Source organism: Acipenser ruthenus, chromosome 23 (assembly GCF_902713425.1).
Source record: "Acipenser ruthenus chromosome 23, fAciRut3.2 maternal haplotype, whole genome shotgun sequence".
In the NCBI taxonomy this organism is placed as follows: Eukaryota; Metazoa; Chordata; class Actinopteri; order Acipenseriformes; family Acipenseridae; genus Acipenser; species Acipenser ruthenus.
Genome location: NC_081211.1, coordinates 706,504 through 850,682, shown reverse-complemented (window position 1 = coordinate 850,682; position 144,179 = coordinate 706,504). Strand labels below are relative to the sequence as shown.

The 144,179-nt window shown below is 40.1% G+C and overlaps 2 protein-coding genes across 2 annotated transcripts; both read right to left on the bottom strand.

The window, feature by feature from the left end:
- Positions 1 to 53,860: 53,860 nt before the first annotated feature.
- Positions 53,861 to 80,057, bottom strand: LOC117970182 (protein tyrosine phosphatase type IVA 2). Its single transcript, XM_058997324.1, has 6 exons — positions 79,895 to 80,057; positions 65,773 to 66,458; positions 64,918 to 65,010; positions 58,805 to 58,935; positions 57,253 to 57,327; positions 53,861 to 56,127 (listed from the first exon to the last, which is right to left on the bottom strand). Exons 2-6 carry the CDS (start codon positions 65,866 to 65,868, stop codon positions 56,016 to 56,018), a joined length of 507 nt encoding a protein of 168 aa, XP_058853307.1. The 5' UTR covers positions 65,869 to 66,458; positions 79,895 to 80,057; the 3' UTR covers positions 53,861 to 56,015.
- A 2,691-nt stretch (positions 80,058 to 82,748) lies between these two features.
- LOC117413055 (collagen alpha-2(VIII) chain-like) lies at positions 82,749 to 121,319 on the bottom strand. Its single transcript, XM_034021782.3, has 3 exons — positions 120,708 to 121,319; positions 93,362 to 93,537; positions 82,749 to 87,100 (listed from the first exon to the last, which is right to left on the bottom strand). The coding sequence occupies exons 2-3, from the start codon at positions 93,513 to 93,515 to the stop codon at positions 85,176 to 85,178; spliced, it is 2,079 nt and encodes a 692-aa protein (XP_033877673.2). The 5' UTR covers positions 93,516 to 93,537; positions 120,708 to 121,319; the 3' UTR covers positions 82,749 to 85,175.
- Positions 121,320 to 144,179: the final 22,860 nt, after the last annotated feature.

The following is a 144,179-nucleotide window of genomic DNA, read 5'->3' as shown; positions in this document are numbered from 1 at the left end:
GTATGTATGTATGCATATGTCTGCTCATTATTAATTGAGTCCACTTCCTTCAATCAAGTCATTAAAATTACTTTTTAGTTTACTAAGTGTTAATTGCAAATCAATCTAATGCCCTTTTAACCATTGCCCCTCACAGACAGCAGGTCAGAAACAGTCATCTAACTGGTCTTTTTTTTTATTGATGCTTTTCAAATTGCCAGTAATTGGCACTGGACGTGGCATCTGCTGTTCAGAGGAGCCTGAAGGGCAGTGGAGACCGAGGAGATAAAAATACACGCACAAAAAAATAAAAGATTCAGAATCCCATCCTATTCCCAAGTCGTGAGGTCTCCGAATGTTAATAACCACTTCCAACCAAAGCGTTTAAAAATTCAAATCCTTTTTTTTTTTTTTTTGCTTTTGTTTCAATCCATCCTTTTCTCATTGCGTCGGTTCAGTCAGGAAAACTCATGATATATATATATATATATATATATATATATATATATAAGCGCTTAGACAACAAATACATTGTTATACATATTTTCATTGCCTATTTGGCCTCTGGCCTCTCCCCTCGAGGTACCTCATAATTGAGTTTGCTGATAGTGGAGAGGCTGACTGTGGGGACTGTATGGGCAGGGAGCAGGATAGCTGCCCTCCCCCTTAGACAAGGCCAAAACAACAGGTGGAGGCTGGGGAGGAGGCGAACTCTGACATTCAGCAGGGAACGAATGGATTAAGGTTAGATATAAAGCCCTTTCTAGCTGATCACTGTGTTGTTTATCGAAGGACGAATGAGATACTAGCCATTTGACTGACGAATGTTCTGGAAATGGGGGGACCCTAATATGCTTGATGTTTCTGCTTAAAAAATAAGTTCCTTGCCTGAACCACCTCTTTGCTCAATGTCTGATGGCCCAGTCTTGCCGTTCTGTTCTCGATCGAAAAGAGAGGACCGTTTTTACAAAACCTTTTGCCCAACTCAGAACCTGTCAGTTGGTGTGTTGTTCATGCAGAGACTTCCCGGGCTGGGCCCTCGTCTCCAGAGTTCAGAAGCGTGATACAATCTGTTACTTTGCAGTTAGCTCATGTAAAGAGAAAATTGGCAGGCCAGCCGAATCAGAGGATGGTCATTGATTTTCAGTCCTCTCGATCAATCAGCAGGTTACAGGGTTGTTAACTGACATTCAAATTGGACGTTTCAAATCGGGTTTACAAACTAGTTCAGTTCTCAAGTGGATTTGTCATTGGTCCTGGGTTTAATATGTTTTAGATGAAAGAACCAATAGAATCACATGTTGAGAGAATGAAGCCTGTTATGATGACATCAAATAGGGACAAAGGTCACCGAATTACGTCCTTACAGACAGCTTAAGTTGATTTGCTCCTGTTCTCCACAGTGACATGGACTGGCTTTGTTTCGCTGTGGGTTTCAGTTTGTTGTAAATAAGAACTGTTGTGCTCTATTGGATCCAGGGATAAAGGCACGTTTTGGAGAAATCGCTTTAAATCCCAGAGCAAAACCCTTAATCTGGGATGAGTAGAAAGCTGATTAGCAGTGTTCCTTTGTGGAAGGGTTAAGGGGGTGGATAAAGCCCTTTAGAAAATCAAATTGATTCTCAGAAGAACCTTTATTATCCTGGCCCTCTCTGCAGGAATGATAAAATACTAATCTGAACTATAAAACTGTATGTGTGTGTGTGTGTGTGTGTGTGTGTGTGTGTGTGTGTGTGTGTCCCTTCCTCTCTCTCCCTCTCTCTCTCTCTCTCTCTCTCTCTCTCTCTCTCTCTCTCTCTCTCTCTCTCTTGCTCTCTCTCTCTCTCTCTCTCTCTCTCTCTCTCTCTCTCTCTCTCTCTCTCTCTCTCTCTCTCTCTCTCTCTCTGTATTCTATTTAATTTATTTACAGCTTCTAAACTTCTGAAGACTTAATTGTCATTTCTGCCCACAGCACAGGTCAGTCAACATATTCAAAATAATGGAAACTGCTTTCACACCTTTAAGAGTTACTTAACTGTCTGCCCATTTTATATTACTGTTGCCCCTTTAAGTGACCAGTGACCCCAGAGGTTTACAGGAGCTATGTATACTTGGCAGATAACAGACATGTGCCACATCAGCAAATGTGATCCTGAACATGTTTGGTGTAAACGTTTAATGTTTGTGAGTGATTGTTTAAAGAACTTGCTGGACAAGTGAGGGCTTATCCCAGAAGACCTACAGTCCCCCAGAATACAAAGCCAGTGCCAGTGTCCTACAAAAAAAAAAATACCGGTGAAATGTATTCATTGTCCAGCAGGTGGTTAGGACAAATCTAAAATGCTGAAAAGCAATATGGCTACATGCCCCACAGAGATCATTGTGTGCCATCCTGCAGGAAAAAGCATCCTAATCAACACTTTTACATACTTTTGTGCTCGACAAAGCACTGTAGTGATTCTGAATCCATTGTGATTGGCTCGCCATGGTAAAATCACTTTGAGCAAAATGCCAATGCTTTTCACAATAACAATGTGGTTTCCACCTCATGCCCAGCCTTTGTGAAGAGAGAGTCCCCAGTGGATCAGGAAACACAATTTCAAAAGGAAAACTGACACAACTGTTTTGTTTTGCTTTATGTATGTACCTGTATGTATGTATGTATGTATGTATGTATGTATGTATGTATGTATGTATGTATGAAAGGTAATGAAAAGCCCAGTTACTTATTGTTCTGTGCTAGCTACATATATTAGCTATTCTGGTTGGATTCTGTATGGTCCAGACTGCATGAAATGTAACAGGCTATTTCCCAGAGATAGCAATTATGATATCTGTTTAATGTGTCATCCCTTCAGAGTGCCAGTATTCTCCTGCGTGCCATTCGATGCATTCTATTCTAAATCTGCCCATTAAGGGGCAATTACTCTGTTTCCTTCAGTGAGGATTATATGGTGACAAATGTGTGGGTTGTGTGGCTCTCGCATCTGTATGTATATGAGTGATAAGACAAGAAACATCTAATTGCAGTGAAATTGCACTGAGAGTATTTGTCCTCCCTCCAATGGGTTCAACACATTGCATCAGTGTTCACAAAATAGCAAACCAGAAATGACATTGCATTTCTATGTATTTAGCAGTACATTCAATCATGCGTGAGTGCTCTTTCAGAGTGGGCGCCATTCAGTTTTATCCATCGAGTGATTTATAGAAAAAACATTTTTCTTTAAATCAATATTCAGCGATGGCAGAGCATGTCGATCGGACGTTGAGTTTGTCATAATGATGAAATCTAATACATATTAAAAAATAATCTCTGGGGTTACTGTTGTATTAAAGTCTCATAAAATAACATCTGTTTCTGACTGTTATTACTATAGGAGTTTGCTGGTTCTTTGACACTTCGGACTTGCTTTTCCTTTTCAAGTTGCATTGAGAATTGTGGAAATTAAGAGTAGAAAGGAAAGTGTAATTTTAGCATGAGATTTTGACCTCACTAAATTAAATGTCATGCGTTATCATCACAGCACAGTGGGGCCTTTGACACGTTGGCAATTTAGTTCTGAATGTTTAGAACTGCAAGAGCAGATAACTTAAGACAAAACGTGCTTGAAATTATGGATGAAAAGACTGGATTTAACTGAGAAACAGGTGTCAGTTTATGTTTAAGTACGTTACCCTTAACCTTATATCACAGTCAGATGAGCAATGGCCATTTTTACCTCACACTTTCTTTAAACAGCAAAGAAGACTCTTCAATTTAAAGATATCAGATTGTTTCAGATACGTTATGGCCTGCAAATCCACGAGGACTTACAGGCAAGAATCTAATATAATCATTTACTGCAGCCTTTAAAAGCCTTTGTGAAACGAATGGTTCTGCACATACCATACGCAAATATCCTTAGAAATCTCTGTCAGAGAAGTAATGCATCTACCAGTTATTAACCATGTGGGACCCAGGTATCAAATCTGTACTGAAGCCAGCCATGCTGTTCCCTGTGATGGGAACATAGAGATTAAGACACAGAATAAAGGGTAATACAGGCACACCGCCTCCAACAGAACAATACAGCACTTGGCATCACCTTTCATCAAAGCAAGCCTTTCCACCTTTGCAAGCAAAAGTGCCATCAACAGAAGATGTATATGAAGCAGAGTACTACTGACATACAGTGTGAGTGCGGTACGAAAGGGCCTAAGTGGAATACATGGCAAAGTTGTAACTTAAAAGCATGGACATAATAGAAATAAAACACTCATCAATTCTACAAAGTCAAACTCAAACTTCTAGGCTCAAGCAAAAGGGAGAGACCTCTGCAGTGTTAAGCAATTCAAATGCAAAGCTCAATGAGCCCTTCATTACACATACTTTACATGAAGTGTCTCTAATTACTGTGCATTTACTGGTTACTTAGTATTAACTGGTTACTTAGTAAATGTGTACTTACACATAATTGCAATGTTATTATGCAAAGTTACAATGTACTTAACGTGTAAATCTTTTTTTGCATGATGCGTAAGCACACAATTATATCAGAAAAGGGTTATGGTTAGGTTTGGAGTTAGGGATAGGGTTAAGGTTAGGTTACATCGTGCAAAAAATGTTACACCTTAAGAACTTTGCAATTATGTGTACATGTATGTACTAAGTAACTGCTATGTAAATGCCCAGTAATTAGACACAATGTAGCCTTTTCATATTGCATTTTAGTTATGTTAATAAGAGGGTTCAGAAATCACCCCAAAGAGATAAACAGCAGCGGGAGTAAGACACAATTAAATGCAGGCTGTATTTATATCTGCCACTGTGAAGATTAATAGATTCCAGCATCCGTCCAGTGAACCAGAGACCGTTAACATCTACATGCGGCGATCACGAGAGCAGAGTGTCTGTGTACTTAAGCATCTGACGAGTTTAATCACACCCTGTCACCACAAGGCAAAGTAGATCCTGTCTGTCAATAATTATAAGCCCTGTTGTGGTACACAGAGAAACCTGCTTTGCATACATTGATCAATCACAGGTACTCGGAGGAGAGTGGTGGAATTCTGATTCATAACCACACCTATTGGTAAGTAAAAAACTGAATTATTGGGGAATGGAGTAGGAAGAATTAAAAAACAATAATTCAGTTGTTGGTTTGTATGTATTTATTTCTTTCTTTTTTTGGTTCAGAAAGGCAGACACAGTTTAGTTAGTTTCTTTTCATTTTATTACAGAAGCAAAACAGCAAAAGAAAGCCTCGAGGAATATTCTGTAAGGGAATCAAGCAGCATGATTATACATTGAGATTTATGCACCATTTATCCCAATCTATCCGGACAGCCTCCACTGTATTCTATAACCCTTAAAATTTAGTTAACTTGCTCCAAATTTAGCCATATGCAACAATACATAAACCCCAGTTAATGTGAAGATATATAATGCTTACTGAAACTATGTTATTATTATTATTATTTATTTCTTAGCAGACGCCCTTATCCAGGGCGACTTACAATCGTAAGCAAATACTATAGACTGCATATTTACCCTGGGTCGGCAGCATTATTCAGCTCTTGGAAGATTTATTTAATTATTTTTCTTTTCATTCCTTATGATCAAAATGCAATGAAATGGGGGTGTTACAGAGTAAATAGCTTTTTTGTGTTGCTTTTAAAGGAAAGGGAATGACTGCCACTACATTACTCTAGCATTTTGTTAAAGAAATGTCCGACAGTGAAAAAGGTCACCAAGGTCTCAGTCGAGCAGCACAAAAGAGAAGTGTTTAGCTGTGTTGAAAGCAAACTGTGCTTTAATTACAGGCCAAATCCCTGCAGCAGGCGACTGAATTTCAACTGCATATTATTGATCATTTCTGATGAGTATCTCTGGAAGGGCAGATTCAACACCCTCCATAAACCTTGTAATCTTAGCTTTGAAAAGCCTGTCTTTTTGATCATGGGCATAACTAAAGCCAAAGTGACAACGGGCAAAGATAACGTCTGTTTTGAAGCATGGGGGGAAAGCAAAAATCTATTGTGTGACAGCTAAAGGCTACAGACATGCTATCGAGGCATTTCAGAAGAATTACAGGAGCTTGGCTATAATGAAGCTGTGCATGGATTCTGCTAGCTTCATATTACAGCGTAAGCTTTTTATCTGTACAAAATAACCAAATACCATCGCTGGTATTTATTCATGGTTAACATTTTTTTTCCTCTTCTTTAATTTCATCTCGATTTTCTTTTCATGACACTTCACACAGGTTCACATTTAAGCTCTGAGTGTTTCATGATTAAAGCTGGTCAGCCTTGATTACGCTAAAGCTGGTCAGCTTGCTATATGTTACCACAGACAACCCCATTGTACAGTACTTCACAACCAGCCACTGATAAGCCATGAAACAAACACGGTTTACCCAATATCTCAGAAGTAGCCAAATGTTTGAACTATGGTTTGGTGATGATACTGTATGCCCAGTCCCCAATTTCAAACTGCAATATTAAACGTCTCAGGCAATGCTCACTTTTTGTGTTTTGTGATACCTGATCTTGACTGTTTGATGCCAGTACTTCTTGGGTGAGTTTCTCGTGCATTGCCTGCGATGTTGGGTGATGCAATTTAGTTGATTTTCTGCAGAAGGAGATGAAAGGTCTTTAATGTTTAGAAACATACAAGTTATTTGGATTTGGGCAAGGGGTGCAAATATGTGTTTTTTTGTACTGTAAATAGTTGTTCTAATATCTGCTCGGGCAAAAAAATAAAATCCCACTGGGAAGTGATTCTGTACCTGCAGGATGAGTTATTTCCTGTCAAAGTGAAGCAATCCTATAAGCAATCAGACCCAGCCTTGGTCTTGATCCTATCTGCCTGAAGTTAATGGTATTGAGTCTGCCTCACGTCTGGTAAGTCCTGACCTCTCCAATGTGTTTCATGCAGTGGTCAAACATGTTAGGGCCAGGAGCTATTCTGCTTTCCAATGTGCTGAATGGATTCTGCGATCGCTTTCCTTGGGTGCAACAACAGAAGGCAGAGCAGCTGCAAAGTATCTGGAACGATGAATAATAATATTTGAAAATTAACATGATTTGAAATACATTGTCATAAGAATAAAGGCACAGTAGTCCAGTTTTTCTTCTATGGCAGTGCAATGGCTCTGGATTAAGTCGTGTTTAATGCAACTGCACCTATAGCTATCAAAGCCTCCATGAATTTTGTGTCTGGCTCCATGTGCAAGGAGTTAGTCCGCACACATAGTATATCTTGGCTCCTCAATTAAGCCCGCTATTGATCGCCATTGATTTTTCTATGCATGGACTAATTATACTTTTGACAAATAGCATCTAGTTTGATCCTACGAATAGATGATCCTATTAAACGTAAAATGAAATCAATAAACCTTCCAGTTTAGCTTTATATAGCCGTAGGGCAAACTGTTTTTCATGACTGTCTTATTAACTGTTTCAGCCTATGTGCAAATGCTAATGAAGAAGGCTACTCCGCATCCCCCCCTTTATGTACTCTCGTAATGCTTCTCGTTGCTCTCATGCAGATGTTTTAGATGAGACTAAGCCAAGCCCGCAGTACTGGAGATAAATATTAGCTTGGTTTGATGTGTTGTATTCACGTTGTAGATTCACTTATGAGACATTTTAAAATTAACATTCTTAAGGCAAAGTAGCTGACACAGATACTGTTTATAGTAAGCTCTGGTTTGGTTTTGAATCCCAGCTGGTAAATGAAATGGACCCTTGGAATTCTTCTGATCAATAATACAGTACTTCTCCTTGGCAGCACGCCCTAAGGAACCTCCAGTTGTTTCTAAAGGGGAAAGAGAATTGAGGCCAAAGCTTTTCGTCTTGTACTAACTTTCCTTCTTACTCAGAATGACTTTCATTTTGCTCTCATGATTGACCGACTTATTCCAAAGTCCCCATCAATGATTCGTTTTCAATAGCCTTAAAAAATCAAAAATCAAAAAAGAATGTACATGCTGTACTGCACTGGCCACATGTGAGCATCCCCTATCACCACTCACTTGATGCATCATGAGATCTGAGACGTTAGTTGAGGGCACGTTAGTGTATTTATGTATTTAAGTCACCATTAGGTGCTAAAATGTATTAGCGAAAGTAAAACAAAAAAAAAGTTTGAGTAACTACAAATATCTAGTAGCCTGCATGTGTTAGTGCTGATCGTGCTGTTTGTTCAGTAACTTGTTCACAGTGTGTTCATAAAGTTTATTCAAAGTAATCAGCCTGCCGCCAGTTGTTTGATTTCTACAACTTATCATTCAAACCGGAGACTAGCTGCCATTCCTGTTGGGCTTATTCTATTGCCGCTGACACTGTCAGACAGCATTCAGAGGGTGTGCACTAGAACAGAGATTTTCTTGCAACAGAAAAAGGTCAAATGTATAAAAGAATACTGTATTTAAGTATGTTTCAGGTTAAGGGAAATCTTCAATCCATTTTTAATATACAGATATACCTCTTACATGCCATAAAGCAGGGGTCTCCAACCCTAGTCCTAGAGAGCCCCAATCCTGCAGGTTTTATAGGTGTCTTTACATCATCATTGTGCTAATCTTGACTAATGAAGCCAATAATTGGTTCACTTAAGTAACTGAGAGCTCGGTTGAAACAAAAACCAGAAGTAGCTCTCCAGGAGCAGGGTCGGAGACCCCTGCCATAAAGAGACTCAGAATAATTGGGGAGGTGAAAATATTTCTTTTTCATTTCGTTTTCATTTGAGAGCCGAGCGCATCCCCCCCTCCTGCACCCGCAGTTCCTCCTCCAGTGATCTACAGTATATACAGTATTACCTTCAAAAGAAATTATCCTTTACTTCAAAACTGCACTATTCATCCCTAAGGAAAACACAAATCATTATCATAGACAAGGATTAAACCCTTCCTCTGAGCTCGATAAAGTCTGTCATTTGCACTTATACGAGGGCAGCTTTTGCATGTTATGGGATCACCGGTGAAACACAGTAATTTAGCTGCAGAAAAGACACTGCAAACCATTTTGTTCTTGTTTTCCCTTGAAGCTATCAGCATTAAATTACAGTGAGAGAGACAGCTAATGGTGGGGATGCATAGTATTAGAGATTGAAGACAAGTGAATGCTTCAGCAGTGTTCAGACGTTGGAAATGTGCAATTATCATAGATTCAGTAGCAAAACAAAATGAAAGAGACAGGGTTTTACGGAAATCTGGTGGTTGAAATATTGATTACAATAAGTATAATTCCTAAGTCTATATTTAATACCTAATTTCTTTTGGATTCCATCAATGATATGCTTGTGATATGCTTTAACACAGATTTTAATAAAGTATTGTAAAACTGTCATTTTTACTTTGTTACAGCACTGTGTTAATACCTAAGTCATTCAACAGAGTGATTGCCTCAGTGGTGTTGTCCACAACACTAAATTGAGCTCCTATATACTCTATAGATCCAACAAGTCACTATCAGATGCCTCGGAGTTAAATTATGTAGTGCTCCAATTCCCCTGACACTTAAAACAATGCAGACTACGGACCATCAAACGCATTGATACTCCCACTCAATCCATTATCAGCCCCACCGGCTTAGATTATCCACTGACCTGAATCTTCTCGCCCTGGGGGCTATGAATGAGAAATAGGCAGAAGCGAAATAAATAGAAGCCAGATTGCTTTCGGGTTCCCTCAATAAATATGATGTACACTATCGAGGCAGCTGATATGTGCTGAACACACAGTTCTTTCTTTCTTTCTTTCTTTCTTTCTTTCTTTCTTTCTTTCTTTCTGTCCCGAGCAAACTTGAGGCATGGAGACTTAACTTCTTCCCTCACCTCTTAAGAGAAAGCCTGGCCCCTCCAGTCTCATAATCCATTTCATGAGCAAAAAACGAATCTCATCTGAAACAATCCTGTCCCAAACCTCTCTCTCTCCCCCGCCATCAATGATCTTTAATAATGAGCTCAGATTTAGAGGCACACACATGTGTAATCTGTTTGGAGAGGCCTGACTGTGTCATTTGTCTCCTGATTGTTACCATGCACTACATTAAAGGAGGTTGGGGAGCAGGTGTAAAAAATGCATTTCTAATCTAATGAAACCATCTCGTTGAGAAAATTGCTTGGAGGAAATGCAGCCACACACACAAATATCACAATGTCATTTATTGGTATGAGGGGGGCTCATGCATTGTGGTGGAACAAGAGACCTTTGAAAGAACAAAGAACTTTTCTACAAAGGTGCTTGATCAGCCTATGAGTACGGGCAGGATTTCACATCTCATCCAGCTCACTCTCTGACAACCAGTCCTCCTTTTCACTGGAAGATGTGTTAAAACAGTTAATATTCTTTGAGAATTCAGAAAAGAGCCAAATGGAGAACATAATTGTGTATAATCAATGGATAGAGGTGGATCTAAATATTGCAGTTAACTTATTCACATATATATTAACTTATATATTAGATTATTAACATATTAACACATGTTAATGGTTAGTTAATACAGTATGTGGTAACTTATTTCTAAGATATAAACATCAAGTCAGGATTATTAACTCCAAGTAAATGAAAGCATTGAAACTGGTTTGAATTTGTTTAAAATGACTTTAAAGATGCATTACTAATCTTTTATTATACTATTTGCATTAGTTTAGAAATCCATTAATATAACATATGTTTTGTTTTTTTAAATGTGCCCCTTAAAATAAAGAATGACCTTTTCAGTCTACATGCTTATCACACGACCACAGAAAAAGTGGAACCTGAAGTTATTACATTCTAAACATAGGAGAGAGGTGGTGGCATTGACCTTGGAAGATACAGAGGTCGATACTGCTAAAAATCCACTTGCTTATTGATGTCCTATTGAACATGACAAATGAACTCTGTTTATTAAAAGAGACCAATAACAGTGAGGCCGGGGAGAGGCTTCTATGTCCTCAGAAAATTAAGGAGGATATTGCCCAAGCGATCCATTTCTGACAAACCACCAGAGGGGGAGCAGTCGTTCAAGATGCTGACATTGCTGATCATGTTGAAACCTAACAGCTAGTTTCTCCTCACAGCTCTGCAGGCCAGTGAGCGTGCAAGAGAGAGTGCATACCTTAATCCTGACCTGAACATCCGTTGTCTGCCATCAAGTCCAGGTATTCCCACAAGCAGAAGGTGCTAACTGAGCTAATTGTGTGACCTGTTTTGACGAATTTGAACCCAAGCATTCCAGAGGTGAAAGGCAGGAGAAGCTAGTGAAACAGCACGCTACTGTGCATGTGCTCAACATACAGACCTCAGCTGTGAAAATGCAGTCCAAACACCACTTTCTCTGAGCAGGCAGGCAGAATATATTTCTGGAAAGTGACCTTGCCTTGACAGTACGAGGTGATAATGGGCTGATGCCAAGCAGTGGAGGGCTCTTGAAAAATTTAGTCTAGGGCAAAGACCCATTAGATGCTAATGTACTCGCTCGCAGGTATTACATTAAGAGAGCCATTCGTTTTCATTATTTTAAGTTAATAGCCTGTGTAAACAGTTTTCTTAAGGAATCCATTACTTTAATGTTCTCAGGTTTGAAGGCTGGAATGAAGAGCTTAATTATGATTCATCTGTGCAGAAGGCTGTGAACAAGCTTGGTCTTGCTTTTCTTCTTGTGCCAAGTCTAAACGGAAAGACGTCCGTAAAGGATCTCTTGCATATTAAAACAGGGCACTTCACCTCTTTTCTATGATGGAGGCCTTGGTTCCAATCTAGAGTAATGGGTTTAGTGGTGTCAGCCCGCTCAGTCTCTCCTTGAGATCCTAAACATACTAAACATGCATTGAAAACGTGACACTGATTGTGTCTGTCTGTCAGTCCATCTGTCTTACTCTGCATGGTACTGGACTATTATCCCATGCTCTTCTAACCCACTGTAGATTTGGGTAGATTTTATGGAAGTTTTCACATTATTGTGAGTGCACTGCCCTTTTCCCATAGTAAAAGCATCCCACAATGTAATTCAGCATAGATAAAGCACAGTAAAGCACAGGTAAGCATTGCAAAGCCCGGAGATGTATGGTAAAGCATATTTAAAAACATGTCAAACCAAGGTAAAGAATGATAAATTGCCAAAATCATGGGAGAACTGCACATTTGCCATAGTAAACTTTTACAAATGGTGATTTCAGTCAGTACTGCTCACAGTACATCTCACCGATGTCACTGACCTACATTTTGCAGTGCCTATCTGTCTGCAGAGCGGAGAGTCAGTGAGATTGAAGGGGGAGGGGGGGGGGGGGGCTGTTTCTACTTTGATTGTTCTGTTTTCCGTAACTAGGGTTCGCTGTAATTCAACTTTAATAATGCTTTACTCTGGAGGATCAAGTAAAGAGCATTTTATAAGAGGTGCTGCGCAGGAGAGCCAACAAGGTCTAATACCTAACAAGGAAAACAGCAAGACCAGGCTGTAATAATAACAGCTATAATGAAAAAGATCAAAGTTATTAAAAAAGGGGAGGGGGTTGAGGGGGGGGGATCCACCTGCGGTTCCCTAAGTGGATACCTCATTTAAAATCCTTTATTAAACGGTCTTCCTGCTAAGAGGAAAAGCAAGTCGAGGTGAACTCATCTGAGATCCAGCTTGGTTTGGCTTAATCATGTTCTTGAGAGAGGGGCTCAAGTATAAAGCCACATTTGAAGAGCTCCAAGGAACTTCACTAGTCGCTGTGACTGATGGGGAAACAAAGAAAGGATGTGTTAATGCCAATGCAGTATGGAAGGTCATTATCTATAGCATTCCTGTTTGATGGCTCATGTCCTTGTCAAGAAAGAGAAACCTGAAACTCAAAGGCCTCCTTTTTTAAGTAAAGCATCCTTGAAGCTTGACAGGAATGCTAATGGGAATTAAAAATCTGGATCACACCTCATGCACATTTTCTACATTGAGAGGACTTTTCGGATTCCTTTTTCTCTGTTCTTTGCTTTCATTAATATTTGTAAAACAAAACAAAAGGCATTAATAATGGTTTTCCATCAGCAATATGCTTTGCTTATATGCACTATTATTATTATTATTATTATTATTATTATTATTATTATTATTATTATTATTATCATTATGACTTTTGGAATAATGGAAATGATTAGTCTTTCGAAGGCCAGTGGTTTTAAAGGAAGGATTACGAATGGTTTAATTGTTGGTTCTTCACTTGTTCTATTCTTCATTAGTTCAGCATGTTTTAAATACTATGATACTGATGTTTGAGTTTGGCACTTGTGCTGGAGGTCACATGGTATGATTGCATTCCGTTTGAGTGAGCTTCACCAGTAGGTTAGGAACCAGGAAGCATCTACAGAATAACACTATAGGTAACATTTTACAGTAAGTGTCTCTAATTACTGTGTATTTATATAGTATTTACTTAGTAAATACATGTGCACGTGCACATAATTACAATGATATCATGCACGTGTAAATCTTTCTGTACAATATGTGTAAGTACACACTAGTAGCAGAAAAGGGTTAGGGTTATATTGTGCAAAAATATTTATGCATTAAGTACATTGCAGCTATGCATAATAGCATTGTGATTATGCGTAAGCACACGTGTATTTACTAAGTAACTTCTGTGTAGATACACAGTAAATACAGACGCTAAAGGTAAAGTGTTACCAAACTATATTTGAAATATCTGCACCTAAACCAAAATGTTTTAGAAAAGAGCAGGCAGCGATAATGTTGAACGTGTTAATGAGAGGTAAGAAAACGTATTTTTAAACCTGGGTTACCACTACTTTAAAACACTTTATTTCAGCCGGTATTTAGAAACACAAAATCTTCTAGTTTTGACTAAGTACTTGGATTTACAAGACTTTAATTACATATTCCTACCATATAATCCACATGCTTGCATAACAACATCATTTGAGATATCACGCACTAATGATTAAAATGGCACTTGCTGTGTAGTTAAACTGCAGTCAATCTGCAACCAGCTGTGGTGTGTGATTATTCACAGTGCAACACTGGATGCAATTCCTATTACAAACAATAAATGGGGGTTAACCACCTAGGGAAAGTTAAAGTTTAAGTAGGGACTGATTATCTGGTAGCTAAGCTTGTGACAATACCCAAAGAGGATCATCCCAAAGCACACTTAATCTTCAGAACAGAAAAATATGAAATTGTAGTTACAGCACCCAGGGCAAGGAATAAACAGAACGACTGACCTTTGCACACATGAATGCTATTCTCCAACAGCTGATACATACATTATCAGAAAGATGGGTAACGGAGATCTGACTTGCATTTGAATGTGAAGTAAGTGAAGCTTCAGAAAATCCTTGCAACCACCACCAAAAGTGAAGCAGGCATTGGACCTAGGAAGTAACTTCAATCAGTGGCAGTTAGCAGTAGCATTGAAGCCAGGTAAATGTCTCCGTCAGTGCTGTGCTTTGAGTGTTAAGTCCCAACAGCCTCTCTGCATATCACTCAGTGCTGACTGAGAGATGTCAATGTAAATTTCAAGGCAGCACAGTATATACTATGTATCTCAGGCATTATGGGTCCCATGTTCTGGGTGCATAACGAATAATTTAATATGCACATTTAATTCACCAAGCGCTGTGGGGTAACACTCCAGTCACTCCAGATATAAAGCATGTAAATGAATGCAACAAAGATGCTTTCTATAAAAATCTAAATTCTCTTCATCTGGAAGCCAACTGTTTCATTTCTAGTGTGAATGCTGCAGCAGCTTAGTGGCATTACTGTATACGCTGAACTGCACAATTTGTCTGAAGCTTCGTCCCAGTTGTTGGGTTGTGTCATAGCTATTACGGACAGCTGTGCAATATTGTGTGTATCATTTCCTTTGATGTATGCCCCTACCCACCTGACTTTACACCATACACTTTTCCAGAAGACTCAGTATTATTTGGGGTTTGGCTTCATGCAGACCCTAAAATGTAAGCTGCAGTTTGTACACAGTTTGTGTTTTGAAACAGCGTTTAATAAATGAATGCAACTATAATGTCATTGTTTTAGGGTAACTACTTGGTGTTACCCTCCAAGCAAGGGGTACAAAGCTAACTTCCAGAGTACATATCGTGACGTCACTGTGTGATAGCAGCATCGTACATCTTGTTTTCAGATGATTTACAGGGCGTAATTACAATATAAACACGGCCATACACTCTTTACTGTAGAAGCACTGATCTTTTCTTTTCCTCAACACTATAATATAAATAGTAGCAATAACTTACCAAGTTAGATTAAAGTAATTACATGACTGCAGTGTAATGACCTTACTTTGGGTTACAATCAATTACTAACTTGTAATTGCCAAGTCCAGTAATTGAAAAAGCGTTTCTGCTTTGGAGACTGGCAGCGCTTTTGTTTTCTGTAGGACAGTTTCAATAGTGCGGTTCTAGTCTTGCTGAAATTGAATAGACTTTATCTTAACTGCTGCTGACACACAGAGGCTCTCCAAACAAATTGTGTAATGACTGGCTCCAGCACCTTGGCTTGCAGTCTGAGTAGCAGCACAGGCCTCTGTGCTCTCCTCTGTCACCGATCCCACTGTACCTCCACTGGAGGGGCACACATATACTGCGCAGGGCTCTCTGGCTGGCATTTGCACTGTAATCTGTTGGGATTAATTTTCCCCTCCTTTTCCACCTTTTACGTTTGCTACAATGCAATCCAGTACAGCACAGCAACCAGTGCCATTGAATTTGAGCTGCGTTAACTTTGTAAAAGCGTTTAAAAGTGTTGCTTTAGAATAAGAACAATGAAATGTCAGGATCAGGGAAGTGGAAGTCGTCATTTTGTAACCAGCTTTGCGCTATCGATTTTGCACTATAACTAGAGAGTTCTGTGTTGTATGATTTTCCCCTCACCATTAATGAAGATGGTATTGTTTTTTATGGGTTAGTAACATGCAGGGGTGGTGAGTCGGGCACTGTTTTGGGTTTGTTCAATTAGTTGGGTGAGATCAGTTTCACTGAATTAATTTGCTGTTTAACCTGTATCCAGGTATGCACTGTCTTTCTGTTACATAACACTGTACCATATAACAGCATAATGCGCTCTAATGCCTATGATTGTGCATCCTAAACAAATAAACTGTGTTTAGGAAGTCTGTCCAGGGGACGATGACAAACTTCATTTTTTATTAACAAATACGTTATAAGGAAAGTATTTCCTTAACACTGTGTTCAAACAGCTTATGCCCTCCTCTAAGTTAAAAAAAGCTTCTTTTTCTTTTTTTTTGTTTTGCATTTACATTTTTTTTTTTTTTTGAAGGCTTACTCTTTTAAATTTCCAGTCCAGCGCCAAATCTGTTTTTGAGAAAATAACTAAACATGCCTATAGCAATGTGTTGGTGTCCCCCATCCATTATTCATGGATTCTTCATTATGCACTTGTGTTTTAATCTTGTTAATCTCCTCAATCCGTTGTTTCAGTTTAAATTAATTCATCGTCAGAATCTCTTTGCTGGAAGAAACCACGGCTTATCCAAAAGGAAGGGATGCAAAGTCTTAGACGGGTCATCTAAAGTTATGCTGCATCCCATTGCTGCATTTTAAGAAGAGGAATGATCTGGCAATGTCGTGATCATGCCTTCTTTAAAAAGTGGCACCACACTGAAGATATTTGCATCCGACTTCTTTATTCATATCAGAAGCTATCCATCACATGCCTCAGTGCTATAGAAGTGCCTGCCGCATGCTTTGTAAGAACATGACAGGCAGCCACAGCATCAAACAGAGATTTATGACAAGCGAGGTTGATGGAGAGATGGTCTGTTTAAAGGGATAGGACTATTCTGTGTCATCTTGAATGAAGACCAAGACACTCGCCTGTGATAAGCAGCTGACAGGTGTGACTGGGGTCACCAATGCTTGGTAGAAATCATGTTCGTTTCAATTTGCCATTAAAAAGTCATTGTGAGCAACTGTGTGGACTATTCAGATGTTTCCTTTCTCTTGAGAGAAACATTGATATCGTCTTTAACCCTCTGAAAGCTTGACGTCTGTCTTAAATATCACAGTTATCCTGTGTGATTCTTCTCCTTGTTGTGTAGATTCACTTTGTAAACTCGTTTTCTTTCGCAGTCATCCCAATCCGGAAACGCACAAATTAAAAGCACCAATATAATGAATGGTGTATCCATACTTTATCAAGTGACCATGGGATAAAAAATGGAATATTCTGCCATGATTTATTGTGGAGTCACTTCATGAAGTTTGACGACATGCTACAAACAAGCATATGACATGTCCCCAGCTTCTGTTTTTTATTATAGATCATTATATAGCTTTCTGATTTACTGCAGCATTTTATAAACACTGCAGTTCTCACAAAACAATAAAAGGTGCCTTAGGTGCTGACCTGGGACATAAATTGAACAATTACCTTCCAATTTCAAGCTCCGCTGTGCTACAGCATTCCAATGGGAACGCACTCACCCAGAGAGCACAATGTCTTAATACTGGATTAAAACTACTAAGAGCTCGGAGAATTTCCCTCCATTCCTAAGGCGAGTCAAACTCTAAAAACATATATAAATTGCACCAAGCTCAAAATAAACCATATAACCATAAACAGGATTGTTTTCCCCAAACCATTCTGTGAACAATTAAAAGTCATATTAAGGAGTTTAGATAGAGGAAGAAGGTAATTCATTGGATTCACATGCAGTGCACCTCTGGAGACCTGGGTACATGAGGTACAGGTACCTGACGTCAGTGCCGGTCACCAGCCTACTGTTTGTCCATGTCTGATTTAACATATGGGGACATATCGTACATGGATCTTTAAAATGCCTTATACCCTACTGGTTTCCACTGGCTCATTCTGCAGGTCAAAACTTCAAAGAACAAAAACCCACAAAAATAAAGAGAAGAATGGTGTTTTAACAGTAAACAAAACAGCAAACTGCGGATAATAATTAAACTGCTTCTCATGCTGCTAAATTGTTTCTTGCTTGGCTTGTTGTATACCACAGTACTTGTTTTATTCGTCTCAGATAATTTGCCTTTGCCATTGAAAACAGGGCTTGGAGTGTTCCTATTGGAGTGTTTGTATTAGAGTGTTCCTATTGGAGTGTTCCTATTGGAGAGTTCTGATTGGAGCGTTCCTATTGGAGTGTTCCTATTGGAGTGTTCCTATTGGAGTGTTCCTATTGGAGTGTTCTCGTTGGAGTGTTCCTATTGTTTCCGTAATGATGTAACTGCTCAGGAGTAGAACATAAAGGGCTTGTGTATCAAAAGAAAATAGATTTTCTGTGCTTCACCTACAAGGAATGCACAGCAAAAATAAAAACAGACAATAAAGACATTACAAAGTGTTTTGTTTTGTTTGTTTATTTGTTTGGTTTCTTGTTGCTTCTGCCCTTCATGTCTGAAGCAGTACCTGAGCTCACTCATTATGAACTGACTCTGTAACCAGCTGCACTTGGTAGATGTGAATGAATGAATGAACGATCCGTTTCCAGTCAGAGGTCAGTCACGTGAAACGATAGTTTCGAGTTATTCACTAGTGACTCTTTTTAATCGCTTTTATCCCTTCAGTACTGGTAATAAGTGTCGGGTTACGAGTGAAGCATACTGTCGAATTAAAAAATGAAAAGAGGCAGGAATGTCTGTCGAATTAAGCGAAGGTGTCGAGTTATCCACCTGTCAAGTTAACTGAGGTTGACTATATCTCAAATAGCAACCATGTCTAATTTAATTTTCATTAAAAAACAAACACTACTGAGCTTTGCTTTTGATCTTTTGATTACAACTTAAGTGATGCATTCCTGGGTTGGATGCGTACTATGCTCCCTTCCCAATGATTATAAGAAATCTGCATGACTAGACCCAATTTGTTCCATAGTTATTAGCTCTTTAGCATTCATTAGTTAAAGGGGGGGAAAGACAGATCTGCAGAGCAAACTGGCATAAAATTATACAAGGTCAATGCGTGGTCTCCACCACTCTGTATGTCTAATTGCATCTTGCTACTTGCAGGACTGTAATTGCTGTTTAATTGTCCATGAAATATATGTCTTAAAAAAAAAAATAATCCAGATCCGATAAAAGAACAGCATTTCCCCATCAGTGAAAGCATTGTGAGTTTGGACTGAAACAGGTTCCCCTGGGTCCTGCTGGATAGCCAGAGGCTCGGATCTCATTACAGCCACATTGTGTTCTCAAATTATGCAAGCAAAATGTTGTGCAAACATTATGCATAGAGGAGTACTGTATGTGGGCAAGACAGAATATAGTGTGTGTGTGTGTGCGTATATGTGTATGTGTGTGTGTGTGTATGTGTGTGCGTGTGTGTGTGTGTGTATCCATCCAGCCATCTCAGTCTGAGGACTACGTTTGTACATTCCTTTGTACGTGTTTTTTTGTTTTGTTTTGCAGTATGAGCTCTGGCCTTTTCTTCGATTTAAAAGTCAACAACATTGTTTCATATAACTTGAAAATGACTGTGCTTTGCAGGATATGTCCATCTGCATGTCACTCTTACATTATCCCCATATATCTGTAGAACCACTTATCCCATTGTCATGAAACTTTGCATTAACATTATTCAGCATATGTTATTGAGAGTATAAGATTCTGGGAATGTACTGTATAGAGGTGGGGGGGGGGGGGGGGAGGGTGTACTGACATTATTATTTATAATGAAAATCAATCAAACTGCTAACTAATTACAATACAGCATCAGCCTTTTTCAAAACATAATTTCATAGATACATGACCAAACTTTGTGTCTGCCATACGAACAGTATTTCTCAGTGCATCTTCTTATATATATTTCTACTGCAGCAATTTCAGATCACCTGCAACCTGCAGCAGCAATGAGTGACACGCTGACTCAAAGCTGTCTCGCTGCCTGCCTTCAATGCTCTGAATGATCCTGCAGTGGAGACTCATTCTTCATGCCAGCTGATCCCCGGTACCTGTGTGGGTGCCGCTGTCTAGACTGTGGATATGGCCGGTGGGATTGCCCTAATAGTATCACAGTTTCTAGTCTCCAAACTAAATGTGACAGCAAATGAGAGCTTGCCATTACCGTTTGTCTGAAGAATTTAGACTTCGTTAAGAAATCAACATGCATCCTGTTTGTTTAGAAATAAAACCTCCCTAGGGAACCAAGAGTCCTTAAAAGAAGGCTTCTAGTATACACAGCTGCCAAGCACCTTTTTAAAATACCCTATATATATATATATATATATATATATATATATATATATATATATATATATATATATATATATATATACTGTAATTAAATATGAATCTTGCATTGTAATACTGTACTGTCCTGTAACACCTGTAAGTCGCCTTGGATAAAGGCGTCTGCCAAATAAATTCATTATTATTAATAATAATAATAATAATAATAATAATAATAATAATAATAATAATATATTATAATTTAAATACCAAAATAGTAGGGAGAGTGTAAAAAAAGCAATAACGTGACCGTTGAAGCTACTCAGTCTTTAACCTTGCTTTTAGCATCTCATCAGAGAGACTGTTCTTTTGTTGATTATTATTATCATCATTATGTTTGTACTTATTTATACCATATCAAAAGTATTGAGGCTTGGATTCTACAAACAGAACAGGCAAGTGTTATCCTCCCCGGATGTGCAAGGTCCACAAGGACAAGCAAAATGCATAAAACTGATCTTTTCTGCAAATTCGATTTCTATTGGCATTGCTAAGTGTTTGCTTAGCATATGAGCTCACAGGGGAATAAGATTGGACATCACCACACCAGCAAATCTGAACACTACATGGCAGCTTGAGGCACCCTCCAGGTACCATATGAGGGTTATGTCTGGAGATGCTTACAATTCTTGTAGCTTTTGTGAAAAGTTAGGCACACTGTGTGAGCAACCGCGTCAGGAGGTGAAAGGCTGGTGTGTTAACCTGCTTTGGAAACTAAGTGCTACCTTTTAATATTTAAAAAGCTGAAAGCCCAGCAAGACCCTTCTCTGTGACCCGAAGTACCTGCCTAGTGCAGAGCTGGGATCAGCCGTATGTTGTCTTTTATGATGGATAAGCACTCACTGTACCGGCAATGTGATTTTAGATGCTGGAAAAGCATCAGGGTGTGAAAAAAAACAAACATTTTGTCAAGAAACAACGAACGGCCTGCAGCGTTCCAGAGGCCGGGCTCCCAAGGGGAATGTTTTCCTGGAGAAGCAAACATTTTTTCCGAAGGAAGCCACACAAGGCTAGAGCCTGGAGTGTCGCTGATAACACTGTGCTGGTTTACATTACCCCATGTATTTCTCATTTCGATGTAGGATTCAGGATGGTGGGCACATAGCTGTGTGATTTGCCGTGGCATTTAATGTGCCTAAAACAGGAAGGAGCAGCTGGCTCACAGTAATAATACGGATAATAATCACTAATAATGAACTGCGTGATGTATGATAGCTACAGAAAGTCCTGGCTTTGGAGTTATTGTTTAAAGTGGGTTGCATGTAATGCTGGTGCTTAATAACAACAGCTCCTCTTCTTCTTCTTCTTCTTCTTCTTCTTCTTCTTCTTCTTCTTCTTCTTCTTCTTCTAGCTACAATGTACTTAATGTGTACATTTTATTGCACGATATAACCCTAACCCTAACCCTAACTTTTCTGATACAATTGTGTGCTTACATATGTTGTGCAAAAAGATGTACACAATAGTTATAATGCATAATAGCATTGTAACTATTGTAAGTACACCTGTATTTACTAAGTAACTACTATACAAAAACACAGTAAAGCATTATCAATATTTTAACATAAACTGTACTTAGGTATATCAACCTGTAACTTGACAATAGACCCCTTACGGTGATAGCAGTGCTATGGCCTGGCTCTGCTGGGGTAATGCTTTTCTATAATGGTATCCCAGATGGGATTATGAATCTTTTTTCTGTAAGGCTCCTCAGCAGCCCAGACTCAATGGACAGTCTTTAAGTGGTTTGTTATGGATCAGCAGCTTATTGCTCCAGGGCTCCTGTTTGTTAGCAGTGGGAGTCTGGAAGATCACGCACTTCAGCACACTCAGTGATACCAAGAACCACGCAGCATGACTGACTGCCTGTGCAGCTTGAATGCAAAAATATACATACATATATATATATATATATATATATATATATATATATATATATATATATATATATATATATATATATATACATATATATGTATGTATATACTCTTTGACATATTGACAGATCACAAGTGCATGTGTCAAAAAAAGAAAGAACGAAAGAACGAAAGAAAGAAAGAAAAAAAGAAGAAAGAAGGAAGAAAGAAATGCATCACCAAATTAAAAAATGACAGGAATGAATAAATAAGCAGAACACTCAAGTCCTAAAGGGATATTCAATTTCTTTTTATTCAATTTCTTTTTATTTTATTGCTTTTCTGACTCATTCGTCTGTATAAATGAAGCTGCTTTTTACACACTGTTCAATCAAAGGCACTCGGCTCAAAACCTTGTCTCTGTTTGTAGAAAAATGCTGATTGAAGTTTTTGTTATAGCAGAAACATGCCCTGCGTTTAGAACGCAAGCAAAAGAAAAAAAAAACACTTAAAAACTGACTTTCACAACCAGTTTTGTCACCACTGAAAGTTTCAGCACTGTGCAGTACAAACCCTTTATACCGAGTGCAGTTGCGATGGGGAAAAAATTGGTCTCCAATGACCAATTAGAACAGTTTTTTTTAGCATTTTTGTCAGGCAGGTGTTGGAGTAAGTGAGTTTTTACAGATTGTATTTACTGTGCTCCACATTTTAGAGCAAATGAATTCGCTCTGTCTGCTGGGAAAACGTTTTGAAGTAAACCCTGCAGACAGGCAGGAGAGGAGAGTGAAGCTGAAGTTTGTCCCATCAGTTTAGGGATGACAGGAACTCAGTCAAGCTCCTCTTGAGCCTGGACACCAGCAGCAGCAGCAGCAGCAGCAGCAGAACAGCATCAATCCACAGCAATCACAACCTAACAGCTTTATATCTGGTACTGCACTTCCCCTTGGCCTGATCAACCATTACAAACCACATATTGTTCCAAACTTCTTTCTTCAAACATTTTTATTTGTAAATATCAGCTAACTCTTTATTTTAAAGTACGTTTATATATGTATGTATTTGTTTATGTGAACAGGTCAGGTTTAATATGATATTAATGATATTATACAGTATATTATATTATATATATATATGATGGAAATTATTGGCATTGAAAATAACAATGATCCACACATACATATTATCTGCCAGGAAAAATGTTTTTGCAAACAATGCTTCCCAGTATGACATTGACATCACAGAGCTAACTTTTATCAGCTTCATTTATAAACAAACCAACAGCATTTAATAAATAAATAAATAAATACACTTCTAAATGTCCCTCCTTTGAGGTTGAATTCATAACCTCTTAGAATGTGATAGAACTTTTATTGGCACAACATCATTTAGATCTGTTAAGTATTCCTCTCGCTATAATTGAAAGTTGTTAGTTACAGCAGTTGGTTTAGTTTTTTTTTCCATACATAAAACATTTTGTGCAAATGCCTTATGATCAAACTTTCCAATAAGCTGTTTACATGCCCATTGTTTTCCATGCTTATTGAGCAGCTGTTAACTTTCTGATACACATGAACTGGTATCCAATTACCAAACCAAAAGAGTCAAACATGCAACCCAGATGAATTCGTATCTAGTAATTAGACATGCTGTTGATTGCTGAGAATGCACATTATTTTGTAACCCCAAGTGGGAGTTATCTAATGAATACTGTTGTTTGAAAAAATACTAAATAAAAACCTGACAACTACAGCAGTTACACTTATCGTATGACACACTTTGCAAGGAAGCGTGGCCAAGGCATTGGATCCAGCCGTAAGAGAATAAGACCTGTTTGCAGTCTGGCTACCAAGTCTGAACCTATCAAGAGAGTTCCTTTCTCAAGCTTGATTAATGTACACAAATAATAATACATACATACAAAAAGGTGTTATTGTTATTCATTGAACAACGCTCTTATACATGTGTTGTTACAGATGTTGACTTTTATTAACACATAATAACATAGTATTGCTTGTAAATGTCCTTAGAACACATGTATGAGTGCAGTAATTATTCATGTGGAGATATATATATATATATATATATATATATATATATATATATATATATATATATATATATAGCAATTATTCACCAAAGTTCCAAGACACTTAGTGTGATTAGATGCTTAAATGAATTGGCTAGTATTTTCACAACTCCAGCATGAACAGGATCAGGTTATGATCAGGTTAAAGACTGTGGGAGATGTTGGGATTGAGAAGATTGGCACTGTTACAACACTGGTAACTATTCGCAGTGCAAACTCATGCTTAACATTTTAATTATTTTGTAAGCTCAGATTCTGATTCACGTACAATGGTCCCTTACTAAACCAATTAACCAATATATATATATATATATATATATATATATATATATATATATATATATATATATATAATCCAAAAAATTGAGTGATATTTTTTTTTGGGGGGGGGGGGATGTACACGAAAATTATTTACTTCAGAGAAAAGCCCTTCATCAGCTGTGTAGAAGGACAGGTAAACACAGTGCAGAAAATGTGTTATTTTCCAAGAATTCTGTGGATGATGTCATGATTATGTCAGAATAGAATGTCCATTCCAAGAGGTTCTGAAGTTCCTAGTTTAAAGATAAACTCTGGTTCCCTTTGTTTCCGAGCAGCATTAGTTACATATAAAGGGTTTGTACAATTCAGTTTCTTGCATTTCTGGCAGCTCCTATTTTGCTAAAGATTGGGCATGTGCCAAAATGAAGCTGCCCAAGAATGTAGCCAAATTTTTTGCCAAGTTCTGTCTCTCAAATACAACAAGCACAGGTGCAGACACATTGGTTGGAAAGCTGAACCAATGATAAATATATTTTTTTTCAGTGCAACGGGAGGTCTGGCAACACCACTGGTTTCAATTAAAATCCCCAAAACAAACCAACAATAAAGGACCTTAGAAGCCATATGGGCTCATACAATGAGCTGATTAAAAAGAGAAAGCAATACAAATTCAATGTGCCAGAAGATACATTTGCCAGGGCCCATACCAAGAGGCAGCTGATTTATTACAAAGAGCTCAATAGTCGTTTCAGGCAACTAGATAATGGGATGCCAACAGATTTTGTATTTAAACGAAGAGAGATCAGTGCATTAGTATATGACAGAGATACTAGAAAACCCTGCAAACAAACTTAAACAAAAAAATAAATACATAAAGCACAGCTAATCTAATAGAGGCTCTGGGGACTGTACCATAAATATGGATGGAAGTAAATAGCAAACCCAAAAGGACACACCCTTGCAGACTTGAGAGTAGAATTTCCTCATTTTTCTTACACGTTTCATTTCTGTTGATAGGCTCCTATGGGACGTACTGTATATGTTCCTATTAGTCAGGCTTTATTTATGAAAGCACCTTGACAAAAGTGTGGTACATACAACCGGGGAGCACAGCTTCGACCACAATGCAGTGCGGAGAGGATAGTGAGGATGACACATGGAACAGCTATCCATTTCTGTATGTTACACATGTTGGTCAAAAATACACATTGCTTTCATTTTTTTTTTTTCTTCAGATATCTTATCACGATTAATGTAGTGCAATGTAATTCAATTCCTCAACACAGTAATGTCAATATTTGCGGAAATTACATTTTGAAAAAGCACCTGCAGTCATTACACAGTTAATTTAACACAGATTTACGTTTACACTTTGAATTTTCCCCACATGAAGCGTTCACGGTTACGGAAATGAACAATCATCTCAGTCATATACAATTATTTTGTTTTTTGTTTACAACCAGAAAAAAAGGTGAGATGAGTATGCTATTAAATCAGAGAATAATGTCATATTTTTGATATATCAAAAAGCTTTTTTTTTTTTGTATTCCTTGCACCAGCTGTGCAGAAATAATTATAAACTGTAAGCTTCACTGAAAATGATAAGCAACATATGATCAACAAGTTATTAATGAGCTTTACAATATACTGTCGCCACTAAAGAAATAATGGATTTTCTTGGATCAAAGTAGATGAATATTTATAAGGTTGGGAATTTAGTTAAAAGGCCATTTATATTCATCCGTCGCTTCCTTTTCTATGCAAGTGCATCTCTCAAAAGGTCTGGGGGACCTGGGATGTCTAGAACATGCAGTGGAAGCAGAATTACATTGGCTGCAAAGGGAGTGTGTAATGAAATGTGAGCAGTGGTATTTGCTAATGATTTAATGATGTTTTTCTCCGTTTTTTTATGTCCCCATTCAGTTAAGTGCTTAATTATGGCTTAATTTCATGGTCTTTGCTGCATTCAAATGAAACTTCGGAAAAAGGTCATTCATTGTTTAAATTCTTCTTGAAAATAATAATAAAAAAGGTTAGTTCAACCAGGCAATAATTTGACATCTTTCTTTGTTTCCCAGCATTTCAAATTAATTGAGATTTGGGTTTGTAATTGTTGGTTGGTTAAACTGTTGTAAGAAAAAGTCATATATTTTAATAGGTTACATTTGCACAGACAGTGATATCTAATTTCAAAAGTTTATTTAATACAATCTCCGAATTCTGCTTGCCTTTTTTATTACTTACTTTTGATCATTCATTAAACAGATGCATAACAGCTTTGGATAGACCATTAGGATCTTGTACTATAACAGCAATCACAGAAAGCCCCATGTTCAGTAACTTATCCTACCAAAGACCCTTTCTATCTCCAGACCTCATCCCTGCTTCTTTACACAACACTAACTCTACACTGTTATTACCAACAATGTCTTCGAGAGATCGATAAATCACTTGGGCTATTGTGAGTATTTTATAGCGGACATTGATTTATATTGGATGTAAACTAAACTTGATTGCTTTAGTGGCTTTACATAGGATCCTGGTTATATTTATGTGCAGGATGAAGCTATGCTTGGCGAGTAAACTTTGTTGAAACCACTGGGCTACTTATGATTGCTGCTCATTGATTTTGTGGGTGACCTATCATAAACACACGTTGTATGTCAAGCAGTTTGGTTACAGCAAGACAGACCCCCCCGCCTCTGTTCAAGATTTAATTGAAGGATGCTTCATAAACCTTTTAAGATGTTATTTATGTATGTATTGCCCTGCGCCTACAGATCTGCACACAGCACACCCATTGCATCATGCCTTCATCTGCAGAGGTAGTGGAGGTTAGTGTCACGATTTCTTTTGTAGAAAACAGTATCTTTTTGTTGTTGGTCTAACCACATATTTGTGCTTGTGCTCTCGATTTCCCCCCGCTCATCGATTCTATTTAAAGAGTATAGTTTAAAATGACATTTCAGTGTTGTTATTTTTCTGTCCCCTTGCCTTTTTTGTGATGTTTACAATCATTTTGAGTGATTGCAATTACTCGGTTTTTGTTTCCGTACTTAAATATATATTTTTTGCATTGTTATTATTCTTATTTAGTAATTTAGCAGAGGCTTTTATCCAAAGCGACTTACAGAGACTTGGGTGACAACTGCTGCTGCAGAGTCACTTACAATAAGACCTCGGTTTTATGTCTCATCCATGATAAAACTCTAACCCTAAGCCCCCTAACTCCAATCCTAACTCTTTTCTGATACAATATATCATGCAAAAAGATGTACATGTCAAGTGCAATACTTCCATTCCAGCACTCTCAGATTGATATATCAGTCAAGCACGCAAGAAGAGCTGAATGTTCGACAAGAGGGAATGTAAAAAAAAGGAAACGTGAAAGATGTCTTTTATTTATATTTATTACCAACCCCCAAAAAAAAACACAAGGGTCCTGGAAAGACAGAAACACACGAAGGAGCCGGGAGAGGATAATTGACTTAAACACAAACTGGTCACCCATTAATAGCGACATACATTATCCACGGATTAACAGGAGATAAAAACACACGAGCTGCCAAGGAACCATCAGGTGGCCATTAATTCTCTTCTTAATTGAATCACTCCCAATAACGGAGCTCAGACAGGCATGGCTGTAGATCTTATAAATGCATAGATTGCTTCCCATTGCAACAAGGCGTGTCATTATAAAAGAAGACATGCATGCATATATGGAAATGTACAGACACGTATACTGAATCTGGAGATTTGTTGTTACTATTAGAATAGAAATGGTCTTCTAGAACTTATCATACATTTTAATTTCTGCTCTTGAAGGATAAATAGAAGACAATTAGACATGGTTGCTCGCATGCCAAGTGGATGCCAAACTACTTTGGATGGATGGGAGCAGCAACAAACACAGACAACATGTAAATTAATCACTCCTCCTCCTAAACTGCACCCAGGCAAAAATGCAAAGAAAGGATCCGAAGGGAAAGAAGGAAGCCCTCATAGAAGTCTGTCATGGTGCACTTTTTTCAAAGACTTGATTTAATGTTAAAACCCATTGAGGTCTCTTCTCTTTCCGGCTGCTGTATCTTTCAAAGTGCAGATCAAGCCATTCTCCAGCGGCCTCTAAGTATCTGCCTGGCGGAGGGGTTTACTCTCTGCTCTTCTGTGGAACGTATCGACAGCTACTTTTAAATGAAATAAATAGCCCGGCCTGGGGTTTTTAATTGGAAATCTATGGGTGTACTTATTCTAAACACAAGTGACAAGCCTGAGCTCTGGGTTTTATGTATTAGCAAAACGCTGAAATCAATAAGCTGTCTAGCACGGTGGAGTTTTATAGGCTACACTAACACAAAGGCATGCTGGGAGCACGGTAGCGTCGAGACTGAGGCTTGTAAAAAAGAAAAAGTGAAACTTTCCTTGAAAGACAAAATGGCTGCTTTTCTTGCGTGTTAATAATATGCCGGTACTAAATTGCCAATATATTGCAGCTTATTGAACCCTGCAAGAAAATTAGGCTGCAGGAATCCTTAATCTTTTTGTAGGCGACTAAAGGATTAACAGAAGGAAAGATTGGAGACAGTGTATGTAAATTAATATTCCTTATTTATGTTCTGTATCATTCGGCTTTGCTTTCTTTAAATTGTTTTTCTGCTGTAATCATTATTCTTCATTTTGTACCGGGTCATCCTATAATTGTCACCTTTAGGAAAATCGAACTCAGCACTACGAATCAGCTTATGGGAAACGAAAAACTGTTGTTTGAATCAGAAATATTCTTTGGTAACATTTTACATTAAGTGTCTCTAAATACTGTGTATTCACATATTAGTTACTTAGTAAATACATGTGTACTTACACATAATTACTATGTTATTATGCATTGTTACAATGTACTTAATGTGTACATTTCTTGCATGATATAACCCTAACCCCAACCCCAACCTCAACCCTAACCATAAACTTATCTCTAACCCTAACCCCAACCCCACTAACCCTAAAACTAACCTTAACTCTTTCATGATACAAAAAAGATTTACACGTCATTCGTGACATTTTGGCGCGGCTGGGTCCTGTTTAAATTGTATTACACATCACGCTTTGAATCACCCCAGAATGACTGGCTGGAAGCTGCCATGGCCACATTTATTTTTGGCTGACAGAGTGTCTAATCTGATCTCCACTTTTTTTTTTTTTACTTTTGTTCAAATGCTTTTGTCTATTGCGACACCGTTGTTATCACAGCTTCGTTTTTTCATCCGCGGTATGAGTAATGGATACCTATCTTGCCCCCTTTATAAAACATGCGCAGCGGAGACACTGGTAATTGCTTACTCCTTTATTGCTGTCATGGTTGTTCCTAGCAACCGACAATTGTATTTATCAAGAGAATGGCAAAGGCAAATAACAAAATAGAAGTAAAAATTGTTATATATATATATATATAAAACAATTTGAAGAGACACATTTACACTGAGCCACATACCTTGAAATCTGGGCCCTTTTTGTATTTGTTATTTGCTATATACTTTATGGGAAGTGTGTTTTTTTATTATGGAAAACATGAATGAAAAGAACAAAAGCAGATAATAATAATAATAATAATAATAATAATAATAATAATAATAATAATAATAATAATAATAATAATTGTAAGCTTCAGAAAGTAACATTGCATTCTCACAGGATATTTGGTTTCATCGCATTGCCACAAGCATTTCAGCTGCATCCCTCTCCCCCCCCCCCCCCCCTCTCTCTCTCTCTCTCTCTCTCTCTCTCTCTCTCTCTCTCTCTCTCTCTCTCTCTCTCTCTCTCCTTTAATTATTTAGTGTATAGTGTGGTGATGAATCGGCAGTGGCTGATACTGAGTTATTATCAGTGGTCTCTAAATCTGTCTGTACCTGTCGCTTTTAGTCAAAGTCAAGGCAGATTTTAAAACATAAATACAAACTCAAGCGAAATGTAAAAAAAAAAAAAAAAAAAAAGATTAATATTTGAAGCTACTTAGACATTTGAATTCGCAGTGTGTGGCTTGATAAGTACAAAAAAGAAATGATTAAAAATATTTGTTTTAAAATGCCACCACTAACGTTACAACTTTAAATTAATTAGTTCACCCATTCGCTTGTTTATAACAGCATGATTTGTTTCAAATTGAATTTAAATCCATGCCAAGCTTGTATTGACCATAAAAATAAAAAAAATAAAAATAAAAAAAATCTCTGCTGTTCTACTGTAAGTATACGGTACTTTTTTCTACTTGATGATGCAATCATGTTATTGTTATATAGACTTTGAGAAACCGTTCTGTAGTCTACAATAAAGATTAAATAAACTACACTATTAAACAAACTACACTCTGACCAGTTTATTATCACTCCTGTTAATATCAGCCTGTGCTTTTGCTTGACTGGAATTAATGCATTTTACACACCTCGAGATTTCACCCCAGTAGATGACTGCCAGCGCCCTCTGCTGGTGACTCTGTCAGCAGCAGTGGAGTTTGCCCCTTTTTTTAAGTAGCTGGAAATAGCTGGTAGTCACAGAGGTGGATGAAGGCTTGTGACGAACGAAAGTGAGCCTCTATTATCGCGAGCTCGGAGATTCCTCTTCAAATAAAGACTTAATAACCCTCAAGTGGTCGTCTCACTTTCCAAGGGAAAGCAGTGCTTGACCTTTCCCAAGCAGCAGAACAGCGAGGCGTGGCTGGGCTCCTTTTCTGTTTGCTATCTGGAAAGAATAAGAAGAAGCCATCAACACAAACTCACCTGTGGAAATTGATCTTTTTTTTTTTTTAGAATGAAGGTCAAATCTTGTTTAGAATGGCGCGTGCATGTACCTAATCACGGTTTTGTTATTTTCAGAATATACCTCTTATCTCCTTAGTTCAAGAAAGTGAGGCTGAGCCAAGCATCTAAGTGAACTTCAGATCACCACTAATATGATGCTCTTCGGTTGTCTTTGTAGCCACTTGCTCAGCTCTAAATCCATTGCATTGTACAATATGGTTTCTACATTGCCTCTCCTGAGCCTAGGAGTGGGATATATATTTCTAAGTAGAGATTGAAAGAACAGCACACAGTCAGAAAGACGAAAGGCTTGGTTGTGTTTGTTTACATTAACTGAACACGTTTGCAAACTCTCTCCAGAGAGGAGAAGTTGCAAAAAGGTCTCTCGTTTTTCACGTGGCCGTCTTAACTTGCAATCCAGGCTGTTTACTTCATTGTCTTTGTGAAACATCAATTCCCCGCGACAGCTGGAGCAGCCCGCAAGCAAAAGAAGTAATTCACCCGGAGCACATCTGGGAGGCTCAGGTGACACACGTGACACAGGGGGCTCTCTGAAGCTGTGCCACGTGAGCGCTGTTCTTGACATGATTATTATATCAGCTTTCCGGATGAGAAGTTGATGTCATATTAGCCAAGGAAGGGGGACTGGGGTAACCAAGTGAAGAGAGAATTCTGTGTAATGGTTTAACAAATCTTGCAGATAAGCGATGCATAATTATAATGTTATTATGCATAGCTATAATTTACTTAATGTGTATTTTTTTTTCTGCATGATATAACCTCGAACCCCAACCCTCACTTTTTTTTGATACAATATACAATTTAGCCTTTTAATAATGCATGAATCCCGAAGACATGAAAGTTCAACCATGAATTAAAAAAAAGAAAAGAAAAACCACACACCACTTCTACCACCATTAGGCAGTTTAAAGCAATTTTAAGCCAGACAGATCAGCCTGTACATTGGATTGCGATAATTAGGGATGATAAACATGTTGTAGCATGACTAAGCTCGCTGTGGAAAGACCTGTAGCAATGGGAGAAGACTTGTGTCCAGTCACTCGTCTTTTCTTGCACTCTGTCCTAACAACGGAAATAAGAATATGAGGTAAAACTAAGGCATTTGAATGCTTTTCCTTAAGTTTTTCATAAACATAATAATATTTTACAGAACTAGCGAGTGATGTAATTCACAGCCTTGGAAACTTTAGAATTAAAAAACAGCTGCCATGATTATGACAAAGTTTGGGACATAATACCATTTTATTTATTTATTTATTTTACTTTAAAATGTATTCAAATCAACAAAAGGCTTTTTCATCAGTGATTCATTCTGTGAGAGGGGAAAAAATGACAATTAGAATCAGGTATGAAATAAATCATACCAGAGGTCTAATATTAAAATCCATGACCCAATTTTACTCGAAAAAAATACAGTTAAAATAAATTACACCAATGTTTTACCAGTCAGGCTTTACCTAGAATTTTTATCTAGAGACATTAAATAAATACCTTTTTAAAATGTGTTTTGTTATAACTGCAGTAATGTCCTAGGTAAACTCATAAGCATTGAGGTGTAGATACATTTGTCAAATTGAAAAAGCAACAGTGCAACAAATTATGACATTCCTTGCACTGTTAGACTTGGTATAAAGCATATTATATTCCTATCAGTCAACATGATGCCTTCAGTAAAAGAGATGATACATTTCATCTTCCTTGCTTAAAATGTCTGTGTTTTGTGTCACTTTTTTATTTGTCATATGTTTTTGAATTTGAATGAACTAGATGTGTGTCCCTCAGATCAACACTGAGACCAGCACATCTCATTGCAGTGGATCCCAAGATATAGCCATCAATAGTTCAGCCAATCAGATGTCAACACTGTTAAAGCCCTGTAAACGTGCTGTTATGTGGCTACACTTTAAAGCATGTAAACTGTTACATACAGTGTACATACAGGTACCTTTACGATAGAGAGTACAGTTAACAGTCTTATTTATTTTATTTGTATGTATTTTTTTTGTTGTTGATGGAATACATTTCCCTGCCGGTACAATAAAAAACAAACCAAGAACCAAAATAAATAAATAAATGAAAGCAAGATAATTGTGGTTAGAGTAATAGAGAGAGGAAGAATCTGGTGATCCACTCTGCCTTTTCCTAGTGAAAAGCACTCTTCAAACTCCTGCATTTTAACCTGATGGAATAATTATACTGATATTGATAAATGCAAGGGGTTGACTGACAGGGCTGTAAGTGAAGTTTAATAGCAGGTGGAGTTAAATCAATGCAAACGATCCCTGTCGTTACTGTTATCGCCCAAAGGGGTGGCTAATAGACTTACGACGAGGGTAATCTGCATTCCTTCATACGTGTCAATGACTGACTGCTGATTATGTATTACTATTATATACCTCCAGAGTTTTTTACTCCATTGGTCAAGCAGCCGACTCATTCCCTTTAGTGCTTGACGTTCGATCCGGAATTGTGTAGTCTAGTGAGGTCGCCTTTAGACACTGAGCAGTAGATTCTGAAAGCTATCATCATAAGCACATGAATAAAACAGCACTTACAGTCTAAAATGAATATGAAACGACTTCAGACTACTTAATTAAATGTCTGCGACGGGAAAGGGAGTGTGCAATTGATATCATTTAGGTCTGCCAAGGGTAGGGAGGGCTAGTGTTGGTGTGTTATTACACCCCAGACAAGCTGTAATATATAAACGAGTCAATTAAGACATCAGAGAATAATTTCTAAAACTCAGGCAACCTACTCACAACTTCATAAATTCCATTTTTTTTTTGGTCTCTTGATTAAAAATCATCAATTCTGGAAACGGGATGTGGGCCATTAATTACATTTTTTAGCGAAATTGAAATGCTATTTTCAAACATTACACACATGCATCATCGTATGCTTTAAGTTGGCTTCTGTTCTCAAAGTCAAAATTGGGCTAAATACAAAAAAAAAGAAATGTTTCTCAGATACTTACAAGCCACTATTGGGTGTCAACTAGAAGAAAACAAATGAGGATCAATAATGTCATTTAACTTCCATTGTAAATACTATCTGGCTAAATAAATACATAAAGAATGGGTACACCTACCTTTTAAATATTAACAGGAGACTAATATTCTCTACTGAAGCAAAAATACACATGCTATTAACAATGGCGCTGCTGAGACCAAGGCTTACCAATGGCTCTTGAACCCGTGTTACAGGCAGTACAGATGATACCAGTTTCTCCATCCATAGCTTGAATTCTTACAATCACTGTTCTCTGACAGCATCTAAATACCAAAGTTGAATGTATTTAACCATGTTGAACCTTGTTTAATAAAACACGTGCATTCAAATATTGTCTGGGGTCAGCTGCAACAAAAGCTTCAATTGCACGAATAAAATGAAGGGAAGGGTCAAGTAGCATGAATATGGAAATTGGATGACACCCTGGGATATTATTGAACATGCCTCTCTTAGCTCTATGGCTGAGCTGAAGCCCATTGATCAGAGTTTCCTTTAGAAGTGCCTATCTGCCTAGATTTCTCCTGTCACCTGTTTCTGTGTAGCCCCTACAGTATTTGAGGATGTGGTTCTGTGAACAGTGCACAGCACAGCATTTCATTCTGAAAATGAGTGGATTTAGTGCAGATAACAATAGCAGATAAAGGCAAGGGAATCCAGACTGCCTTGGTTTGGTGGTGCTGTACATTGACAGTAGCTGGATATAACGCTACTTCCCTGCTACAGTAGAGCTTCAACGTCATGAGCCCCACACTTATGAACCGAAGGGTCAGCCAAACACACCTCTAAAAAACAGAAAAGGGGCTTGTGGCTTAATTTTAGTTTTCAGCTTAATTTGGTAACTCTTTTTAATACAGCACCCAAGCAATAAATCATGGGGGAAAAAAATATGCATGATTCAGAGTTACAGACATTTGGGGTTTATGAACAACCCCCATGCTCGATGTGTCTGTAACTTTTACGGTTCACTGTCCTGGGGAATAAAAAGTGTCATTAAACAGCACATCACGTTTGAATAGTTTATAACTACCTTTTTGACATTTTTACAACCATTCTTTCATTTCTGGCAGAATATTAATGTTGCACGTGCTTTCTGAAGTCAAGCCCTTTTGACTTTAATCCTAACTTCGTGAGACTGAATAGACCCAGACAATCTTCTCAGACAACCAGTGCTTTCAACAAGATCAAGATCAATGCATTTGGGCTTTGTTTATTTAATGCATGTTGCCATAAAGCAAGACATTACAAACTCTTCAACAGGGGCTGAGGACAAGTATGGAAAGAATATTCTCCACCTCAATCAAGCCTTTCATGCTGTGCTCCTCTCCTCTCCTCTCCTCTCCTCTCCCTGCAGGTTTCACCAGGTTCATTACTGTGTCTTTTATTAATTAATACAGTGCAGCTGCAGCACCTCGGAAAAGATTCCAGCTGATTGCTTTGTTCTTTACCTTCTAAAATGAATTTCAGTCACTCAGGTCCAGTGAAGTATGGGCTATGAACACCCTGTCTGACCCAGACAAACACATTAATCTTTCAAGAGAATTGCATTATCCTAAACACAAACACCCATCTGTCTGCACGGCTTGCTTATGATACATTAGTGAATGTGTTCTTTTAGAAAAAAAAAAATCACAATAGGGCATTACAAAGCTTTATAAAAAGAATCCTCCTATGGTCCTGGAAACTACTGCTGTTTTTTTTTTCCTGAAAACCAGAATTATTTAGAAACTTGAATTAACATTTTCCATATTTAGGGATTGCTGATTCTGCCGCACATGTATGAAAATCATCCTCGCTCTCACTCTTTATATATAAAAAATCTGCTTCAGTTTGGCAAAATCCCACAACACCTCCAAATATCAAGTTATTCGGTATGATCCACACTTTTGGTATTGTGCCCACCCCACTTGCCAGCCACCAATCTCACATACAGTGTTTTTTTTTTTTTTAAAACGTATCTTTTTGTTAAAAAGCAACACCATTGAGCTGATTGTTAAACTGCTCTTGTGACAGTCTGGCCACTGAATCAGTAAGCTCTGCAATCGCTTCTTATACAATGACCGACATATTCAACAGAAATCAATTTCCTGAGTAACAGAGCTAGGAGTGTGAGCAGGCACTGAGATTTAGATCCCCTGCTGTAGATCCCTTTCTCTTTCTTTGCATTCCAACGGCTGAGATTTAACCCTTCTGATGGCAAGACAGAGTGAGAAAAGTAGCAGGGCTTTTGAGCAAAAATGTATTTTAAAAAATCACAATGAAACCTAAAGGGATTTGCATTTTCTAAACATAAACTTGGGTTAAACAGTTTTGCAACTCCATTTTGCATGGCATGAATCAATTATGCAAGTAAACATGTATTGAATTAGTAACATGTTAATAAACATTCCACACATTTGCAATAAGAAAGATATAACCATGTATAAGGCATGCGTTAATGCCCTCTTACTTGCCCACCAGGGGATTGTGAGAAGTGTTAATTGATTCACAAATGCATGCCTTATACATGTGATCAACATAATTTGTTACAAAGGATCATGGAATGAATCCACATGAATTAACAAGGGTTGAATTCAAAATGAATTACTTCAGAACTCAGAGGAAGTGCAGAAGATATTCAGGTGTTATTCCTGTGGGATTCAGTCGGGATTCATTAGGAATTGGCGACCGTTATTATAAAAGTGTTACCGAGGAATTACTTTTGACGAAAAAGAAAACCTAAAATACATCAAAAATAAAAATACATATTTACATCTTCACTGGCAGTAAAATGGCTAAAACACCCTCCCCATCAGGAATGCTCTGAACTGTGCACCACTGTAACTCCAGAAACCAGTCCGCAATCACTGGCAATGCCCGCTGTGATTGATAGCATTGCTTAATTAAAGGGTATCTGGTAGTGCTAGGATTTGTTGTCTATTTCCCCACAGGGGCTTGTAGTTCTGTACAGCTTCCCATTTCTCAATCAATATTTACCATTTCGTAAAGTGTAAAGATGTCTCCTTCATAACTGCGTTATTGATTGAAAACAAGGAGATAAAAAAAAATGTGATAGACAGTCTCATCTCGCCTGGCTGTCTGCACCCACGCTCCCCAACCTCACAGAAAGAAAACCGATGACTGCAAAACAGCTTGGTGACTTTCCCTTCTGGAGGCCTGGGTTCAATTTTAGCGCAAGGCAAAGGTGAAATAAGTTTGGTGGTCTAAACATAGCTCTTAGTGAACAGCAGTTTACATCATGATCTGAAATTGATAAGCGTGGAGACTGAACTGCTCCCTCTTCTCCCTGGTTGATCCGATTCTGGACCTGTGCCTTTGGAAAAATTCTTTGACCTTGGAGCCAATTGATCCCTCCCTAACTCCCTTCAGTTCCAGTTCTTTTCCCCCCAGAAAGAAAGAAATACAGGCAATCTTTTTTTTTTTCATAAGGTGACTCACTCAGTCATTTCTGGTTGATACACGGTTTGTTATCAGATTTCTACATGCTGGGCCTTCAGATCCCAGCGGTCTGCCCATCTCCAGACAAAAATGAAATATCTCACAGATTTCAAATGAACATATAGAACGGTGGGCTCCTCAAATTTGTGACAGGTTGTGTCAGGCTCAGCTGAAAGTAGAAGGAAGGGCTAGATGAGAGCTGTCAGGACTCAGTGAGGTGTTCAGAGGAACAGAGCAATGGAGACGGTGGGCACCATGCCTTTGCATGTAGTGCACACTGTGCACTAAAAGTGCAGCTTTACTTTCAGTGTCTGCTGAGTCTACAAGTAGAATGCATTCCCTAACTGTATGACTCTTCACAGTTACTGAACCAGGTGAGCCACTCAGGAACTTGCTAGCCAAATTAACCTCATTCTGTAGGTTTCGATTCACCCAATCGGTGCCCCATCAGAATGCAACGTGTTCCCAGATGCAAATCTACAGCCAATCATAACAGTTGAAACGTCCACGCCCACCCCTGCTGCCCATGTCAGTTCCACAGTATGCTGGTGTAGTGTTTGAAATTTCGAGATGCTGCGTTGGGAGTGTGATGCACTGTACTGTGTGTCTAGACTAAACACAACACTAGCAGAAGCATGGCTGTAAAACCCTGGAGCTGTTAGAGACACCACCAGGGAAATGATGTTCATCTGAAAAACAGATCACTTTCTACAGACTTCTGCAAATAATGTTGGTCCCAGAGCATCATATTAGATAATGCTTTTAACAATGTGATTTGCTTGTGACTAATTGAGTGTGATCGTGTGCTTTGGTCACCCAGGACCCTTAAAAATGCAATTGATCGATTTGGACACCCTGGCCAAACATGACAGATAAGAATTGAATGCAGAACATGGATATGTACAGCGCAAGACATGGCAAAGCAATGGGTGTGTTCAATAGCACTTTAACAGAAGCATGTACATCCATATTTAAAAAAAATAATAATAATAAATACTTGGAAATGCCCCAGAACTGTATTGGTTATTGCTCACGGATTTAAAATGTATTGACCTTTCCCCATGTAACGATCTGAACCACCCCCCAAAACACTCCCACCTGCACCTGCCATCATTAACAAAGGACGCCCAAGCGTGTGACAGTCTCCATTCACACTTAAAGGCGCAGGCCCATTCCAATGACCTTTCTGTCCATCAAAAAGAGAAGAGTTTTGGCTTATTAGAGGACGGAAACAATACCACAGCTCACAACCCCCAGCCAGGCTGAACAGAGGCTGCAACAGTAGCAAATGATTTGTTGTAGCCTCTTAAAAGCAGCCCTGCGACAGCCTTTGAGTGATACCCCTGCGGTTTCCTGTTATTAAGCTGTCTCTCCTTGTAATCTTAATATCATCAGATCAGCAGCGTTCTTGTAAAAGCGGACAGGGCTGGAGAGCTCCACAAGAGAGCACGGATATTCAAAAAAATATAACTTCTGTGTGAGCTCTGTCCTTCAGAAGTGACGGATGTTTAATACCATTGCACTGCTGTCTTTCAACGGAGGAGGACAACATTATTATATTTTTTGTACAGTTATTAGTTATTCATGGTAACCTTTAGCAATACGTAGGTATACCCAAATGGTGCAATATTATTCTCTGGCACTCGTGTCTATATATATATATATATATATATATATATATATATATATATATATATATATATACATACCACTTGGGGATTGCAGAATTTAAATCCATTAGCATCTGTCTCCAGTTAAAACTCAAATCAAGTGATTCAAATGAGCAGTTTCTCCAGACAGGTTAGTTGCAATCCAATGAACTAGCTCACGCACAGAAGCACAGTTTACTTTCTTTCTTGTGCTTGAACAGTATTTTAAAAGCAGTGAACACCATCCATGCAACGAGTAACATACTGGGATCTTACAGACTCTCAATGCAATTATCACAGTCTTTAAGCCAATAAATTGCATCTGGACATCTCAATAGTACGCCGGGATATTTGAGACAGTAAGTGCTGTACTGAGAACTCACAACTGTGCGTCAGACAAGTCAATACCGAGATCTCTGAGGCAGTAAATTAAAAGACAGAGAACTCAGCATTCGGACTCAGAAGGATATAGAAAAAAAAGTGACCAAAAGAAGAAGGGGATGCGTTGAGTGTTGACCGTTTTAATGTGATTTGAAGTGTGAAGAATTAAGTCAATGAGAAATCCTGTTATCCTTGTCTCTAAACCCTTCCGAAAAGGCCCCCTTTTAATCAGCTGTCCACTCCTGGATTACTGGACTGCCTTGGGATCCAACGATATAGATTCCTTAGTGATAACACACCAATGTGAACCATAATGATGGTAGATAGTTCCAAATGCATTCTGAATTAGACTTGCTCACTGTCGGAATGAGGGCATTGTTCCTTCCAGTTCTTTAAATTGCACTCCCAGTAATGTGGTCCATTGCAGGTAATTGCTACACTGTAATTATCCAGAGGTTTGAAGTCAGCTTAAACCTTTTATTAAAAAATCAAGACAGTATGTTAGTAAAATACAGTACATCCCCCATCAGGGCTGTATAAAACTAAAGCTATAAATACCATTAAATAGTTAAACACTACGACCCACACATATTACATACGGGCGGACAGTGAGATAAACAGGTTAATCCATATGTGCAAGATTCTGTTACCCTTCATAAGAATGTTTTTTTATTCTCAATTGGATAATCAGTTCTATAGCTACTGCATGTAAACTCTAAAGTATATATAACTACTTTACCGTTTTTAAAAAGATAACTTGTTTCAGCTCACTGTACCAAGGACGATCAAAACTTTCCGCCAAGGCAAAGGTTACTACAGTCGCCTGACGCAGCAAATACCTGTCTTGCAGGCAGCTAAGAGAACGTTCTCCATCACTTGCGCTGTGATTAATGGGCTTGTAAATAGCTCAATTACAGCTCAATGAGCCCGGCATCACTGTCTGAGTGGCACTGCTTTCGTGAATGGCGATTCCTTAGCACGCTGAAAACGTCCTCCTGTAAAACATTCTCCAGTAAATTGAGGAGTTGAGAAGGTGAGATGAGCTGCCCAGTGGTTTACAAAGATTTGAGCTGTGTTTTCTTCTTTTACTGTACCTTTACCTTGTATTTACTACACATTACCATAGTTATCATCTACGTTTCTACAATGCTTTACATTGATTTCACTAATCTTTTGCACTTTTCTATCCCTTATGTTACTTTATTTTTACTTCAACTTTTTTTTTTTCATTGCACGCCTAATATATTTCAAGACTGAATAGTTTTCCATTTCTGAGAGACCATCTGAATATCATTCTTAAAGACCAACTCTGTTGACTTTCAATTTGGATCAAGAAGAAGGAAAAAAAAAGTAATGATGAACTACGCAGCCCTCAATCGCTCCTGAGGGATAGACACACTGACCCCCAGTCAGGGATTTGTCTGATCATTTTATTTTTTTTAATAGACCTGCAGCTTGAACCAGCGGGCTAAGCAGCACAAATTGCTTCCAACATCATTTGCCTACAGAGATTACAGAGTGAGCAAGGTCAGCCAAATACATAGCAGAAAATCACACCAATTTGCATCGGTGATGTCTTTATTTCAGATTCACTGCAGCCTTGAACTGAGGGGCACTGGAGGCAGCTACTCCAGGGCGAGCCCACTGGAGCGACGTGTGGAATGAAATTGGGAAAGAAAAGCAGCAATCAGATGCAAGGCACACACGTCCCAGCAGCACTGCTGCCAAAGCTAGACTAAATCCCATGTTATATTAATATGTGCACAGTACCGGTACCTTTATAGGGTTCAATAATAAACCATCTTTTAAAAACTACTTTAATTCCACAGTAGCACAGTAGAGCACAGGGCATTGCTAGCTATGTAATTACATTTTAATAGCTGGGTAATAATCAGTGGTTCCTGCTCTAACACGGTAGCTACCATGCATTCACATTGCCTTGAACACCAGGTTTGATGTAATTAAATGCTAACAGCATAGCATGTGTCATTCCCATGTAATTACACACGTATTCCACCACTAATCAGAAAGCTGTACCTCAACCAGTGTGCATGCAGTCCATTGTGTTGCCATCGCTGCTAATGCTGTGGTCTGCAGCTACACAATGGTATTAAAATGGGACTCCTGGAGTACATTTCCACGCTCTAGTGTTTTCTTGAATGTGTTAACGTATTGATGCAATGCTTCCAGTCCTGCAATTACAAATCCAGTGCAACTAGAACACTGCTGTGGTCATTAGTTTGTATGATCATTTTGTAGTTTGCTTAGGTTTTACCATGTATATCTATATATATTAACTCCACTTAACCTGCTTGCCTGTGCTTTACAATTTTTTGAATTGCTTAATAACACTCTGCTGTGCTTTTGCTATGCTGCAGTGCTCTGCATTCATAGCTGCTGTTTAAACGGTGAGCAACAGTTTCTAGAGGACATGTATCATGGAATAATTAGCGGTTCTGATGGTCTGTCACTGTCCAAAAGATTTAGAATGAAGCAGACAGGATTCTACAAGAGCAGACAGGGCAAGGAGGCTACTAATGACTGCAGTTAGACACAAATAAATCTCCGGATCAGAAATGGTGGAAGAGAGGCAGGTACATTGAGGGTGTTTAAAGGTGCACTTGCAACATGTAATGTACATTTCATTTGCTAGCTTTCAACAGCAGTGAAACGTCTGTGTAAGCATTACCACGGTAAACCGTTTCCCTTCCAGTGTACCCTAATTCCACTCTACAGCGAAAGCATGGTAAAGCACGGAGCGTGCATGTTAAAAAAAAACACATTTATTATAAATGGACTGTGCTGAAGCTGAAGGCGATACCTGCACACTTACCAGATATAATGATCTGGTTGGATCGCAGTATAGCCTGACAAACAGAGCTCTGCAGTGCTGCAGGAGTTCCGGAACACAAGCTGCAATGGTACTTGCTATTACCGTTGGCTATGTTCTATGTTCTGTGTTCTAAAATATTGTCTAATATCTAACCAGCCCCCAAGGTTTAAGCTACCAGTGTCCTAAGCAAGGGAAACATGCTATTATTATTAATTAGTCATTTTAGCAGATGCGTTTATCCAAAGCGACTTACAGAGACTAGGGGGTGAACTATGCATCACAACTGCTGCTGCCTAGTCACTTACAATATGACCGATATCTGCCTGTAATACTTCCTGTTATGGATTCTGTAGTGTTTTGAGGGGTACAGAAGTATTACAGAAGTAATAGAGATACCCCAGCTTACAGGAGCGTACCATGGTAAGATCATATTTTTATTTTGTTTAATCATTACAGTTTTTAAAAGGGAAGAGAAGACAGATGGAGCAGCATTTCTAAATATATACAGAACTGAAAAGAGCAGTAGATTGCGAGCTTCATTAGTCACATTCCACCCTCTGGCTCAAAATACAGAGCCAAAAAAAGTTGAGTTTCGCTGATCAGCTAGACCTGGCTACCAAACAGCAGTCGTGGGGAGGCCCGTCTGGCACACAGCTACAAAGCTGGAGGCTGGACTTCTTTGAAGCACCTGAGCATTTTGTATCCACAAGTTAGAGGCAACCGACTGGAATAGAAGAGGATTTCTGCTGCTGTGCTGTAGCAACTGGAACAGAACATGCGTATTAGACAGAGCTCTGGTGCCACCTACTGGAAACAGAATGAAGTACATTTAATAAGAAGACAGAGGTCCTGTGTGTCTGTCCTGAGCTCTGTGTGCGACGCTGATAGAGGTCCTGTGTATCTGTCCTGAGCTCTGTGTGCGACCCTGACAGAGGTCCTGTGTATCTGTCCTGAGCTCTGTGTGCGACGCTGATAGAGGCCCTGTGTGTCTGTCCTGAGCTCTGTGTGCGACGCTGATAGAGGTCCTGTGTATCTGTCCTGAGCTCTGTGTGCGACGCTGATAGAGGTCCTGTGTATCTGTCCTGAGCTCTGTGTGCGACGCTGATAGAGGTCCTGTGTATCTGTCCTGAGCTCTGTGTGCGACGCTGATAGAGGTCCTGTGTGTCTGTCCTGAGCAATTCTCAATAAGTCATTTGGTCAACAGTGATGAAGGTACAGCACAGTCATGACCTTTTGTAAAAGTTTAACAGAGAGATGCACAAGCTGCCCACGTGGCTCCACTGACCATTATATATACAGCGCTCCGTCCCATAGTTATTATATTAACTCACAGCTAGGCCGTGTTGACAGTAAATTGAACCAGCACTAGTTTTTCCTGCATAAGGGCTCTTCGCTAACTCACTGCCCCCATATTTCACAGTGTTTTTGATGTGTAAGTCAGATAGCTCTTTAATAAACAAAAGCCAAGCAAACCTTTTTTTGTTTTTCTATATACCAGTTCATATGTTTTTATTGTCGCTAGTTCATTTGGCCTCACTTGCTGTACTTCAGTATAAGACATGAAAATGAACACACTGAGCTGCTCCATTGTTACTGGACTTTCTGTTCCGTGAGCTCCTTGTCACCATGTCATTTTTTGCAGTGATCAAGGGCTGTTAGTCGCCAGTACAGCGCTACGGAGAAATGTGCGTGGAGAAAGGATCCCTCTCACCATCTGTTCCTGCCTGCTCCAGGCTTGTCAGGGGGACGCCATCCCCTTCATACTGACTGTTCTAGTGTTACCCACGCATTAGAGCTACATGATAGTTTGCCAGGTTTTTAGACTCATTTAGCCAAAGTTAAAGCTAAATGAAAATGGCATTTCTTGTGTAGAGATATGTTGGCAGTAAAACTCAGGTACCATGTGCCTTATAGCATGGATCAGGCACTACTCTTATGTAATAAATAGAGTAGCTTGTTTAAACTGAGAGTCTGTGGTGTTTAAACATCCTACTGTAAAATGTTATTTAGAAAGAAAGAAAGAAAGAAAGAAAGAAAGAAAGAAAGAAAGAAAGAAAGAAAGAAAGAAAGAAGAGCTCAATCTAATTAACAATCAAGCTGTTAATGCCCAGGTTGTAAATGAAACATTTCTGCTCAGACCAGAACAATGCACACTGAATTCAGGATCACTGTAGCGTGAAATTGATCAGGTATGCGTGGTTTAGTCCCCAGTGATGCATACAAAAATGATATTGTACTATCATCCCACCTTAGCCCAGAGCACATCTGATGAAAGAGACCTGCAGACAGGCAGGTAGGCAGAGAGGTAGTGTCTGTCTAATAGCGTGGATGTCTTCCTTAACATGCTGTAATGAATTAAAATGTCCCACTGCAATAGAACAAGTCTCCAGCATGTAATGATCCCTTACATGTTGGTTACTTACCTTTAAGCAACATATACAGTTCATTTGCGCCCCCTGCTGGAATATCTCTCAGTTGCGAGGAGGACAGAGCTGTGTAGACGTGCCTCGGATGTTATCTAGTGGGCTGAATAATAGTGTGACAGGTATGTTATAGAATGGACCTGCGGGACTAGGCTATGCAAGGTCTGAAGCATTTGACTACTGTAATAAACATGCTCTGTGCTTGTACCCACACTCTGTGTCTGGACTCTATACTGGATTAACAGCAAACACGCCTTGCCAGCGTTACAAGCAGCATTTAGTTTTAGTAGCAATGCACAATTTCTCCATTAGATGGCAGAGATGTTACAGCACATGAATGCCAGCTCACTGGTGTGTGTAAAGCATGTGTCTCTTTTTCAATGCTATGTTATGATGACACAATTACCTGTTCTATAGCATTATCGTTATCTTGGATATTTTACTACCCTAGAGCTAACTCTAGAGATTACAGGGAAACAGCACAAAAGCTTCATATTTGCATTATGCATTTTTAAATGTATTCATGAAGTGGCTTTTGAAGCGAAACCCACAATTCAAAACCACAGCACACCTGTGTCTCTTTTCAATTAGCAAACGTTTGCCACCACTGCCAACTAAACTGTAAGCAATCGAGAGCAATTTGCTGCCTTAAAAAAGATGTATGCATGCTGTAAAATGACTGCAGTAATCAACAGGCTAATTGCATTGTAATCCCGAATCTCGGCGGTGCCTTTGTGGGTGTTAATGTGTAATGCCGTGTTGATTCACCCACCAAGCCCAAAGGAAGCCAATTACATCTCCACGGATAAGGATTCAGCTCCAGTAATTACAGATTGGCAAACCTATGCAAACTGACAGTGTTCTGACAAAAACAGAACTTCCCTTTTGCAATACAAAAGTTGTTTTAAGCCTAGTAAGGATAGAGAGGCCTAGCAAAAGTATAGGCAAGCATGGTACAGCACAGAAAGATGTACGTAATGCACTTACAAAAAATACATTATGTTCCTAGCTGCACTGTAATTGCACCGTTATGACACACATGGTTGTGTAGTTAAAACTGAAAAATAACTACACTCCGTATTTCTAAACAAGCAATGTAGTTAGGAGACACTTAAACGTAAAAATAAATATATTGCACACAATAGGAACTCCTGGAAAAGGCACTGATACACTGCAAAGCTCCCCTGCAGATTTACAAACGCTGGTGAACTGCTGTGTGTTTCCCTCTAGAAGGTGACAGAATGCTCTCAATCTGTGCTACCTCATTTAACAGGACGGGGGCACTGGATTAAATCAGAATTAAGGCAGGTCCACAACCAATCGTCCCTATAGCTACCTTTGCTTTAACTCAGGATAGCTATCCCACACTGAGAATCTAGACAGAAAAAAACAGCCTCAACATTTTAGCTGCCCTCATGTAAACTGTATACTGCTGAAATCATTAAAGAAGATGGTAAGTATAGTACAGCAAGCCCTTCCTGAAAGTACAGTAGGGTTAATGCACACTTTTATTTTCAGCCTGCTGATCTTTGCAGCCTCCTCCTGCTGCACAGCCTCCTCCCAGACAGCGTGTGGCTCCACCCTCACAAGCAGACAGCTGTCAGCTGATACCTGTGACACTGACTTTTTCCTGGAACAGTTCTGGGAGTTCTGAGAACACCTTGGCAACCACAGACAGGGTTGCCTCCAGCACTCCAGGCCCATGAAAGAAGTGAAGAGAATAAAATAATTTGTTTTCAGACCTAAACGAAATTTCTGTACCTGAATATACTGTGAGTGGCCCTGCTAGATTCCTCTGCACCGTGAAGCCCAGAAAACGAGGACCGCAGACCTACAACACATCAATAGAAAGAAGGCTGATAGTAGATGCTTTGTTGGCAGGTGCTTACATAACCGAAACTATACAAATTGCTGGTGTTTCACAAGGAAGTAATTAGAGGTAATCGGTAACAAATGATCTTGTATCGCTCCATGCTCGACACCCTGTGGCCTATTGGCAGCTTTAATACCACAGAGTGAGCAATAATGAATCATTGTATCTCTCAGCACAAACATTGAGACCAACCGGCTGTCTATATACCACAGCGAGAATGAATGAGAAATACCCGAAAGGTATGGGTAGGGACCACACACCCACACACACACACCCACAGTTCCTGGGAAATGTCCCCAACTGCTTAAAGGTGTTGCACTTTTTCTGGCCTTAATTAGCTTACCATTTTCACTGCCTCATTCCTCGTCATTTTGTTGATATCTTAACACTCTCTACTACTACTACTATTTATTTCTTAGCAGACGCCCTTATCCAGGTTGTTACAAGATATCACATTATTTTTACATACAATTACCCATTTATACAGTTGCGTTTTTACTGGAGCAATCTAGGTAAAGTACCTTGCTCAAGGGTACAGCAGCAGTGTCCTCACCTGGGATTGAACCCACGACCCTCCGGTCAAGAGTCCAGAGCCCTGACCACTGCTCCACACTGCTGGCCTATCTATGAAGGTACGTCACTATTAAGTAGCCCTCCTCAATGTTATTTGAAGCCCCCAAAGTCCTTTTTTAGAGAAGAAAGTTGAACAGTGTCTAAAGTTTCAGTAAATAATTCAGGAGGCGTTTTTTTTTTTTTTTTTCAAAATGAAGTGCAATGTATATGAGATCAACTACCAAATAAATGGATTTGAAAAATCTCCATGTGTAACCTTTCTCTACGGGTAGCACCAGTTACTTTATCTTGAGTGACCCATACAGCAATGAGAAGGAATGCTTTCAGGATTGCTTTTTGAAACTCTCAGAGCTCTCTCCCCTCTAGATTCAGCCTGTTTTCCAGTCTGGTTAAACTGCTTTGGCATCTACATGGAGGTCACTGTACCGTAGGTGTTATACAGTCTTTATGCGTTGATTCCCACTCAACCTTTCCCTTGATCCCAGAGAGAGGCCCTGGAATGTGACAAGCGGTACTTTTCAAAGGGGAAAGGAGTTCACACATTAACTAAAGGAAGTGTTCCCTCCACTCATGTTTAAAACCACTGTACTGTAAGTCATTTCACAGAAGAAAAAGAGTATCAATATATTAAAAAGGCTTTATATCCAGTGTTGTGGTGATCAAATAACCTGCAGTAAACTGTCAACACTTTGAGATATATATATATATATATATATATATAGATTCAATCCTGGTTTTGCTATGAGTTTAGTAAGTCACACCTGATGTTACCTATACACACTGTAGCTAATCAAGCTCCTAGAGAGAGAGAGAGGGGGGAAGGGAGGGATTCTGTTTACTATATTAATATAGAGGGAGGAGGGATAATGTTTAGTATTAAAAAAATTCTTTGTCTGTATATTTGAGTCGGTTATGCCATGTATGTGCTTTGGCAACACATATCTTTTTATTGTCATGCCAATAAAGCCAATTTGAATTGAATTGAGAGAGCGAGATCGAGAGCGAGAGCGAGAGCGAGCGAGCGAGAGAGAGAGAGAGAGAGAGAGAGAGAGAGAGAGACAGATACACATTAACAGAGAAACAAAAGGGTTCCTCAGCAGCCACTGAAAAACTGACCCGGTTACAACTGGTTTGAGGCAGAGAGAGAATCTGAGTCACCCACCTCTCTTATCTGTGAGGTTCCTTTACCAAAACCTGACAAAAACTGAAAGCACTAGATCTGACTGGATAGAGCTGGTTTGAGAGGCAGTGACAGCAGAGAGGACCAGCAACAGAAAAGCCATCAAGACCATGTCACTAATATGGTTTAAGAAACAGCACTTTAACCACAGCGAATGTTACTTAAATATGTTTATATATATATATATATATATATATATATATATATATATATATATATATACTGTCCCATACTGTCTTCTCACTAGATTTTATTCGGCCTCAATTTAAAGTGTTTGTTTTTTAGTTTTTTTATCATCATGTAATATGCTTGTCTTTTCTTTGTGAGGGTGTTAAACACTTTCTTTAACTCGCGCTCGTGTAAGCGAATTCTTTTTTTCAAAGTGAGTTCTGGACTGGCTTGCAGTGCAAAGGCATCGTGGACCGATGGCGCGTTAACTAGTCGAGAAGCGAATACCGAATTACAGTTTAGGAAACGGTATGTGCAGATCCCTCCACACACACCCTCGTCAGCTGATAGCAGGCAGGAGTAATTGCTGGCTTCCAGTGATGGGGAGGGTCTGCTTGTTTCAGAGCTGTGAAGAGGTGACCAGCAGGTCAGTCATTTCCCTTTCATATTTAATGCATCATAACTTCCTGTATTATTACACTGGGCGTGTGGCAGCCCCTCCTGGGACCCTACAGGAACTCACCATGTCATTACCCAGGCAAGCAACAATGGACACCAGCACTCTGCTGGCCGTGATAAAAAAGGAGGGGTGTTTGAAAGGCTCTGAGAGGATACAGCTCACCGAAGGGCCTGGCAGGGACTTCTCGCATGTCGGTGACGCTCGTTATTCAGTTTGTTTTTGCATCACAACCTGTCTACCCGATTGGGTTTGGCGTCGCCCTGAAGCGAGATTCATGGTGTGACGTGACGTGTGCCTCCTGCTAGTTTGCGGATTGAGTCCACCCAACAATGCTACACCCTGACGGCAATAGCTGCCTGCAAATTAATACCATGCCTCTCCTCTGTGTCAGAATGGTTTGAAGAGCATGACACAGACTTCAGGCATATTCCACTGGTGTCACAAACCCCGGACCGCAATCCAATTGAGCATGTTTGGGACACATTCGTCATCACGATCCTCTGCCTACCTCTTCACTAATTGTATGAAATATTAATGACGGATTAACATCCGAGATCTGGACAAGCTTGCGATACACGTGTCATCATCAGCTATACGATGATCTCGGGAGGAGTGAAAATGTAAAAGCTAATAAAAATGTTTTTATATTTCAGTACCACTTAAGCAAGGTTTATAGTACTCTGAACTATGTCTTTTTCCAGGGGGCCAAACTGGAGAAGCAGCTGACTCTCTCTCACACACACACACACACACACACAGGGATTGTGTTGTCTGGGATTGTGCTTTAGTAAGCTTCTTCACAGGGATAATTGTGTTTATTCTTTGAAGCAGCTTGCAATTACACTGCCAACTCTGAGAGCCTCTCTCTCTATCTCTAAGTGTGCTTGTCATTGAAGGGGATGGAGAAAGAAAATGAAAAGAAAAAAGGAGACGTGTCGATTCATGCTTTCTGTACCAAGCATCCCCCTCCAGTCCCAGGCAGAGCTGTGCTGTATCTAATCTGCAACCATTGACGTCTCTGTGACGACAGAAAACTGACCAGGCTGCATTAAAACAGATACAATAGACTGATTCTGAGTGTATCTTACAGGCACGTGTACAGTTCATCCCTGAATAGTTACTGATTCCAAACCACATGGAAACTGTAAAACAAATTGGCCAATCCACTCTCTGATGCTACTGTGGAGAGAAATAATAATAATAATAATAATAATAATAATAATAATAATAAATGAGCAATGGAGTGTTGGTAGAAGTCTGCTTAGCCGGTTATGTGAACATAACTCATAGTCAGATAGAATGAACAGATAAACATGAACAGATACATTGTTATGGACTCTGCTCGCGCCACAGTTCTGACTGACAGCTCTCAGTCACACGTGCAGCACTACAACACAGACATTCACTGTTAAAATATCGGGTCTTTAATCCAGGATGTGCATATCACAGGACAGTAGAAATGAGTAAACTGTATATCCTTTATATAGAAGTGGGTGAACGCTATACCCTCGACTACACCACCACCCCCACCACCCCACAATCCAACACAAACGCAAGTCTCTGTTTGCAACTCGAGCCCAGACCTGAAAGGCAAGCATCGGGGCTGCTCCAAGTCTGTATTTTCAGCCGTGGTAGGGCTGTCAGTGTACCAGGCATACGTGTTTGTTATCGCGGAGTTCCACTCACAGCAGCACTATCACACAGACGCTCCCTATCACTGCGATTCCTCCGAATACAGTACACCGTTATCATAGCAGGGCACAGGTGCTGCAGTGTGAATTCTGAAACTCCCAGACTGCACCGTGGGGGAACACGCTTTTCAAACAGCACAAGGCCACAGCTCATCTAGAGATGGGAAAAAGCAGACACGAGCGATGCAGTGGAAACTTGAATTGATGCAGCTTTCTTTAAACACTCACATACCTTCAATGGTATTTTTTGGCCTGTAAAAAGAAATTCTTGATTGTGTTCATACAAACCTACCATATTCCCCCAGCATCACATCACGTCATGATATTCAGTTAAATAACTATTTGATATGAGCTTCAAAAGTGGGGTATTTTTAATTGTATCACTGTGTTCCACATGGCTTTTTCTGTGCCAGTATTAAAACTCAACACTCAACACTGTTGTTTTAGGTTGCGGAGGTGGATGTGTGTGTTGGATGTCTTGTAAGATGCTTAAAAAAAACCCCAGAAAATACTTGATGCCTGGTCGACCATGGCAAAGCGTCAAACACAAAAACATTCAGTCTGGAGTGCTACTGGACCAAAATCCTCTAGGATGTGAATTTGAACACACCCTTGAGTGCTAGAGCCCCACATCTCAATCATTTTGACAATGTTCTGTTGTATTGTTCAGTGGTTATAATGATGCAATGGTCCTGTATTTGAGTGTAAAGGTGTGTAAAAATAGACAGTTTAAATTCTGGGTATTCTTTCATTTAAACTTTATTTAAAAGGGTCTACTAAATAAAATGTACAAGCTGTAAAAAAAAAAAAAAAAAAAAGTGAGATTTCATAGTTCTCTCTTTCAAATTGTGATGGTACTTGGCAAAAACTGATCGGAATCAATTTAACCCACAGACAATAGGAATAAACATTGACAGCAACATCCTCAAAATGTGTTTTGCACACTTTTTGAAACATGCCTGAACAACCAGTACTGGGTCCAGGTTACACTGTGTATGGGGCAGACGCTCTGGAAGCTTTGCAAACATTTTTCAAGCTGAATGGTTATTTTTATACAATGACAAATTAAAAAAGCGACTTAAAATACTAATGATATTAGGACCATCATAATATTAAAAAAAACCCGAACCTCCGCCCTCCCTTTCAATCACATCTAACACCAATCGACCCACAGGCACACACACACACACACAAACAAACAAAACATCTGGAAAATAGATTTCTGAAAAAGACACTCCCAATTAAAGCTTTCCCAAAACGTATGCAGGAATTCTGTGGCGTTTGGGGAACGCTAAGATTCACAGTTGGACCGTTTGCAAACATAAAGTAAGGTTTGAGGATGCACTAAAATGCTACATTTCAGCCTTTTGCATATCTGTTGATGGGAACTGTGAGCTGGGTCAAGATCCAAAACCAGACTGGTAAAATACACTGGCAAAAAGAGCGCTGGGACTCCAGGAGCAGAGCTGGCTGCTTCTGTCGCAATTGTGTCCAGAGAAACAGGGATACTGTGTTTGTGCATTAAGTATGCACATAGTAAAAAAACACCACACAGCCGTAATGTATGGATTGCTGATTTGTAATTATCTTTTGACACACCTTTCCCCTTCCCTGCCACTCAGCTGAGCAGAGATGGTCTCTTGGGTGTAACAATGTGTCTCACGGTGCACCACAGGGCTAAGGCAGGTGTACCGAGCTCAATATTGGGATTTGTCTTGAACGAGAGCCCATGGGAAGGAGGTGGTAGCTAGCAATGAAAAAGCAGAATCAGGACCAAACGCACCTGAATGCAGTAGCTCAGTTTAAGGGGCGCTCTCCTTCTTACTGGGCACGATTCTTTCGCCACTCTAAGGTTACAGAGAAAGTATGTTCCAGCAATTAGTATCTGAAACACTTACGGTATACCCAACTACATTATAATACAAAACTGCTCGTTCTTTCTGCTACCTGTTTTGTAAACCCCTCCAAATATACATAGTTCAACAGACCTAGAATGCAAGGCAGATTTAAAATGGCCCAACATTACCACTTTAGACAAATTAAAAAAAGCTTAGTGAATATTTGTATCCCCATGTCCATTTTGTCAGACTGCTTGTAATCTTTTTTTTTTTTAGCATTGGTCAGTGGTTGCTGGTATTCTGTGACCACCTGCCCCTTTGTTATGTACAACAGCTCAGCCTTAATCACACAAGCTTATGATATCACATGATTGCAGCACTTTGTGAGGCTTACTGGTGCAGAAGAGAAATCGAGAGAAAGACAGCTTGCATTTCTCTGGTAAAGAAACAGGATTTTATATTTTTTTTCCTGGCACATTTGGTGCTGAGGTGTTTGTATGTGAATGTGTGTGTGTGGTATTTATATTATTTTGCAGTCTTAATTGGTTACCTTAAAAGCTGCATACATAAATCAAAAGCACAACATGTCCATTTAGGTGAAGTTTGGGGGCATATCCCCGACAGGCTGACACAGTAATTACCACAGTGAAGTACATACAGACATTTCTGCACATACCTTACGACTGGTTTCATAGACCCTGAGATTAGCACTGATCTTAAACTACCAGAACTTAAATAACACAACGTAGTCCAAAACTAGTGTTAAATCAGGGTATAACAAAAACCATTAGTCAAGGATTTGGTCAGGGAGTACATCATATTTTATCTTATAGATCAGGTCACTTATATTTAACAGAACGATGACAACATTGTGAAGCTGACCAAACACTTTGACTAAAGTTACATAGATTATCACTTTTGCCTTGTGGGCACAATGCTAGAAGCAGGAGAACGCCCTCCACTCCCCTCTCCCCTCCTTTGGTATCACATTGCTATCAAAACATCACATGGACATACACAACCACGCTATGGACGCACATGTTCGGTACAAAAGAACCATCAAAGTTTAACCAACCATACAGCCTTACAATGACAAGTGATACCAGCACGTACAGTACTAGAACGACACACAGTACCAATACTCAGACAGGCTTACTGGGACACAACTGCAACATTGTTTTATTTTTATTATTGTAAAACATTTCTTCTTTTGAAAATGCAGCTTAAATGGGTCTGTGTTCCCACCCTTTAACCTTTTTTTTAATTTAATTTAAATACATCTATCCTTTAAGAATTTATTTATCCATCAAGATTCTCAAAAACATATGCTAAATAAGTTGAATACAGATTTACTTTTGTGTGTGTGGAGATATATATATATATATATATATATATATATATATATATACACACACACACATATATATGATAGACAGATAAATTAAAACAGGGGAGGGGAGAGAATTGACATTTTAAAAGCAAAAAGATTTTATTTTGGAGTAATTTATATATATATATATATATATATATATATATATATATATACACACACACACACACACATATATATATATATATTATATGTATATATATATATGTGTATATATGTATGTGTATATTATATATATATATATATATATATATATATATATATATATATATATATATATATATATATATATATATATATATATACACACACACACACACATACACACACACACACATAGGGGATTTATCTGGCAGTAGAGAAAGCCTCTCCACTATGCATGTTGCAATGTACAAACGACTGCTCTTGAACTAAAACGTCACCCTAAAATAAAATTTAAAAAATCCCTGTAACCCAGTAAGGTGACTGGAAGCCTGCCTGTGCCCACTTGGGTAGACAAAAACCACATTGGCTGATCTCCTCCCAGTCTGAAAAGGTAGCTGTTCGGAGGAGGGTAGGTAACAGTTTTCAAAAGGACTTTTGCTGTTGTTGAGACTTCTGATGAGTACTCCCAAATCAGTACAGATAAATAAAAATCTGTATTACAAAACAGGAGCGAGGAGGGAATCTGTGTTCAAGATAGACAAGATACTGTAATGAACAATATGGCTAGCTAACTGGCAAATCTACCCACCCCCACCCCAACATTGTACATTGCATGGGGGGCCAAATACATTACTGCATTGAAGGAAATCCTTTTGGAAGCTTTTATTTTTGTGCAAAAATCATGACTTTATTTAAATTATGTTAAAAGTACGGTCTTGCTTAATTAAAAATACAAATCACTGAGATTTGCACAGACTAAATCTGGACTGTCAACCCCACCAATCAACCACTCCCCAACCCAAACCCAGAAGTGTACTCCTGCACCATTACCCTGATTTCAGACAAGTCACACTCTACATTCTCCTTTGATACAATCTGACCAGATCAAACAGAATACAAAAAAGGACAATGTAATCCTACAACTAAGAGGTTATCCCACCCACCCAGTTTGGTTTTTACAAAAAAAAAAAAAAAGAAAAAAAAAAAAAAACACATTGTGATTAAGGCTGCCACCTTTAAAAACATGCAAGGGTCTCTATTTAGTTTAATTTCATAAAACTAGAAACTAACATTGACCAGCTGACGGTCTGCTTAATTTGCCTCCGGTTTGTTTTAATATTGTGTTGCAATGCCATACTAACTCTATGACACGCGGATCCATTATTAGACAAACTAGCCTTATTTTGTGCAGAGATACTGCCAAATGAATACTCCAAGACTGTGGATTGTGTGTAGCGGCATTGCCTTGCTTGGATTTCATGACGTAGGGATTATTTATTCCTCTGTCCGTTTGGTTGACAGTTGTTTTTAGTTTGCTGGTGTAGGTTTAATTCCCAGAATTGTCAGATGATCAGCATTAAGCTGCAGCGTGTAAGTATTTGACAGTAAAAAGGCAGTTATGTGCTTAACATTGCATTGTATTGAAATTAGCCATATACTTTTCCAAATTCTCTGTACCCCACCAGAGAAGCTCCTGTGCAAATAATTCTTTAAGCTGTCAAGTTTTAGCTCCACTTGTATTTTTTACTAGAGCGTATTATGTACCGCTTACTAACCCCAATGATTTTTTTTCTAATTATCGTTTTGCTTGAAAAGGCCTCGCCCGACGTTTAAAAGTTACTGCGGGTGGTGGTTTACACGGCTTACAAAAAAAGCGTAAACGTGGCAGCCTTATTCATGATTAAAACACTCCTGGACTTTGGCTCGATTCGACGTTGACATTCCCAGGCGACAGCACAGTCCGAAAAGGCTAAGATTTGTTTTCGTTTTCCTTTGATCGTTTTCCTCGCTTTACTGGATGCAGCAGTTGTGGTTGTTGGCATCTTTGAATCGTAGACGCATCTTGGGTCGGTATTTCTCGAGGTAAAGCAACTGTTTGGAGTTGAAAGCACCACGTCTCTTTCTGAAAGACAAAAAAAAAAAAAGTTCCGATTTATATTATCCACAGAGCAGTGACAGTACAAGCAACTGAGTCTTCATCAGCATCCAAACACTGAACACCTAATGAGAGTGCCTGCAAAGATGCCCAGTGGCAATCGTACTGAATTGTGGCAATTGTACTGAATTGTGGCAATCGTACTAATTATTTAATTAGCTGACAGTCACGCAAATTCATTAAACTCCTGCAGACTATGGCCGAGGGGTTAATAAGATCATTAATAGCCAGTTAATCCCTCGGGCAGAATATAAAAGTCCTGCAGCTTTGGCTGCACGGGGGGTGTGTGTGTATTCGGAGGTGGAACAAGGGTCGGAGGTAAAGCCAAGTAAAGCTTATTAAATAAACAATTGCTACGCCTGCTGGTTTATACACCAGCACGATACTTGTTTGGTTTCGTGTTTGTTTTGTTTGTCTGTTTTGGCCAACATGCCGTTTATTTTGAGTAAGTGTTCTGTTTTGTTTAACCCTTTTTATTTTTACAATAAACGGGCGCATCAGCGCATTTGTTCATATCCCAGCACTGCTGTCTGTGTGTGTCCACTGTCTTTAATCTGACATCACCACCAGCCATACTGGTCACAGCCACCTTGCACCCTTTTATTATCATTGCAACTCAAAAAGTATCAATGTATTAAAACAGTTCTATCTGGTATACTATGTGCAGAGGGATTCTCTCCTAATCTCATGTGACAATCTCATCCTTAATTGGGTTTTACCCAAGTTTTGTCTGCCATACTTCCCCGACACATCAGATATCAATTGAACCGTGATCTTATCATGTTGTGCCAAGTTTTGCAAGATAAGTTATCAGAGTTTCTGTGCAATTCATTTACATCTTTGCAACAGCGTTCCCAGGAGAATCAGCCCATTCCAAGAAATACACTCAACGGCAAGCCAATAGTAACCCAGAAGAAAGAACATGAAATGCAAGCTTCATTTGTACCGTAATTTAACAAGGCAATGCACTCGAATTTTAGGATTGTAATTTACCACTGGTTTCTACATTCTGCAATACTGGCTTTAACAGTTCAGAAAGCTGCAGTCAATTCTATTTTAGTCCGTCTTATCTTGGGTTCGCAAATAACTTACTGTCGTATAAACTGGACTGCGTCCTCATACTTCATTCCACATTCTATTAAGGCGAGGGCCACCAGAACAGGCGCTCTGAAAGGAAGGTACAGAGAGAGTAGGGTTAGGGATGCATTCCACAACATGAAGATTAACCATTAACCGCGTACAACAGATTTCTTCAGATTGCATAAGACGACATGCATTGAGCAATCCCTGTATTAAACTTGTGATTATTTGTACTTGCACCAGTGTGTTAAATATTTAGAGATAAAAGTATAAAGACACATAACCGTGTATTGCAACATGCCTGCCACCTTGACCAAATTCTGCTTAAATGAAAAACACCGATTTAAAACGTTGCCCCGTAGAAAAATGAAATATAGCCGGTAAACAATCCAGCTTCTTCCTTCAAAATAAGATCTGAACTCATGTGAACCAGCAAATAACGAGATCTCCCGGGAACTTCTACATTAACTGCGCACAGATTTCTGCAATATCTTTATAGAACACTCAGAGCTTCTTTCAGTTATCCCCAAATGCTACGTAGCAGCTTGTCTGGATAAAAATAAACTCTGACGTTCATGTGAAAGAAAAAAAATTCATAAAATATTCAGTTGGACATAAACTATCACAGAAGGCTACTCACTGCCAGCTCTTCAAAAACAATATAAATGACACTTTGGCAAAGATAAAATGACCTACTTTTCATTTTATTGAAATAAATTACTTTAGCAATAAGGTTAGGATCATTTATTTGAAAAAGTTATACAAACAAGAAAACACAAAAAAAAAAAAAAAAAAAAACACACGCAGCACCATAAAAGCTTTCCCGTCCTCAATCGTGGTCCCCAGTGCATCTTTCAGAGGAACTCATCCCAGAGAATGCACAGCATGTGCAAGGTGGTGCTCGGACTGCCCAACAAACTTTACATGGAGGACGTCAATGGGTGACTTCAGAAGACTAGAAGGGGAGTCAAATGCATCAAGCAAAGTTAACTGCCTAACAATAAGGGGGCAGGTGAAAACAGTACAATACCTAACAAAAGGGGAAACTCTAGTCTCCTAGTTTGTGACTTCTAATCGCATACTGCAGAGAGAGGGAGAGAGAGAAGAGATAACTGCAGTTAAATGTTGCTCCGGAGGCAGAGAGCACTTTACTAATATACAGGTCATGGGATCAAACTTGGCCGACAGACACAAAAATAAAAAAAAAATAGCTGAACTCAAATCCGCTCCTCCCCCGTGCCAAGTGGTTTGGTTTTCCCCATTTGCCTACACTGGTATTTAGGTAGCTTTTCAAGCCTTTACCAATGTTATACTTGGAACCAAGCTGCATCATAATTTTTCTCTAGAGAGCTACAAAGGAATACAAACCCTATCCTTTCTTTCCCTTGGTCGCTCTGCAATTCTTTAATGGCCTTGGTCACTGCAATACAGCACATCCAGCGGTAAGCAATGTGTCGTAATGACATTCATGTGGTGTTGTGTGGGCAGATGCACAGGCGCTATGACCAACATGATAGCATGCTCTACACGTGAAGACATCTGAGGGTGCAGCAGCATGACTTACCGGCCCAGCCCGGCAACACAATGCACTGCCACGCAGCATCCAGGCTCCTCTCGGAACTTGTTCTTCAAGAGGTTCAGCCAATCGTCAACTATTTGACTTGGGGGAGGTGCTCCATCATCGAAGGGCCAGTCCTATTGGGTGAAAAAATATTGTTTTACCTGTGCACTAAATACACACACACATCAATCCAAAAACAAAACTACAAAGATAGGAGTCTTCTTGTAAACACGTGCCCAAGTGCTATGAAGATATGACGATCTGATGCAAGAACGTACACACACTTAGATCACCATAACCTTGAATACGATAACCAAGGGCAAATAAATTACAATATCGAGCTTTAAATCACAATGGAATTGACAGGAAGAAGCTGTAAATCCATCAGTAAACTAGGGAGGGGTACACTGTTCCAGGATCAGTATCACAACCATGTGGGGTCGTGGTCATCTGTGCCACCCAAGGTATTTCAATTCACATGTTGCCCTTCTTGTATCCTGTGCACTAATCTACACAGAATATTATATACATCATATACACCCTGTCAAAAAAAGGCTGGGTGTTTAAGGGTTAAAAACGGCATATTAAATTTCACAACCTGTACCTCAACCATAGTACCACATACCATCATTAACATGCTGTTGGAGCTGAAATTTCCCTATGGGAGGAAAAAAATAAAAAAGCAGCTTGCAATTTGCAAATACAAAACCCACTATGCAAACCCTTATCTTCGGACTCTTATTACCGCTAAGTAAACGACGACAGACACGAAGGCAGTTTCCAGGTAAAAGGATCTGGTTTTATATCTCTTGAACACACTAAACAAACAAACAGACAAATAAAAAAAGCAAACTAAAACCTTGCTGATAAAACTGAGCCATTACCAAACCGGGTGTGGGGTCTGTGGGAAGGGTGGATAGGTGGGATCTCCCCTAATTTGTTTCCCTTGTCCCTTGAAACCAGCACGAAACATACTAATCTGCATGTTCAAAAGATCTTTCCGGGCTATGTGTTTCCTGCCGTGTCAGTAAGCTTGTTTTGTTATTGGACAACAATTCTCTTAGGAGGAAGTCACACATGCAATCACGAAGGCGAGAGCACATTTAAAACAGCAGTATGTCGTTGTGGTGTCTGCTTTCAAAAGGCTGGAATAAAAATGCTGGCATTTACACAGATGCAAACAGGCTCTTCTGCAGCAAAAACATTAATCAAGGAGTGAAAAGCATATACTTTATGCCTGTCCTTTGGCTGGCCTGATACTGGGAAAGTGAGAGAGTATTAATTATGTAGGGTTTAATTGCTCTACTTAACTAGTGACTCTTCGTATCATGTTTATAAAATCATCAACAAAGAAAAGATAGCCGTTGCAGGATTAGTTTTTTAATTCCATCAATGACCTCTTGATACTTTTTTTTTTATTTATTTTTTTTATTTAAAGTGGTACTCGTATTTAACAATATTACGGGGACATGGTGCATGTCCTGTTGCACTATAAAAACATGCCCACACAGACAAGAGAATGCTGGCTGCATGCTGGCTCTCTGCTCAACACTACAAGGGCATCTCTCTCTCTCTCTCTCTCTGTCTCTCTCTCTCTCTCTGTCTCTCTCTCTCTCTGTCTCTCTCTCTCTCTCTGTCTCTCTCTCTCTCTCTGTCTCTCTCTCTCTCTGTCTCTCTCTCTCTCTGTCTCTCTCTCTCTCTCTGTCTCTGTGTCTCTCTCTCTCTCTCTCTCTGTGGCTGTGTGTTTGCTAACTCTGTTGGTTTCAACAGGTTCTGTCTGAGTCAAGTGCCCCAAGAATCGCTCATTCATTGCTTTCACCACAAAGAAATGCTGCTGGGCTTCACAAACACACTGCGGTGTATAGCCTTTCTTTTCTATCCATTTTTAGTATTCTTTTGATTGCAAGATACTATCAGTATGGGCAGAGGCTGCAGCAGGGCTTTCCTTTGGACTCCCTGTACGCTATGAGCTTCCTTAAGCAAAGGTTACCCTTTACATACATAAATACATCTAGTTTTAATTCAGTGCTCCCGAACGGTGTAGGACTGGCCATCGTTTGCTCACAGTATCGGTTCGAACAAACTAGCAGCTACTTTGCACATCAGAAACTATAATCCACCACACCCGGCACAAAAAATGAAGCCCTATCAGATATGCCAAGGATTTTAAAAGGCATACAAACCTAACTTGTTCTAAGGAATGCCCGTACCAAGTTTCAACACAACTGAACAAGCAGTTCACAAGACTAAAATGCACTATGCATACGTACACCTTCGTTATATTATCAAACGTACGTTTCATATATTGAGAAAAGCACAGAAAACAGTAGTCCAGGAGCAGTTGACTATTCACTGCACCAAAGCGCAACGGGACAACTTCAAGGAGGAGCGACTGTCGGAGACGGTATGTTAATGCAGGGAGGAATCGGTTTCAATTCATGGCAAGCAGACAGTAAAAGCAAGACAGAGCTCAAATTGACAGCAGAAACTCCAGTCAGAAGCACACAATACTTTCCAGCAGTGACAGGAAAAAGGATATGGAGAAACTGCCTCAGGAACAACATTGCACTTAATAAAATACAAACCTAATTTACACACACACACGCACACCCACCAGTAAAGTCAAACTAACTACTGTAACATCATCTGCACATGGAAAGACACACATTAGAACCGTAACCCTCATCAACTTGGCTATGCTACACAAGAGAATTTGGAAGACAGAAAGGGAGTAGATCAAGCATAAACAACTGCTGTGAGAGTAAAGACCCACATTGAATATCGTGCTGGGGTGACGGTAAGAGAGGTGGTACTCTAGGTGTGTCTGCAAAAAAACATTGAATCCCTCTTCATCTTTTCTACTTTGGCAGTAAGATGACACCCACATGTTGCGAATGTCCACTTCTACCACAACAAAAGCAAAAAAAAAACACGCAGGGTAAGATGCCTCAGTCGATTAAAACGGCTGTTGCACAGAGCTGTTCTAAATTAACAGCAATCGCAGGAGGCAAGCTATTTCCAGCCTCTATAAAATGTGTCCTATATTTGAGCAGCGACCCGACACACTAATCCAGGTATTTTGCTCCTCATGCAGTGCACCCTGGCACACACACACAGCCAGTCCTATATATAGCCAGGACAGCTGCTGAAACAACAACAATTTATCAAGCTCTGAGAATCGGCTTTTCACAGACCGACAGGCACCAGATTATTGTCTTTGTGAGTGAAGTGGCCGACGGGCACAGGGCACTGCTTCCTGGGAGATGCTTTGCTGTACTGGAGCACGATTTCCAGAACAAGTTAATCTCGGGACAAATCAAATCTTTTCAGTGACAAAGCAAAGACTCTACCAGCACAGAAAATAATTTTAAAAAATGAAAATAATTACATTTTGAAACAAACAGCAAATCGAATAAGGTTGTATGGTCTCTTCTGCACCATGTTTATGTTGCGCTGAGCAAAGATTCACTTTATCCTGTTGGAGACCATACCTCCATAAACGTTTCACAAAACGGTCAAAATGCAGCCATTAGAGATGTATCGCTGTATTTAATACTTCCTGCATTATCAGAAATGATCAGCAAGCATTTAGTCCATCAGAAGATACTGTATTAAACATCATCCATGACTGCACTCGTATTTGCAACCTGGATACATTTGGAACCGATTGAAGCGTGTAGTGCAGTAAGAAAAGTCTGTTGACTTTGACTAGCCAGCCAAGACGGAGGTTAACAGCTAGCTATTGAAGGGAAGCCTGCGATTGCCAGGTCCTGTAGTGCAGTATTAACCCTTTGCAGTCCATTAATTAAGTGTGTGTCAGGCACGTCAGGTCCAATTTATTTTCACACGCGCAGTTAATTTTAGACGCGTTGTTTAAAAGTATTTTTTTCCACAATCAAAACGGGTTTAAAAGGCCCTGCATAATAACAAAGCACTCACTAGGCATCTCCAGCCCCGCCCCACCCTTTCGTTCGCTATAGCTTTCACCTATGTAAGAAATAAATAATAATAGTCGTACATACCGATCAATCATCTCCTGATCACTCGTTTTATCACCAAACTCCTCAATAATGCGATCCAAGTCATTATTTTATTACTATAACATCTCAAAAAAGCTCTGCAAATGTCCGTGTATCAGCCAGCTTGTTTACTTATGACCGCCCCGTTATCTGATACCAGGGCCATGTATGACTATTCATGAGATACGCCATTGAATGGTTTTCTCGGCTTTTTCCGGAGAAAAAACGACTAGAAACCAGTTTTTTGCGTTTCTATAATGATGTCGGACAGGGTCCAACAATTTACCTGATAGGAATAATTGCAATGTCGGACCAGGTCCGACAATGGACTGCAAAGGGTTAAGTGGCTTTGAGAGGATAGGTTAAGGGGATGTTGATTTGAGGAAGAAAACCCACAAGTTCCTATACCAAGAATACAGCCTCTGAAAACAGCGAACTGGTTTACAGTAAAGGAAAATTTGAAATTGCTGTTAAAGCCACTAGAACACTACCTGGGCACTTTTACTGCTGTAATGTTCCTGAAAAATGTTACTAGTCTAAATATCAGCTTACTTCAATAAAAACCTTCTTCCTCTTCACTGGAAATGTGATACTTAATTCCTGCAAGCTACTGTAGGGTACAGTGTTTTGGCAGGTGTCAACTGCAGAAATATAGGCTATGCCATACCATCTAGTTCTGATGAAAGACAAGTGCAAACATTTGTGTATATATATTTGCATTGAAAACGGGAATCATTTCAAGAACACATACACATTGCACACTGATGAACCTTATAAGGTCACCAGCTGTCTGCCGTTTAAGTACAAAATTGGATTTTTACCTACACTCTACTACCCATGTTTGCCAAGAATGAAGTTGTAATGCAAACCACACCTGTGTCTGTCTACCCTGGATACAAATGTTGAAGCCTTTTTGGATCTCACTCTGCACAGCACAGCTGAATCAGACTAGTTTTGTATTGCAAAGTTTCAATTGTAAAAAAACAAATGTACGTTTTATATTCATGAACACACGTCTGCATTATACCCTGTCTAAAAAGCATTGCATTTTATAACAAGCATGATAAAAAGGGATTTGATACTAGACTACAGCCCTGCAAAGAGAGAGAGACACACAGACTGGGAGACCAGCCATAAGTTCACACGCAAGGAACCCGACACAGACAGATATGCATCCCTGCTCTTGGCACAGCTGCCCCAGAGCTGGATATCAATCTGCCTGCGACAGTCTGTTCAGAGAGGGCTGAGCTGCAGCATGGAGCTTTCTACAGGAGCCGTCGGGATTGGAGGTTGATAGACGGGAAAAATCACTGCACAACCAAAACACAAATCCCATAGTAATCTACCAGCCTTGTAGGATTCTTTTAAGAGTCATAATGAAACCAAGGATAGAGATAGAGAGATATATTTAAAAAAAAAAAAAAAAAAAAAAAAAACCCTCACAAACAATGCTCCTAAATTTCACAAGCTATTAGGAAATAGGCGCAGAATATATTGAATAATCGTCAGTGAAATGTACAGTTTTAGCAAGAGAGGATTTGGAATAGGTTATTAGTACACGCAGCTTGCAGTACTAGTGTAAAGGAACCATCTTCTTGATCACACTTTGGGACGGCAGTAAAGGTCAAGAATGAACACAGAGCTCAGACACGTCTTCTATTTCGAATAGATTCCAGGACGGCAGGCAGACAGAGTTGCAGCATCTTTTTTACAGCTGTGACCTGGTCAGTGTTACCAGATGGGTTACTAAGTTACAACATTGTTTTTGAAACACACACATACAAAAACGCTAGGGGTAACAGCTCATTCAGTAAAATCAACACACGAAAAATTGCAACACTATGAAATGTGATGCGATAGTCAAAAGGAGGGAGAGAAAAAAAATAAAAAAGGATTGTGGCTCATTTCTGGAAGCGGAGGGTTGTCCAACGTCCTCCTTCATAACGACTGAGCAAAGGGTTTAAAAATCCCTTGCACAATCACGTGGGCTTTGTCATCTCCAAACAATCCCTCTCAAACAAGGACAGAGGTGAAAGGGATGGGAGCAAGATCCACAAACGATGATCTGCTGTGTATGCAAGTCAACAGGCTACTTACCACCACCTGGATCCCTTCCTTCTCCACTGGTGCCGTGTCGTAGGTGGAATCGCACACTCTGACCAGTGTTGTGACTCCATATTTCTTTAGTTCCTGCGAGACACAGAACCAAAAAAAAAAAAAAAAGGCAGTCACAACACTAAATTCCTATGCTTGACCACACAGAAATGCTACAAAGGGAATGATCTGAACACTTGGATCACGTGCAAGTCGTCTTCGTTAACAACCTGTAGGTTGTCTCCAAGTAAACACAAAGCTGTTTTCTGACGTCTGTTACTGTGAACCAAGCCCCCACCTTTGGGTTTGGCCGAACCCCATAGCAACAAAGTATGTGAGCAACATCCCTCGTCCATTGCCAAGGATATAAAACACAGGTTTCAGCAACATGAAAAAGGTGATCACAGTAAATGACATCCACATGCATGAACACTATCGATGACATACTGAAAACCAGGGGGAAACACCATGAGCTTTCACAGCACGTGGACCAACTAGCTGTAACAAAATGTCCATGCAAGACTTAAAATAGTGTCCCAAGCCAAATAATTGACTAAGCAAGGCGGTCACCAGATGATACCTAAACAACTTGTGTCTTAGGTTTCGTGGATACAAGACAGTTAAAAGTAAATTATTCTCAGTTGAACATCCCAGGCGAAATGAATAAAAAGGGAGTGACACCAGTGTGTCAATCTTATCATTTTACATACAGCTGGATTAAATGCAATGAGGAAACTCTGCATGGAAAATTACTTTGTGTTCATAACTGCTAGTTATTCCACATTCTGTAAATGTTGCTCAGTGACACAAGCAAAATAAATAAACAAATAAATAAACAGAATTACTAGCAGGCCTTACCTCAGTGAACTTGTTGAGGGTTGCGTTGGTTGGGTTGTGAGTTATTAAAAACCTCATGCTTTCGTATGTAATCTCAACAGGAGCAGGGCGGTTCATATTGGCAAGCAAAGGTTAAAAAAATATTAATTATAATAATAAAAATAAAATAAACTTTGTTTTATTAATTTAAAAAAAAGCAAAGTAGTAGGGTTGACAAATCCCCAACTTTGGCTCAGATGTCAGCTAGGAACGATTCTGTGGCTTCGAGATATTTTGTACACGTAGATCTGACGATACAAAATAAAATGAAAAAAATTTAAATAAATGGCTGCCGCAGAAACGTGTAGGGGAGGGTTCGTTAATTCCACTGAACCCCTTTCCAGGGAGGGGAAAAAAATAACCCTACTATCCTTCAGTCATCCAATCAGAGATCCAGGGAATGTTTACCCCATTCAGGAAGAGTAAATAAGAGGGGGGAGACAGAGAGCAAGTCTGTAGAAGCGAGGAAGTATTCCCCAGCCGCGGGAGCGTTTCAGTCCCAGTGTTCTCGCCCTGGTGTCTGTCTAGGGAGGCTTCCGGCTGGCGTGGTCTTGCCTTGGGGTGCCGTCGGTTCACTTGTCTGCAAAGGCGAGGTGCTGAGCCTGGCAGAAATCCCCACTGACGCTCAAAAACGCCATAAATGTGCGACCCAAATCAACACAGAAACACTGCGGAAAGAGGAGAGAGCAAGTAGACATGATGTCGTATTCATACACTTTACTTTTAGTTTTACAATGCAGCAAGATACAATACTACAAATGCTTGTATTTTTCACTTTAACATTTCCATTTTCAACCTTATTATTATTATTATTATTATTATTATTATTATTATTATTATTATTATTATTATTATTATAGTAATTTGCCTTCCTATGGAACTACCTGCATTGATTGACATCAATATTGTTTTACTTCACAGTTATGCATTTTACTCATTCACTTCTTTTCCTGGATTGGTACCCCTGAATTAAAATCCCCCTTCTCAAACATTTTAAAAAATGAAAAGCCCAGCTTCACATCTGACACTTTTCAAAGTGTTTACTGCCACTCCCCAGTGTAGTGAAACAGCCCAGGCTACATTCACTAAGTGCATCACAGCTGCCACAGAACCAGTGTGATCACAGCTTTACTTAACTTAGCGTCGCCGTGTTCCCCTTTGCCGGGAAGTCATGCAAATTTCCGCTCAAGTTAGTTTTGCAATTACAACCTCAGCACAGACATTCTGCAAGTGTTGCACTTTCAACAAATTAACCACACACTCAGAAAACACACATTCACACACTCTCAAAGACACACATGCGCATATACAGCAATAGGCAGGTGCACCTCCAAGTCTACAGCACACTGATCACGATCTGCTGCACAGTTTTCCCCACAGGTTTAATTAAACCTGTCCCAAAGGGCTTAACGCTTTCATGCTCAAAGCACCGTTTCCAACCAGATTCTGTTTTTAAAAGTTAATCTATCACTTACTTACATGACAAGCAGCAGAGACCAGAAACTCTTAAACTCCCCAAAAACTGTTTGTCTAACTGCCATTAGAGTCTGCATCCCACGCCATACATTAATGAACCCCCCACTCCCTCTGTGTTACTGTATCGTGCTGCATACTGTTAGCAAGGACAAACATTATAGAACAGAGCAGATGTCAAGTAAGTCAGTCTTACATTCAAGATAAAGCAAGTGCCTTTTAAACCAACCCCTCTTCCTTAGGCACACGTTTTAACATTTATCCAATTAATAGAGAACTCAATGAAACTTGAACCAAGACGCAGTTAAGCAGCAACGTCCCAGCGTGTATCTCTTCCAATTAAAGCAACAGTAGCATAATACTGTGCAGTACAAAACACAGTACCACATATTTGCTGTATTCATATAGCAACCTAAATATTCTACATCTGTTTAATTCTAACAAACAATAACATTCATAAAAAATAATGTGAATAGTGCAAAATATTGTAACCTGGCCAAAACAAGAGAAAATACATTCCAACGTTACAATAGTTTAACATTACTACCAATTACAACTAGCCATTAAGTACTGATCTCGGATGAATCCAAGTCAAGTTACTTTGTTTCTTCAATAAGCTGTAAACTATTCAAGGAACATACCTGCTTGTACTTTTCAAGGTCAGTGCAAATGTTGACGTTACTCCATCCATTCACAAAGTCAACAGTAGATGTTTCACATTGAACTGCAGTCCAGATTTAAAAAAGAACGCCTTTCCAACTCTAGCTTTTTCTTGTTAGTCACTGCGTTGTTCTGCTTAGCGATTCATCATAAACGTTAAAAATGACCGTTCTAATTGCAATGCTACCCTATGCTATATATATTTGATTTTATTTCAGTTTACACATTTAAAGTTTGCCAGTCCCATGCTCCCAGAAGCTGTTTCACAACTGCCTAGCAACTGCTGTTCAGTCACTCCAGGGGAAGTCAAGCAAGGATCTGTTAATATTAGCTAAAAACAAGGCAACAAAACTGGGAACAATTTCAAACAGAATATACTTACTGTAGAATTTTGCTGTTACAAGCACTGCATAATTAAATTGTCCTTCCATTTAATAGGCAAATAACAATGACTTTTAAAACAAACACTAATCAAGCATCAGCATTTAAAAAAACTAGTAGCTGACATACAAGGCTTTTTTGTGTACTAGAATATATAAAATGCTATTCACATTATTAGTTTCTTTTCGTATAATCATGTATTCAACTACACTGACCCATCGCTAACAGTAACTAATGAGTGGCTGTTAGCTCCTATAGATATCTTTACAGCTGCCACCTGTATAAAATTTGGGGGCCACTGTTTAACTGTGAATTGTTCCAATACATTAATAAAGTCTGGCTTGGTGAATTAGTCTATCTGCTACAATTGTGTCTTAGGCGATAAGGCGTTTCCACACTTGCAACGAGAGCTGAGGTGTTGCTAGAGGAAACTACAAAGCACATGCCCAACTGTGGCTGTAAACACCTTAATATAAACTTCTTTATCTCGGGCTTAGCCAACAGCACTTAGAGCCTGCCCTTTGCAAGCCATCTTGGCACCTGCTGCATGCCGTAGTTGAACACTGCATATTTACTGTAGAAGCGAATGGGAGTCTGTTTCAGAGCTTCCTCCATTAGTGATCCCAGAGTTTAACACTGCGCTACACGGCTCCCTCTGGGATCTCCCATTGCAGGGGGGGGGGGGGTTTACCTGTTTATCTGGGATACAATTTGAAACTTAATACATCATTCAAAACTTGCAGCAGCAGGAAATACAAAGTTGTCTGATTGATGGATTGATTGATTTTTGTTCTAAATTGCCGTCGACAAACTGGTTCTGGAAAGAATGTCAACAATACAACCCGGTCAGGGTGTTAACCCTGCATTTAAATAAGCTTACAGTAAAAGTGATTAGACAAGTGTGTTGTTTTTTTAAATGGTTAGTGACGCATGCAAAAAGTTGGCTGACGCAATACTGACTCAAATGCTATTGTATGAATTCACTGCTCCTTTAGCCCACGGTCATGCATTTCACTGCAGACCCACCCACCAAAATAAAAAAGAAACACAAAAAAACTAAAACCCTTTATTCACAGAACATCGGTTACTAAACATTAGTTAAAAAGTACATTTGGTAACAGTCGTAACATTTAAAACAGGAACACAAGATGTGCAAACACAAACTACACAGAATCATTTAGTAGCAGTAATGTTGCACTTTCAAGCTACAGCCTCTGAGAATGAAGCAACATGTTCCTAGAATTTAAGACGCAGAATGTTTTGACACTTTCCTCTCTCACAACACTTCAGCCGTGGGGACTGTGCTGTCACTACGCTTACCAGGGACGGCGTGGTCTATCTTATAAAAACTGTGTGCGTACGGCATGCATTTACTTATGTGTTTCTTAAAGGGGCAAAACCCAGGTCAAAAAATAGGTAAGGAATTGAAAGAAAAGAAACTTTTAAATCGTTTAGACTAGACGGAACATATTTTAGTTTTTCCAGGGACCAAAAAAAACTAATCCCTATAAAAGAACACTTAAGTCTTGATCCCGAGAGGCCTGGTAAGAGGCAAGGAACCGGTGGATTAGCAACTCCGTTAAAAGCACCATTAATCACAAAGCCGACACAAACCTAGAGCAGGTAGACAACAGAACATTTCCAAAATACACTTAGCAGCCAGAGATCCCAGGAGCTTACCAGCACTGCCTCTCGTGCAAGACACACACAACTACTTGATGGCACACATTGTCTTTCATGGACACCGTTTACATTTATCCCAGACAATGGAACTATGCAATTTTCTATCAAATAACTAACACATAGCCCAATTATGAAATATATTAATTTAAAATGACAAGCAATCATCGTGCAATACAACTGCATTTCCAAACACAGGCATGAAGGTTTTACTAGCTGCAAGAATTGAAATTAGCCACACTTCTCCTAATTTAGACAACAGCGGCAAGGCAAAATCAATCTTACTTGCACCAGTGATGAACAGCTACATAAGCCAATAACTGTGGTGGAAGCAGGTTAGTTAAGGGACTATAGGAGAGGTTTCAGGAAACTCTTGTGCTCAATGAAAATGTGAGATTGCAGGGCAATAAACCAAAAAAGCTTTCACGTTCTCTTTAGAGAAATGTGTCAGGTGAACACTTCATAACATGTCAGGTTAATAGTGGATTATAAAAAGGTAGTCAAAACAGAACTGTAAATCTACTGTGAGTTCCTCAATTAGGAGGTTACCTTTAATCTCAGTGCTAGTCTTTGAGATACTGTAGCCTGATTCCTCTTCGATTTAGGACAGTGACTGAGAATGGTACTCTATGTCAAGGACAGCTTAATACAGTCCCTGAGTTCTGATAAGGTCTTTCATGTCACTGCACTGTACTGTAGAGACTGCACAGATCTAACTCAGGACTATTCCCATACTGTTTAAAACTGTACAGGTCAGTTACCATCACACTAGTCCGGACTACAAAACAGGAAAAAAGTGCAAGCTCGAAAAATGAGCTCTTCGTGGAAAAAAGGAGCATTTTAGAATGGAAAGCTTCATGTCTAAAAAAAGAGGAACGATTCTAGTCAATCATCAGGAAACGGTTTAAACCATGCAATGTGAAAAAGGCCACTGAAGACTTCAGGGCACAGATATAGGTTATTCTTCTTGGCCTTGACAGTCAATTCACATGGACGGCAGCAGCTGAACATTTCTCTCTACAGAGAAACCGCCCCAGGAAAGGTTACAGGGATCGGCTTTCGAAACAGCTAGTGGGGGACCTGCTAATTTGGTATGAGCCCATGGAATTAGGTGCCAGGCACTCGAGCTGGCTTGCCACTCAGGCACCTGACATGCTGCCTCCTGGAAGCACGGCCTGCCTCGGCTGTCAGGTTCTGGGATCACACACACACACACACACCTGTCCGCTCTCCTCACGAGTGGCACCAGAGGAAAGGGCTAGCTAGCAAATAACTACAAGAGGCATATTTGGGATGCATGTCGTTCCTATCAAACTGCTTATGAGAGGTGCTACTGCAGATCAGGAAACTGCAGCTCCAGCTATTTAAGCTGTAGTAATGTGCCCAGCACTGAGCATGCTGCAGGGCTCTCTTGGGCAGCATGGCCATCCCAATCACTGGACTTCCTTTAAAAGGGTGTTCTGTGCAGATTTGGTTTTGTAAAGAACAGGCTGAACTCTCCAACAAACTCTTTTCAAAGCTCATATCGAGGTCCCAGTCTGGGTACAACTCTGGTTAGCCATTCAAGATCAGGTTCTCCTGGCTCCTAGCTCTAAACCCTAAACCACTAAACCTGCATTGCATTTTGTCCAGCTTAGGTGATGGTTACTTTATTTATTAGCTTTCTGTCAAAGGAATCAATGTGCTTTATTGCTGAACATACACTGGATACACTGAATTCCAGAGTAAAATTAAAATAGACTGAGGTACGGCTATGGAAACTCACAGTACAAAAACAAAGGATTCAAATAACCGGCTGTGCTAGTTAGATATATTAAAAGAAAAAGTGGAATTGAATTCTGAAAGGGATCAGCAGAAACCAAAAATGAAATTGCAAACTATTTGATTGTGTGTGTTCTTGCTTATCTTTACGAGTTTTAAGCCTTTTTAATTAAAAAAAAAACAAAAAAAAAAAACAACAACCTGAATCTTGTTAGTACCTTTTCAAAACAAAGGACAGCTCTAGAGAAATTGACTTAATTTTATTTCCATTGATTTTTGTATTTTTTTTTTTAAACCTGTTTTGGCATATTCAACTCTGTTCTGTCAAATCCGAGTTGTGCTCAAATAACATTTGAATCTGATTAATTTAGTCACTGGTCTGAGTTGAATCTGATTCATTTAGTCACTGGTCTGAGTTGAATCTGATTAATTTACTCACTGGTCTATGCTGAATCTGATTAATTTACTCACTGGTCTATGCTGAATCTGATTAATTTACTCACTGGTCTATGGTACCACGTGAACGGTAGGTAATTTCTTGCTGTCTTCCTGCCAGAACCTCATGTCAAACATTTCCCAGCAACTTTCCACAAACACAGTTGACCGACAGCGAGCTGCAGCACTTTGGGTTTCGATGGTTTTAGGTTTAGCAATCAAGAAACCAATCAATCATTGTTGGGGTTAACAAATAACCAGCACCCTGTGTGTGTGTGTAGGGGGGCTTGCAACTGTGTCACTCCACGCTCCAGTTAAGAGCTATAACCACAGCACTGGGAGATTTACTGCATCTATTAAGAGACCAGAATGCACAATGTAAAAGTTTTATACTGTAGTTACCAGTCCTTGGTCCCTTCTAAAATCTAGGTTAAAAAAAGTTTCAGGAGTAACCCATCACACCACTTCTTAGATTTTTATCCCATTTTATATACTTTTTTGTATTAATTTAATTATTAAAAAAAAAAAAAAAAGAAAAAGTACCTTGGCAGGTGGCCAGTCTTTCTTTCTTTTTTCAATCTTGCAGGTTGATTTCAATATATTTGTTCTGTAGCAGAAACTCTGCAGAGAGGCAGGCTTTATTGGAGCCTTCTTGTGACTGCATGGGGAAGGTACCGGTATTAATGATGCCAGTACATGCCCTGGTACAGTACAAAACAGCACGGGGACGTCACCAGCACCTCCCTTCAGAACACATCACGTGACCTGTCCTGTTCAAAAGGTTTTATTTTTAAACCCATAACCTTCCATTCTGACATAGCTGTCAGCAGGAAACAGCAATAAAACATCACCGGTCTTGACATCTACGGTGATGGACTGAAATGAATTGAGCCAGCCCTGAGCAAACAGTGTACCAAGGCACCAGAGGTACTGCAGTGCAGGGGGAGGGACACAGGAGGTACTCGAAATAAGAGGATTACAGAGGCAGAGAGGTTAAAAACACAATTTTACAGTATACTGCATGAGGAAGTAACACGCTAAAAGAACATCAAGTCCTGTGGTGCTCCTGTGCAAGTGTGACACTGAAACTGGACCGGAAATGCTTTAGAACAGCAAAGTCGATAAACCTGTTTGCAGGTTAGGAATCAGTGCTGAAGTCCAGAGGCCAGCGTGAGGGGGCTGATTAATTCCTACAAAGTGGAAGAGGGGGAGGTGCCAAACACACACTGGAATGAGGAAGATCCACTGTTCATCGGGCTATATAGGACACTCACTCCCCACCTCTCACGTCACTCTTAATCCTACCATGCTTACGGTACGGGACATTTTGCCCCTTTTGAATTCTTATAAAGAATGTGTGCCTCAGGCAAGTGCTGTTCATAATACAGGTGTGCCATGAGTTCAGAACTTTCACACGCATTCTTTCACAGCCAAAAATAAAATTCTGTGTACTGTACTAATCACCTGCAGCTTTTCATTATCCGGCCCAAAGAAATTCATAAAACACAATGTAAAGCGACATTTCTAACATACAGCTTGGATCACCTGAAGTCACTTTCAATATGCTGCGAGCAGCTCACAGTAAATGCAGTGTGTTAAAGTCATTCTTTGCTTGCTGCGGCCCCATTTCTTTGTAGCATTGCAGGACCGCGTATATTTCCATGTTAGATGGGCTTATAAATTCTGCTGCTTCCTACTGACATGCACAGCAAACTAAGACTGACAATGAATGTTGTCGAAATGGCCCACTATGATCCAAATAAGATTCTCAAAAGATACAGTAAAAACCAACAGCACTCCAGCAAACAACTAGTCCTATTAAATGAGGACAAGGTACAACCAAGCAACAGGTGTTTGGTAGAAAGACTTAAACTACAAACACAATAGGGATATCTAAAACAGTTGTGGCAGCTCTGGCATCTGGTAGCCAGTAGGTAAGGGATTGGTGCAGAGGATTACAAACCAGAATATCTTGAGGAATTGGGTGACTCAACAGAAACCAAAGGGGCGTGTCATATTTTAGCCTTCTGGTTTAATTGTCAGAGAAATTCATTACAACTATAAGCAAGGCATGTCCCGAGATCATCTCCCGGATCTGTAAGCTAAACCGCCTGCGACAATTCATTCTTTAAAAGGGGGTTCCAGGGGTATCCCCCATCAGTCAGCAAGGTGGTTCTTCAAATCCTTATTAGAAACCATCCCCAGTGCATGAAAATATCCCAGACAGTAGTATTTTGGTTGCGTGTGGAACAGCCACAGGCACACAGGAAATGAGCAGGTCCCTAATAAACTTGAGCATGCAGAAGCAAACAGCGTTAAAAGGCAAGCTCAAACCTGTCTTTTGGGTCAAGCTAATTTGTTGAATAAGTTTAATAATTTGGTTCCCAGGATTTTCAATCAGACTCAGTGTTGCTGTAATAGTAAGCAAAGCACCTGAAGACACTTGCATGTAAGTGTTTATAAACTTCACTTGGCTCACTGCTGGCATTAAATTAAGCAGGACAACTTAATTATATTACAACAGTTCAGAAAACACATGTTCAGCACTGTTGTGAGAATCATATTTACAGTCTTCCACTGCCACTGTAGTTCAGGCTACAAATAAAGATGTTTTGAAAAGACCTGTTTATCTTACTGCTGGCATTACAGTTTCTGTTTACATCTTACAGGACTGGGTGAAGGACAAGTTCAGAAATAAAAGGATGTGAAAACTGAACCCCAAGTAACCCGTTTACTGACTCTGCAGCAGTCGTTGATGCATAGTTCACCCCCTAGTCGCTTTGGACTTTTAAATGACTAAATATTGAAATATTTACATTAACCATGAGTGCCGAAAGCACTTTCAAATGAGGCACAAACTAGGATCCCAGCCCAAATCAACCCAGCAGGGTGGAGCTGGGCTCAGGTCACTATGTACAGACTGTACTGTACTGCAACACCCATATGCAATACTGAATGTTTCAAAAAGGTTCATTTGGGCATAAGCAAAAAAAAAGGTTAATACCAAAATGATATTATTCCATAAGATTCTGGTGACTTTCCACAGACAATTAGCTTCAAATTTTCAAACTATTTTTATCAGTCACAAACAAAGCGACACTTTCCTATGGATGAAATCAAAAACCCCTCATCTCTTCAAATTTAAAAAATGCAAGAATTCACATCATTTAAGTAATAAAAACACAAGGCATTTATGTCTGGTGCTGGATTTGACCATGCCTGCGATACCTACTCGAAACATCCCTAATTAAACTATCACTGCGGCATTTCCAAATGAAATTCGGAAGCTGCAGACCATGAAGCAAGCAGTGCCAAGAGAAAGAGGGTTGGGAATGGAAAGTCCCAGCTGGGATAAACAGCGTCCCTTTCAGACAGGAGAGGCTTAGAAGTGTGCATGTGAACGAGCCACGCTGCCAGCTCTAATCACCGTGTCACCTGTCTGATACAGTCCCGGATTAATCACTTAAACACACCAGGGACAAACCAGAGATGACTGCTCTCTGCCCACTCGCTTGTCTAAGATTCCATGTGTTTTATTATACAACTCCGAAATAAACACGCTACATAAATAATAAAAAGGTGAGAATTTCAGTTCCTATTAACTTTATGAATGCATAATGCCGAAATTAAGTGGAGAATGACAGAGGGAAGGAGACAATTACTTACAACAGAGTGGTGAGCATTACAAAATATAGCCATCAACAGCAAACCAGATGTCAAATGCAGTTACAAAAGTAAGTCTCTAAAATGTCCAAGAACGTGGAATAACTTCTCTTAACACAGTCTACGTGTAAAAGCATCTAATAATCTCTACACCGTCTGTCTTACTGAATCAATAGGCAAGACGTGCTTGGTTGCTAGAGCTGCGAGCCAAAAATAGATTTGTTCTGACCTTTAAGGTATCCAAGGCCAGATTTCTGCATGCTTTAAATCGTCAATATTGTAGATATGCAGCATATTTAATCTTTAAAGATATTACAGCAAGCTCATAATCAAATCAAACGAAAAGTCACTTTGTTAACAGACAAATGGGCTAGCGAATGCTTTGTCTCAGCAGGCTAGCCAAATCTGGTAGTAGCTGACACCCACCAAGACAGAGGATTTGATGAAAGCAGACTTAATCTCGTCTCATGCATGGTGGTCTGTGATGGTACATCAGAAGGCACTGGGCTCACGCTGTGACAAGGTCTTGTGAGGAACCCCAAACAGCTGTCGCCTTTTAATTTTTAATAAACGTCTTTTGAGTTGCCAGGCAAGATATGAAGAACATGTGGTACAGGGGGGGCTGCACATGGTCTCAAACAGAGCAGGGCTTTATAGAGGAATTACCTCTACTGTACCTAAAAACAAAATCCTTCTGCATGTATGTTAAAACATATCTTGTTGGTCTACTTGGGTCATAAAAAAGGTGATCAAACCTGAAAAAAGTATCAAAGTAAAAGACATAAAACCAAAAAGAAAGAACTGCATTACGATTAAAATTGGCCGGATTACAAATACATTTGTCAGATGCTGCTTCTCAGGTCGTTACAAACACTCAATAAAAAACAAGAGATTCATTTCAATAAATGGATGTTACTGGAAATTACTGGGGAGGGAGTGTATCTGCTGGTTGATAAGATACAGTATGGTTGTTGGAGAGGGCTGGACAGCAATAAAACTACAGTCTTGAAAACAGGCGGCAGCTACAGTGTTTGGTTTATTAAATTTGACAGCATTTAATACAGAACTACTAGATGGTCCCCCTGATAAGAATGTAACCAACACAAACTAAACATTTCATACTAAAAAGAATACAAAACACAGTGCAAACATGCAGCTACACGTGGGACAACCTAAACATCTAAAGTGAATTAAGCCATCGCATTTAAAATAGGATTTATGGAATACAACAGACAAGGATACTACAATGAAATATAACAACTGTATTCTGGAAGGTCTAGTGTGCAGCAGAGCTATCTTTACATTGCGATACAATACCACTGCTCACATCTAGCACAGTCTGGTCACAACCCAGAAATATGCTTGCTATATTATACAGCTGGCTTCTAGAGAAAGAAAAAGGTGGTGGAGTGAACACATTTCACAGGAGTACAATATACACCACCACCATGCAGCCTCCTCCCTCCAAACCCTTACTGAATTAATGCACACATATTTTTAGAAACACCTGTATTTTTTGCAAGGATATCCTCATAAAGCCAGCAGGAACCAGCTGCACAGGTACTGTTGTACCTGACACTGCTCACTGAAGCTCCTGTATACAGTAAAGTGCAGCGTGCAATGGTTTCGTTAACCTTGTTTGACACTGTATTGAAGTTGTTTATGTGTTTGAAAGTATAAAGTTTATATAGTTTGTGGGTTAAAGATGTTGTGGGCTGGTCTACTGTGTAGCACCAGAGCTGTGGAGCGGAGCAGAGCAGACCTTGTCAAACTTTCAGTGTAGGGAACATCTTGTTCAGGGACTTCCCCCACAGTCCACTGCTAGCACAGGACCAAAAGAATTATAAAAACGAGTCTACATATTACTACATACTAGACTGGTTCCTCTAAATAATACCGCGCTCATTAAAAAACATGCACTATTTAAACCCGCAGCACCAGTTGCAAAACTGTACTGCATTTCCAAACCTGTTAAGTTAATTGTCAATTCTAGAAAATAAACATGTATTTTTTTTTTTTGATTAAGAGACCCGTTAGGGGTAGTGCAGCAAAGTATTAATTTGGGTGGAAATGTTTAGATGCAATTGAGTTTTTGGTTATTTTTTTTGTGTGTGATTTGCCCCTCGAGTAAAGATGGAAATAAGACTCCTAGACTATCCTAGAAAGCATGCTTGTTTTACTTGCTACGGTCAAGACATGAGCAACTCAATGTTTATGCCCTTCAGCTTAACATTATTATTATTATTATTATTTCTTAGCAGACACCCTTATCCAGGGCGACTTACAATTGTTACAAGATATCACATTATTTTTACATACAATTACATTATTTTCTTTACACATTATTTTTACATACAATTACCCATTTATACAGTTTGGTTTTTACTGGAGCAATCTAGGTAAAGTACCTTGCTCAAGGGTACAGCAGCAGTGTCCCAACCGGGGATTGAACCCATGACCCTCTGGTCAAGAGTCCAGAGCCCTAACCACTACTCCACACTGCTGCCCTACCATCCATCAGACTTCAGAATCAGGGACTCTGCTATACTACAAAGATGAAAATAAGACTCCTATTGCATAGTAGTCACACCCAATCCAGGTTTTAATGCAAGCCCCAGTGTATAGTTAACAAGCTCAAGTGTGTCAAACTCACAGTAAAACCAGGAATGGATGAAAACTGCTATGCAATGGGAGTCTTACTCCAATCCCTGCAGTATAATCATGTCTCTTACTTTGAATCTGATAGATGGCACGCTTAAGGGCATACACATTTAGTTGCAGATCTAAAAATGTTGCAGCTAGAAACGTGCTCCTAGTACTAGTTCCTGTGTAAAAGTGGGTCAGGTCTTACTGTGCTGAGGTATCCAGCAGGCCTGCTGTACTGAGAAGGGCCTTGTTGCACACCACTGACTATATGCATTCAAACACAAGGACAAATACACGGGATGGGCCGGATGACAGATTGGCTACACCGATCGTACTTGCAAATACTACGATTACACAAAACTTAAAACTACAGCTGCAGTATCTAACTCAACCAAGGCACCAGCCATGAGTGTCGCGTTACAGGGCTTGCTTGGCCCCTGGGGTCGGTTTCACAACGCACGCCTTGTGCATTTAATGGTAACCCGTGCTGGAATATAACAATTCCGACTTCAAGGAATCAGGATAGGAATATTGTGGCGCACCGGCTGGTATATTACTACTGAAATATAATAAACAACGTTCTGTTCAGGGTGCAGCATGCTAAACAAGGGTGGTTTCCTTGTCTGTCGTCAATGCCAAAAACCGCCCATTTTCAACATATGCCGATACAACTACAGATTAACACGTCTTTATTAAAATACAGCCTATATCGAATACATTAACTGCTTACAATTCAAAATGCATTAAAATGTAAGGATTTTGCTCATTTCTTTACAATAATAAACAATTAAATAAAATCTAAACGACTAGGAATTAAACACGAAATGTACAGACAAACTGAAACCACAGACATTTGGTCCCGATTCTGTAAAACCGTAACAGATTAACATACTGAAAATCCACACCGAATAAGACGGTTTAATTGTGTTAATGCATGTTATTATTTCTAAAAGTCCTACAAATCAGACGTGTGGCAATGTTATTTATGTCTGGAATTCAATTGCAATCCAAAACGTACTTACTGCTGTTTGTAAGGAAATTGCCGATTAAAAAAAAAGAAAAAAACACCCCAAATTTGAACTATCAGTTTAGTAACAAAGAGGCAATCAAACAGCAACTGAAAAACGCGAGTTTTCGCGCTTACTATCGCATTTTACAAAAAGAAAGAGACCGTAGCTGTAAACAAAATACAAATGCTTTATTTAAAATGTGATTTTAAGTAAAGTCCAGCGGCGTTCGTAGTAAAACAGCAGCACTATACTACTACTATACACAATGGCTGCCTTCTTCCTACTGAAGACAGATCTGTACTTTCTTCGGTTTAAACTTCTTCAAGGCACATGTTTTTGCTGCTCGTTTTAGGAGGGGGGAAAAGGAAATAAATGTAAAACATAGTCAGACTTACAAAGAGCAGGCTGTTCATTGAAATCCCGAGTCAACCCCAGAGAATGTGGACAATAAAGACCGGTTTAATTGTGGCTTTCTCTCTCTTTTTTTTCGGGTACAGCGTATCTCTCCCAGTGGCTGTGTGTTAGGTTATGGGAGGTTACTCTGCTTGTGAAAAACGTCACTGCCACGCACTGCGCCCGGACGTCATCGATGACGTTTCACACAACTTAAAGCTACAGGCCAATATATTCTGTTTTATGTATGTATTTATTTCTTTGTTTGTTTATTTGTGTTTTGTTTATTTTACGAATTTTCAAACTCTGCCCCCGAGAAGTCGGTATCTTGGACGTATACGGACACCCTGAACGGCCTTATTGCATTTATAATCTAGGTCAAACTGTGGATTTGAAAAAAAAAAAAAAAAAAAAAAAAAAAAGCAGAAATCACTTTTATGGCATATTTTTTTTATTAAATATCCTTATGCCATGATCAAGCTCTCCAGCAACGCTAGTTTATTATTGAACAGAGCAGATTAGTTCAGAGACTGTAGATTGCCATTGCTGGTAGTGTCACGTGAGCTGTTCGGTGTGGTGATATGTAAATAAATCCTGTTCAGCGGGACAGTTTGGGACAGTTCAGGCTTTTCAACTCACAACCTGATGCATTATGCATTATCTGCATACATGCATTGAACTAATTTAATACACTCATTTAATTCCAATGTATATATATTTTTTACATAAAAAATGCATGCCATGGAAATAATGATAAGCTAAACTAGCGTGTCTGCATTCTTTGCCATGCCTCTTTGCTCCCATTGATGATAATGCAAAGTCACATTCGATATCAAGGCCACCTGCCTTCAGTCTGACAAGCCCAACATGCTCATCTGCAGCAGGTTCACTGCTGAGTCTGACAAGGAGCAATAACATGTGGAGCAGCTTCAGAGGAACCTCTCCTGCTCCCCCCACAGATAAGACAGGGGAGAGATGACACGGAGTCCAGCCCTCAGGCACTGTCTGATTCTTACAGCTTCCAGAGCTGAAACCAGAGGGGCCAAGCACGCTTTCGGTAATGTGAGACTCAAAGGGATTCATCAGAACAGACACTAGCCCTCTGTCTAGCCTGTGTCTGTCTACTTTACCATCAATATGAAGACAAGCTGCAGATCTAATACACTGCAATACACAGAAGACCAGAATTAGCTTCCTAATTTGCAAACGGTTGCTTGACCTGTCTATTGCTAGGCAGTGAAAGCCCATTTACAAATTGATCAAACTGGGATGTCAATAAGGTGTGTGCCACCAAGGAAGAAGCAGAAAGCAGGTGTCATGGTGTTTCTGTTTGAGTGTACACTTGAACACCATGGTGAAACACTGTAACTTCAAAGCGTCCTGGTTTTCCATAGCAGCTTTATAGGAAGCACTGGGGGAGGGGGGTCCTGTCCTGGTAGGCAATTGATAATGATTGTTCAATCATTAGTAAGTTATCCTGACACCTTTTCACACGACCTGTAGAATGAACACGCTTATGGTTGTTTAATTATTTATTTAGCTAATCTGGGGTTTAATATTAAACTTAAGCCATCTTCGTTCAGCTGCTGTGCTCAATCCACCAGTTTCAATTCGGGGGTAAATTGAAATTCATGCGTATGGAATAATCAAATCACGACCAAAATACTATTTGTCCCCAAATTGTGTACACTGCCAGAAAAACTCTCACTACAGTACTGTTTGCCAATGAAACAGATGTTTTTGACTGCCACCTGGAGGAGAAATAAAGTAATTGCATTAAGAATTTCGTGTGCTCTGTGACGTTCAACAAGACGGGCATACATCACGTTCTTCTCTTATTTTCAGTCAGTCTCAGCAAAACCTGTCAACGGTATTGAAACTTGATTGGCTGAGCAACTGTAGGCTATATCTTGAGAAACGGTAACACTTTGTTGAATGAACCAGTGCATTGCAATGTGTTTTGGGATGCTCTGCTGAGTGTGTGTGAGCTGCAGTGACTCGTTTTAATGGCATTGTCACCTGTAATGTTTTAACTGTGGTCGGGGGTCATGTGTGTTATTACAGCCTGCATTTTTATATGGTTATATTGCAGAAGTTTTTCATCTTATGGGAAAACAGTGAAAATATGTGCACATGTTTCTTGTAAACTTGATCTTTAGAGAAGAACCTCATGGAGAAGAGGCTAGCCCCTTTTTATATAGCTTTAAGAGTTCATTTATAACTTCCTACTGCTGCTAAGACTGATAACTGGCATGATTTCCTGCTATAAATAAATTGCCTCCTTCGATAGAGGGAAAGAAGTATAGGATTGCATGCTGGCTGAACTCGTTGTCTCCATTGCTGGTGGTGGAAGTTATCTGATGAGCGTCCAATGCACTGGACACAAGAGGCAGGTTTGAAATCTCTGACTGCACAGAGAAATATGATGGCTGTGAATATACCTGTATTACACTATCGGGGAAATACTGGAGGCTGATGAATGAGTGAATTCATTAATTATACTTAAGAATTCTACATATAGGTGATCTTTGACTTTTGTGCAATACCCGGTTGCAGATGGGATTGTAGATTGCAGATAGAATCAGCTGCAGCCCCTGTTTGATACTGGCAGTGGGAACGAGATGTGGTTGAGTTTTCCAGACTGGTTTCATGGTTCAGAAGTAAATGCTTCAGCTTTGTGAACTTGCACATCATCTACTTCGATGTGCTGAACCTTTTTTCCCCTTTAAAGATGCAGAAGTAAATTTAAGTTTAAGACTGCTAAACTTTGTAGCTTGTTGTAACATAAAAGCTTTGTCAATAATAATAATAATAATAATAATAATAATAATAATAATAATAATAATATAGAACACATTTGTACAAGAAAGTGTTTTATTTATGTTGTATCAATACAATCAAGTAATGTAGTTTTAGTTTTTGACAGAAACACCTCAGTTTTATTTTCAATCACAATTAAACAAAGGAGTGCATTTTAAACCCACTTCATATTACAGGCAGCTCAGGTAATAGGTATTTACAACAAACAAAACAAAACAAAAAAAAAAAACCTTACAGTTTCCTACAAACTTAATTAAAAAAAAAAGTATATACACAAAGGCAATTCTTTAAGAAACATGGCATTGAATTATGTTCCTTTATATAAATCCTAACTCCTATTCCTAGGAAAGAAAGACACTTTATTCATGTAAATAGGGAGAATTAAAACAGAAGTAAACACTACTTTGAATGCTGTCAACTAAGATTCAGAAACATTACATTCCTTCAAGGTCTAAAAAAGGCACTTTTTTATTGGTTGCATTTTTTAAAGTAGTCTACAGATACACTGCTTTCAATAACCCTTTTTCATAGGTACATGTGACATACAGTTTCATGCATTTCAGCACCATGTACCACGATGCTAATGCATTGCGTTCTTTTTTTATGACACTTAAATTCAAGAAAATGGTTAAATGTATGACATGATATCTAAAGTACATTAGAAAAAATGAATTAATGTAAAGCAAAATGGCATTATAAATAACAATAACACGCCTTGCAGTGTTCTAGGACAGACACAAGAAAGAGCAGTACACAATATTAAGAAATATGTTTAAAACTTTTTAAGAAGAAGAATATCACAGATATTAATGAGAAAGTAGAACAATGGTTAATAAATGTGGGTCGCAGCATTTGCAAAAACTATGGCCATTGCAAGCAAAAACCAAGGAACAAAAAGATGTGACAGTGCATGGCATTAAACTACAGTAGCTTTACTTAACACAGAGTTCTCCGTTATCTGTTGTTCTTGGGTCTTAATGAAGCTGCATTGCTAACATGCATATATTTGTCTGTGCTGTGCGGTGGAACAATCTTGGCAGGTGCAGTCCAATGGTGAACAGCATAGAATGGTTTGATCCCTTGACAGTGCTTGTATAGAGACGGCATGCATTAAAACTACTAAACTAAAGGGGTTTGTGGTTAAATGTTCAAAGTTATGCATGATATAATACAGGCAAAAAACAAATCTTTTTTTCTTTATTGTGTAACCACTCTGTTGCTTATCAAGAACTTACAGGAAGCAATAATACATTGCCAGAGTGATGACCATTGCAATCTATTTTTCATTTATTCAAGTAAGTGCTTCCTGTAGTATAATATCTTATTTTGCAACCCCGTCCTTCTCTGGTTACTTTTTAATGCATAGCTGTCACTGATATCAGTGTATTAGTACAGCATCAGTTAGACATGTCTTGGGATCGCATATAAAGGATCACAATGGAAGTTTTTTTTTTCTTCTCTTAAGCCATGTTATGCAACATATACTGAATGCCAGTAGAGCTCAGGTGGCCTGGATTAATAATATTAATCAAACAGGGCTGAGATACAGTGGTAATCACACTAGTTTATTAAACGTATGCGACTGTCAAATGTAAAAAATGAGTTCTGCAGCCTGTAAACTCACTCATTCTCACCAGTAATGCAACACATGTCTGCACATTTAAAATAACAGCTTGAACCCCAAACAAGAAAAAGACACACATTGAAATAAAGTGAAGCATCATTTCATGCTTTGTTGGTCCCTTATAAAAGTTCACCGCAGTAAATATGCATGGATGCACAAGTAGAATCTCTGAACAATTGGACCAATCTGAAGAGGCCTGGGGCGGGACTAATAATTTCAACCAATGGGAAAATATATTTTCAACCCCTTACAACGTCCCTTTTTTTTTAACATTAACACACGTATGGCAGGGTAACTCAAGCATACCGTGTTCTTATCAGTTGTGCACTAGGTTCTGTTGTGGAGCTTGGCATGGGTTGCCAGTGATTGAAAATTAATTCAAGTCCTTTGGAAGTTGGCAGACTATAATCCAAATGTTTGGGACACTACCATCAATCTTTTTAGTCCTCCCTGTCGACAGTTTAGTCGCCTGCAGCATACGCTGGTGTCTTAAATACATAACAAAGGCATGCAGTAACAAGGGAAGGAATATAATGAATAGGCTGATTCCAAAATGAAATAACATATTAATAATAATAATAATAATAATAATAATAATAATAATAATAATAATAATTAAAAAAATGAAATGAAATGACATGAATTAAAAACAAATAATTGTATCCGCTAAAAAAAAAAAAAAGAACACTGGAAAGAGCCGTGTAAAAACAGTACTGGCTCTCTTTCCAGCTCTGCTCTGCTCTCCTGCTCTTCATTTATTTCAAGCAGTTAAGTTGTATTTTTTGTTGTTGTTATTTCAGATCTATGGCTTCCAAGGCGATGCCCCCTGTGAACAGCTGTTATGTAGGACAGAGCAGGAACCCTGAGAAGGATGAGTGGATGTACTCGGTGGAATATATTCCGTTAGCCTGGTCCGAAGGCATCTGCATCCACACCTGATCGTTCTCCTTCAGTTCCAGGACGGCGCTGCCCGAAGCCTGGTCCATGTAGCCTTTCTTGTACTCGTCGTAGGTGTATGTGGCCGGCACATTGTTCTTGTACAGAGCCACCCAGACGTTCGTTCCTTTTACGTGGACGTGGTAAGAGAAGTAATAGATTCCTGAAACAGGGCTGGTGAACATTCCGGTGGCGGGGTTGTAGGCGTTGAGGCCGTTGTACAAAGTCCTGTCGAACTTGATGGGCATCCCGGAGGGGGGGAAGGGGGTCGACAGGATGGCGGTGAAGGCTGGAGCCACTTGGGCTGACAGCTCACCCCGGCCGTACTGCGGTTTCGCCGGCTTCCCACCCCCCGGCACCGAGGCGCCCTCCACCCCGCCATCCGGGAGGTGCAGCCCGGCGATGCTGGTGTCCTCTCCGTTGATGAAGGCTCCTGGCGGGCCGGGAGGACCTGGCGGCCCTGGGGGTCCGGGACGGCCGTTGAGCCCGGCTTCACCTTCCTTGCCGGGGGGACCCATGGGCCCCGGAGCTCCTTTTTGACCCAGTTTTCCCTCCCCTGGGAGGCCAGGAAGGCCATGCTCCCCCTTTAGTCCTGGGATTCCTTGGGGACCAATTGGACCAGTTGGGCCCTGGATACCCGGGATGCCGGAAATGCCTCTCGGCCCCGGGGAGCCAGTGCTCCCTGGTTGTCCTTTGGTCCCAGGCGCACCTGATAACCCAGGGGCCCCTGGAAGACCGAAATGTCCAGGTTCTCCTTTAGGTCCACTTTTCCCTGGTGGTCCATGAGGGCCCGATAATCCTCTTTCTCCTGGAACCCCAGGTTTTCCTGGAAGGCCATTGGGGCCTTGATTGCCTAGGATGCCGGGGGCCCCTGGCGGCCCAGCAGGGCCAATATCTCCTTTTAGACCAGGGAGTCCGTACTTCCCTGGGAGCCCCATGTGGCCCGGTATTCCTGGGGGCCCCTGAATTCCTTCTTGGCCCATCTCTCCTGGCAGTCCATCCATCCCTGATTCCCCCTTGTCCCCTGGTAGTCCTGGAATGCCACTGGGGCCCTTATCTCCTTTCATGCCTTGCAACCCTGGCTTGCCATAGCCAGGGGCCCCTGGGAATCCAGGAGCCCCTCCGTTCCCGAGCTCACCTTTTGGCCCCTGTGGCCCTGGCATGCCTGGAAGTCCATCTAAACCAGGTTTCCCCACCCCGTCTACTCCTGGGGGCCCCCGTGGCCCCTGATCTCCTTGCTTCCCTGGTGCGCCTGGTTCTCCTGGATTCCCCTTCTCTCCATTGAGCCCACCTGGTCCTGGAAGCCCATTCAGCCCTGGCTTGCCGAGCCCTGGCGGGCCAGAGAGTCCTGCTGGACCAGGCGGACCAACTGGACCTCTCGCCCCCGGTAAACCTGGATTGCCGTTTCCACTTTCCCCCTTAGGTCCACGCTCTCCGGGGCCCCCCGGGAGCCCTTTATGTCCTGGCTCCCCTGTCAACCCTGGGCTTCCTCTGACACCCTGAAGTCCAGGCTTGCCGTTCAGAGACAGACCGACTGGACCTGGAAGGCCAGGTTGCCCGGGTAAGCCTCTAGGCCCGAGTTCTCCTCTGAGGCCCCCTTCTCCTTTGGGTCCCGGCATCCCCTTCCCACCTGCCTTCCCCGGGAGGCCGGGCAATCCCGGCTTTCCTATTCCGGGGAATCCTGGCGGTCCCACGGGACCCTGCTGTCCGTTGTGCCCTGGTTTTCCGACTCCTGGCTTCCCTGGCATTCCGGGAGGCCCTTGAGGGCCCCTTGGTCCTGGTTTTCCTGGTGGTCCGGGCTCACCCATTGGGAGGACTGGGGGCATGTCTAGGGGCAAGAGAAAAAAAAAAAAAAACATTGAGTTGGTCTGTCTTAATTACCCAGACAGCAAAGTGATGTCTTAACCACAACACCGTACACGCTCCACTCACTCCAATAGTACAGCAGCAATAAGGCCATGTGACCTACGACAAAGTTACCAGTGTGCAGCAGTTATTAAAACAACTAAAGAAAAACACTGAAGAACTACAACAGTCACAGCTTCATAAAGAGGTAAGAAAACAATTTAAACCATTGTTTATTAGCACTCACACAGGTGTGGAAGGTGGGACTAATAATCAAGTTAGTCTTTTAATCAAACCTTGACGATGCAAAAAGCCCTTGCGGGATAATGAACTAAGGTCCCATGTCATTGATTTTAGGAGCAAGGCTTGTGGCGGACTCTTGCAGAGTTCAGTGATGTGATAAAAAACAGAAACGAGACAAGAATCGGGAACCAAACAAGACACGTGGGTGAAAGAATAATCCATTGCTTTGAACCCTTTTCCATTCTACTGAACATGCACCAGGTAAGAAACTACAGACCGCGAAACCTTTCTGTGGTAGAAAAGGATTTGAATCACAGAAGCACTGTGACCTCATCATTGAAATGTACCTGGGGCTGTCGCAATGAATCATTCTGAGCGTCCACAGGAACCTGCTAAAACTTCCCTGGCTGCTGTGTAGACTAAACTGCCGTGTCAAAGAATCATCATTGTGTTTCACAATCACTGCGCACATGCTTGTAATTTTACATGAGACCGCGTCTGCTGATTAGGAGATAGGAAACATATGCTTTTTTTTTTTTTTTTTTTTTTTTAAACTTAAATGCATTGTTTATTGTACACAGCTAGCTATTTGGAGATCTGCACTGTTTGCTACTGAGCAATGGCTGTTGTTTGTTACGCTAGAAGCCTGGTGAACTTCGAATGACTGTGAGGCATTATGCTTTGTGCAGCCTGTCTGTGATCAAGGGGGCCTGCTGGGTTCATGCTCCAGCCTCTCCCCCAAATTGACGTCAAGTGGTTCCTAGCTGATGTTATATTCTTGACACAAAAGGAGCAACTTGTGTTAACTTGTTCGTAAACTAGCTGTAAACAGTTTTTTAATTTAGATTTGCTCTCCCTAGAGATCCAACCGGAACCTCTACAGCCATCTTCTGGTCACTCAACCCATATTACACCAATATTTAATTCCCGACTGCCAGAGCTGGACTGCCACACTGTCTGACTGTATCTGTGGAGGGTCAAACTGACTCTGAGTGCAATACTATTCCCAGCCTCCAGCTAGCCAATATTAAGAAGATGCAAAACATATTGCTAGACTCAACCGTCGTAACCAGAGCTGACATTCTACCCAGGTCAGACTTAGGTTGCAAGCTCTAGCTGTCAGTATTTATATGACTGCTTGGTATTTACTATTCAGCCTCCAAATCTATGTTACACGGCAAACCAACAGTGTCCTCATAGCTAGTTACAACAACAACAACAACTTCGATTTATATATAGCGCCTTATCATGTGCAGACCTGCACATCTCAAAGCACTTTACACAGTTTATATATATTCACTGCTTTGACTACACATATCCACAAGAGGGCCCCAGTTGTACATGTTGTATATGTTGATATCAAAGTGCAGCCCAAATATAATTCTCGGAACCTTTGACCAAAACAGAACCTTCATGTAAGTTTCGGAATTGATCAAAGACAGTCATCTTTTTTTTTTCTGCAAAGGTCAGGTCAGATAGACAGGGGGACAGATTGCATATAGATTTTCTGTTGATGACATTATTACACAACTCGCCTGCGAGGAATCCAGCTATTTGAACGTCAAAAACAGGCTGCTGTGACATAGTTGCACCACACACAGTAGCTGCCTGCGCGGGTAATTGCTGCAGGTTATGTCTGTATGAGACCCCTCGCTAAGCTTTTATAGTCATTACCAGAGTTCCTCCACACTGTGATAAACACTGCTTGATGTTTTCATCTTGCTGGTAATGTGGGTCTGCTTGTAACACAGCTCTCTCTCTCTCTCTCTCTCTCTCTCTCTCTCTCTCTCTCTCTCTCTCTCTCTCTCTCTCTCTCTCTCTCTCTCTCTCTCTCTCCAGGGGATACCCACACACTGCTTGGTCTGAATCAGACATCTGCAGACACTTCTAATTCAACTTCCCTTCAAAGTGAACATACAGTAAGACTATTGTATGGATCTAAACAGAGGCAGATCTACCACTCTCTTGAACTCTAGTCTGATTTTCTTCCCCCCAGGTGGTGAGTTATAGACTCACTTATTAACATCACTTCATAGAATAAGTTAGCTAACGCTAATCTCTGACGACTGCAGGGTTAAATATTCGATTTACAACCCCAGTGTAAAAATGCTTCATGCAGACAGACAGACAGACAGACAGACAGACAGACAGACAGACAGACAGACAGACAGTGCCCACGCTATAATGAATCTGGGTGTCAACTAAAAGCTTGCTTCTCCTTGTGGTCAATGAAGTTGTTCCTGAAAAGTATTGAGTGAATGAACAAAAATGTCTTTGGTTTGGCATGATGAAAAAAGAGAAAGTTCTTTCTTTCTTTTTCTTTTTTTTTTTGTTTTAAAATAAACCCAGATGAAATATTGTATTACCGTCTATGGTTTTTGGATCTCAGCTCTCTGGCGTGTCTCTGCTGAATGCCATCGGCTTTAAAAATTTCCCTCCATTGGATACCAAACACCAGGAGGCCAAGAAGTAGCTTTTCATTCCAGTCGAGGGTCTGTCAGCAAAGCGAGGCTGGGCTGCATGCAGGAGGCTTTCAGAAGACGGATTTAAAGACTGGCCCAAAACTTAGCAATTTTATTACAGAGAGCATGGCTGTCATGTTGGACCAGCAGGTGGTGGTATAGACATTGCGTTGGAGCTGCTTGCATTCTGTTGACTCTTAGTTTTTCTAGCCACCTGCGGTATTCTCAACACATTACAGCTGCATTAATATCCAGTAAATGTAGCTGTGTCTTTTTGTACTGCAAACTGCAATAATAAAGCCAACAGTAACAACACGGATTGTGTGTGATGTGTGAAGGACTTGCCTTATTAAAGTATACCATGGTCATTTTGCAGTTTTCCAGTGCTTTTCCTATGGTTAGGCTATGCTTGTACCTCAGATTACCGTGGTTTGTTATATTGTTTTTTTTGTATGTGCTCTACCATATCTCTCTCGGCTCACGATGCTTGCTTATGCTTCACCATGGCTACACTATGCTTTTTGACACTTTGCTATGCTTTTACTAGGGTCAGCCTCTGTTTGGGGAAAAGGCTAGGATTAATGAGCCTATAAGGTTGTGTGCTACGATGGTCAGAGGGCGATTCAGGTGCAGTGCTGGCTATGGTAACGTCTAACTGTTAATGTTTAAATTAGCATAGCTGAGCATACATGGAACAAAATATTGCTGCCAAAGATTAACTTATTTCGATAATAAACTTTGAATGGTTTCTTCAGTCAAAACCTACATGGAACCTTTTGAGTTACTATTTCTGTAACATTAACAGTTTTGTTCTGGTTTTCAAAGCGGTGGAAATCGTGTGTAGACCTTGATAAATAGGTCTGTGTTCTGTGCACCCCCAGCCCTGAAACAAAGAATCCCACAGCCCCACTTTGATTATATAAGCTGCTCAAAGGCCAGGAATTCAGCAGAAAATTACAACTGGAAAATGCAGGAAAATACAATTCCAGAGAGCCATTGAAACAGCTTCCATTGGTCTTGGCCACTCAATAAATCACGCGCTCATGCACCATTTAGTGCCAGGGATGTGGGTCGTTCGCTGACTTTAATTTACCCTGGGCTTTCACTAGCAAATCACCACAGCAACTTCCAAAAAAACAAGGGGTGACACATGGCATTTTCCATTCATCGGTCCCCTGGAAGCGGGGCTGCATTGAGGCTTCTCAAGATTGAAAGGGACGCACAATCGCTGTGTCTCATGGGACCAGCCCTCTCTCATCTTTCTGAAGGAGAAATAGTGGGCACCTAATGCCAGCTGTTCGCACTACCCTTATAAAGATAAAGGTTACATTTGCACAGTATGGGTGCATTCATCTTCTTTAACCATGGCATGTGATTGAGCCTTGTCTTGTCCTGTGCTTTGCCTTGATTTTATATATACTTCTCTTTGCTATGCTTTGACCGTGGTGCCTGCAGTAAACTGCAAGGGCACACACACACTCACACACATGCAGTGGTGAATATGCACAGTGAACGTGCGTTTCTCATCACCATCGCTCTGATTCAGTAGATCACTCTATCTCCCTCTCTCTCTCCCTCTCCCTCTCTCCACACACCTCTGCTTCTGCAGTCTGGACACTCTGCCAAGACAGCAACCCGTGGAGCATCAGAGTCTGAGTCTGCAAGCGAGCACCTCTCCTCAACGACGGAGCAGCTCATAAATCACACAGCCCCAGAAACAAAGACCCGTCAAACTTCTTCATTCCCAGTTCATTGGCATCCCACCAGGATTATGCTAGGATCAAGCAGCTTTAGAGTGAGCACTGTGCATGGGTCGTACAGCTAACGATAAAGATTTCAAGCACGCCTTGCTCAAAACATGCATGATCCTTGCAATTTTTTTTTTTCAAAAGAACCCTGGCATGTTTTGTGCATGAAACCCTTCTTTATCTTTGTATGTCCCTTGTGTGTTCTCGCTTTTAACCTGCATGTCTCCCAGTATAATCCTTATGGGACGACAAAGATTTGGTCTGCATGTCTTGCCTGATCCTTGCTGCTTTTTTTTTTTTAAATGGCCATTCTGAGGTGTACGTTTATCATGGTTAACAATTGGGTTTTAATATGCTTTGCCAAACTTATCTGTGAAGTACCACCCTTGCCTGTGCTTTACCATGACCTTACCCTGTTTCTGCCTTGGTGTGCCACAGTAACCTTTTTTTTAAGAGAAAACTGTTTCTTGAGGCTTTCCTGTAATGTAGCAGGCTCTTGGAAAGCCTCCTAACAAAGGTCCTTCAAGAAACATTCTATATTGACTCTCAGATTAATGTCAGTACATTCTCCTGCCAGGTTTGAAACGGCAGTTCATTATATTTAACTTTTCCAGGCTCCTGGATATTTAAGTAATTTATAGTCTCTGAAATTGTTATTTGATCTTAATCTTAGCCATAATTTTCTACAATTGCAGTGGGCTTTTAATACAATTCACTTTGAGTGAAGGTAAAACACTAGAAGCAGAGCTATTCAATATTTTTTGGTTGAAAGAGCGATACCGATGTCCAGGAAATTCTTGATTATTGAATTACTAAAACAGTGAGTTTTCAGTTTATATATATATATATATATATTACTAAATTGCTACTGTGATTGTTACTCATTAGTTCCGAAACATTACCAGTGCTAGTTTTCTTTCATAAAAATGGTCCCAGGAGCTTAAAGCTTTGATAAATACAACGAGGGCCATTGTTATTCATTGTAATATTAATATTTATAGTGATTTTCTTAGATCCCCTGAGTTTTCCCTGAATTTGTCTGGCACTCTCCATATCTGATCTGGGATCTGCTCCCCAGACACCCGAGGAATTCGGCTGTGGTATTTTCCTCTGTTCCACCGAGACACGAGTGCTCTGGAATTCTGGGAATGTTCCCAGTGCGTACACAGCATTCCTGCTGCTGGAGTGGCTCTGCCTGAGTGAGGCAGAGGCTCTTCTCTCTGTTCGCACAGCAGGCCTCTCAGGTTCAACAACCCACCTCACTCCCTCTGCTCTCTGCTCCACCACACGTGGAAAAACACCAATAGCTTAAGATATACAGTAGTCCTGGATTTAGGTCTCCAGAGAAAGGCTAACTCCATTTTTGTCTTCTAAATAAAAGGCTGTTGATGTTTCAAAACTATAATTTACAATTTGGGATGGTTTATTTATTTATTTTTTAGGAATTTAAGAAGAAGAATTTAGAAACGATAGCCGTTCAGTTCCCTCAATTGAAGCCGTCTAATTTAACAGGACGGAAGCAGATTGTTTTTTGGAGTCTTGTTAGTGTTTTGGATGCTACTATTTTACCTGGTATGTTATTCCATGCATTTATAAACTTTCCTACCTTCTGTTTAAACTTACGTTTATTCAGCTTCTATTTTTTGCCTTCTCATCCTAATCTCTGTGTTAAATTTTAAAGGGATTGTACCTACATCTGAGTTTGGGAACATTATTCCACTGGAGAAAGGGGTTTTGCTAGGGGGAATTATCCCAGAGATCCCCGATGAAGCTCCGCAGTCCGCCACTTACCGAGGTACTGTCCCTTGCCTTCTCGGAAAGGGGGTCCCACAGGCCCCTTCATCATGGGCTGCGTGTACTTCATCTGGGGGAGTGGGGGGTACCCTCCCCCTGAGACAGTGCCAAGGGCCAGCAGCAGACAGGCAGGCAGCAGTAGCAGCATCATTGCATTGGTCTTGGGTGTAAACCTGTAGAGACACACAGAGCACAAGGGTTGGGACATGCACTGCACGTGAGAACAGAACACGGGCATGATCGGAAATGCAAGATTGGGAAGTTAATCGGGAACGTCCGTGTAATTCACAGCAGCCCATCTATCATGCAAAGCAGCCCACATTTCCATTGCAAGAAGCACCCCGGCTCTTTCTGTCTGTCTCACACGAACAGCTCCCCGCTTCCATCCTAAGCCTGAGAAGTTTTTGTAACCCCGCAGCAGAGCGAGCCGGTGTCATGCGGAGGGCAGTTTGCTTAACCTGCCATTCCAGACAGCAGCCTGGTGCTTTCTGTAATGCACTCCAGGAAGGCAGGGTCATCTCCTCCTCATGGCAACCCGAGCAGGGGAAGGAAGGATCAGGTACAACGCAGACATTCAGGCACTAAGCCATTCATTTACCCCAGGGAGTCTCTCCCTTTCAACCTGTTTGAGAGGTTTAGATAGCCATCCCCTGCAAGGGTAGGATTGCTAATAGTGACTAAAACTGACATTTACCATGGTTGGCCATGTTTGTTTTTTTTAATATGCTTTTCCACACCTCTCTGGGCTTTACAACACTTACTTATGCTGTGCCATGCTTTCACTCTATTAGACTTTTCTGTGCTTTTACTGTGTTAAACCTTTCTAAGGGACTTACGTGTATTTACACACTGAGTGTGTGCTGTAGATAACCAGTGCACCCCCGGTGTGAAGCTACTAAACTCGCATTTTCACTGCTGCTATTTATTTTTCCTGTGAGAATGTGATCTGATATCTCAATAGGCCTCCACCCGATGGGTTAGATACTGGAAACCAGACTCCACGCACTCTCCTGCTGCACAATCCTTCCAATCTGGCATCTCGCTTGAGCTGGGAACAAGCCTGTAACCCCCCCCCCCCCCCCCCCCCACCCCTCAAAAAGTCTTCAAAAGTTTAGATTTTATTAGCGGCAGATATAAAAGGACACTGAAGCAGTGGGTTTGATGCTGAACTGAATTACTGAAACAGCAGGTGAGTACAATACAGGACCACCTGGATCATTGGGGATAGAGGGAAGCGTTTCCTCTTCAAGGTTCGGTATTTTGACAAATTGATATCTTTATGATATCAAAATCTCACAGGGCCAGGAAGCACACTTCAAGAGCTAGAATGGTTAATTAAATTACAAGTAGCTGCACTGTCCCACACACCTCCACCTTGAATTACAACTCGGACCCACTGCCTATACCCTGCACCAGGGAGCAATAGATTTGTATTCACGGCCATGCATTGCTTTGAGTTAAAGCAATGAATATGTAGAGATGCCGGATCAAGTAACAAACGATTGCCCTTGAGTGTTTTGAATGTGTTTTAGAAAACGGCTCTGCTGCTGTGTCTGGATTTTGGATCTTTTGTAATTTCTTTTTTTTCTTGCCAGGATATGTTCACAGTACTGCAGCATCTGTACATGATTTTGAGGAGGAATTACGGAAAGTCTTGATTCAGGGAAAAATATGAGCGTTTCCTCATTCCCACAACATATTAGAATCAATCAATACATAAATAAATAAATAAAACTACAATAACCTGTTCTGCAAAATAGCTGCAACGTGGCTATGTGGGTTAAGAAGCAGCTGGACTATATTCAATTTGCAAATAAAGAAACTTATTTAAACTTTTTTTTTTTTTATGTAAAGCTGTTCTTTGTTACTGTGCTGTCCTGTCAAACTGTTCATTTAAACTCAGATGTGGGACCCGTGTCTGTATACTGAACATTCCAAGAGAATTCCATCACTATTCCTTGTTTTTAGAGACGTCAATAAGGCATTTATGTATTTATGTATTTATTTAGTTTTTTAGCCAACGCTAGAGTAAATATGATTATAAAACGTCTGGCCAGGAGCAACTCTTTTCCTCTTTAGATTCCTAACAGAACTGATTAAATCCTGTTTGAACTGCTTTTAGACGTAGTTAAAGTGTCTCACGCTAGTGGTCTGGCACAAACCCTCTGTCTGTTTTCTGTGCAAACAGCCATTGAAACAAAACGAGACAACAGGCTGCTGCCAGATGCTCAACACATCACTGAAATCCAGCAAGTCAACAAACTAATAATGCAGCACTCGAGACCCGATGAACCAAAAGCAATTAAAACTGTTCAGAACTGTTTTAAAAATAAATTGTCAGTATTGCCGTTTCATTTGAAACAGATTGGGGAAACCGTTCACGGGGGAATTTTTCCAGGAGCTACCATATCCAGAGATTTCTGAAAACTGACAAATCCACCAGCCAATGAGACACCACAAAATCCAGTCATGACCACCCCAAATCTGCTTACAACCCAAGAAATAACACTTCATTAATACAACTAAAAATGACAAGCGAGACGCCTGACTCCAAACAGTAAAAGCAACTTTACAGTCATAATAATATGAATAAAATCATTGAACATTAATGCCACGAGTTGAAGCCAGGAGGAGGTCTGAAAACGCATTCCTCAAAAGAAAGAAATAATGGTTGCTGATTTTCATGAAACCCGATGCAATAGCTGCTAATGTTTGGATACTCTGTTTGGAATTCATTATATATCTGCAGGCGTAATTTTAAAAGTTATTTTAAAAGTTGGTTGAACAGGCAGTGCAATTTTTTTTTCTTTATCAAAACATGAGATTGATTCAATAAACCAGTGGTTCTGTTAAGCAGCTTTTGAAGCACCTGTACATACAAATAAGAATTCCACTGACACAGTGCAGAGAAAACACAGGCCCTGCATTCCTGACAGTAAAACACTCCAGCTGTGATGTGACCTCGTAATTCTCATGGAGAATGAGACGCTGGCTGGATGCACGGACGGACTTTAACACGTTTCCATCGACGGGTGTGAATCTGGGCTTGCCATCTCTAACCCTGGCAACCCCTTGCAGCTAACCAGCTTGCTGGGATATGACACACTTAATATGTGTATATACATAAAAAAGAAAAACTGTGTGTGAGTAAGTGAAAGCCAGCTGAGGTGTGATTTCCAGTCTGACCTCCCTCTGAGTCACTTACTGGCCATCTGAATGTCGCGTTACTGAGCAACACTGTCGGGACACTGTACAATAGCACTGTCAGTAGCATGATGTAAGGGTCTAGGATTCACCCCACATTGACACTTTACTGTATTTCTCAATAGATACCTGCTGGGATCGCAAAACTTGCATTTTATATTAGTCCTAGCCACCTGCTGAAGGAATACACATTATGGATTCTACTGTACTGTACTGTACTTGAGAATAAATACATCGTTTACATTGTAGCTTAGGCTTAAACACCTGGTGAACACTCAAGACAACCCACCTGCATTATTCTGATATTCACACTCGCCACCTGCTGGACAATGCTCATCTTACAGCTACACTAAGTGGTTACAGAGATGGACCTTGAAAAACAACGTATTATAACATTCTTATAAAATGTTATTGAAAAAAAATCATGTAATTGTAATATTTTCTTATAATCTCTAACTGTTAACATAACTATGCTTTTTAGATCATATATAAGAAAACAAGGGCTGTGTTCATAAGAGAAATACTAGCAATAATCTCATCACAAATCTAGACATTAAAAAAGTAGGATTTACTTTTCTTTAGTCTTCTTTATTTCTTCTGCTTTTTTCAGATCTATGAAACAAACCCTGCATCTTTAAAACGACAGACCATTGGCAATGCACTCAGTCTTGGCCCATGCTTGTCCAGACCTGTCAAGTCACATGGCCTGGCCATGCTTTCGCTGTGCTTTGTGAAGACAGCCAGCATGGAAACCCAAGGCTTCCAAGATAGCTAAGTGGTCACCCTTCCAGAAAAAGGCCTGCCTGTTTCAGCCTTTCTTCATTTGAGGAAAGCCAGCATCTGCAGCTCATGATCTACGTGGTGGATATCCTGTAGGTATACTTTCTTTTCTGAACTATTTAAATTGCTAACCGATGCTTTACAGTCCATTTTCATACCTCTTATTAGCTGGCCCCCTGTTTAATCTAGTTTTATTCATATCGATTCAGTGCCTGCTGTTTCTTCGGATGCAACGCTATGAATGCATTTCTGCGTCCAGGAATTCTCGCTCCTGTGTTACAAACTCTCCCTCTCTCCAGCTGCAATGCACATTGCTGGGTGAATACTTTTATCATGCACTGCCAGCCACTGATGTACCATAATACCACTTTAGCATGTTTCCTTTAAACATTTACATGCACTGCTCGCAGACAAAGTGCTTATTTTGTAGAGTTTCTAAAGGCGTCGAGGGAGGGTAAAATAACTTGTTTTTTCTAAGTGAAAGGACAAGGACAAGACTTGTGTCATCAACCCTTTACTCCTCATAGATCCTTCCTGCCTCAATTTCCTCAGGCCAGAAACAATGGCATTATTTGGATGTTTGTTTGCAATGTGTGGGTCACAAATTCCACCCCCGCCTCCTCCTCCCCCCTTAGCATGTTAAGACATATTATATGTGATTAATAGATTATGTCAAGTATCTTAATAAGGCACAATAGGGTATGTTATAAACCACATTTACAAATGCTTTATAAATATATGTAATTTTAAACTGTGGCATTCCCATATTTTCCTGTGTCCCTCAAACTGTGTCTGATGCCATGGCAAACACATTCATCATTTCAAAAAAACATCACAAAGGTAAAACTTACAAGAAACTCCAGTAGACCAACACTACAGTCAAGTAGACAAACGTCAATGCCAAAACGTCTGTCCTCTTGAGTTAGCTTCTTGTAAGTTTTACCTCAATAACACTGATGGAGGCCCTTGCCAAGGCGTTTTGTCCTCTTGACTTAGCATCTCGTAAGTCTGACCGTGTCAGATCCTGGTTAATGCCACTTCTTTATAGTTACAATAAGAGAAAGGGGCTGTGAGGCTGTAATCCCTCTTCCTGCTCCTCGCACTGCGCTAGCCGTGTGAACGCAGAGCCTATTAAAATGAGCTCCGCTTACATCTCTGAGGGATTGCATTTCCATAGGGGGCAGGCAATCTTTGTCAGATCTCTTCAATAAGGTGAAATGTCACCCTGCTCTATTACAGATATAATAAACTCCATTCTGCTGTTTCACATCAAACACCAAACAGTCACCAAACAGTCACCAAACTGTGAAATCCTGAGCAAGTTACTTAACCTCCTTGTGCTCCATCCTACGGATGAGATGTTAAATCAATGTCCTATTGTAAGCGACTCTGCATATAATGCACAGCTCACACACTATGAAAGGTGCTATATAAAGATATTATTATTATTATAAAGGGGGCTCTTAAAGTGGACCAAACTTCCATTCAAGTTCACACTTTTTTGTTCCATTAATACCTCAAACCTTTATATATAACTTTGTAATGTTGTTGAAGCTGACAGTAATGTTGTTGAAGCTGGCACCCTGGGATCCTTCAAGAAGCTACTTGATGAGATTCTGGGATCAATAAGCTACTAACAACAAACGAGCAAGATTGGCCGAATGGCCTCCTCTCGTTTGTAAACTTTCTTATGTTCTTATGTTCTTATATCTATTGCATCTCATTGAGATTAAACTATCTTTTACAAAGAAGACCTGGCCAAGAGGGTGACAGTCCAAGATTGTAAAATACAATACAGTACAATTCAACACTCCCCATCAAGAAAGTAACGTTCATTTACAGGCAACCCTCAGTGAAAATAGAGGTCAAAGCAAGTTCCAGTTAGACAGGCAGCTATTCTTTGACATGAATGCAAGAATCAATCATAACTATAATCAACCCTCCACAGTGCTGAATTTAGAAATACTGAAAGAAACTCAATGCCAAACATTTCCACTAGAAGTCTATCTCAACAGAAGACTTTTAAATCAAAACTTTTGCCTTCGAATTTAATACGTTTATTTTACTATTTTCTGAATGAAGGAGAGCATACATTATTACGTAAAAAGAAGTTGACTTTTCCCAGTTGAAAATCCCTGGGCAGCTCTCCTCTATTTGGAAGTGGAGAGAGTGGGACAGTGTGCCTCTGAAAGGCACATTCATCTCCCTCAGGGCATTGCCCCTGGCAGGACAGCGGGACTGACCCCCAGCCCAACACTCTCCTCTCCCTCACACTCATCTGACCGGCCCCGTTTCCAGGACAGAATCTCCTCACTCAATGAATTAGAGTCCTGAATGATGCCTGTGTCGACAGCCTTTCATACTAACAACTCAGTGAATAAACAAGCAGTGTGTTATGTGCCATTGTCCCAGGCAGTGTGGGCTGCATTTTAAAGGATTTTTATGCTTGAAAGTGATTTAAAGTGACACTCTGTCCTAATCCGATACTTCTTCATTTATTGCTGAAATAAGGAATGTTACTGCTGCTTTAGTTTTTTTCCCCCTGATAGGCCACATGACAGAAAAGAGCTTTCTCATTGGCTCAAGAACTTTTTTAGTTTGTGTTGATGTTTTTATATGCAAGATCAACAGGATAAGCTGTGTTGATCCACTTTTGGCAAATAATAAATCTCTTAGTCGTATAATAAAAAGAAATAAGACAGACAGATATTCTTTTAAAATGGCTCTCCTATCCCCTGCTTTAGTTTAATCATTTTCATTTCATGATTTTTCCTCATCTTGTGTGTCTTTGAGTGCTAACACTTCACCCAATCTGCAATAGTGTAACTTTCTCAAATGATAAATAAACAGAGTGAAAACATTGCTTGAGAGTATTTCTCTTCATGTAGTGTTTGCCCCCCTGGTGTATAACCCTCCTACTCGTCCTTCACGTTTGAGTCAATGCTTTCTCAACAGCCCTTGAGTTTCACCTGTCCCTCACTTAACATTAACTGCTTATGACTCTTGTGTGGTCTTCAGCCCTGGTCCCTGAGTGCTATCCTATACCCGGGCCAGACATAGACGGATATTGTTGTGTCAAATAATTCTTCGCAAAATAAAACCTGTAACCTTGCCCTAACCCTAAAAAAATAAATCAATAAATACAATAAAAAAATGTAAACCAGGGACTGCCGCCAGTTGAACTCTTCTGCATTGGTGAACTCTGAACGTATGTTAGCACAGGACAGTTGCACTGTACGTAGCATTGGATTCAGAGTGGTCTGGAGTGGTTTATCCGCTAGCCTTGCTGAGCTGGTTAGCGCAGAAGGATGGGCTGTGGTAAACTTGATTCCACCTCTAGCTGGTCACTATGAATGACCCCTTCCTATATTTATCACTTTTTAATTTAATATCTATTGTCTGCAAATAGGATACAGTATTGATACATTAAATAGGTTTATCACTGAAGAAGAGTCATCTACGACACTGCAAACTACTCCTATGCACAACACACTAACAACACACACACACACATTATTATTATTTATTTCTTAGCAGACGCCCTTATCCAGGGCGACTTACAGTTGTTACAAGATATCACATTATTTTTACATACAATTACCCATTTATACAGTTGTTTTTTTTTTTTACTGGAACAATCTAGGTAAAGTACCTTGCTCAAGGGTACAACAGCAGTGTCCCCGACCGGGGATTGAACCCATGACCCTCCGGTCAAGAGTCCAGAGCCCTAACCACTAATCCACACTGCACGCATACACGCACACACACACACGCACACGCACACACACACACACACACACACACAACTCAATCAAGCTTGCAATCATGCATTCTGATCAGCCGTATGGAGCTGTGTCTCTCCATATAGGATATCCTATACCACGGTACATGTTTTAGTTCTGTGTTTTAATACAGGCTTGGGTACTACTGTTACTTTGACAAGTTAAGAACCTCACTACGATTAAGATCTTTTTATGAATTCCGCAATATTTAAGTGCCCTACTTGCGTGACCCAGATAAGCACCCCCACTTAACATTTCAAAACTTGAGTGATTTTATGAATACTGCCCCATAACATTGAAATGATCAAGCTGCTGAGTCTTGTTAGAGTCAAATGGCATCCTGCAAAAAATTAGCAAAAACTTTTTGGCCCGCTCGCAGACTATAATAGAGATTGAAACAATAGACAAAAAAATAGTTCTCAAACGTCCTGCTGAAAACCAGGGGAACTCATTTTGCCTGGTATAAATCTTACAGAGAAAGATATTTAGACAAAGTCAAGCCTGTATTTGTGACAGGGTTAGTGAAACCCTTTCTCCTCAAGCGTTATTCACTGATCTCGTAAACCGTCTTGAACCTATCGCACTCCTCTATCATTTCACTGTGTTAAGTTCTGCATTCAAGAAGTTAAATACTCCAGTTTAGTGCTCTTAAGAGCTTTCAAAGCTTGAGAAATGAAAAAAGTGAGATTTCAAATTGTGGTGGGTGTGGGTGTCGAGGAAACGACTGAATTAAACCAAAGAGACTCAAGGCAGATAAGGATGGACAGCACAGCTGTGTCGTATCCTTTTCAAGGCCGCCTCATTTAATAGATAAACATGCAATACAGCAGCCCAGCAAACTCCCACAGCGGTGAAGGTCAAAGGTGGCGGCATCGCTCACCATTAGCTCCTGCTCTGAACACACTGCCCCTGGAGTAATAATCAGGTTTACTAGCTGCAGCTCTGAGTTCATTAGGCCAGTGAGTGCTGGGAGGGTCACTTTCCCTCTGTGATTGATGTCAGTAATGAATCAGCTGAAGGATCTACTTTGCCAGACTTGACACGGGTTCAGACACCGGACAGGTCAGATCCAGTGGGAAGTGAGTGAGTGTGATTTTTATTATTTACAGTTCTCCATTATAAGCACCTACTTCCTCTGCAATTGAAAGCATTTTTTATAAACTGCACAGTATGTATGGACAGCATTTTCTAGTGTGGGGTGTGGTGTCCCAGTGTAACAGGCAGTGTTGTGTGATACAGTGCACTTGCACAATCTGTGCCCGGTTGCTGAGATGAGGTTAAAACCATGCGTACACATGAGCCCAACTCTTTTGCATTGTGGTTAAGAGGCTCGTTGTTCTAAAGTTTTGTATGCTCAACATTTTTCTAGTAAATGCTAACAGGAGTCTGGACTATTGTGTAACAAGTTATTCTCATCACTCAGATCTGAAGTTGATATTAATAAAACACACATGGCTTGCGATTGAGTACAGTCAAAACCAGCGTCAATCACCTGGCTCTCTGGCTTTCATTCTTTTATGGTCTGTGTCCTACTCAGGCTCTGTGATCCATTGAGAGACATGTGAAAGGCTAGACCTCGGGACAGCACCACACTCACACATACTCACATGCTATGCTTCCCAGTCCCATATTTATCGCTTTTTTGTTTCATCTGGTTCCGGAATATTTCTGAAGTTCTCAAGGTTATTGAGAACCTTTTTTTTTTTTTTTGTTCTTTTCTTTTATTCTTTCTTTGATTTATAACTCCTTCTGCAAATGCCAGACTGGCTCTCTCTTTGAACACTAGCCGTGTTCTTGCTTGCCAGGTGCAGAGCTGTTGGCTGGGATGGCGCCGCTCTGCAAAAAAAAGCTGGTATTTTATGAGAAGTTTCCTGTTTAGAAGAGACTTTTTTTTGTTTCGTTGAAAAGTGGCCGTGATTATGTTGTTGACGTTCAAGCTGGATTCGAAATGGGTGCCAATGGGGTTCTTTCGGCTTTCAAAATACTTAATAAGGCTATGATGTTATTCTTAATGGGGCTGAGGCTTCAATGAGATTTTTCATCCCGCTGCCAGTTCAGCAGTTTTGAACTGCCTTCTGTTACTTTCAGTTTTCACAACAGCAAACAAATCACACACAATTTCACCTAAAGAAATGTAATCACCTCTTACTATATACATAAATAAGTCCAATACATTCAACACGGTCACTTCATGATAATACAGTAATACTGTAGCCACCAGGTGGGGTCAAATTGCACCAACTAACCCTTTACATCATCAGCATGCCCTCATATTGCATTCCCTACCTGCTGGAACCCTATTGTGTTTCTCTATTCTTGACACTGCTTAGATCATCGTTTGCCATGCTCACTAACTGAAAAGACTCCTCAGCGCTGACGCTTGGTCTGAAGTGAGATATCAATCGATGCCTGGAGCACAGAAGCCCATAGTCGAAGCATTGTGCAACACAGACCTGCTTCTGTGCAGCTCAGCGAATGTGCCTGAAGCGAGTCGCACCGTGGAGAATGCAGAACAGAAATCCTATACGCATCACATTACAGCTCGCAAGGGCCCACACCAGCATTCACAGACCTTGAACGAGTAACTGCTTTCCAATAAAGAGGGAGGGACTGACATGGCAAGGAAGCGGCTGGTTAGGGGGCAAGGGTTAGCGTAACATTATCACTGGAGGTCGGCTTTGGACACGTTTTGTCAGGTGCCTGATCTACATTAAGTTCCTATGTTTCCTAGTCATTATACTGTAATCATCAGGCAATTATTACTAGCATTACTGTGCTTGATAACTACTTAGTAACAACCGTCAGTTATATTTTAGAAGTGATTTAGTGGTGTAGTAAGTAATGTACGAGCAGTTGCAGCGTAGCTCAAGGCCACACTTTGTAAGGATGAAACCAGGACAGCTGCATTTATTTGGAAATCATTGCATTCTTTTATTGCCAAGATGATTTTTCAAAAATGCAAGTTTTTAATCTGGTTGGGCGGTTTCTCAGTTTGCACAAATTGCCAGGTTGTTTGCAATTCTGGCAGAGAAGTAGACAATTGCAGTGACAAGCATGTACAAAACACACTCTAAACAGAGCTCTGATCTCTGCCACAGTTAGAGATCAGCCGACTCCATTCTGTGGCTCTGCCTGCTTATATACAGGACTCTGCATCACATGACACATGTGGGCAGGTCAAAGGTCAAAATAAATAGATAAATAAATAAATGTAAGAATAAAATAACAATATAGGTATAGAAATATGGATGCAGTACAATTTTATTTATTATCAAAATAAGGAACAGTGAATTTGAAAACCAAAAATATCAGAGAACAAACATTCAAAGAACACTAAAATAAAACATGCCATTCATCTACTATCTTCTTTTAATCCTTTAGCAATGCTCTCTAATGACAAGAAACAACAAGAACATTGACTAACTTACAGACATTTACAAAGATACATTACGTCATGGGGAGTGGTCACATGACCTCCAAAACACAAACAGGGCTTGCAGCCGACTCACAGGAACAGATGTAAGAAAGTTATGTTCCCTTCTTTTCATTTTTACAGGGTTTACTAATAATGTAAGAAAAAGTAACACTATTGCTATTTTGATTGTAGAGTGTGCAGTTAAACTGATTTAAAATGGGAAATACAATGATTAACAGAACATAATTACACCAGTTTAATTTTTACACAGACATGTGTCAGACAGACGGTCACTGTATTTCACAACCTTTTTAATCCTTTACTTACATGGTTTCACCAATTATGTCAGATGATGCCCACTCTATTCGTCATGTACAGAGTCTTTAGATTCTCGTTAACATGTCTTTACTATAACACCCTCGTCCCGGGTGACTCATCTGCTCTCTGTGACATCACACTGCATATCTCAACCCTCCTGAAACGCCAACAACACCCACAAACCCACAGCCCAGCCTGAACGAGAGGCGAGGAAAAAAGCAATGGAGAAAGTAAGAAGAGAGAGAGAGAGAGGCTCTGGAATAGCAATTACCTTGTTCCGTAAGCTGCCACTTTATAGAAGCATGTGTGCCTGGTGCCAGAGTATGCATGTGCCTCTTGGTCTGACCAGTTTTATAAGAGCATCGACTTCAAAAGGAACGTCTTACAGTAGTGGAGTATTACTTCGACAGGTGTTTCAGAAATGCTCAGTTAAAGACATGCATCGTGATTTTTACTCATGCTTGACGTTAGTTGTACAATAAACTCCGGTACAGTACAAATATCAGCGGCTTATGCTCCCCTTAGGAAGTGATTTTCAGATATACAGTAAGAACCACTTCCGAAATTGGAGGGGTCTAAGCAATTGCTGCATTAAATAGAAGGGCCATTGTTCTCATATTGGGAAACGTCATTCTTACAGTAAGCTTTGATTTCCCCTGGAAAAAAAAAAACATTACCACACAATGAGACTTAACACACAACAGATCTGAACCCATGGCTGTCCTATAAAAATCTGCTTTAACAGCATGGAGGAGCGGACAGTATTTAAAAACTAGACACAGGGAAGTGCTGTAAAAATATTTAATATATGAATTCCGCAACGGCAATGTCATAACTGATGTCTCTTTGCTCTTCCTGCCTGAAGATGTGATTGGGTAACACATGGAGCTTTCACAGCTGTTATACCTTAGCAGCTGGGACTGATCAGGGGAACCTTTTGAGTATCGTGTGCTTGACAAACTAATGCATTTTTTTGATAAAATAGAGAAAGACAGCACTACTTTCTTGAAAAAAAAATAAGATATATTGGAAAAATGTCATAACCCTCCCTGCTTTGCAGATTTTTTTTTTTTCTTAATAGGTAGCAAAGATCTAAAGAAAATTAAATTGTGGGATATCATTTTTTTTTTTTTTCAGGACACCACAAAATTCAGAAACTTCTTTCCAGCAAATCACAAAACCAGTCTAATCATTTCACAATATTTCAGCCCATTTTATTTTGCTGTAAGTGTCACCTCATCCATGGCAGAATACCAGCAGAAAAAAAACCCCTCTAAAGACACGGAAAACAGCATTGACTATGGATTTTTATTTTAAAAATAAATATAAAACGTGATTAATAATAAGGTGATATGGACAGTTTGGGTGACAACATTTTCCCAAGGTGTTTGCAAGAAGACCCTTGTATACCGAAGAGACACGGGCAGCTGTTCCCATTAACTTATATGATATATTTCTGCTGAAGTCGTGAGAAACTTCTTCAAAGGAGCACTTCATCCCTTGACTGCATCTCCCCTGCTTACTCTCCCAACTGGAGCTCGGGCTGTCTGGGACACGGCCTGAGAAAGCAAACAAGTGCGATTGTATCTTCCCAGATTTACACCTTAATGAACCCTTATTAATCCGTCGCTCCCGGTTAATTTACTGTGCGGATTAATAGCGCAGCATCGTGGAAGCTAAAGCCAGCTGATTAAAACTCCTAACAAAAGAAAAAGAAAAGAAAAAAGAAAAGGAAAACTGAAAGCGACCTATTACCTCATCTCACCCCTCTCTCTCTCTCTCTCTTTCTTAATTTCTAGCTCTATTACGGAGCATTTGCAGTTTTCATTGGAATGACTTATGGTTTGCCCTTTGCTCCATGTCTCGGAGCCTGTGTGTGTGCGCGCTTGTTTCCATTCCCCTGTGCCAATCGTTCCCCAGCCTGTTTCTTGGTACACTAATTTCCATGTAAAATAATACAATGCTCAGACATCCATGGGCCTTGGTCTTATTACATTTTTGTGCTCTGGGTTGCACTGGTCTAGATGTCTGATAGACTTTGGCAGAGAGTGAGTGAGTGAGTGCATCTGGATGGGGTTCTAGCAATTCTAGAGTAAACGCTCGTCATAAATAAACAGGAAAACAGCGGACCACCATGCAGACATGTGTTATTTAAACAGAGCGAGTGTGCACATGAGACATATACGCTGTCCTGCTCAGTTATTAGAACCCCCAAACTCTACACAAGACTCTCACGATCAAGTGATGACAGATAGGGGAGCCTGTTTAATTCATCGGAAGAGAGGCAGACCTCTCTCTAATTAAGTCTTGAGTATTTAATCACAAACGTTTTAGAGACGGTTGGAAGTGTATACAAATTTTCTCAAAGCACTGTTTAATCTAAGAGTTTTTTAAGCACTCTTTAAGAACCAATCCCTACGTTCAATGCTCAGATTGTACCATGGGTGTCCTGGCCTGGTGGTGAGGGTGTGTATCCAAGTACCAGCTCTGGAGGCACACCTTCACCGCTTCAGTCCAAACAATTCCAGTGCCCGCAGCAGTTTGCAGCCTGTGAAAAGACAGACAGCTTTTGCTTGATAATGACCGTTCTGTTACACAATGCAGCTGCAGGTAAATATCAGTCTATAACTACTCTGTCTGCGATTATATCTAATATAGTTTAGCTACATCTGTTTTGCATTTTGCCATGTAATCGTTAGTGCTGACTAGACTTGCAGCCTAAAGTCAGATTCTTAACTAACAAAATGCCAATCCACAACAGCCACTGTCAGCCGGACCCTGCAAACTGAATCTCTGAATGGTGTCTTACAAGAACAGCAGCTGCTGGGTCACCATTGCACAGATGTGTGTTCTGCAGGAAGCTGTACATGGCATAGCGTAACTTCCTTGTGAGTCAAACTCCATCAACAGCTCTGATGAAGTCATTAGCCATTAACACTTTCTGGTAACGTCTCAATTCTCCTCCTCCATGTGGGGCTAATCTCTTAGAGTAAGTAAGTATTTGTTTAATGCTGCCACAGTAATGCAGCATACAGAGAATAATGCGTGGAGTAGTGTGTGACTTGAGAGTGTAATGCCCCGTCGAGGGGTGGGGTGCTACATTATCCAAGCATCCCGCCCCGAGGGCAGGCATTACATTCTCATTTACCACACACCACCCCATGCAGTATGTTTTATAATCTCTTGAGTGAGTAAACGTTTAGAAGGGAAACTATTGACTGAATGAGAACCAGTTAGCACCTAATTGTAGACAGCTTTTTTGCTTGAAATGAAGAGGTCGCTGAACGTTTTATCTGAAGTTTGGATTTATGGACTCTTGTTCTTCACAGACAGCTCTATAAATCTGCTATTAAGTGCCACCACTCTCAGCTGAAACATGGCGTGCATCTGGCGCTGTGTGGTTTTCTGACTAACTTCACTGAAGGAAACCCATATCATCTCTTTACAATGTGCACAGCTGGCTTGTGATTGATTGAGAAGGACAATGAAGGCGGGTGATAGCTGTCGTAAAAACCTACCTGACCACTTCCTCACCCAACAGTACAGAACCTCACACAGTGCTTGCCACTTTGATTCCAAAAGTTTTGCATCACCCTTCACAAAGTGGAATGAAGCCCGCTGAATAATGTTACTTTAACATATTGAATTACACACCGCTTTGTAGTTTTCTATATGCTATGCAAAAAAAAAAAAAAAAAAACTTTGATTACATGGCGTTAAATAAAATATCTAAATTATGTTCATATAGTTTTTTTTGTCTCAATCCTAAAATTTTAGCTGATGCAAAATGTTAGGCCAAATAATTGTATTTTTCTGTGTCAGCTTTGACAAAGCTCCCTTTGTCTGAAAATGGGGAGTCTTTGGGGGAAGATGAATTACTAAAATTGAAGGAAAATAAACAGAGACACTCGGGGGGTGTTGTTTTAATATCATAAAAATCAGAGCCGAGTAAAATTTTAACAAGGATCCTTTGATATTTGAATACGACCCTTTCTGAAAAAAATCCTAACCTTCAAAGAGTTGAATTAAACTGGGGAGGAGAGGAGCTCGAGGACTCCCCTGGAGGAATGAGAGGGGAATGCGGTTTCACTTTGTGAGGGGAAAAGCTACAGCACTCACGAATCAAATCAAATCAAACAAAACAATCCCAGAAATTTGTTCGAACTGTTGCTCTCCAGCAGACTTCTCTGGTCTAAGGTAATTCCTCTCAAATGGAGTACAGGCACAGTTTGCTGCAATACAAATACCACAGGGTATTGTCTGAAAAAATATGATTAACTAATTTTACCCTGGATCTCCCTGCAGCTGTAGTCTTAAACACAACCCAGATATAACACCTCAACCTCCTTCTTCTTTTTTTTTCTTTTTTAAAGGGAATCGGAAATCGTACTAGGTGATGGCAGCAGAAGTACAAACAGAGATGATCCAGTTCTTTAACAGAAGCATCGCATTCAAGTTGAAAGCCTGAACAGCCAGCCAATCAGGGGGAACAGACTATTATATGAAAGGGTATCAAAGCAGCTAAATGATTTAAAAAAAAAACATACACAAATCAGTCTTCAAGTTAGCTTGAGATCCACTTGGCATGTAATCGACTTAACAAATCGTGATTCCAATTAAAAGAGTCTCTAATTACTGTGTATGTACAAAGTGGTTACATGTGTACTTATACATAATTGCAATGTTATTATGCATAGTTATAATATAGTTAATATGTAAATATTTTTGCTCAATTTATGTAACTACACAATTGTATCAGAAACTGGTTAGAGTTAGGGTTATATCATGCAAACAGATTTACACATTAAGAACATTGTAACTATGCATTATAACATTGTAATGATCTGTAAGTACACATGCATTTAATAAGTAATTACTATGTAAATACTCAGTAATTAGAGACACAATGTAAAGTGTTACCAAAAAATGAAAGGATTGCTAACCCAAGATTTTACAGAATTCATTTTCTTATTGGGACTTGCATAATTAGCACCCCCCCCCCCCCCCCCATCTTCTTCTGTTGAGTCTTTTCAATTTGCAATTGCAATCAAAGACAACACTACAGATAACACTACAAGTTGTTGCTGCTTCCTGGTTCCTAGTCACTTGTGTTGCAATTCAAACCTCCAGTGGTCTAGCTGCAATCAGACCATGTGATCTACAGCAAAGGTACCAGGATGTTGCAGTTTATCTTTAGCGTCAAACTTTGCCTCCTTTGAGTTTTAACCTTGGCTCACACATAACAGACAGTTACACAAGCCACTCTCCAAAATCCTACGTCAGCAAAAATAATAACAAATTAATCTGGGGGGAGAAGATAATTGCACCCTTGTGAGAGAAAGAGGAATCCATACTCGCATTACACAATCCCAGTGTGCGCTTGTCATCAATTTAACAAACATTAAATAATAATCACAGGGATCGAGTTTTAGGGTCTTTGGATAGAAAACAGACCCAGAACAATATATATATATATATATATATATATATATATATATATATATATATATATATATCTAATTCACAAAGCCACTGTTTTCTTTTGATCTCCATTTGCGGTTCCAAGCTGGCATATAAAGTGTGTTTACAGTTAAAGTGCTGTTTTTTATTTATTATACTGTTGGGACTGTTTCAGAAAACACATTACAAAGCCACCACACAATTCATTGCAATTCAGCAGACCCTGATTAAGGCCTGGTGATGAATGGCAGGGGGTGTTCAGGTCAGGATTTGGGTGCACTGGCTCTACTCAGACCTCCCAGGGGAAGCCCTCTTTATGGCTGCCACCAGACCGGTGCACTATTGTCCAAATCTCCCCCCCCCCCCCCCCCGAAAATAAAATAAAAACAAAATAAAATAAATATTTATCCCGGATAAGCTCACTGACAGTCATTCAGGTTCTGCTGAAGCACACAAACAAACAAGAGAAGATAAAAAATAAACCAGGGGCTCCAGAAATAGACAAAACAATAAACTCGGCGCGTCTCAGCGCACAAACCACCTCTTCTATAAAGGGAGTCAGCACTGTCAGACACTGTGGGACAGACATGCTAAGCTGTTCTCATGTGTTAGCAGCACACACGCTGACCCAGGGAAGGTCTATATAGTCCATGCTTGCCAACAACGTTGGATGGGAAATTGGATGGGAACATCAATTTATGTATAATTTGCCAGAGACCACAAAGCAAACCTGGCCCAAGCTGTGCTCCATACATACAGTCTAAGAGTATGATGCCTTTCTGGAAGGCCTTACTTATTTAGTGTAATATATTTCTGCTTGGGATCTGTATTTTGCTACAGAGGTCTAGTGCTGCTTATTTTGTAAGACATCACCCCCTGACCCTAAAACAAGTACTGTATACACAAAGTGGAGTACAGCATTTTTCAAAAGAAGGTTAACAGCTTATGCCATATAGTACAACGACTGATACATTGTTTTATAACAGAATTTCAGTGATTACCCACAACAGCCATCCAACCTGACCCAATACATTAGTGTCTCGCTACATGTGGCATAGGATTCCTGTACACCCAACAAGCCAACGATCAGAAAGTTAGAAGGACAAAGAGTGGAACTGCGTACACCAATCAGCAAACAGCAGTACACCTGCCTAGATCAACACCCCAATATAGTATTCAGTTTCTATTGACATGGTCCGGAATCAAACCAGCAAGCAAGGAGATCAAAGACATCCCACGGACAATCAATTCAAGGCCTGGGAAATGATTTTCAGATGACAACCGCCATCCACTGATACTGTCGTTTGTAATGTTACACCCTCTGGCTAAGTTGGAAATCCATGGGTTTTGATCCCTTTGTTAAATTCTCTGCTTCTCTGTGTACGTTGCAAGTCATTAATTTGCTATTAGAAAGATGTGGCACATTGAAAGCGCATTCAGATTTCTGTTTTGAATTAGGGCAAGGCAACAAAACAGGAATTTTATTGGAGTTATTAAACCAAAAATAAATAAACCCTGCCAGCTAGAAACCACATGAAAACGCTTCAGTAATTAACTGAAATCCCAGTAATTAACAACTAGGAGAATTTGCCAGAAAAAACACCGCAAAAAATGTTCACACCTGTAATAAAACAGTACGGGGTCCATGATAAGGATTTAAAGAATGTCACCCTCTTTATTGATTTATTGACTCCTTTATTGGCATCATTTAATACAATTAAATTGCTGTATAAAGTTGGCTGAGAAGAGCTATATTAATACAGCAGTGTTACGATAAACCCTTATGTGGATTTATCGGGACACCAGCTTCCCTTGCAATACATATACATGGGTTGTGCTTGGATGCTGCAAGGACCACACAGAGAAGAAGTAAAAAGCTATGCAAGATTTGTACATGAAATCCTTCCTCACCCTGGCATCATTCAAGCAATTTGCTTTTGATTTAAACTTGCATTTCTGGATTGCTCCTGGCATGCTCCTTCTGTTTTTTTCCACGCTCTGTAAAGCAGGTTGCTGGTCCCATGCAGACGAAGCCTGCATTGCATTAGGACCCCATGAAATGTTTAGTAAAGGGGTCTGGCAGGTCAGACGCACTCATGTTGCATTGTACTGAGCGTAGGGATGCTCAATGGGCAATGTGGATAGATGCATTGTACCTCAACATGCTTTGCTCTGCATGAGCTGCGCCCAGTATCTGATGGGGAAGGAGGAGACAGCGGCTTGGTTCACTTCTACTCCTGAATGTTATCAGTTTTAAGTGAATATGCTGCAAGAGCCTTGCCTTGCTCTGCTCCACCAGCGCAGAACAGAAGGAGGCTGTTAAGTTCTTATACTTGTATTCTTCAGCTGCACACGACTATCATCAGTGAGAGAAGTGTCTGTGATCCGAAACCAGAGACACACAAGACTAAAATGAAAAATCTACACAGCAAATGGGATAATTTAGCTGATGGAATAATGGATGGATTGTATGGTACATATTTTGGTTACTATATATTTTAGGAATTTGGTCCACCTATGCTCACCTGGTTCCTAGAATAGTTGACTGATCTTAGAACTTCTTCAAGTCGTGTCTTAAAGGATCCCAAAAAAGCATCAACAACAGGGTGAGGTACTTCACTAAACCCCCAGTCAGTACTCTCAGCACAGAACCAAACCGAAACAGGTGGGGAGAGTTTACACAGAGTGTGGTGAGGGTATGGAATGGGTTACCAAGACATGTTGTTGGTGCTGAATCATTGGGAACCAACTTGAGTTTTGAGATCAACTAGCGATGGACTGAATCCCATTCCTAAGTTTTCATATGTTCTACTAAATGCAGTTTAGTCCATAATAACTGAGGTTACCCTTTTAGAGTTTGTCATAGAAAAGCTACAGGTTTTTTTTGTAGTTTACCATGCTTTTCCCAAGGCAGTCCTATGCCTTTTCTAGCACGCAAATACTATATTTTATAAATACTTACTTCTCGTTGTATGCTGAGGGTGCAGAAAATTGTGGTATACCTTAGGATTTGCAGACGGATGAGGCTACATCGTTATTGCTTGGATCAGGACAGGCAACTGTTTCAGCTGAAGCTGGAGGAAGGGGTAATAAGGTAACTGGAACTGCGTATAACTTGCTTTTTTATTGAAACCTCCAACACAACAGCTGTTCCCTCTTTTTTAATACTTAATTCACCAGCACAAAGTGGTCTCACATGCATCCTGTCAACATCGCAGCCTGCCATTCGCTCACACATGTAAATCCAATCAGCAACGCCTGAAAAAATACACTGTGACTGAAATGCTGCTGCCATGACACTGATCTGGCTGAATTGTCATTTACACATCAATACCACCCCCCCCCAACCTTTACTCTTCAACTAAAGCAAGTGGCTGTCAGGTACACCATGTTCTGGAGCGTTCCACAGCAGAATGTTCCAGTCTGCTTTGCAGGATGTTAATTAGAAGCTTGCTGGACTGCAGACAGAGCCTCTCTATACACAGTCCTCTCGACTTACAGAGATTTTTAACAGTGCTGTCGCTCACGTTGTTGAATCCCTTCCCTGCTTCCCTGCTCCCCCGCTTCTAAGGAAGAAGCAATGGAACTATATCATTTAAGACTGCCGTTGCATAACAGTTTGAGCCATTCCAGCGTTTTGTGTGAGCTTATTAGACAAAGATGAGAAGGACGTAAGAACATAAGACAATTTAGGGAACAAGAAGAGGCCCTTCCATGACCATCAAGGCTTGTACCCTACTCAGACAGACCACACACCATTTGTACTGGTAGCTTACAATGAGAGTCACTGGGAAACCTGGGGTGGCTCAAATTGCTAAGCAGTGTGATTCTTAAATTATTCCCGTCTCGGCTGTTGGCTTGCGTAGTTGCACTGTCACACACGGTTACTCAGCCCAGATTGGGTCATGTGCTCATATTAAATGGTATCCTGTCTCGATTCTTATCAGCTGGTTTACAATACATTAACACAATTTATTTTCCTTCAAACATGCAGCTGAAATGAGATGTTGCATCTAAGCTGAACTTTCCAACAGTTAACCTCCTCTAGATTCAAAAGCATGGTGCATATGTTGTATTGAACTTAAAGAATATTGTATATGCACAAAGCAGACCACCAAACAGGATGTATCTCAATAGTCATGCTGTCCCCTGCACGAAAGACATACGGTGTTAGGTTAGCATATTTTGTGCTAAGAGTTTTGATTTATATGGAGCCTTTAAACAGAACAATGACAAAGAGACTGCTAACAGACTTCAGAGCGAGGTAAAGGAAAAATTATAACGAAGCCCTGCCAAGCTCCGATTCCTATCCTGCCAACGGAAAAAGGCTCCCCCATCCAAAAAGCTGGAACAAACATGCACATTGGTTCTTTAACCCATACAGCGCTGCAGCCTCATACTTATACAGCAGCCCCTTGAGTTTCTCCAGCCAACTCACATGCTCTTCTGAATTTAACCAACAATTATCAACACATGTTGAGTCTCCTCCTTCGAGTTCAATGGCAAAGCTTTTGTTTTCTGTTAAGTCCCACTCGAAAAGCAAATCGCTTTACTGATCTACGCTCCAAATTGCAACTGACAAGAGGGGGACTGGTGGGGGGTGGAGGGGGGGGTCTCCCTGTGATCGGCAGTTCAGAAAGTGTTTTCAAGTATCTGAAGTCTCGCAGTAGACTTGGACCAAGCTGGAATCACATGCTATTAATGAATTCAGTTCAGTGCTGGGTTGCCTGGAGGCAAACATGCTGTACAGTTATATGTTTCCATTTGGAAGACACAGTAAAGTGTGTGTGCCTCATCCCTGAGAGTCCCAAATGTCCATCTCTTTATTTAATCTCTTCTTCCTACTTTGTGAAGATACTGTGCAGCTACGGCCAAACGTTTTGCATCATCTAGAATTTTAGGATTGAGACGTAATAATAATATAAAAAGACTGTATGAACATAATTTATAGATCTTTTATTCAACATCATGTAATCAAAGAAACTACAAAATGATATCGCAAAAGTCTACCGGAAGCCATAATAGTAGTACAGTATTTCATGTTAGATTTATTAATATCACATTTTTCCATTGTCAGTTTTTCGTTCAGTATATGGAAAACGACAAAGTGGTATGGAATTCAATATGTTAACTTAGCATTATGCAGCAGATTTCGTTCAACTTCATGAAGCAAAATGAGTTCATTGTATCGCGTGATGCATGGGGGTGTACACTGCAGATATTCTTGTTCATCTGCAGTGCAGATATTCTGTTCAATCCATCTAGAACAAAACCTCAGAACCGATGATGCAAGAAAATGTTAGGATGCCAGACCATAAAATGCAAGTTTAAACAAGGATGATACCGAGATCAGGATGGACCCCTGCATCCTATCCTTCACCCATACATAACCCTTGCATTGTAATGTATTTTTAAGGCATGCACAAAATCCTTCTTTATCCCTGTATCGTCGTTGCTTTGTTCTTATTTTAAACTTGCATTTATGGACTTGGATGAGCGGCAGCGCTAAACTGTCCAATACGCATTCAAACATGACTATATAAGCAAAGGCCATATGGACACATGGTAGTCTCTTTAGTGTACGCCATTTGCCAAAGAAACAAACTATGGTAATTCCAGGAGTATTTCAGTCATCTATGTTTTGTATTATCAACTGCAGCTGGCCAATTACTGAAGCCAACAGTTTAGACCTATCCCAAATTAAAAGAGTATAATTTATGGTAATTCGATACTTCATTGTTTGGACAGGGAATCTTGTTTCCAGGGGAGTCCTGGAGGACAGAAGCAGGAGCAGCAGCAGCGCACATAACATAATCACTCTCTGTCAGGAACAATATGATCTTAACCCCTGTCAGTTTCTTCTGAGATTCTGGGTAGGATATAACTAGGAAATGTTCCAAAGACTGTTTTTTTTTTTTTTTTTTTTTAAAAGGGAAAAAAAAACCCAGAATGTCTTCACACAATGAAACGATTCATTTGCAGAACACTGCCGATGATGGGATTTTATTCTGTAAATAAAATTGTGCTGCCCTGCGACTGAACTGAGGAAGAACTGGGTTCCTTGATTTATTTGCTTAGCGGAATGGAGTTCCTGTACTTTTGTACAGAAAGGAACAGGAGTCCGGAGTAACGGATCAGGGCGTCAGCTGCTCCAAGGTAGGGCGGCTTTTGTTCTTGAAGGGAATGCAGAGCATTTCCTGCTGGTTCAAAACCGCCAGGATTATCTAAACAGCAACTCAGGGCTCAGTGAGCAAATCAAGGAACGCACACTTTAAAATTCGTATTGGGGGTGTTTTCTTCATGTGATAACACAGTAAATGCACAATAATTTGTGAAGTTACACTGAAACCCTCATTTTCCACTGTGTTTTACTAATGAGTCAGTGAGGTCCAAATGCTAAAATGACTCTGAAATTACACCTGTTCCTTTGGTTTTAAATGCAGGGACATTTTCAACACGACTTAAAAAAGGGAAAATCCACACCACAGCAACTACTGTACATGCTTAATTACTCAATTAAAATGAAGGCGGTTTCTGCTTACATATGTGGCTGTACATTCTGAATAGCACTGTTATTTGTGCTGCAGTATTTCTGTAAGGATCACCATGCTGCTATGTAGCTGTTTGCTCGTGGGACTGCAGCCTAGTAAAGTTGTTCCTATCAGTCTGACTACCACGAGGGCTCTGTCCTGTCAAGGACAAAGCCCTTCTGTCAGCAGTAGCTTCGAATCTGAGAGGGGCTGACGACAGGTATTCTCATAAAGGATTAGAAACCTGTCCTGTCTGTGAATTACCACCTGCGCTTATCCTCCTTGGCAGCGGTTTAAACCAGATCTATAACTCAAACAGATTTTGTGGTTCTGCTGAAGTGATACAGTGACAGCTGTATCTTATTACAATTGGGGAGCAGACAGCAAACGGATGAAACAAGACAAGTGAACATCAGAGAGCGTATTGAAACGTAGTAAAACGCTTTAAGAGGGATACTTTATATCATATACCTAGGGTTTCTAATTTTCGTTTTTAACCGATAAAAAAACCATAAAACACCCCCCATACAAAAAAGAAAAATCGGTGTTTATCAAATAAACACCAGAAAAACATTGGAAATGGTTCCTCAATTCACGTTGACTTGACCCATTTCCCAGTGAAAAAAATAAATAAAATAACCTACAAAAAAATATATATATATTTTCCCAGTGTATTTGGACAATGTCCCTTCTTCCTGACTGATATTGCGCATTGATTTGTTCAGAATACTTTAAACCCACCCCAACTACTGAGTGGCAGCAAATTCCTACATTTTTATTGGAGGATTGTACACGCTTGTGAGATTTAAAAACGAGATTACAATTTAATACGGAGCATTGTTCTTGCTCGAGAGACGTGAAGCTATATTAGAGTTCAATAGAGTTGCTTTACATGCTAGTGGCTTGACCATAACGATTTCGTTGTGGAAGACAGCAAAGGAAAGAAGGAACAAGTGTGCAAGTACTGTCAAGTCACTATACATATTGTGACAGAAAAAAAAAAAAACGCCCAAGCATTTTGGAAAGTAACCGAAAACAACAATTTCATACAGTATAGAAAAAGCGGGAAAAAAACCATTTACATAAAACTCGAAAATAGCTACAAAATAAGCACAGAAAAATGAAATGAATAAAAACAGAAAAACAGAAACCCTTACATATACTGCACATGTTGCTTACATTTCTACTCTCTTACCTGTTTAATTGTACGTGGGCTGTGTCGTTTTCGCTGAGATGATTATTCACCCTGCTCAATAACTATCTTTTGACGCCCCTAGATGAAGCATTGCACGCGGAAGCCTATCAAGCCGTGGTTGTTGTTATTGATTAATAATTTTAGCTAATAAAGAAATCTGCCTCTTTATCAGCGGTCCCTTCATACCGTGGGAATAGTTCTAAGGTGGCCCCCCTTTGATCTATTACTTCATTCCACAGGCACTTACATTCTCAATATAAGTCGGAGCACAAAAAGCGTGGTCTCGCTATGGCTCTGGATGATCGCGTTCCAAAGGGGGAACCCTCTGCTAACTTACTGCACCAATAGCTATTATGCAAAAGCAAGAAACATTGGTAGCTACCCAGTTATTACCGTGTTTTATTACATGCCTAACTAAGCTCCATAATCTACAGCATTACAAACAAATAAATAATGTCTGCAATCACCACTCTGTAACAATAGACAGAGTGATACAGATCACCAATCCACATGCTTTACACTAACACTGTGCCAAGCCTAACCGCTAGAGAAGAGTCCCTCCTTCTCCCTGCTGTACAGCAATCAAGGCAGAGGCTTAAGCAAGCCCCTGGACTCCGAGTCATCTCAGTGCATGAAAAACAACTGCGGCTTTGAAGTGTTTAAAAAGCGACAAACTGACACACACCCTCCCAGGCCTCTGTATTCATGAGAGCTTACAGTCGTCCGAGCGAGACCCTTGGGAATAGAGATGAACTTCCAGACTGGTCCAAACGTGACATCACACTGACACTGATTGGAAGGACGCTGGTCAGCATTTGGCAGGCGTGGGTAGAATAAAGAATGGGGGCCACTCAGGCTGGAGACGTATACAGAAAGCTAAATGGTTCAATTTATGGCACTTTGTTTTATTTGCAAATACCACAGCTTCACCTGAAAGAACACATGTATGCAGAAAGACAGAGAGAATTGTGTTACAGTGTTTGGTGGGGTACAGGACTGAAGCCTCTTTGTTCGTTTTTGTTGGGTCTCACACACAGCCAACATTAAATAATTACACAAGCAATTTGACAGAATGTAATAAAACTGTGCCGCTCTCCCTGCCAAAAGGAATAATAAAACTGACGGGCTGAAATAGTAATTATGTTCTTCAAGTGCCAGCAAGTGTGCCTGTTTAGTCCATGGTTGGATGAGGGGGATGCAGATTTCTACAAGGATTGTATTTGGCCTGTCATCCTTTATATCACAATTGACTATGTCTGCAACAAAGTGTAGCTGGAAGAGGCCTATTGCTCCTGGCCAGCATGGTATGTGCGTTCAAATCGCAGTTTGGTCATATTCTGCATGTCTATCTACCTTTTTAAATACTTAGAAACAATCTTGAACTGTAAATGAGTTTAGAACATGTAGCTTAACTGTTAAAGACACCTGAGCAGCATGCATGGGATCTGGGTTCAAGTCTCCTATTTTGTCATATGCACTGTATACCTATCCTATAAGTTACACATTGATTTAAGAGCTACAAATCATCTTACACTGCCACCCAACACATATGTCTAATTCAAGTTGTTTGGGGGTAGCACAAAGGCACGTGGCCAGTATGCAGACTGATTTAGGTTCAGTTACCAGCTCTTTGATATCTAAATATGCAGCTGAATTAAAAAACAAAAAAAACAAGTTTGTACTGCCTCTCACGACAGCAGCATTTAAACATGTGCGGAGTAGAATGCATTGAAAAAAAAGAAAAACATGTTGATTTTAAGTAGCCAGTTGCCCTGGCAGCCTTGTTAGCTTAGCACCTGGACTATAACCAGAAGGTCTGGGTTCCCTTCCCAGTTAGATCAGGCACTTCCTATTCTCATTGTAAAAACAAATATTAATCCAAATGTGCTAACTGTCCAGGAATGGGTTTACAACGACTTACCAATAGCCTACCCAGCATTAATTCAAGTCCAGACACTTGATGCTAGAGCCAATATCTGAAATGAACAATAACATATGACCTGCAATATAAGGGGGATGAACCTGGTGTACGCACCTTTGTAGCCTCTAAGAGAATACGAACCACACATGCTTGCTTAAGCATTATGCCAAAAGTGAGAAAAATGCATTTACATAAAATGATATACCGAATATATGTGCACTCTCCTCCGGGCTGAGAGAATGAAACTACGTGTTCAGTTTTTATGCAGAAGTTTCTGATGTGCTCGTTCGGAAAACTCACTTCCAGTTGATGTGCTCGGAAATATAAAATAAGCACATGAGTTAAATGAACAAGACTGGAAATTGTCTATTTCCTTCAACACTTCACAAAACATGTAAAGTTCTGAGTTTATTAAAAGGGAATCATAGAGTACTTCTCCAGCAATAGTTACTGAAGCTTCTGAATAATCATTCTGCATCTGACAGAAAGAAAGAAAGAAAGAAAGAAAGAAAGAAAGAAAGAAAGAAAGAAAATATACATTCTGCTTCTAATCTCTCCACCGTATTAGTCTCTGCTTGGTATTACTGTACCACTTAAAATTAAGTTGGTCTTGTGACTTAGAAAATAAAAGAGACTGTTTTCTTTTTTTCTTTTGTCCCCCTTTTCAATTGCATGGCTTAATGCAGCATGGGATATTAAATAGGTGGAGTGGATATGAATATCAAAATATATTCTTACCTCTTTTCTCTGTTGCAGGATCTGCTGGGATCTTTATTTTTTTCAGGCTTTTAGTTTTCTACAATTCTTTCTTTCTTTCTCTCTTTCTTTCTTTCTTTCTTTTTTTTCGTTTTTTGTGTTCCAGCAAAGCTTGGAAAAACTTGGCAATAGCTGCTTGCAGAAATAAACAAATGTTTTTCTTCTCCTTCGTCTTGTGCTCCTGTTACAAGGCTACTCCGCGGGGTTGCAATAAGCAAGGACTCGGTTTCTTCAGCGTCTTGTTGAGTCTCTCCCTTTAAGTAGCATTCAGAGGCACCTTCAGGCTCGCAGTCAGTGAGTGAGTAGGAGGGAGAGAGGACCGGGGAGAGAGAGGTAGGGCACTGAGCACAGCTTTGCAGCAAATGGGTGTTGCGGACACAGAGAGCAGGATTTTCACAGGATTGTTATGGGGCAAGCCCACACCAAAGGTCTGGATTTCTTTCTTTTTTCTTTCTTTTTTTTTTTGAGCGTCTTCCAAGTAAGGATTGTTTCCTAGTTCCCCAGATACAAAAGGAGAGTGTTTGCCTAATAGGGGGATGGGAAGCCAGAACAAAATCCTTAAAACAAGGTACCTATTGGTACCCAACAGACCTCTACTGTGTATCCAGCCCTTTGCACCAGGGTGACGTAAGAACATGCTGCCACTAAAGTTCTAACACTACCCATGTGTTCAAATTAATCAACCCGTGAACCCGAGGCTGATTGAACCACTGGAAAGACGTCAGATACCTTCTTGGAAATCCCTTTTCCGTTTCATCTATTTGAATCTATATTCGATAGCTCCTGTTCCCCACCCCCCTGCATCAGGAATTGTATGTTTCTAACACCACTGCTTTCCTTGGATCTCTTTTAATAAAAACTACTGTAACTCGAATCCATGTCTTTATTAATCAGAACAAAACGTGATGTAGAAGGTAGATTTGCCATGTTGTTGCTTGAGTTGGAAATGGGCATTATATATATTCAGTGCTGAATTATTTTGCCCTGTTTTCCTCCATAATTTAGAATGTCCAGTTATGTTCCTTCAGGAGAACTGAAGGTCAGTAGGCTTCCTCCAATCACACAGCCAAGCCAATCACCTCTTTGCACCCAGGGAGATCGACAGCGGATGCCGGCAAGGGACAAAGGCCAGCCCGACAGGTGCCAGCTTGTGCTCTCCGGGCGACCGGCCAGTAGGGGCCGCTATAGCATGACGAGGTGACTACGTCCCTGCTGACTTCTCCTCCCTAATTCACAGGAGGGCCAGAGCCAATGTGATGCTCCCAATGCAACACTGCTTCGTAGCAGTGACAGTGTCAGCATTGACTAGGGCCAGCTTGGAATGCTGGAAAAATAGGAGCAACTTTGGTCGAGTGTGCAGGGATGGAAATAAGACTCCCATTGCATAGCACTTTTATCCATTCCTGGTTTTCCTATGAGTTAAATAAGACACACCTGAGCTTGTTACCTATACACTAGGGCAAATCAAGAACATATTAAAAACTGGAATGGGTGAAACTGCGATGCAATAGGAGTCTTACATCCTGGTGTGATATATTAGGCCATCCTTATGGGAAACTAAAAGTTCTTATCACAATGCTGAATCCTGCAATATGCAAATAGGGAATTTGAAATGGCTCCTCCAATGTCCAATTTAAAGATTTACTTTCTGTCTTTTTGACTTCTCTTTTCAGACAGCAGCGTTTTATGCATGCATGATAAAAAAGATCTTGCTGCTGAACTATTCTATTCCTACAGAGCATGTTTTCTTTGAATGCATAGTTTTGTAATGACGGTACTTTACAATGAGACTCAGTCTTTGAATAGCATCATTAGCTTCACCAATTAAGTGCAGTGTATTTCCTTTTGATGTTGTTTAAGTGCAAGGGTCTGTTCTGTTACCAGTTTTGCTCTAAAACCTTGATTAATACTTTGTATGACTCTGAGAACGTCTGCAAATTCAACAGATACAGAACTGTTAAGACTAGTCATTTTTCGCTTAAAAAGTTTGTTGTATCATTGTTGAAACTGCGGTAAAAATGAATTTCTGACACCAGGCAGTGCTTTAAGATAATCTGACATTGATTTTGATTGGTTTAAGCCCTGATGAATATTTGTTACACAACGGAAATAGACAGAGATAAAACCGCAGGGGAGATACTGAAATTGAAGAAGGGTACTATGAAAAAGACCTAGGAGTTTATGTTGACTCAGAAATGTCTTCATCTAGACAATGTGGTGAAGCTATAAAAAAGGCCAACAAGATGCTCGGATACATTGTGAGAAGTGTTGAATTTAAATCAAGGGAAGTAATGTTAAAACTTTACAATGCATTAATAAGACCTCACCTAGAATATTGTGTTCAGTTCTGGTCACCTCGTTACAAAAAGGATATTGCTGCTCTAGAAAGAGTGCAAAGAAGAGCAACCAGAATTATCCTGGGTTTAAAAGGCGTGTTGTATGCAGACAGGCTAAAAGAATTGAATCTATTCAGTCTTGAACAAAGAAGACTACGCCGCGATCTGATTCAAACTTTCAAAATCCTAAAAAGGTATAGACAATGTCGACCCAGGGGACTTTTTTGACCTGAAAAAAGAAACAAGGACCAGGGGTCACAAATGGAGATTAGATAAAGGGGCATTCAGAACAGAAAATAGGAGTCACTTTTTTACACAGAGAATTGTGAGGGTCTGGAACCAACTCCCCAGTAATGTTGTTGAAGCTGACACCCTGGGATCCTTCAAGAAGCTGCTTGATGAGATTCTGGGATCAATAAGCTACTAACAACCAAACGAGCAAGATGGGCTGAATGGCCTCCTCTCGTTTGTAAACTTTCTTATGTTCTTATGTTCTTAAGGGCAACAGTGTGGAGTAGTGGTTAGGGCTCTGGACTCTTGCCCAGAGGGTTGTGGGTTCAATCCCCAGTGGGGGACACTGCTGTTGTACCCTTGAGCAAGGTACTTTACCTAGATTGCTCCAGTAAAAACCCAACTGTATAAATGGGTAATTGTATGTAAAAATAATGTGATATCTGTATAATGTGAAATAATGTATAATGTGATATCTTGTAACAATTGTAAGTCGCCCTGGATAAGGGCGTCTGCTAAGAAATAAATAATAATAAGAGTAAAAATGTACATACTCGTTGAGGATACTTATATAAACATGTATTCGGCACGTCCCTAATTATTACTGGACTACAGAGGGTCTTGTTATAAAAAAAATACACACCTTTTACTCCTGTTGAAAAATTCCTTACATTATATGCCATTTAAACATGTAGTAGTGCAATTAAAATCATGTTTACCTTTCAAATGCTATTTTTGTGATGCAGGGTCTAGGAATAAGGTTTGCTTGGGAGAACAAAAAATACTTCCCCAGCCATCAATCTCTGCTCCGACTTTGGTTTTGAGGGACAGACGGTTACTGTAGAAAACAGAACACTATGATGATGTAAACCAAGCAGAGCGAATGTGCAAATCAGAGCGAGCAAATTGCCATGTGACGTAATCTCGACTTTTGAAAAGCAGGCTCTTTGTAACTGGTATTGGTTAATATGAGTCTGCATGGCCACACCTTGGAAAGCAAGCTGTGGAGTCTCTGGCTTCCCCTGAATATATCAATAAAAAAAATAAACAGCTTCTAACAGCTTCTAACAAATTGGATACTCTCACTATCCCAAAGGACCTGTTATTTAAAAAAAAAACAATAAAACTAATAATAATAACTCTGTTCCGCTACCTTCCACCTGCTTGTCGAACAGACCCACCCTGCAGCCCATATGAATGGACGGGACTGTACTGTATTACAAAGAATTTATTCAAGGTCTAAAAAAACATTTCACGTGCGCTGTTCAAGCTAGGCCACTAGGGGAGCTCTAAGACCCATATGGGGTTTATGGTTAGGCTGCTAGTGGATATGGGCTCAAAGACAGGATGCTTTCATGGGCTTAGTTTTACATGCACCATACATACAGGGAATTCAAAATAATATGCAGGACTATAGCTAATGTGAACTTGGATCCAAGTGTATCCTCATAGATGACAAAAATGATTATTATTATTATTATTTATTTCTTAGCAGACGCCCTTATCCAGGGTGACTTACAGTCGTAAACAAAAATACATTTCAAGAATCACAGTACAAGTATTAATACAAGTAAGAGCAAGATAAATACAATGACTTCGGTTCTAGCAAGTACAAGTATATGACAAAATACGATTCAATAACGCAGCAGATAACAGTGGTCAGTGATAGTTACAATATTTGACAACAATTAAAATGCGTTTATTGAGACATTATAATACATATTTGTTTTTAGCATCTATAACTTGCTAATACACTATTTATAAATGACACGTTGATATATCATTATTTTCTAATTTTGAGTCCTAAATTCACACTTTTGGTTCCAGTATAACATTCTCTAAATACTATGCCACTATAAACATTATATATATATATATATATATATATATATATATAGTTATGGGTGTTTTTTGTGTCTTGTTTTCAGCTGCTATTCCAGCATTGGATTTTGTAGTTTGCTGAGCAGGCAGGCAGGCATGGGCTCATTGCCGGGGCTCACAGGTGTACTCATATATTGGACTGACTCACGGAAATCTGACCCCTGTTTTTGTAGGAATCAAACACAAAAGAGAAAAGGCTGTGTTTTAATCAGTCGGGATCTCTGAATAAAAGAATGCAAGGATTATTATATTAAATTGGTTCCAGAAGGTGGCATACACACCGGCCTCCGTTCAGATGAGAAATTCAACCGCAGGCAAGGGCAAAAAGCACGTTTTACAATCAAAAATAGGCAGCAGTGTGGAGTAGTGGTTAGGGCTCTGGACTCTTGACCGGAGGGTTGTGGGTTTAATCCCTGGTGGGGCACCGCTGCTGTACCCTTGAGCAAGGTACTTTACCTAGATTGCTCCAGTAAAAACCCAACTGTATAAATGGGTAATTGTATGTAAAAATAATGTGATATCTTGTAACAATTGTAAGTCGCCCTGGATAAGGGCATCTGCTAAGACATAAATAATAATAATAAAAAATAAAGAACATTTTTGAAATAATTTAACAATGCAGTTCAGTAAAATGTATATGGAATTTGATTTGCAAAGTTTAAACTGGCTACGTACAATATTCCAAGAGTTACACATCAACCACACAGACACTAGACAAGGAATCAACCACACAGACAGCAGACAAGGAATTGGATGCACATGCACATGCTTTTATGTAAGCAAGATGCCATTTTAATCGTTGTATTACTGCATGGAAATACACACACTCACATACACAAACACACACACACACACACATAGACATAGATATGTATCTTTTTCTTTTGTTTCCTGTTTCATACATTTTCTTTCAAGGGGGTATATAGCATGATCATTATATGTTTCATACATTTGAAGATATGTGTTAGAATTTCTAGCAGTTCCTACCCCAGGCCATCCTGTCTCACCTGGGTGGAACGTGATGACAGACTCAGAGCCTAGTGCCTTCCTGAGAGAGTGTGAACCTGCCAAGAGCCCTGTCTACACCACAGAGACACCGAGCAACTATCTGTGTGTCTGTCCGATGATGATGAACAACCCTGTGACAGCTGGGAAGAAAATAAAATAAAGTGTTATAAAGCACTGGTGAGGCTTTGCATTATCTGGGAAACAGTTACCAGAGATCATTATTGTTTTAAGGTATCCTCTTGCAGCCCCTACATTGTTTTTAGTTATTACTGTTTGCTAAGATGATTTCTTTGGGTCTCTTATAGATAATTCAAAGGGGAACGAAATCCGATCAATGGACGTCTTTGGGGTCACAAGTGATATTATCTTTACCTGAGCATTATTAACAGGTATTACCATGTAACAGAGAACGTTATAAGTGATTATAATATTATTATTCTGCTACTGGTGCAATTGTTGCTTTTAAACTTCAACGGGTACCAGAGTCATTTACATGAATGAGACTCAAGTACAGTCACTTCCAAATCCCCTTTTGTAATGATGCAATCATTCCTTTGAAGTGATATGCACTGCAAATATGGAATATGGAAGCAAGTAAAGAACTGAAGAAGGAGGACTCACCTCTCTGTTTTACCAAAAGAACCGTTCTCTAGCCGACTCCTCCAAAAAAGGAAAAGAGACAGAAGCTGATGTTATTGTTGCACCTGACTCTCCTCCCCCTCACCCCCGGACTGTGAGAACAGGCTGAACCCGGAGCTAAGAGGAACAGGAGACTTGGGCAGGGCTGAGTGCGGTGGCTGCTGCTGCACCAGGGATTGGGCTGGGGCTCTGCAGATCAGCTAACACAAGCCTCATACAGCTGGCAGGCTAGTGGGCAAGTGGAAGGGTGAGGATAGATAGGCTTTTTACAGCTGCCAAAAAAGGAATTTCACAATGTTAAGAAAACTGCTTTGAGCACACGGGGGAAACAGAAGAGAGACTGTATACCAACTCCCGGTCAGTTTAGTGCATTGATTGGTTGTGCAATCGAGCAACATAAATACTACTTGTCAAAGCGTTATGCGAGGAAATACTGTACACACTATGCACTTTGTCGCTCAATCATTTTTATGGTTTTTACTGTTCCCGTTAGACCAGCAAGACTTTTACTGATCCTGTACACATCTTATTGATTTTGGATCATTCCATTGATTTGTTTTGCCTCGTTATTAGCAGATACTTTTGCAGCCTGTCACGTTGAGTGGCAGGTCCCTGAATTCACAATGTAAACGGGATCTTTTTCTATAATGACAGACAAACAGACAGCCTGATGGAGCGACGGTCCGATCCCAGCTGAGAGCAGACCCTGCACAGACAGGCCGTCTCACTCTGAACGAGGGTCTGCATCAATATTTGGAAGAGGAAGAATATGGGTGTTATTTTATTTTTTAACAAACATCACCCCGCTCTGTCACTCTCCTCAGAGAAAGGAAAGGTTTATTCGCTGTCCAACAATAACGTTTACTTGCCTGTCTCCCAAAAACAAAAGCTTGGCCAGCAGCTATCCAGAGCAGGAAATCCACTGGGCTACTATACACTGCACGTGGTCTTAAAGCATGTGGCCCCACCCAGGTCCAACACCTTAAAGGGATGGCCTATTTTTTATTTTGCACATTACCTTCAGCAGAAATTACAATTATTAATTTATTATAACTTAAAATAAAACATACATTTAGAGTCAGCAAACTGTTTCAGCTCACGCCTCCATCATTAGCCTTGTGTATGTGAGCTAATCAGATCCAAGCTACCTATTTCAGAAATTGACTCCCTCATATCCCTCAGATCTTTCTATTCTGCATGTAAAACAGTTGGGGGGGGGCAGGAGCATTGATTGCTTCGGACCCGACTGAGTTTGGCTTGTAAACTCAGTATGTTTGTTTCCGGATTCAAAACCATTAATTACAAAACGAACTGTTACGTATGATTACAAGACGGTTGTTCATCAACTCTTGCAGCTGCCCGCGCCACCCCAGACAGGTACAGGCATCAACAGGTGAGACGTATTACACCCTGAAGAGGTTTAGCCTGATTGCTCAGAATTCTAACACACAGCCATTGTAAATGATAACCCAAGATGAATTCTGGAACCCAGGATTGAAAAACAGAGAACTGTTTATTTCAAAACGTGGAACTGCTGCACCAAAATAAAAACTGACAACGCTTATATAATTATTATTTGCAATGCCTCGACATACAATACAGTGCGATCTGTCCTTGTAAGTTTAGTTTGTCAATAAAGTTCAGCAGAATTTAACCCAAAATCTACTGCTTCTGTCAGACGCAGCTGTAAAGCAATGTCCAAGCTGGTCCACAAACACACACAAGAAATGCAATGCGTACACATTGGGAGAGGCAGGGTAAACAGCTTAGTAATGAATCGACTACATCCTGTCACTTTCTCGTGGGAAAGGAACACATTGGACTTCTGAATTTGCCACTCTCCCACTTTTGGGATTTGTTCATTCTTTGTTATCTGTAGTTTAAAATGATGATGTACGGTAATAACAGTATTTTCAAAGCTTGGTAAACAAATGTTTAAATGTACCCAGTGAAGCTGCATTTCGAATGGTAACGGATTCCAGAATTTGTTTTCCAAAGACTTGATTGAAGAAGGGATTATTTCTAACAATAAGTGCATTCATAAATAAAGTTATTAAATAAACAAATGCATTTACATAAAAAAATAACCAGTTGAATATATATATATATATATATATATATATATATATATATATATATATATATATATACAGTACTGTGCAAAAGTTTTAGGCAGGTTTGAAAAAATGCTGTAAAGTAAGAATGCTTTCAAAAATAGACATGTTAATAGTTTATATTTATCAATTAACAAAATGCAAAGTGAGTGAACAGAAGAAAAATCTACATCAAATCAATATTTGGTGTGACCACCCTTTGCCTTCAAAACAGCATCAATTCTTCTAGGTACACTTGCACACAGTTTTTGAAGGAACTCGGCAGGTAGGTTGGCCCAAACATCTTGGAGAACTAACCACAGTTCTTCTGTGGATTTAGGCAGCCTCAGTTGCTTCTCTCTTCATGTAATCCCAGACAGACTCGATGATGTTGAGATCAGGGCTCTGTGGGGGCCATACCATCACTTCCAGGACTCCTTGTTCTTCTTTACGCTGAAGATAGTTCTTAATGACTTTCGCTGTATGTTTGGGGTCGTTGTCATGCTGCAGAATAAATTTGGGGCCAATCAGATGCCTCCCTGATGGTATTGCATGATGGATAAGTATCTGCCTGTACTTCTCAGCATTGAGGAGACCATTAATTCTGACCAAATCCCCAACTCCATTTGCAGAAATGCAGCCCCAAACTTGCAAGGAACCTCCACCATGCTTCACTGTTGCCTGCAGACACTCATTCGTGTACTGCTCTCCAGCCCTTCGGCGAACAAACTGCCTTCTGCTACAGCCAAATATTTCAAATTTTGACTCATCAGTCCAGAGCACCTGCTGCCATTTTTCTGCACCCCAGTTCCTGTGTTTTCGTGCATAGTTGTCGCTTGGCCTTGTTTCCACGTTGGAGGTATGGCTTTTTGGCCGCAAGTCTTCCATGAAGGTCACTTCTGACCAGACTTCTCCAGACAGTAGATGGGTGTACCAGGGTCCCACTATTTTCTGCCAATTCTGAGCTGATGGCACTGCTGGACATCTTCCGATTGCGAAGGGAACTAAGCATGATGTGTCTTTCATCTGCTGCAGTAAGTTTCCTTGGCCGACCACTGCGTCTACGGTCCTCAACGTTGCCCGTTTCTTTGTGCTTCTTCAAAAGAGCTTGGACAGCACACCTGGAAACCCCAGTCTGCCTTGAAATCTCTGCCTGGGAGAGACCTTGCTGATGCAGTATAACTACCTTGTGTCTTGTTGCTGTGCTCAGTCTTGCCATGGTGTATGACTTTTGACAGTAAACTGTCTTCAGCAACCTCACCTTGTTAGCTGAGTTTGGCTTTTCCTCACCCAGTTTTATTCCTCCTACACAGCTGTTTCTGTTTCAGTTAATGATTGTGTTTCAACCTACATATTGAATTGATGATCATTAGCACCTGTTTGGTATAATTGTTTAATCATACACCTGACTATATGCCTACAAAATCCCTGACTTTGTGCAAGTGTACCAAGAAGAATTGATGCTGTTTTGAAGGCAAAGGGTGGTCACACCAAATATGGATTTGATTTAGATTTTTCTTCTGTTCACTCACTTTGCATTTAGTTAATTGATAAATATAATCTATTAACATGTCTATTTTCGAAAGCATTCTTACTTTACAGCATTTTTTCAAACCTGCCTAAAACTTTTGCATAGTACTGTATATATATATATATATATATATATATATATATATGTATTTCAATAGCAAGAGAAAGTGGGCAGTGAAGTTAATTTGGGAGCAATCCTCCAGTTGATCACTTCCACAGGATGTGCGATGAAGGAACATTGAAGCACATGTAACTGAGATTCAGATAAAATGTGCGACACCGCAGCAATAAATCTAAACCAGTAAAACTCTAAAATCTTCCACTGCTATACCCTGTACATATCCTCATCCAGCGCGCACACACGCGCACACACGCACACACACACGCACACACAATCAAGCCATTAGCCTCGAGTCTCTCCAAATGATTCAGATGGAACTGTTTATAAAAATTCTTTCCATTGAAATCTCTGGCATAGTTTACATTTTAAAATCAGAAATAGAAGGTCCTTTCTAATCATGTTCAGTGTCATTTTCCTCTCTAAAAGCTCTGATTTTTTAACATGACAGTGTAATTTTGATTCCAAATGAAAAGAAGGTATAAGAAGGAAAGAAAGAAAGAAAGAAAGAAAGAAAGAAAGAAAGAAAGTTTTTTTTTTTTTTAAAGAAATGTATTCATTGCTAAGTCAAAAAACAATGTAACTGTCTTGTGTATTTTGGCTTGGGCGTTGAGAACTGAAAAATGTTCCCATACCCTGGAACGCTGGGCTGTGATATGTAACACACATAGTGGTTAACTTTGTAAAAACATACAGAGCTGCTTAAAATTACCCCGTGATTTACAATCGGGGGGGGGGGGGGGGGGGGGCTGTGTAATCATGTGGCTGATTTACACTAATGGCTGTGCTCAGGTAGGGAAACAGCAGCCCCAGGGCATTAATCACAAAACCAGGGACTGTGCCCAAGACAGAAGGCAGCTGTGTGACTGCCAGGCTCCGTTATACAGTACATGTGTGCCAAATGTATTTATCAAGCAGCAAACAAATTGGGTCAGTACGGGAGGAGAAATCGGCGACCAATCTCCTTACTGAATATTGGTCAGGTGATATTCTCCACAAAAGCCTTCCACTGAAAACATGTGCGTGCTGTAATATAATATTTAGCGGTGAGCTTCGCAATAGGGTGATTTGTTTTTTGGTACAGGCTCACAAAACAAAAGCCATTACTCCTGTGATTTAACAGAGTCTCTAATCAAGCTTACAAAAATAAAAAGGTATGTGAATTAGGTAAAAAAAAAAGCCATTTAAACTAATACCTCTCCACCCACATCGCCTTCGACAGCAATTCCAGCTGGGTTAAGAAAATAACAAAACGTACATTTAAAGTCAATTTTACCAATCATTTATATAGTCAAATGGTTGTTGTCTTAAGTAGCTGTATGCCTGTGGCAGACTGGTTTGTGGGGTAACCTCTTAAGAAACCAGAAAGTGGGTGTTGCAATTACCGCTTCTCTTCAGTAGCTTCTGAAATCTTCCCCAGGGCCCACTTCCCATGCTTTCCTCTCCACGTGCCCCCTAAGTCGGTGCACCAAAGACAACTGAAAGCAGCGGCTCGCTTCTGGAGGCTTGCATTGGTAGCTCCCAGGGAGACAACATCAGGAGTGATTACAAGGCTGGTGATTTTAATAAAGGAGGACATTCCTCCAAGAGCATTTTTCTACATCCTTTAGCATGAGAAAACATTCAGATCCCCAAACACCAAACATGTACTGTACATCTTTCCACAAGATGTTAGTGCTCAGGCAGGTATAGGCAAGCAGCATAGCAGACAGGCGGGGTGGGAGAGGCAGGGAAAGAGGAGGATGACTGAAGGATTTCAGAAGCACCTGTTTCGCATTTTCCCTTTTTCTGTAAATGAAAAAAAACAAAACAAAAAACAAAAAAAAAACGCTGTTTCTATTTCCATCTGGTCTACTTCTGAAACGCTTACATGTAATTACTCTTTTCCGATGCATGACAACTCTGTTTTGAGCTAATTACACACAGAGACACAAAGAGGTACAGGTCATTCACTGAGGGACTTTTACAATTTTCTCTGCGTGCTGCTGGGAGATGTAGGTGTTACAGAATTGGTCTACCGTACATGCCATGAACCATTTATAAGCAGAGGAACACAATAATACCACGTGCGAATATGTTAATAATCACACACAAAAATCCAATTTCTTTCTTTCTTTCTTTCTTTCTTTCTTTCTTTCTTTCTCAGCAGTGTACCTGTATATTGGGAGCTGACATTCTATTTAAACGATAATGACCTGAACCACAAAACAGTGAGCAAACGAAAGCTATGCTGTCTGTAACTGATTGACTTAATATGCAGACGTTTAGTCAGGACTGCTCTCAGACCCCCCTCCCCCCCCTCGCGTAGCGGTCATATGGCAGAGAAAAGGGCCGACCTCTAACTGCCTTGTTAATGAAATCAGTCTACTTGAAACACAAATGACAGCAAATGGAGATGCTAGCTGTTCAAAGGAACGCGTCAATCCTCTGTTAATATAGTTTGCAGGTGTATTATGTTGAGTGTCCAGAAGATTAATAGGCATATCTCTCTCTCTCTCTCTCTCTCTCTCTCTCTCTCTCTCTCTCTCTCTCTCTCTCTCTCTCTCTCTCTCTCTCTATATATATATATATATATATATATATATATATATATATTGTCGTTGAGAAAAGTCTCATCAGCTTGCAGGAATATGTGTTTTTCCAGATCTCTGGTGGAGATAATTACCCCCTGATGCTCCTGATCTCAAAGAAAGCTCCACCATCGCTGTGATCAGATCCTGTAAGAAGCAGCTCAGAACTGATTTAATCCCCAATGGGGGATCTGTCTCGACTTTTTTTGTTCTTGGGAAAGCTCGGCTTAGAAATACAAGGAGATGACAATACTGGTCTTTTTTTTAATAATTCATTTTGGTCTTTCAGTGTGTGTATTTATCATTTCAAAATGAGCAGGGATAGACATATAAAATTGTTATATTATTATTATTATTATTATTATTATTATTATTATTATTATTATTATTATTATTATTATTATTAAGGTTAGGGTTAGGGTTAATAATAATAATAATAATAATATTAGGGTTAGGGTTATTAATAATAATAATAATAATAATAATAATAATAATAATAATAATAATAATAATAATAATAATAATAATGGCATCCACAGGACCAAACTATTTAGCACAACATCACAATTTGTTAATTTTAAACCCTTAAATAATATGACACTAAAACTTTGGTAGACAAAGACAAATGAAGTATTTATATTATGAATCAGAAAGGTCCAAATAAAACACATAAAAAGCCTTAATATATATACAGACGTGCTCAAATTTGTTGGTACCCTTACAGCTCATTGAAATAATGCTTCATTCCTCCTGAAAAGTGAAGAAATTAAAAGCTATTTTATCATGTATACTTGCATGCCTTTGGTATGTCATAGAATAAAGCAAAGAAGCTGTGAAAAGAGATGAATTATTGTTTATTCTACAAAGATATTCTAAAATGGCCTGGACACATTTGTTGGTACCCCTTAGAAAAGATAATAAATAATTGGATTATAGTGATATTTCAAACTAATTTGTTTCTTTAATTAGTAACACACATGTCTCCAATCTTGTAATCAGTCATTCAGCCTATTTAAATGGAGAAAAGTAGTCACTGTGCTGTTTGGTATCATTGTGTGCACCACACTGAACATGGACTAGAGAAAGCAAAGGAGAGAGTTGTCTGAGGAGATCAGAAAGAAAATAATAGACAAGCATGGTAAAGGTAAAGGCTACAAGACCATCTCTTGATGTTCCTGTGACAACAGTTGCAAATATTATTAAGACGTTTAAGGTCCATGGAACTGTAGGCAACCTCCCTGGGCACGGCCGCAAGAGGAAAATCGACCCCAGATTGAACAGAAGGATAGTGCGAATGGTAGAAAAAGAACCAAGGATAACTGCCAAAGAGATACAAGCTGAACTCCAAGGTGAAGGTACGTCAGTTTCTGATCGCACCATCCGTCGCTTTTTGAGCGAAAGTGGGCTCCATGGAAGAAGACCCAGGAGGACTCCACTTTTGAAAGAAAAACATAAAAAAGCTAGACTGGAATTTGCTAAAATGCATATTGACAAGCCACAATCCTTCTGGGAGAATGTCCTTTGGACAGATGAGTCAAAACTGGAGCTTTTTGGCAAGTCACATCAGCTCTATGTTCACAGATGAAAAAATTAATCTTTCAAAGAAAAGAACACCATACCTACAGTGAAACATGGAGGAGGCTCGGTTGTGTTTTGGGGCTGCTTTGCTGCGCAGGGTGCATTGAATCTGTGCCGGGCACAATGAAATCTCAAGACTATCAAGGCATTCTGGAGCAAAACGTACTGTCAGAAAGCTCTGTCTCAGTCGCAGGTCATGGGTCCTCCAACAGGATAATGACCCAAAACACACAGCTAAAAGCACCCAAGAATGGATAAGAACAAAACATTGGACTATTCTGAAGTGGCCTTCTATGAGTCCTGATCTGAATTCTATCGAACATCTATGGAAAGAGCTGAAACTTGCAGTCTGGAGAAGGCACCCATCAAACCTGAGACAGCTGGAGCAGTTTGCTCAGGAAGAGTGGGCCAAACTACCTGTTAACAGGTGCAGAAGTCTCATTGAGAGCTACAGAAAACGTTTGATTGCAGTGATTGCCTCTAAAGGTTGTGCAACAAAATATTAGGTTAGCGGTCCCATCATTTTTGTCCATGCCATTTTCATTTGTTTTATTATTTACAATATTATGTTGAATAAAAAATCAAAAGTAAAGTCTGATTTCTATTAAATATGGAATAAGCAATGGTGGATGCCAATTGCTTTTGTCAGTTTCAAGTTATTTCAGAGAAAATTGTGCATTCTTCGTTTTTTGTGGAGGGTTACCAACAAATTTGAGCACGTCTGTATATATAAAAGCATGGAAGGATGGTAGCTTGTGTCATTAGTGTATCTCGGTTTCACACCTTCTCCCTCGCAATAAAGCAGGGAGCTGATTGGTATGCAGCTCCCGACCGCTGATTCCAAACTGATTAAGTAATGGTGCAAAGGAATGCCAAGCCTTGCTCAGCACAGCGCTCTGCACTGAGAGACAAGCCTGCAGCTTCTCAGCCTCCCAGCCTCTGAACTGCCTTTGTGAGCGATCAGCCACTTCAGAACTCACCTTCTCCAGCACTCTGTGCACAATGAAGGAGAAGAGCCCCTCAGAAACCATTGTCTGAACTGGACTCCTGCAGAGTTAAATGAGGGCACACACACACACACACACACACACACACACACACACGCACATACTCACAGACACACACACTCACAGACACACACACTCAGACACACACATAGACACACATACTCACACACACTCACACACACATACTCTCACACACACACAAACATACACACACACACACACACACACACACACACACACACACACACATTGACAGGGAGGGTAACGCTTCACAGCAAGAAGTACTGATTGCAGTGTTTTGAAATAAGTTTCAAAATGCATCTTTTCTATGAGGGGTATAAGTATTTATAGAAAGGAGGTGTGGAATCATTGCCACTTCTGTTTGTTGTAATTAAACTGTTAAATCAAATATATATTGAAACGGTCTTGAAGACCCACATTAAAATAGGAATTGAAATCAGTTTAAATACATAAATAAAACATGCAATGACTGTGGGTCTGGCGGTGGCGGGTGCGGGGGGGGGGGGGGGGGGGGGGTATCATATAATTTGTATGAGACAAGCACAATGTAGCACAGGGGATGTTAAATCCTGATGAACGGTCCACACTAATGCACCTCTATTGTTGCGATCAGCAAGCAGATGCTGGCAGCCTTAAATAGCTGGCACAGTAGCCACTGCTCCGACTGCTGGTTGAAAAATGACACAGCGCTACCTTTCCCCCAGGGGACAGTGACTGACAATGGGTCCCGATCGGTGCCGTTGCCGAGAATGCCGGTTGCTAAGCGGAGCGGCTTGGAGAATGCGCCGGAGAGGAAAATCCTGGGCTGGGATCAGATGGATTGCCAAGTCGGTATGCTTTCGTTAACAATGCTCTTATTGATTCTCCCACACTTTGAGCACATTCCTTTCCGCCATTCTGACCCCTTTATTTTGCTACCAAATGATACTGTACTGAGCACTGTGGTCATCTAAGGGAATTGTGCTAAAGTATCAACCTGGCATTCCATTTCATGGGACCTAGTTCATTACCCATTGCTTCAGTCTCGATAAACAAAACTGCAGCTGCAGCTGGAGTGATGCTGAGAACTATTACCTTTCAGGTTCCCCTTTTTACTTCAATATTCACAGTGTCTGCAACATGCAAGCATGTCTATTACCTGTCAGCCGGTTCATTAGCACAACTAATTAAGTATCAGGCTCCACGAGCGCTTTCAATCACCTGCAAGTGCCCCTCAATATAATCTGAACACCACCTGCCTGCAACTGGAGCAGACATAAACAAATACAGTTGATTCGTTCCCCTGTGAATGTCACTAAATTCGTCAGATTCGAACCCAAGCCTCCAGAGAGGACTTTTCACTCCACCCCACCTAACAAAGCTCATTCTCACCCTGTATTTACACGGTTACATGTCAGCAGCAATTGCCAGAAGCCAGCATTGTTCTCTACCTTCCACATGGGCAACATCGCTCTCTTGTCTTCCACGCGTTCATATCGCTGAAGGAAAAGGTTCAGAATTCAAAAACAGAGAGAGGGAGAGGGAGAGATAGAGGGAGAGGCAGAGGCAGAGGCAGAGGCAGAGGAAGAGGGAGAGCGAGAGTGAGAGAGAGAGAGCTGCCCTTGAGTTTTATATGTAATAAGATCTAGTTTAAAGACAATATTGTTGTTGGCTGAAAGGAAGTTCCATTCTGAGGCCCAGGCTGAAGTTTCCTCTCTCCTACTTACCTGGTGGAGGTCCTTGATCTGGATACATGGGGAGAGCAGCTGAGTGCCAAACATGTGAAATACAATTAATGGTGAACAGCAGTGCAGTGTTGTCCGGGTTTGGTGTTGGCTCGGATCATGTTAGCCGTCTAACAATGACAAACGAGTACAATTAGATTGGCAAACAAACAAACACAAAACACCCACAGGTTTTTTCACGGTCATTCAGCGGTTCTTTCGTAACCATAACAAAGGAACAGTTTGCTTCGCCACTCCCCCTTGCAATCTATAATCTATAAGCAATCGCTTTTCCTCCACCTCGCCGCCCGTCTGAGGCGATGACTTGGTGTACTGTAGCTCCGCCCCCTTTCTAGATGGCCGACTTCCACCTTTCCCTGGAATGAATTGCCAAACCATCCAGTCCGGGGCACACTTTTGCCTTTACACAGCGCCCTCACAGGTCAGGAGGGAGATTTATAACCAAGATTCATTCTTTCTCTGTAACATGTTCCCACAAGCTAAACAGGAACTTCACTTCCCTCTCAAAGCACTGATAGTAGCAGAAGATCAACCGTTACAGTCGGCTGCAGTCTCGTCTCAATGGCTCAGTCTAATCAGGGTTAAGTTCCTGGGAAGGAACAGAGAACTGCGACCTTTTATCCCGTACCAAAGTCAACAAGATTTTCTACAAGCATTGCTGACATTCTTCATGAGAAAGACACCAAAAAATCTCCCCTTAAAAAAAAAAAAAAAAGGTTTCTCACTTGACGGTCTGTTGATAAAATAATAAATTGCAACCACATTGGCTATTTCTTCTCACAGTAAGGCTTCAGTGAGAGCCAACACAGTACGTGGGTGCTGGACACATTTATGTAGAGCCACATACAGCCATATATAGCCATGCCGCATTATCGCAGCTTCTCCGCACAAAATCCCTCACGCCTGCCCAAGTCTGCAAAGGGACAAGCCAAATGCTTGGCATGTGACTCTGCAAGTAATTAATTACTCTCTCTGTGTAACAAGCTACTGTTTACACAGATGGATCCATTCCTTTTGAACTTGGGCATGCTTTCGCAGTGCTATTTCCTCTGTGAAGCTAACTACCACACTGTCAAAACACTGTCTGCCACTACAAAGACGGTGCCTGACGGTGCCATGTCCCGAACGTTTCTGATTCAAACCTCTCCACCCAACGCTAAACCTCATATCCTCGGTATGTCTCGCAGGGTGGAGGCAAGGTGGCAGTCTTAATGGAAAGGGTAGCTCAGTCGCCATGCCTTTCTGACAGCTGTGAGACTTTGCATATCTCTAGACAGCAATCCACTTGAGTTCTGAGATGAGAGAGCTGACCTTCAGCTTGTCTCATTAGTGATAAAAAGAACAGGGTCCATGGGCCACTTAACCGCATAACCTTGAGGCTTCCACAGTAGTTATGGAATACTCTTGAAATTGTTTGGCTCAGGGGTTAGCTCTTGTGGTTTCTCTGTTTGAAAATGCCCTTGGGAGTTTTGAATTTTAATGATCCCCCCAAGCTGTTTCTGATATTGTTTTTATATATCTGGGGAGGCTGTTAACTTTATAAGTCCATGTTGAATATTATGTGGTGTATAGGTGCTTTCAGTAAAATAAAATAAAAAATAAAACACACACACACCACTTGGAAAGCGTGGATTTCTTTTGGCAAAGCTTTTTTCAACAGCAGAACAGACAAAACCTTAACAAAGCTTGAAATGCACAGAAGGCTAAGATGTGGAAGACTTGAGTAAGCAGGCACAAGGGGTCACTATTCTAAAGCAAGTGCAAAGTCATTTTGTTATCTCTGATAAGCACGTTGTCCGTGGCAGCTATGAAAATGATAAGAGCATTTGTCATGAACGGGTTCCTGGTGTACGGTAGACTGTGGCTCTGAGATCACAGACAAGGGAAAGAAAATAGCTCTATTAATCCGTTTCAGCTACATTATTGCAATATGGAACTGTGCCAAGACTTTACCCCCTTGGTCCTAATTAGTTACAGGCAGGAAAACAAACAGGGGCACCCTCCAAAAAACATCCTCTATTTAACACGCAAACAATTTAAAAAATAAATAAATAAAAAGCTGGCTTCCCTTTTGAAAAACAAACTGCCTGGGAGTTTGTTTTTATGCATGATCCTCCAACCCATGCACAGACAGCTCCCTAATCCAAAATTAATTGTTTCAGGCACTGAGACCATGTCGATCAGCTTCTTACTTCTTGATACACTTATTACATTAATTGCTCACCACAGACTACAGTTTGCACTTCCGAATTTCCTGATGAGCATAGCATTCCCCAGCCACTAATTATAGCCCTTTTGAATCAGAATTGTCTTTTATATACTCAGAATGCCCTGGCAGGATCACCAGTGTGTGCACAAATATGGATTAGCTATTAGCTACAGTGGCATGCAAGGGGACTAAGCACTGTAGATATAGAGGGAAAGCCGAAAAAAGGTTGAACTGGTTGAATTTGGGAATTGTCCAATCGTGAAATATACAGTAAACATAGAGACTACATTAAATCAATAAGCTACAGTATTTATTCCAGATAAAATTTGAGGATGCAAAAATCCCGTCTCCACCTCTTCCGAGTCTATGAAGTCCACGCCAAGAATGTATCCCACTCCGTTCACCGTCCAGACTTCCAAAACACTGTACATTACAAATACAGTGTATAACATGTAATTAGGATCAAGGTTGCCGGGAAACACTGTTGATCATTCAACAATTGCAAGTAATGTGCCTTTAAATGTGACCATATGTTCCTCCAAGACCACACACAACACCAGTGGATGCAGCTTTCACTGAAAACTGTTTTTTTAGTGTCGGATGCCAGATCTGTGAAGTTACAGAATCCAATGTATGAGTGATCTCCCGCAAATTAGGAGTCCTCAATACTATTTAAATATACACTTTACATGATAACATTTCCCTTGATTTAGTTACTTTGAGTAAAGGCTGCTAACAAACCTCCAATCAACCTTTTTTTTATAAAAAATGTCTGATTATTTCCTTTTGAATTCATATTGAATCCAGATGAAGCAAACGTTGACTCATTCAATTTTGTTTGTTTGAGGTTGTTGGAGCGGGAGAGCCATTCATTGAGACGCAACATCTCTGTCACACGTCACTTTAATGAACTATTAATAAGCGTCTTTAAAGACGTTATTGAAGGTATTGAAGATTATTAATATGGAGTAACAGAATTATAATAAAAGACCAAAGAAAATCTCCCTACGAAAAGTGTTATATTGTAATTATCTTAACTGTTCAGTGAAATCCTTTATAACAAATGTATAAATAATATATAACACATCTATAAATCATTTATAACATGTATATGATACCTCTATAAACATGTTATTAATTGTGCTATTAACAGTCATATATTAGGAATAGAAACACTAACACTCAATGGAAATACACACTTGAAACCATTCTTTGCTACAGCATGTTATATAAATGCCGTAATACAGTTTATGTTATAACATGTTTTTATATATATATATATATATATATATATATATATATATATATATATATATATATATATATATATATATATATATATAACCGCTTATAACAGATCCCTAAGCTAATGTTGTACCCATACATTAAAGGGCTTTATTAGTGTCATTTATAAAATTTCAACTAAATACTGGCACAAACACAAGATGTATGCAAATTGTAATGTATGGAAATGGGCCAAACTCACTTGCTTCAGATCTGATGTGTTTTAAAGAAGACATCTGGAGCACATTCAGCTTTGACAAGTGGATTGCTTTGATTCTCATCATTCCAGGATTAACCTGATGCTGCCTGCCTTTGAAACCAAATTAGTCAAAACCCATCTAAACCATTCAAACACATCTTAAATGTACCCAGTCCAGTATTGTCAAGCAGACACTGCTGTTTCACACTGCTTTGGCACTGCTGAAAGCATTTGTTTTTCATTTGTCTACTGAAAGAAAGAATTAGCAACATACGGAAGAAATAAATATACAAACAATTTGGGAGATATTGAAGTCATCAAAAAAATACTTCTCGTCGAAATCTTTGTCATTGAAATGTAGTAGATTTAGCATTATTGGGTGTTTAGATGATTGATCAGAAACCCCTTAACCATCTAATCTAACATCCACTATACTGGATGGAATGCAACACAGGTCACACAGGACCAGGTCACATGCCGTGGTTTGGAACAATGTGTTTATGGCGTTGGGATGTTTGCAGGACACACACATGACACTCAGGTCTGACCGGGGCATGACATGAGCTGGGCTGTGAGATGTTTGAGGTTGAACAGCAGCAAGCGTAACCCAGGAACCAGATGTACATCTTGTTGTTGTGCTGTGGTGAAGAAACTAGCCTACTAATCGTGCTTGCTGAGTGAAAGTAAAACACCACCCAACCACACATACACATTTTTCTATTTCCAAGACGGCTGGCAAAATTACCAGGCAACACTTTAGTGAAGACATTGAAACAGCTTTACACTAGTAATGTGTCATTTACATTTAAATAACTGTTACCCCTTGGTAATCACGACATTTAAAAACACAACTGTGTTCTAAACTGTGGGAGAACTAAAACGATGCACGCAGTTCACGTCATTGCCTATTGCCTGTGAAAGAAAAGACACAGAGCTGACCCTATAGAACTGAATATGCAGGTAATGGAGAAACAGAGAAAGTGCTTCTGGATTCAAGTCAAGGGTCTGCAGTGTTTTAAAACTGCCTCTGCTAAACCGTTTTTGCCTGACCAGCCCCTCTCCACAGCACACACTTTTGATGGAGCCCTGAGCCGCATATCCCATATCCCGGGAGTTCTCTACCCAGGAGGGCCTGTCAATGAGCAATCAGCAGCCTTCCGAATTTAATTGCAAAGTTCCAATCCCATTGTTTGGAAAGGGAAATGTGTTGGGGTGTGTTAGAACATTATTTTATAGCGAAACATCTCCATTCTCACGTTCAACAACGCCAACTATTTGAAACCTTCACACAAATTTTACAGTTTGTTTTGCGTACTGTAACTCACACTGATTTATTTGACTTTTATTTCTAACAAAAGTCTAGACATTTATTGCCCTTATTGCCCACCGTGGACTTTTTGTAAGAAAAAAGGGGGGGCGGGGTAGAGAATAACAATCCTTAAAAGGGAATAGACAGGCGCATTTTTATAATACTTTCTAATCGTATAAAAATATTTACAAAATGATTCCTCTGGAAGTGATGTGGGCTGGTCAGGAAAGAGTGGGCTTGAAGCAGCAAACAGTTCAGTCTGGTTTGAATAAAGGAGTAAAATACATGTCCCATGGCCTTGGATAAAGGTGTCTGCTAAATAAACAAATAAACAAATGCTGCACTACATAATCTATCAGACAGCTAAATATGCCCTACATGGTCCCTCATCCGAGAAAACACATGCACTGTTATATTTTACAACATCAGTGGCATCTCAATGGTCCCGTGTATCTGTAAATCTGTCAGGACACCACGGTACCACATCAGCGTGCTCCACTATCAGAATGTAGAATGTGTTCCATACCCATGGTGTTCCCATTACTGGTAACGATGTGGTCTCCTAATGGGCTAGGATATTATAATGGTATCCCAATGGAATTTTGTTTTGGTTTTTTGTTTCGTTTTAAAGGCTGCAGTCTGGGAGGCGTTGGTATGAATCAAGTTGGTTATCCAGCAGTGACAGTTTCTGGTTTGTAGAAATGGAAAGACCACATGTATGTCGACCTCTGGATATTAATTACAGTGGCTGCAGTCCGTGTCCGCCTCTTTTCTCATGTTCGGTACCGCCTGCTGTGGCTGTTTAGCTTTTTTATTTTTTCTCTGCATCGGCTGCTATTTAGATTCTATTTTCTGTTTCCCTTCACATGTTTCAAAGTAGAAGGCAGTAAATCAGGCAGCAGAAGTGAAAGAGTAACACAGCTCTCAGCGTTTGAATGGAGCCTTTTGAGGAAAGGGGCCCGTCGCTGCGGTTCCAGCATGAGAGTGATAAACTCAACCCACACAATGACTGCCAACCGTCTGAATGTAAAGGTCAGAACTTTTATACAGACTTTGCCAGCCTAGACTTCTCTTTGGAACACATCTGATTAGAATTTTTTTTTTTTTTTTTTTTTGGTGACTGATACATCGAGCTAATATATCCTGTTTAGGGTGGCTCTTATTGTAAGATACATTCCACACCGTTCAAGCAGACACTGAGTGCACAATGCATTACCTTATATAATAATAATAATAATAATAATAATAATAATAATAATAATAATAATAATAATAATAATAATAATAATAGATGTGTTTCAGGTGCTCATGCATAAATACAAGATTAACGAGTAAGATGTAAAACGGGATGTAGCTACGTAACATTTGCCTGTCTGATTCAGGCCAGTGCTGTGTTAATGGCCCATTGTTTCTCACTGCAGTCTGTGCCAGTAGCTGTGCTGTTTCACTGTAAGAGTTTAACAGTGCAAGAACCCGATCTGTCCTTCATCAGCTTGCTGCTTGCTAAGTTTTTGTGAAGGATTTAGTCTCATATGTTCACTGGACCAGCCAGGCAAGTCAAACAAACCCTAGCCTGTTAGGAGAGCTGAAAAGCAGCCAGCCATTCCAGGAATGCTTCAGGGAGAGAAGATAGGCTCAGATTTGAAATCCAAATATCCAATGGAATGTTAATGGCTTGGAAATCAAGCCGCGTCAACTGCAGCAGGTTTCAGATTCT

What these genes read in the sequence shown, in the direction of transcription:
- LOC117970182 (XM_058997324.1), bottom strand. Translation starts at nt 65,868, where the DNA reads ATGAACCGCCCTGCTCCTGTTGAGATTACATACGAAAGCATGAGGTTT. An exon ending in TGTGTTGCCGGGCTGGGCCG is followed by an intron (nt 57,328 to 58,804) that starts GTAAGTCATGCT and finishes CCTTCCTTTCAG; the next exon opens with AGCGCCTGTTCTGGTGGCCC. An exon ending in GCAGTCCAGTTTATACGACA is followed by an intron (nt 56,128 to 57,252) that starts GTAAGTTATTTG and finishes TTTGTCTTTCAG; the next exon opens with AAAGAGACGTGGTGCTTTCA.
- LOC117413055 (XM_034021782.3), bottom strand. Translation starts at nt 93,515, where the DNA reads ATGATGCTGCTACTGCTGCCTGCCTGTCTGCTGCTGGCCCTTGGCACT. An exon ending in AGGCAAGGGACAGTACCTCG is followed by an intron (nt 87,101 to 93,361) that starts GTAAGTGGCGGA and finishes TCTTGCCCCTAG; the next exon opens with ACATGCCCCCAGTCCTCCCA.